At 37.0% G+C, this 144,179-nt stretch overlaps 2 protein-coding genes across 4 annotated transcripts; one reads left to right on the plus strand and one right to left on the minus strand.

Annotated features, from left to right (window-relative positions):
- Positions 1-8,434: 8,434 nt before the first annotated feature.
- Rasa1 (RAS p21 protein activator 1) lies at positions 8,435-91,906 on the plus strand. Its single transcript, XM_028894682.2, has 25 exons — positions 8,435-9,072; positions 44,771-44,923; positions 46,158-46,293; positions 47,200-47,270; positions 48,795-48,912; positions 51,761-51,792; positions 55,608-55,660; positions 58,315-58,465; positions 63,728-63,806; positions 70,661-70,781; positions 72,255-72,411; positions 76,109-76,196; positions 76,870-76,947; positions 78,363-78,520; positions 78,894-78,970; positions 80,115-80,287; positions 80,590-80,749; positions 81,185-81,327; positions 82,475-82,590; positions 83,621-83,707; positions 85,261-85,328; positions 87,175-87,263; positions 88,331-88,408; positions 89,863-89,997; positions 90,764-91,906. Exons 1-25 carry the CDS (start codon positions 8,537-8,539, stop codon positions 90,845-90,847), a joined length of 3,141 nt encoding a protein of 1,046 aa, XP_028750515.1. The 5' UTR covers positions 8,435-8,536; the 3' UTR covers positions 90,848-91,906.
- A 212-nt stretch (positions 91,907-92,118) lies between these two features.
- On the minus strand, positions 92,119-117,049 carry Ccnh (cyclin H). 3 transcript variants are annotated; one of them, XR_003737067.1, is made up of 10 exons: positions 116,781-117,049; positions 115,414-115,536; positions 112,903-112,976; positions 111,653-111,863; positions 104,244-104,407; positions 101,614-101,684; positions 98,786-98,897; positions 95,309-95,369; positions 94,370-94,483; positions 92,119-92,964 (listed from the first exon to the last, which is right to left on the minus strand). XR_003737067.1 is itself a non-coding variant. In XM_028894683.2 (10 exons), the coding sequence occupies exons 1-9, from the start codon at positions 116,895-116,897 to the stop codon at positions 94,445-94,447; spliced, it is 972 nt and encodes a 323-aa protein (XP_028750516.1). In that variant the 5' UTR covers positions 116,898-117,049; the 3' UTR covers positions 92,889-92,964; positions 94,404-94,444. The 3 variants fall into 3 exon arrangements, 2 of the variants coding, with proteins under 2 accessions (XP_028750516.1, XP_037065430.1); XM_028894683.2 differs by having other exon boundaries at positions 92,889-92,964; positions 94,404-94,483; XM_037209535.1 differs by lacking the exon at positions 92,119-92,964 and having other exon boundaries at positions 94,333-94,483.
- Between the last annotated feature and the right edge of the window lie 27,130 nt (positions 117,050-144,179).

A 144,179-nucleotide genomic window follows, 5' to 3' on the forward strand; every position in this document is an offset into this window, starting at 1 on the left:
ACTAACCTGTATTTTTAATTATCTTAAATAGCTTTCAAGGACTAGAACTCTACATTTTTAGGTGAGCTGCATAGGTACAATACCTTAAACAAGAGTAGAAACATACACACACACACACACACACACACACACACACACACACACATATATATATATATATATATACATACCAATGTAAAATATTTGAGACTAGTGGTTAAAAGTAGACTGAATAATTCACCCTTTTATCCCATCATTTCTATACTATATCCCTTTTTTTCCCTTCAGAAAGAGATCCCTGAATCTAATCTTTGTTAGTCTTTTTCTGACCATTATTAATAACAATTTGTAATCAACCCCCACAAACAATGGCAAACATCTGTAACCCATCGAATGACCAAAAACCACCTGCTCACCTCTTGGGAATGTGGGTGTCATGTTCTCTAGACTGTTTCCTGTTGTCTTGAGTTAATTACATCTTTAGGGGACCCTGAGAATATTGGGATAATAGTCAAGTCTTGGGAGAGATAACTATATTATTTCTTCTTTAGCCTATGTTTGATGGAAAAATACAGGGGTTCTCTGAAGTTTTGTTTGGTATTCTGTGAGGCTGGACGATCTCATCTAGCAGCTTTGAAGTTGTTCTGGAGGTAGAATTTTGAAGAAAGTGCAACAGAGGCATTTTGAAAGGCTGGATCACCTGGGGGTACTTGTCTTTATTGGTATCTTGTTCTTTTGTTCTGAAAACACACAAACTTTTAAAGGTAACATATATATCTCCATTAACACAAGTATGGAATGTGCAGGGTGCACAAGTTAGTTAGGTATGGTTTTTTGTTTGTTTTATGTTTGAGCAAGTAAAAGGCATCTGTTAACTTTATAAGTTTATTTTAACTGTATAACCAAACATCTATTCACACCATATGAAAAGATGGCATATAATAATAAGTTATGAGGATTCTATAGCCATCAAGATTTATCATGTCAGCTGGGCGATGGTGGTGCACGCCTTTAATCCCAGCACTTGGGAGGCAGAGTCAGGCAGATCTCTGTGAGTTCTAGGCCAGCCAGAGATCCAGGACAGGCACCAAAACTACACAGAGAAACCCTGTCTCAAAAAAACCAAAATAAAGAAGAAGAAGAAGAGGAGGAGGAGGAAGGAAGATTTATCATGTCTCATATAGTCTCAGAGCTGTTCTCATGTAGAGGAATCAGCATATACATCACCTGTCCTGTAGTCTTTCTTGGCTTTTTCTCTCATGTCTACAGCCAAGATGCTCAGGAGGCCACCCTTGATCAAATCTGATCTTTATTAATTTTGAAGAGAATCGTAATTTTTTGTTTCCTGTAGAAACAAAGGCATGTCCTCTCTTCCAATGCAACGTATTTTCTGCCTTCCATGTTGAACTTAAAATATATAGGTTGGTTTAGTTTAGTAGTTTCCATAATCCAATGTCTCTCAGCAGCTATTTTTTTTTCATATAGTAGCATTTAAAAATTCAAAGTCAACAAAGCACCATATAGGATTCTGACACCCTGTGTCTTTCCCATCTTTACATGTCTTACTTTTTTAATATTATTTTACCCTCTCTTTAAAGAGTTTATATTTTTAAACTATTTTTATCTATGACTTCTTTCTTCAGCATCTAAGGACATTTTCAAACAAACTGTACCTTTTTAGAGGTTTTCTGTATCTGGACCTGGCTTTACTAATTGCCTGCATCATTCTCTGACCATATGAGACAAATCTTAAACTACCATGGCAGCTGCCATGGCTCAGCTTAGGGCATGGCACTCTTGAGATTGAGGGACTAGGAAGTCATGTCTGGCTCCGGTTTGTGAACCTTTTTTAAAAGGCTTTCTTAGATCATATGTGGAAATACATGTCCCTACACTGGACATTACTTATTTGATTTTATTGTATAGTTGTGTTAGATTATCAAAACAATACTCACTATGAATTCAGTAGATTTGGAAGTCAAGTAGTTGCACAGAGATGCTCCGGTAGAACAAACAATATAGCCTGAATTAGACACCTTAGCTGGATGACAGAGATGGAAAGGTAAAGTGGAGGTATATTTTTGAAGGTGCTTCAAGTCATGTTTAAAATGTTGCTTATATACACAAAGAAGGCCAGTGGATGGGAAATGGAGCCCTACCTGCTCTGACACTCCCCTGTTCTTTACTGAAACCATTCACTCCTTTTACTTTTGCTTCTACTATAATAACATGAAAAGAAGCCAAGACATTGAAAGTGAACTATAGTTCTTGGTCAGAGGGAAATAACTGGCAAAAAGGAAACAATTTAGAAATAATGACAGTGAAAACTTTCTGATAATGAAAAAAAGCCCTGCAAAATACAGAAAAATAGAACCTAAAGATAAATATTAATAGGTATAATATTTTCAAAACAGCATTTTTTATATTTAAAGTTTAGGTTTTACTATAAGTTGATGTTCTAGACGCTCTTAATTTCTTTGAAGGTTGCTGCATTGTATCAGATATCAAACTATTCTTTTAATTTTTCCATGATATTTATGTTTTATAAATCTTTTTTAATCATTAAGTTACATACAACAATCTTTGAATGAGAATGACCCTCATAGGCTCACATGTTTGCATACTTGGTCCCCAGTTGGTGGTGCTGTTTGGGAAGGATTAAGTGGAGTGGCCTTGTTAGAGGAGATGTGTCACTAGGGGAAAGCTTTGAGTTTTCAAAACAGTGGTTCCATTCCCAGTGAGTCTTCTCTATGCATTCTACTTGCAGCTCCCAGCTGTTCCTGCTGCCATATCTCTGCTCAGACATGGACTCTAACCCTCTAAAACTGTAAGTCCAATTAAATACTTTGTTTTATGAGCTGTCTTGGTCATGGTGTTTTCTCATAGCAATAGAAAAATAACTAAGACAAAAGTTGGTAATAGGAAGTGGGCTATTGCTGTGATAGATCTGATTGTGTGGTATGGTCCTTTGGAGTAATGTGGAAGAGTTTGGGACTCTGAACAAGAAAAACATTTGAACTATGTAAGTGCAGCTTAGTAGGCCATCCTAGTAGTATCTTGGAAGATAGTTGTTCTGTGGAGGTCCAGATCAAGAGGTTTTAGAGGGGAACAATATGGCCACTGGGATGCAGACCCATGCTGTGATAATCTGGTAAAGAATGTGACTGCCTTTGGCCCTTATGCTAAGGATTTGTTGGAGGCAAAATTGAAAAGCAGTAGACTAATTTCTTTGGCAGAGGTATATCTTGGCCCACCAGTGAACAGTGCTGAGGAACAGAAGTTAAATTTGAGATTCAACAGGACTAGGGGACTCTAGATCATAGTGCTCAAGAGTTCATTACTGGGCTTTTCTGAAACTTTTATTCCAAGATAGCTAAAGGTTCAAAGCAGGGACAGGGAAGTAATGATAAACATACAGAGAAATTCTCATTACTTTCACGAAGTGTGCTCAAGGGGCAGAAAGTCTCACTATACCCTGATTCCTCACCTTTTGAAATGGTAATGCAAATTCTGTGTCATTGCATGTTGGAAGTATGTAATTTGCTTTTGACTTTACAGGGAGTCACAATTAAGGTGTCTCAGAAGAGACTTTGGACTTTTAAACAGTGGTGAGACTGAAAGGCTAAGGGGACTTTTGATGTTGGAATAAAGGTATTTGCAATACGATGTGATGTGGCTACAATCCTATGGAGCCAGGGATCTGAATGTGGTGGTTTGAATAAGAAGAGGCTCAAATACTTGACTGCTTGTTTTCTAGCTGGTAGAGCTGTTTGGGAAGCAGGGATGGCCTTGCTGGAGGAGGTGTGTCACTCAAGTCAGGCTGTGAGGTTTCAAAAGACTCCTGCCATTCTCAGTGTGCTCTCTTCCTGCCTCCGACTTGACTTTCGGGTTAAGATGTGAGCTCTCAGCTGTTTTTGCCATCATACGTTTGTTCCACCATCATGGGCTCTAGTTCTCCAAAACAAAGCCCAATTAAATGCTTTCTTTTATAAACTGCCTTGGTCACCGTGTTTTCTCATAGCGATAGAAAAGTAACTAAGACATTTCCATAGCCTGTATCCCTTCAATGTTATTTTTTCAAAAGACATTCCTAATTAGGAAATGTGCTCTGAGGAATCATACCGGAGGTCAACAAATGCAGTGGGGGATATTAGGGTTAGAGATTAGGGCTTCTTCAAACTTGTTGAGCCAGTGAAATCTTTTGACATTAGATAAATACAGGAACCAATTGGCATAGTTGAGGATGTGCTTAGACACAAACATACTTTGGAATTCTTAAACACAGATGTAAGCACTTTATTGCTTCTCACTTAGTCATTCCATTACCAACTTTTCATATATCTGCTTAAGCACAGTCAGGTTCTCAGCTATGCTCAATGACTGAGTCAGGATTAACTTTTTATCTATTTCATATACGGCAGATGCAAAAATAGTTTGGAGTGAATTACATTAATATCTTAGTTGGCAATGAAATGAGAATAAACATACTTACATTGTAAGCTTTCAATATCTCCTCATGAATGCCTTTTCCTAGGTTTTCATTGTTTATCAATAAATACATTTACTAATATTAAATGACCGTTTTTTTGTAAAATCACAGATATAATGGATTATTTCACTGAATGCAAAAGCTGTTCTGCCTTCCAGCACCTCTTTAGTACTCTGTGAATTTAATTAAGACTGTTTACTTCCCTTTGTTAACTGATGTTACAGAAGTCCATACCTAACACTAGTTCCTGCAAAATACTTGTCATTTCCCTCTCCAAACAAGTAATTCAGTGTTTAAATAAAAAGTGTTCTTCAATTTTTGACTCAGGAAGGTTCAAAAAATTTGTCAGGAAATTTAGGGGCTTATTAAAAAAAAAAGACAGAAGCACAACATGAAACAGAAATTAGCAGGAAAAAAAAAATGAGCCAAGTAGAAAAGGAAAAGAGGCCAAAGACAAAACTAAATGAAGTAGGAACATTAAATACTTTTGGACAAACTAAAAGGTTGTAAAACATAGAAAACAACAGAGATTTAAAAAGTGTAGGGGCTGGAGAGATAGCTCAGCAGTTGAAGGCATTGGCTGCTCTTCCAGAAGTCCTGGGTTCAATTCCCAGCACCCACATAGCAGCTAACAACCACCTGCAACTCGAGTGTCTGAAGTCCTTTTCTGGCCTCCATGGACTCTTCTGGACTCTGCAGACAACAAATAACACTTGGTACACAGGCATGCATGCAGGCAAAACACTCATACATATAAACTGAAATATTTTGAAAGTGAGTAAGCAATAGTGAAAGAACAAAGCACAAATTTGCCTGGCACTGCAAATAGGAATGTATATTATACATTTTACACACACACAGACACACACACAGACAACACACACACACACACACACACACACACACACACACACATTTACAAAGAGACTTACTACTTCCTTCCTGCTAGTATGAAATTTATTTCCAAAGATGTGCAGTGATGTAATGCAGTGTTTATTTATGCTTTTAAGGATGGAGCTCTGTTAAAAGCAGTGAGCATGTCCAGAACTGAGCTAGGGGAAAAGATAGACAATGGACTGTTTCTGTAGCAAAGTCTTCTAGTTACATATACTTAAAAGTAAGTGGGGGGAAATAAAGAAGCGTGTGAGAGGTGTTAGTCTGCATTAAATATTGATACATTAAATATTGAATTTTCAGAAATGGAAGAGGTAAGTTTCTGATTAGGGCAGCAAGCCTGCCCTGGATTTTTAGGAAGACAGCATTTGAACACATACTACTAAAGTAGAGGTGTGGACAGACAGACAGCCGCCGGCCAGTGAGTTCAAGGGCCCGAATCTAACCTGGTGGCTGCGATGAGGGCCAGAGCTGGGGAGGAGGGTCTCAACACCACAGGTGTCTAACCCCTGGCTGGGAACACAGTTGGTTTTGTACTTTGTGCACTCAGCAGTAGGCACAGGTGGGATTTCAGTTTACATTTAACAGGAAAATCTGTTCCAAGGAGGCCACTGTAAGAAGCCGTATTTCATTATTATTTTAATGGTCATGGATCTGCTTCATTTTGTTCTCAATTTGCTGTTTTAGAATAGCACAGACCTTAGCAAACCAATAGCCACACCTTACCCATCCACCTAATGCATGACACATCGCCTCCTTGATGAGCATATTCTAGTATAGCATAGAAGTTCTCAACAATCACTGTCAGGATTCATTTAAACACAAATAGTGTGGTTTCTGATGCAGAAAGTCTGAGGTGAACAATTCTTACAAGTTATTGGTCAGAGTTCTACCCTGAGTCATAGGTCCCTTCACTAACCAACTCACTTTCCCTTTGCATAAGTGGCAAGCACCACTGTTTAATGAGGTTAGATTGCTGTTACAGACAGAGTATACCAGAATATGCAGACTGATGGTGGAAACGTCCTGCCTGTACTTTGTCATTTCCTTTAATGGTACCCCCACCCCCCTTTTCCCTGGTATTCTAGCTCAGCCTCTTGCCATCCTCAGCACGTTGATTTGGTCAAACTTAATAGAGAAAATATGATCAGTATTCAGCGGCATTCAACATGACACTCTCTCCTGGAAGAACTGAAAAGCTAGTATACATGAATCCTGAAGGACAAATTCCTAATACTGATAATTTTAAATAATCAGAATGACCTCTCTATATGAATTCCTATATACTATACGCTCTGTATCAACAAACTATATATTTATGGGTGGCACACTCCTCATATAAAAACATTTAGAAAAAAATTGCACCTGTACTGAATGTGTATAGACTTTTTTTGCTCTTATTTCCCAACAATAACTACATAAAGGACATCTAGGTTACATTAAGTATTGTAAATTACCTAGAGATGACTTAATTCGTATGGGAAAATGTGCACAAAGTATGTAAGATACTAAGCCATAATTATATTCTGGAACTCACCAGGGCCCTGGAACTTATTCTCAGGGAACACCAAAAGACAATACGAACTCTGTGTGTGTGTGTGTGAACTTATACACACACACACACAAGGCGGACAAAACCTTTTCTTTGGCTACCTTAAGGGTGACAACGATCTGATGAGTGTAATTTTGGAAAGTTGAGACTTTGATATGTCTTGCAGATTCTTGCATACAAACTAGGACAAAAATGCATTGATTTATGTTGTCTGTGGCACTTTCTCTCTTCACACTTCTTTACTCTCTGACATGCAAACGTGTGAGAGGGACGTTCGGTGAAGGGAACTGAAGTGTATAGTAGTAGACATCTGGCTCTACCTCTGTTTCCACCTTCCCCAGTTTCCCGTGGCTCCTCTCATCGCTGGCTTTCTTGAGTCCCCGGCACTAGGTTTGAATTTTTCTACCGTGCGACACAGTCATACGGCGATTTATAGAGCCTGCCACGAAAAGGAATACACTACTACGAGCACCGCTTTGACCTTTGCTGCCGACGGCCTCGGTGGGTGGCTGAGGCCGTGTTCCTACAAGTTAGAAAGTAGGGGGCTGGACTTGACTTCCTGGCACCGTCCTTGCCTTCCCAGGCCGCCTCCTCGTCCGTCCCTCCGGGGTCCCTCGGGGCTGGGGATGCGGGACCTCTTCCCCTCGCCCTGTGAACAAACAAAGCCGGGAAAGGTAGGCTCGCACGGAGAGGCCCTCGGCGTGGAGGGAACCCGCCACGCGTCCCCGCCAGCGCTCAGAGGGAAGAGTGTGCCACGCCTCCGGGCGCGCGCCCGCCCGCCTGCCTGCCCGCCTGCTCGCTCCCCGGTTCGCCCGCCCGCCGCTTCCTGCCGGGGCTGCTCTTCCCTCTCCTCCCTCCAGCCGCGCTCCCGGAAGGCGCCTGCGCAGCAGCCGCAGCAGGAGCAGCAGCAGCAGCCGCCCGCTCCCGGCTCCCCTCCCTTCCTCCCGGGCCCCGCCCTCCTTTCTCTCTCTCTCTTTCCTCTCTGTCTCTCTGTCTCTCTCTCTCGGGTTTCGCTCCCCGCCCGGTGAGCCAGCCGTCGAGTCGGGTTCCCGGCGCGCCGCCCCTTCCCTCCGCCCCTCCCACCTCTCGGGTCTCCAGCCGGCCGGAGATGAGGCTGCGGCGGCCGCGGCTCGGGCAGCCCCGGCGGTGGCTGCGGTGGGGGCGGCCGGAACCCGGGCGTTGAGACGGCAGCGGCGGCGGCGGCGCTGCCTCGGCCGCTGCAGCAGCGGGCTTCCCTTCCTCTTGAGCGCAGCCAGGAAGTTTGGCGCCCCGTGCATGTGTGCGCGTGAGTGTGGGTGTGCGCGGTGAGGCTCCGGGCAGCGCTCCTGCAGGCGCTTGGGCTTTGCTTTTTTTTTTTTCCTTTCTTTTTTTTTTTTGCCCGCGTCGCTTCCCGTAAGGCAGCCGCTGCCGCCGCGGAGCTTGCTTGGGCTGTGGCCGGAGGAGGGGGCGCGGCGGCGGCGGCGGCAGCGGCGGCGGCGGCGGCGCTCTCCTTTTGTTGTTGTTTCCTCTCTGCCTGGAGAGCTGAAGGGGGACGCGCCTGGGTGGGGCGGCTCGCAGCCCGGGCCTGCTGGCCCCCGGGGCTCCCGGGCGCCCGGGGTAGCTCGAGGAGAGCGGGCTTCAACATGATGGCGGCCGAGGCCGGCGGTGAGGAAGGCGGCCCGGCGACCGCGGGGGCCGGAGGCGGCGCGGCCGCGGGCTCCTCCAGCGCCTACCCGGCGGCGTGCCGGGTCAAGTTACCCGCGGCCCTGCCGCCGGTGGCGGCCGCCGCCCCCTGCCCGGGGCTGGCGGACGCCGACCTGGCTGCGGCCCTGGGTGGCGGAACCGGACTGGGGTCCGGGTTCCTGGGGACAGGGCCGGTGGCGGGTGTCCTGGGGGGCGCCGCGCCGAGCGGCGGTGCTGCTGCTGCGGCTGCTGCTGCTGGCGTGGCGGGTGCTGCCGCCGCCGGACCTGCCGGAGATGTTGCTTTCACCAAGGGGACTCTGTCGTTGGCTGCGGAGACCCTCGGGCCCGGTGGCGGATTCCCTCCTCTGCCGCCGCCGCCTCAGCTGCCCCCTTTGGGCTCCGGCCTGGGCACGGTGGATGAAGGTGACTCCCTGGATGGACCAGAATACGAGGAGGAAGAGGTGGCCATACCGCTGACCGCACCTCCAACTAACCAGTAAGTCGGACGTGCTGCCTGCCTGCCTGCGGAGGGATTGTGGAAGCTGGCTCCGTGAAAGACGTGGGCCGGGAGGAGCAAACGCATACCATGCTCCCGCGGCTGTCGTTGGTTTGAAAAGTTTTGAAGTTTCGGGTTCCATATGTAGGGATTGAATTTGATCAGTCATCTTCCCTACTGGCACTGTCCCGGGCGTCCTCGTGTGTTTTATTGCTCTTCTGGGAAGACGTAAAGTTTTTCAGATGGGAAGCATGGGAAACTGTATCCAGTGAGAACCGGATATGGTTCGGCCCCTTCCTAATTGAGATAGTGTCCGGGATTCAGCAGAACTTGGCACTGTGCGCCCATGCCGCCTGCTGAAGCTAGACACTTAGTGAGAACCACGAGTACAGGTTTAAGTGGGTATTGCGTTAATGTAAGTTGGAAATTCATTGGTCAGAATGTTTTGTTTTTGCTGCAGTTGCAAATCCCTGCTTAGTGTCTGCTGGAAGCGTTGTGATTCAGGAAAAAACTAGATCATTTTAGAGAAGCAGGAGAGAATGGAGAGAAGTTCTGTGAGTTACAGGTGTGATTAAGGGCTCCCACACTAAACACTAACTTGTTCCTTAAAATTATTTATTAGCATTTGTATTATACTTCTATACCGAGACATTATAAAAACGTTAAAATAGAACAGATTAATACTGCTCTCCGCACCAACTCCGTTGGTGTTGATTGATACCATGTTCTTCTTGGAAATTAATTTTGGTAGTTTATTGTGACATAGTCCAGGCACATGGCTTTCCCTTTTAAGTTGTCTCCTTACCGTGTTCTTTTCATAAGTGGAGTGAGTGTGTATTTGTGCTTGCTAGGCAAACACTCTACCACTGAGCTAAACCCCCAATCCCTGAGTGTGTATTTGTGAATGTGGGTTGATCTTGCGGAGGGGAAAATGTTGAGATGGGAAATAGTAATAATAGACAAAACATGTTTTATGGAGCCTTCAAGTCAGTCATAATTGACCTTTAGAATTTCAACAACATTGGTGAATATTAGGAAAAAAGATTTGGTTCCTATATTGACACTTTCTGGACACTTCAGAAGTTTCCTTTGGGAGGGCCAGGGAAACATTTTGTAATAGTAATCCATTCTTTATTCAAGCTGCATTAATGCTCTTAAGTGGGTGTTGTGATTTGGAAAAGCATTGGTCAGAATGCTTTGTGTTTGTTGCATTTACAAATTTCAATTTAGGTCTGTTTTGATACTTCCTAGCAATGGTGAAAGGATGTTATGTTCCTTTTATGTTATTCAGCACAAAGTGTAATCTCTCTTTAATTTTAATCGAATCTATGTCTGTGTATTGCAGTTTGTCCCGGAAAATAGAAGTGTTAAAAAAAATTGGAGCATTGTGTGTATACCTTTTTGCTAAAATCATTTGTTTTTATTGTAGTAAAATGCAGTTTTTAATACTGAAAGAATGTGGTTTTGTGCCATTTCTGTAATGGAATTGATTTAGGCATATTTGGAATCTTGTTTTTTTTTTGGCACTTGGAGCTTTCGAAATTGTTATTCTATGAGTGTTTGCATTGTGTACGTGTGTGCACTGTGACAGTATCCCAGTATCCGCTGACAGGCCAGAAGAGGGCATCAGGCTCCCTGGAACTGGAGTTACAGGTGGCTGAGAGCCGCCCTGTGGGCGAAGGGAACCAAACACTGCTCCTCTTCAGCAACAGCAGTTGCTTCTAACTGCTGAGCCAGCTCTCCAGTCCCAGTATATTATTCTTCAGTTATTTCCAGTAGACTCATTTATTTTCTTCTTGAAGACGGGCTGTCACTCTAGTGTAGGATGGCTTGGAACTTGCCGTGTCGCTCAAGCTGCCCTTGATCAGTGGTGATCCCGCGCTTAAGCCATCATACTCACTTTCTAGGTTCTAATGGGTTTTTACAGAGGAGTTTAAACCTGAGAGCGAAATTGAATGGAAAAATACAGATTATTCTCACACTGAATTTTTAAAACTAAGCATGATTATTTAGGGAAAATTTTGGTTGTGAGAAATCTATTAGTGATTTTCATTATTTTAAAATATATTTAGAAATATAAAATTTGACTGAGTTTGTCATATTCTGAAAAGTCCTCTACTATACTTCCTATATATATCTTTGTTATTTTTGAGATTGTAACTTAATTACACTTCTCTCTACTCTTTCCTCTCTCCAAGCCCTCCCACATACGCCTCCCTGACATCCTTCACATTCATAGCCTCTTCTTCATTGTTACTACATGCATATACATATTTGTATACATGTATATTTCTGAATATAACCTGTTGAGTCATATCTAGCTTTCATAATTTTTTTAGTGCTGTGAATCAAACCCAGGGCTTTACAGTTGTTAGACAAATTCTTTATCACCAAACCATATCCCTAGGCAAATTTTCTAGTATGTTTTTAAAATTTATCACTAATTATGAAAATTCACCCCTTTCTTTCTTTTTAAAAGTAAGATTTCTTCTTCATGACATAGTTTAAGTGAGTTGTAGGGAAGCTCAGCTCCATGCTCATGTCAGGAGACTCTGTCCCCTCTTGTCTAGTGCAGCACTCAAGATCTTGGAGGTCAAACGACCCTTTCACAGGGGTCGCCTAAGACCATCACAAAAAACACAGCTATTTACATTCCATTTATACTGGTAGCAAAATTACAGTTAGGAAGTAGCAACAAAAATAGTTTTATGGTTGGGGGTGACCACACAATAGGAACAGTGTTAGAGGGTCTTAGCATTAGAAAGGTCGAGGACCACTGTACTAATGCTTCCATCGTCATCTTTTCAGTTTGATGTGTGTGTGTGTGTGTGTGTGTGTGTGTGTGTGTGTGTGCTCACGTATGTGAGGATGTTCGTGCTTGTGTGTGTGGTACAGAATAGGCTGTCAGGTGTTCTTTGTAACTTTTCATCCTTATTTCTTTGAAGCCAGGTCTCTCCCTAAACCTTGAGATCAAATTTATTTTGGCTAGGCTAGTGGCCAGCACATTTATGTATTGTGTTCCAATAAATAAATAGTTCCCTCAAATAACAATATAACTTGCTTATCATAAAAGAAAATTCTACCTACTAATTCTTTTGGTATAGGGATACCCTTATTAGTAGCTGGTTATTTTATGATTACTTTTCTGCTTTTTTTTTTTTTTTTTTCCTTAAATCAAGATTAAATCAAGGATCTCAAGATGTTGCCCAAGTTGAGCATGAATTTTTGGTCTTAAGGATTCATCCTGAATGAGCATCCTGACTAGCTGGGATTATAGGACTGGGCACTTCACTGGCTTAAAAAAAAACTATTTTACTTTTTTGTTTATTTACTTATTTGAGACAAGCTTTTGTACTTCAGGCTGGTCTAGGGCTAGAATCCTTCTGTTGCAAGTATTGGGATTGTAGTTGTGCATTACATGCTGAGCTCAAATACTGCTTTAGAACAGGGCTTGTTCAACTTTTTCTACTATTGAACCTTTTTGCCCAGTTTTTACAATGGTGTCAAGCAAAATAAGCATATAAATCAAACAGTTACTCATAATAAGTCATAAAGAAATGTATTGTCAACAGTTCTTTGATGTATGTATAATTATTAAAGATAAGCAAATTGCAAATTAAAATAGATTTATTTTTATCTAAGGAATTAAATCTTGGCTGAATATTTGATACTGATTTTATAGTTGTCAATGCTGAGCATGTTTCTAGTGGGAGAGTTAGGGTAGCAGAAAAGGCAAGTACAAATTGCATCCATAAGCATAACATGATGAACTACCTTTCAGCTGTACATTCTACAATAGATTTTTTTAGCTACTGTTGTCTGATATTTTACTGCATATCACTGTAGGTTATGGTGCATTGTTTGAATGTGTACTTAGAGGATAGGTGTGGTGCCTTGGAATCACATGCAATGTGTTTTGTTTTGGAGTAAGTTAAAAACAGTTATTGTAAGGTAACAGCTTAATTTTTGTATGTCTTCACACATTCAACAGGATTTGAGGTATTTAGGTGATATGTTGTATTTTTTTAATGAGTTAAAAATGAATATCACGGGGCAAAGAGATGAGGGATTGTTCAGAGAAGTAAGATTAAAAATTAGTCTATAGAGTGCCGGGCGGTGGTGGCGCACACCTTTAATCCCAGCACTCGGGAGGCAGAGTCAGGCGGGTCTTTGTGAGTTCGAGGCCAGCCTGGTCTACAGAGCGAGATCCAGGAAAGGCGCAAAGCTACACAGAGAAACCCTGTCTCGAAAAACCAAAAAATAAATAAATAAATAAATAAATAAATAAATAAAAAAAATAAAAAAATTAGTCTATAGAGATATATAGGTAGATATATAGGTAACCTTTAAAGATTCAGAGTGTAGTTGTTGAAGAATTAAAATGCTGCAAGTAAATGGAAGAATGACATTAAAATTTCTTAGCATGATCTTGTTGGAAAGTTTGATGGTTACCTTTTATAGTATGGAGAGATGATCATTGTATTCATGATACAGTGGTCATATTAATGACAGGGAACCCTTTTCTCAGAAGCAGACCCTGAGTAGCTTCTTACGTTCACATAATTAGATAATGGTAGGTCTGAGATTCTTACACATTTTCAGATGTATTTAGATTCAGAAAATATTCATAATTGTTGGCTTCACCTTCTGATTGGGATTACAGGGGGGTACCATCATGCCTGGCTCACAGATGTTCTTACTTAATTTTTATAACTGTACAATGAAAGTTGATGCCACACTAATATGTAATATTGGGAAAACTTGAATGATGGAGAAAACACAGATTATTTCTTATCCAAAATAATTGGGGCAAGTATTTCAAATTTCAATTTGTCAAAATCTGGAATGTATGTGTGTACTTTATCAATCCAACTGAATATCCTGAATTTGAATCCATTTATAATTTTGGTGTTTAGATTAGGGATAATCAATCTGTACTTTGTAATTGGACTTTTTGTTTGGGACTGTTGGCTCCCCAATAATGGCTCCCCAATAAAGTCCCACCAGAGACTTTTCATTGATTATGAAAGCTCAGCCCATAGCTTAGGCTTGTTTTTAACTAGTTCTTATAACTTAAATGAACCCATTTCTATTAATTTCCTTTCTGCCTTGTGGCTTTATTACCTCCTCTCCATAGTGCCCATCCTGCTCTCTCTGCACCTCATGGAGTCTTCACCCTTCTTCCCAGCATCCTCTGTGCCTGGAAATTCCTGCTTAGCTATTGGCCATTCAGCTTTTTATTAAACTAATCAGAGTGACATCTTCAAAGTGTACAAAAAGATTATTCCACATCTGTACTTTGCTTTATTTTTCTTTCTTTTGTCTATGATAGAGAATACACATACACACATGTGGACTATTTAAAAATTAATAATACCTTAAGGCTAGCTGTCATTGTTCTGGATTGAATTATGTCCCTGCCATTGTTCATCTTGAAGCCCTAATCTGTGGTATGACTGTATTTGCATATATATTAAATGAGTTCATAAATGGCATGGTTCACAAATTTAGCAGGACTGCTGTCTTTCACAAAGAGATGCTGGGAGTGCACATACAGAGGGTAGTTTGTGTCTTGATACTGAGAAGTTCACCATCTGGAGCAAAGGAGAGAAGCCAGCCTTTCTAACACCTTGGTCTTTTTGTTTCTAGCTGCCAGAACAGTGCAACATTAATTACAGGTGTTCAAGCCACTTACACTGTGTTGTTCTTGCTTGTTGTTGTTTTTCTTTTCTTTTCTTTCTTTCTTTCTTTTTTTTTATGGTAGCTTGAATTAAACCATGGTTAGTTCTACATACTAAAAACAGTAGGATCACTTTTTGGAGGTGATTAAACAAGCATTACTTTGAGAAGAGTTGTCTTTTTATTCCTTTCTCTCATTGCTGGAAAGAAAAGCTTGTCTTGTTTTACCCTTTTTCTTTGTGTGTCAGTAACATTTCTCTTTTGGTTATATCTATGTTTACAAGGCACTTTCAGGGTGCTATGCTAGGAGACTCTGTGCTAAAAGATGGAAATATATTTAAATTCATGACTGTTATTGTATGAAAAGAACCTTCACATGATTATGATAGTTACTGAAAATCCTGTGAATGGGGTATTACTGCAGCACATTTTCTGTATTCGGTGTTTATTTTAACATTTGATTAAATTTTTTTACAGCATTTTTCATCTTCAAGAATTTCATACATGCATACAATGTATTTTACTGCCTTTGACTTCTCCCCTTAGCTACTCCTACACCCACCTTCACCCTCCCTTAACTTCCTGCCCTACCCCCATATATCCCAATGAGTTTGATTTGTGATGCCCGTGTATGCATGAGTGTGAGGCCATCCACGGAGCATGGTTGACATACCAGGCACCACACCCGTAAAGAGAACTGACCCTTTCTTCACTAGAAGCTTCAGCTGTCAGTAGTTACTCACTTAGAGGGGGGTACCTCTACCAGAATGTTGACTGGCTTGGCCTTGTGCAGGCACCCACAGCTGCTCTGAGTTCATGAGTGCAGTAGTCTGTCATGTCCAGAGGAGAACCATTTTGCCACAGTCTTCCTCTGACCTCTGGCTCTTTCCATCATCCCCTATTCTGAGATATTCCCTGAGCCTTGGAGAGATTTGTGATAGAGATGTCTGGTTTATTGCTGAGTCCTTCCTAGACACATATTTTCTGCACTTTGAACAGTGAACAGTTGTGAGTTTCTGCATTAACTGCTGTCCACTGCACAAAGAAATTTCTTGAATGACTTCTGAGAGTGGGACTTATCTGGGTATGGCTATATATTTTTTTTAATTAAAAATTTCCCCCCATTTTTGTGTGGATGTATACATGTATGGATATCAGAGGACAACTTGTGGGAGTTGATTCTCTCCTTCCACCATGTAAGCCCCGGGGATCAAACTTAGGTCAGCAGGCTTGGTGGCAGGTGTCTTTACTGGCTGAGTTGTCTTACTATCCTCAACCTTACTTTTAACATCCTCTTTCTCTAGTGCATCGGTCTCAAACTAAAGAAAAGGACTTAGAAAGTTTCCTCTTAATGCCTGTAGTTTTTGTAGGTGTAACTTATTAGACTGGGCTCATGATCAAGAACCTTGTGTTAACAGAACCATGTCTATTCTTTGTTCTGTACTATGAGAACACTGATTTTTTTCAGTTTTTAAGTTAGCATTTCTTTTGAGGTGATCAAACATTTAACATGACACTAAGAAAGCAGTCACAGAGCCAGGTGTGGCAGTGCACACCTTTAATCCCAGCACTCAGGAGGCAGAGGCAGGCAGTCCCTGAGTTTGAGGCCAGTCTGGTTTATATAGTGACTTCTAGCACAGCCAGAGCTACATAGTGAGACCCTGTAACAAAAAGCAAACCAAAACAACAACAAAAGAGAACAGTCACTCTTTTTACTTCAGTATTATTAATTTTTTCTTTTGGTTCCATACTTTTTGAGAATTAATTTTGGGTTTTTGGAGATTATGATAAAATTATATCACTTTCCCTCTCCTCCCTCCAAACACTCCCATATACCCCATTGCACTCTTTCAAATCCATGGCCTCTTTTTTTAATTAATTGTTGTTATATAAATATATATGTATACATATGTATTTCTAAATACACAAGTGTGTCCTGCTCAATTTGTGTCATGTTAGTTGTTTGTATGCTTGCAGGATTGATTGATTGGTATGGGATAAGCAATTGGTGTGCTCTTCCATTTAGGAAGCTTTATTTTCTCTCACTCAACATTCCATTGTTACTTGTGTTTTGTGTAGGTTTGAGGACTCTTGGGCTTTCCCCCATCCACATTAGAGTGTGTGTTTGTTCTTGTCCTTGTTCAGCTCAGGTTTAGGCAGTTATGCTGGTGAGACTTTATAGGTGTAGCTTCTGACATCCCTAGAAGACACAGTCCCACAGCAGAGTCGCTGATGCTCTCTCTGGCTTACACAGTTTCTGCCCCCTCTTCAACAGTGTTCCCTGAGCCATAGGTTCAGGAGATGTTTTGTAGATGTACTCATGGGGTCTGGGCTCCACAACTCTGCATTTTGATTGGTTTATGGTTTTCTGTAATGGTCTCTGTTGCAAAGAAAATTTTCTTGATGAGGTGGTGAGAACTACACTTGCCTGTGGGAATAAGGACAAATAGTTAGAATATAGTTGGGGATTATGTTGATTTATAAAGTGGTTTTTGTAGGTTCTCCTCTAAGATCCACGACTTCAGTAACCCTAGATAGTTGGCTAGGTTTCGAGTACCAGGCATGATTACTCAGTTGTTGAATGGGTCTTAAGTCCAATTAGAAAGCTGTTGGTTAACCCCATGGTATGCATGCTACTACTGTAGCTTTAGGATTATTGTGTTTTCCTGGTCACTGATGTGGTTCATAGATGTCATAGATGGGTAGGATCTTCGTTGCTTCCCTTCTTTGGAAGCTGTGTGGTGCCTTCTGGTACCATGGAAGCTAATCCTCAGGGAGGAGGCATTTCAGGTCAGTTTCAGCTCAGAGGCCCCTGGACCCTACATCTGAAGTGCAAGATGTCTTCAGCTATAGACACTTAACATTCTACCTCTGAGGGGCAAACAGAGGCAACAGCAATCGTTTGTAATGTTTTGGGAGTCTTTTGGACAACTTTGACCAATAGCTCAAAAGAGGGCTTTGTAGATGTAACCAATCGTCTTATTAAAATAAGAAACACAGAGCCAATGTAAAAGAGAAAGCCGAGAGGTCAGAGCTCAGAGATAAAATCTTACCTCCTGCAGTGCTCCTAACTTCCCCGAGAGAGAGAGCTACTTCCTGCTTGTCTGTGTTTAAATAGTCTTTCTGTTCTGCCTTCTCATTGGTTGTAAACCCAACCACATGACTGCCTCATCACTGCCTGTAAGTACCGCCCTCCAGGTCTTAAAGGCATATGTCTCCAATACTGGCTGTATCCCTGAACACACAGAAATCTACCTAGCTCTTCTAACCACCACGCTCTTGCTATGGCTCTAATAGCTCTGACCCCAGGGCAACTTTATTTATTAACATAAAATTAAAATTACATTTCAGTACAAATAAAATATCACCATAGGGCTTCTCATACCTACTGTTGAGGTTTTTGTTAGGTCATCTTTAGGACCTGGCACACTGTCAGCCCCGACTAATACACAGACGTTATGTGCATTATAGGCTTTTTAAAAAAGTAGATAGTTAAAGTATGATTCCTTATAACTTTTAATACATCTGTTATTTTACCCTCGTCCTTCCTCCTCCTGTATTTATCTTGCTACCCCTCCCCAATCAGAGACATCTACCCCTACTCCCAGTTTCACAGTCATATCACTTGTACCCAGCTATTCCTCTCTCTCTGCTCCCCAACCTGGCAATGGTCCCTTTTACTTACTTGGTTTTTATAATTACTCTGGATATATACTTATATCTGAATATTTGGCTCTGGGAGCCTCTGGGTGAGAAAAAACATGTGACCTTAACCTTTCTGGATCTGGGTTGCCTTACCCAATATAATCTTTTCTAGTTCTATCCATTTACCTGAAAGTTTATGATTTCATTTTTTTTCTTTACAGCTACATAGTATTGTATAGCATATCGGTACTATATTTTTCATTATCCCCTTTCAGTTGTAGAACTCGCAGGTTCTTTCCATTTCTTAGTTACTGTGACTAGAGCAGTAGTGAACATGGCTGAGCAGCTATCTCTAGAGTGTGAAGACTAGTCCTTTGAGCATATTCCAAGGAGTTAGCTGGGTCATTTGGTAGATTTATTTTTAGCCTTTTGAGAATTATCCACACTGATTTGCAATGTCTGGCGGTTTGCAATCCCGCCAACAATGAATGAGGGTTGCTTTCCCCACATCCCCTCCAGCTTTTGTTGTTAATTGTTTTGCTGATCTTTGCCATTCTGAATGGGGTAAGATGAACTCTCAAAGGTGTTTTAATTCGCATTTCCGTAATTCCTACTAATGATGAACATTTTAAAAGATATTTCTTAGCTATTCTGTTACCTTCTTTTGAAAATGTTCTGAATTGATCCCAGGCCCAATGTTTGAATGGGTCGTTCATTTTTTGGCTTTTGTTTTTTTTTTTTGAGTTCTTTATGTATTTTGGATATTAACCCACTCTCAGATGAATAGCTGGAAAGATTCTCTCACAGTCTGTGGGCTTCCTTGTCATGCAGTTGATTGTTTCATTAGCTGTGCAGAAGCTTTTTGGTTTTATGATGACCCACTTGTTAATTGTTGGCCTTAATTCTTGGGCAGATGGAGTCCTATTCAGGAAAGCCTTTCCTACCCTTGTAGGGTACTGCTTATGTTTTCTTGCAGCTGTTCCAGGGGTTCAGGTTTCAGGTTTAGGTCTTTGGTTTATTTGGAGTTAGTTTTTGTAGATACGGGTTGTGTTGGATAGTTTTATGTCAACTTGACACAAGCTAAAGTCATCTGAGAGCAGGAACCTCAATTAGGAAAATGGCTCCGTGAGATTGTCCTGTAGGCAAGCCTGTAGTGCGTTTTCTTAATTAGTGATTGATGGGGGAGGGCCCAGCCCATTGTGGGTGGTGCCATCACGGTGGTCCTGGTTTCTATGAGTAAGCTATGAGGAACAAGCAAGTAAGCTGCACTCCCCCATGGTCTCTGTATCAGCTTCTGCCTCCAGGTTTCTGTCCTGTTTGAGTTCCTGTCCTGACTTTGTTCCATGATGAGCAGTGCTGTGGAAGTGTAAGCTGAATAGCCCCTTTCCTCCCCAACTTGCTTTGGTCATGGTGTTTCACCAGAGCAATAGCAACTCTTAATAAAACACAGGTCTAATTGCATTCTTTGGCACATGGACTTCCAGTTTTCCCAGAACTATTTGTTGAACATGCTTTCTTTTTTCCAGAGTTATGTTTTTGGTGGCCTTGTCAAATGTCAAGGGGCTGAAATTATGTGTGCTCATGTTGGGTTTTGGTTTTGTTCCATTGGTCTACATGTCTCTTTTTGTGCCTGTACTGTGTGTGTATACATACATACATACATACATATACACACACATATACATATACATAAAACATTATTGCTGTGCCTCTGTAATAAGGTCCGGAATTGTAATCATTCCAGCATTATTCTTTTTGCTCAGGATTGTTTTGGCCATTTGGGGTCTTCTGTAGTTCCACATAAATTTTAGGATGCCTTTTTTTTTTTTCTATTTCTGTGAAGAAAGAGTTGCAGATTTTAATTGGGATTCCATTGAATCTGTAAATATCTTTTGATAAGATGGTCATTTTCATAATATTAATTCTACTAATCCATGAGCATTGGTTGTCTTTCCATTTTCTAATATCATTCTCATCTCCTTCAGAGGTTTAAAGTTTCATTGTAGAGATCTTCCTTGACTAGGTTTATTCCTAGATATTTTTATTTTCTTTAAGGCTGTTGTGAGTGGTAGTGTGTCCATGGTCTCCTATGTGTTTGTTGTTGATGGATAGAAAAGCCATTGATTTTGTGAGTTGATCTGTATACTGCTACATTGTAAATTTACTTTTTAGTGTCTAGAAGTTTTTTGGTAGAATTTTTGGGATCTCTAATGTATAGTATCGTGTCATCTGTTGTAGAATATATTGGTTACATTTGTTTAATGATGCAAAGATTTGTTGCATTCTTTTTTTTTGTTTTGTTTTGTTTTTCAAGACAGGGTTTCTTTGTGTAGCTTTGGTGCCAGTCCTGGATCTCGGTCTGTAGACCAGGCTGGCCTCCAACTCACAGAGATCCTCCTGGCTCTGATTCTTGAGTGCTGGGATTAAAGGTTTGTGCCGCCGCCTGGCTGTTTCATTCTTTTATGTTGATTTGTTTTAACTCTGTGAAGCTGTGTTACTTTGCCTGTCTAAAACATCTGATGATCTAATAAAGAGCTGAAAGGCCAATAGCAAGGCAGGAGAAAGGATAGGTAGGGCTGGTAGGCAGAGAGAATAGAGGAGAAATATGGGAGAAGAAAGAAGAAAGATGAAGGAAAGAGCAGGAGGAATCAAGGAGGAGGACTTGGGGGCCAGCCAGCCACGGAGTAAGAGTGAAAGTAAGATATACAGAAGTAAGAGAAAGGTAAAAGCCCAGAGGCAAAAGATAGATGGGATATTTTAAGAAAAGCTGGCTAGGGCCGGTCGGTGGTGGCGCACGCACTCGGGGAGGCAGAGCTAGGCGGATCTCTGTGAGTTCAAGGCCAGCCTGGGCTACCAAGTGAGTTCCAGAAAAGGTGCAAAGCTACACAGAGAAACCCTGTCTCGAAAAAAAAAAAAAAAAAAAAAAAAAAAAAAAGAAAGAAAAAGAAAAGCTGGCTAGAAACAACCAAGCTAAGATCAGCATTCATAAGAAAGAATAAGCCTCTGTGTGTGATTTATTTGGGAGCTGGGTGATGGGCCTCCAAAAGAGTTAAAAAAACAACCAAACAACCAACAATGGTCATCTGTAAATAGGAATACCATGACTTCTTTCTTTACTTGTATCCCTATAATTTCCATTTGTGTGACTTCTTTATTGTATCCTATTTATGTTGCCTTATTGCTCCAGCTAGAACTTTAAACACAATTTTGAAAAGAAATGGATGTAACACAAATCTTAAAAAGTCTTTATTAATAAAAAAAAAAAAAACCTGGAGCCAGATAGTGAAGTGAAAGTTGAAAGATCAGATGAATAGAACAAGCTAGCCACAAGTTCTTACCGCTAGGAAATTCTCAGCCCAAGAGAGAGCTACTTCCTGTATACTCAAGCCTTATATACCCTTCTGTGCCCTGCCATCTTACTTTCTCTCTCCACCCAGCTACATCACCTCCTGTCTGTCTGTACAGACCTCCAGACCTCTATGGTTAACTAGTGCTGGGATTAACTAAAGGCATGTGCCACCACACGTGGTTCTGTTCCCAGTGTGACCTTGAACTCAGAGAACCAGATGTATCTCTGCCTCCTGAACGCTAGGAATAAAGGTGTGTGCTACCACTGCCTGACCTCTATGTTTAATATAGTGGCTGCTTTTTCCTCTGATTCCCCAGGCAAGGTTTATTTGTTAGAGCACAAATGAAATATCACATTCCCCCCCTTTTTTGTCTAAAATAAAAAAATTATAACTAATATAAGAAAAACTATATACAATAAGTACAATAACTATATACAGTGTATACAGGCAATAAATATATCAACAATGTCTAGTCCATTTGCATTTGACAAATTCAGAGAAAATATTCCATTATCTATCCTATTTTGGAGAGTCCAAAATGTTCATAATTCACTTTCTATCCTAACTTGTATTACCAACCCAAAACTATGTTTTGATGTCTTTCAAACTTAACACACTTCACACCTCTTTAGTGAGTCTCTTTTCTGAATTGGTTAACAAGAAAAACTATACTTATCTAATCTTCAACTCCCTCAGAGACCCAAGAAGGAAATAATATTACCTAGTTAAACAGGAAGCGCAAACAAGCAACTTCCAAAAAATGTGAGGATTGACAGAAACAACTGGCTGCCTGGACAGTCTCCCGAGATTTCTCTGCAATGTTGGGGCATCCATCTTTGATCTACAGGCTTAGCATATCTGACAGACTCATCTGTGAAGTAGGATTTCTAATGAGCTTTCTTACTTTGTCTTGACAAGGATCGGCAGTTCTTTCTTTTGTGTACTGCTTGTCCATTTTGGATGGCATACTGTCAGCAGTTGAAGAACGGCTATTTTCTTGCCCAGTGGCTAACTTTTGCCACAATGAAAGTAAACTCCATATGGAGTTTCTTCAATGCCCATCATCTTCTCTGAAGTATATTCATGCTGCCAGGAGCATGCCTGTCTCATAGCCATTAAAAAAAGAAAGAAAATCTATGTTATTAAAGCATCTGAAATGCCATATTCTGCAGATCTCTGAAGTGTTTGAAGATGACCTGTCTAAAATATATTTCTGCTTGACCTTGAAAACATACCTAATATGACTACAAGTTTGATTGTAATGACTAACTACTAACTTTCATTTCTTTATATCCTAATTAGTTGGTAATAACTTTCAAGGACTAGAAAATTGCACTGCATTGTTAAATGAACTGTATAAGTACAATACCTTTATCAAGATTAGAAATATATGTACAGTATTTTCTAACAAAATCAATCTCAAATTTGTATCCATATACATAATTTGTATATAATATACAAAAATACAATCCAATGTAAAATATTTGAAATTAGTAGTTGTCTTTTTAAAGTAGATTCAATAATCTACCATTTTTATCTTATGTCCATATTCTCTCTTTTTTCAGAGTAGATTCAGTAATCTACCCTTATCCATCATTTCTATATTTTTTTTCAGAGTAGATTCAATAATCTTTTTTATCTTATGTATTCTCTTTTTTTCCCAAACAAGAACCCTAAATCTAATCTCCTTTGTTTAGCCTTTTTCCTGACCATTAACAATAACAACTTGTAACCAACTATTGCAAACAATGACAATTATCCATAACCCATTGAAAGACCAAAACCCACCCACCCTACCTCTTGGGAATGGGGGCATCATGTTCTTAAAACTACTTCCTGCTGTCTGGGGGTGATGACATCTTTAGGGGATCCTAAAAAGAAAATTAAGAATTGTGGTCAAGTCCTGACTGGAGTAGTCTGTGAGACTGCATTGTCTGAGCCAGTTGCCTTAAAGCTGTTCTGTATATTGGAACATCTGGAGACCTCTCAGGGGGTCTTCCTTGATCAAACCATATTAGCTTGGAAGCAATCCATAGGTTCTCATCTTCTGTGAAAAGAAAAGCAGAACCTTTTTTCCAAAGCATTGTGTCCTTAGACACAAATTTTGAAGTCAGGATACCTTTAAAATATATATATTGGCCTAACTCAGCAGCCTTTACAGTCAGATGTCTTTCTGCAGTTAAAAATCCCAAAGGCAATATAATCCAGACTCTGTGTAATTTCTATCTTTATGTCTTATTTTTTAAAACTATTTCTTTATATAATTGTCTATCATCCTTTTCCTCTCTTCCAAGCCTTCATGCATTTTTATACATATTGTAAACCATTTAGAGGTTTATTTCATCCAAATCTGTCTTTTTGTGAATCTATTGCTTTAAACTGCAGCATGGACTGAAACGGCAGCCTTGGCTGCTGGCTCCACACACCTCAGTTTCCCAACATGGTGTAGGTAATTCATTGCCAGCTCTGGGAACCGTGCTCTCCGCAGACTCTGGGAGGCAGTGTGTCTGTGCCTCTATCAAGGAGCATGTAGCTCAGAAACTTTTTTTTTCTTTTCTTTTCTTTTTTCTTTTTCTTTTTCTTTCTTTTTTTTTTTTTTTTGGTCTGTATTCGCAAAAGCTAAATCTACCATGCAGTGCACGGCACGACTTGGAGACACCTCTGTGTACCGCAGTGGGAATCTGCCATGCTGTATGTCAAGCCCACATGCTGCAAACCTGCCATGCTGTAGCTCATGGCTTGCCTGAGAGGCACAACTAGGAAGCTGCTCTTGGCTCCATTTTAGAACCCTTTTAAAAAATTCTCTCAGGTTGTAGGTGGAAACTCCTTGCTCCATGTTGGGCAGTCAAATGTAGTCGGAAATTACTCTGGTCTTGCCTTGCCCAGCAGTCCAGACAAATCTCTCCTAACCTGTGGTCTTGCAGCTGCTCAGACCCAAGTAAACACAGAGAGGCTTAATATATTATTTATAAACTATATGGCCTGTGGCTTTCACTGCTTGCCAGCTAGCTAGCTCTTTCATCTTTTTTTTTTTTTTACATTATCCTGTTTTCTTTATTTTTTCTTTTTCTTCTTTTTTTATTATTATTAAGAGATTTTTCTATTCATTTTACATACCAACCACAGATTCCCCTCTCCTCCCTCCTCCTGCTCTTTCATCTGAAATCAACCCATTTCTATAAATCTATGTTGCCATGTGGCTATGGTGTTACCCATGCGCTGACATCTTGATGCTCCTTTGGCAGTGGACTTGAGTCTCTCTGCCTTTGCCTTTCTTCTTTCCCGTCTCTCTCCTTGGATTTCCTGCCTGCCTCTAAGCTGCCTTGCCATAGGCCAAAGCATCTTATTTATTAACCAATGGGAACAACATATATTCACAGCAAACATAAAGACATCCCACAGCAAATGGAGATGGACATCCTGTCTAAGAATAAGTGGTATTGTTTCAAACTTTTTCTGTATTTAGGATTATATTGGCCCTAGGCTTCCCATATTTGTATAGCTTTTATTATATTGACATATGTTCATTCTAATCCTACATTCTCTAGGACTTTTATATGGCATATTGGATTTTGTCAGAGACCTTTTCTGCATCTATTGAGATGATATGTGAGTTTTGTCTTTACGTCCATTTATGTGGTTTATTATATTTTTTGACTTGTATATGTTGAACCATCTCTGTATTAGGGATAAAAGCCAATTTTGTCATGGTGTATATGTGTATTCTGTTTGCAGGTATTTTATTGGGCATTTTTGAGTCTATGTTCATAAGGGATATTAGCTTGCAGATTCCCCCCCCTTTGTGTGTGTGTGTGTGTGTGTGTGTGTTTACATGGTTTTGACATTGGTTTCCTAGAAAAAGATTGGAAATGTACCTGCTGCTGCTTTTCTTTTTTTCCTTTCTCTTTTTTTTAGTTTATTCGAGACAGAGTTCTCTGTGTAGTCTTGGTGGCTGTCCTGGATCTCACTCTGTAGACCAGGCTGGCCTCGAACTCACAGAGATCCGCCTGGCTCTGCCTCCCAGAGTGCTGGGATTAAAGGCATGCGCCACCACCGCCCGGCCCTTTTCCTTTTTAAATAGTTTAAGAAGCAAGAAGGATTGGATTGGCTGTGGATCTTCTTTAAATGTCTGGTTGAGTTCTGCTATGAATCTGTGTAGTCCTGGATCATCATCATCATTAATATTGTGATGGAAGGCTTTTTATTACTATTTGAATCTCTTCATTGTATGAGTCTGTTTACTTGTTGACTTCTTGATCCAATTTTTATGGTTTGGTTGAATCTATTATTCTTACATGTTTAACAGCTTAATGGAGAACAGGTACAGGGTTTTCAAGTATTTATAATATTCTGAATTTCTTAGGTTTCTTTGTAATGTTTTTCTGTTACTATGTGATTCTTTTAATTTGGAGCCAAAGGGCTGTCAATCTTTATCTTCTCAACAAACCTTGTCTTAGATTCATTTATTTTTTTGTATTGTTTGCTTTGTTACTAGTTCATTAATTTTTATTATTTCTTGCATTTGGTTGATTTTGTCTCCAAATTTTTGAGTTGTACCATTAAGTCATTTATTTGTGCTCTGATTTCTTCTTTTATGTAGGGTTATAATTTTCTCTCAAAGGAGTGCTTTCCATATGTCCTAGAAGTTTTGTTGTGTTGTGTTTTCATTTTTATTTAGTTCCAAGAAGTTTTTAAATTTATTTCTTAATGTCTTAATGACATGTTCATCTTTCATTAAAAAACTTTAATCTCCGCAAGTTTGTGTATTTACTAGAGATTTTTTAGTGTGTGTTGTCAATTTTGTTTTATTACATTTTCCTCAGAGAACATTCATGGAGTTAATTTAGTCTTTTTGAAGTTGTAAGGATTTGCCTTGTCTCCTAGGGTATGATCTGTTATAGAGAAGCTTCCCTGTGCTGCTGAGGAGAATGCATGTACTTCAGTGTTTTCGTGGAATAGTTTGTAGGTATCAGTTAAATCCATTTGCTATGATGCCATCTGTTTAAATGTCACCATAATTTTTGTCCAAATGACCTGTCTTGGATAAAGTGAGCGATTGAAATCACCTGTTATTAATAAATTGATGTTAATGTATGTCTTTAAATCTTGTAGAACACTTTCCTTCCATGTGTGGATGTGTGAGAAATTGAGTGTCCCAGAGTTTGGTGCATGCATGTTTAGGATAATAATGTCTTGCCTAATTGTTATTTTGATTAGAATACAGTGTTCCCCTTTTCTCTCTCTGATTGGGTTTAATATGAAGTCTATTTGTCAGATACTAGGATAGAAATATCTGTATGTTTCCTGGTCCCATTTGATTGGAGTACTTTTGTTCATTCTTTATTCTAATTTGGGGCCTATCTTTAAAGCTAAGTTGTGTTTCTTGTAGACAAACAAACAGGTAGATTTTGTTTTTTGGTCCATTCAGTCAACCTGTGTCTTTTGTTTGAAGAATTGAGGTCATTGCTATTTACAGTTATTGAAATGTGTGTGTGAATTGTGGTCATCCTATTGTTGGTTTTTACTGGTAGCATTTTCTCACTGTTATTTTGTGTTTTTATAATTATAGCTTTGTACTTCTTTCAACATTCTCTAGGCTGTGCGCATTCCTCTCTTCAGTTCCAAATATTGCCGTCTGTATTTCCTCCAAGTTTGGTTTGTTTGATATAAAGTGTTTTAGGTTGATTGTTTGTATTGTGGAACATTTTTCTTTGTTCTTCAATTGTGGTGGAAGATACGTATGGGGTGTATTATTCTGGTCTGACCATCATAGTCTTGTAGGACTTGGAATGCATTGCTCCAGGTTCTTCTGGCTTTCAAAGTTTCCATTGAGAAATCATCTGTTATTATGATGAGTTTTCCTTTATTATGATGTGTATTTTTTGTTTTCTTCTCTTGCAGCCTTCAATATACTTTCTTTGTTATGCATACTTAGTGTTTTAACTATGGTATACAGTAGGGATTTTCTTTTATGGTTTTGCCTGTTTGTGTTCTATGTGCATCTTTTTTTTCCTGAATTTTTTTTTTTAATGATTTTATTGAAGGTTATGGTCTGTGCCATAAGCTTGGGATTTTTCTCATTCATCTATACCTGTAATTTGAAAATTTGGTCTTTTCATGGTGTCCTGTATTCCCTCTATATTTCTTTCCTGTTTGTTAGTCTTTTTTTCTTTTTCTTTCATATTCCTTATTTATTTGGTGTAGATCCTCTCCTCTTATTTTTCAGGCCTGATATTTTGTCTTCTATGTGATCCGTTCTATTTGTTGGTATTTCCTTTGAGTTTTAATTTTTAAATTTTTTTCTAAAATCAGTTAAGTTTTTTTTTTAATCAAGAAAATACGATAAATGTGATATAATTTATTTTAGTTAGAACTTTGAGAAGGATTGCAGGATAGCAGAATAACGAAGCCCTGAAGAGGCAGCTCATCCTGCATGCCCAGAGTGAGCTCCTGAGGGCATTGGCATCTGAGTACACACACAGCACAGTGCTGCAAGGATGGCCACAGCACTGTCTGTGAGCACACAAACACAAATGTGTGTGTAGAAAATGAGTAAAAGGAGAGACAAGTGCACTTCACAAATCTATAAACTTTTTTAGAAAGGACATACTGTATATAACATATATAAAAACTACTTTTAGTTAATAAAAAAGACATCTCAGTCCAGACTTTGGGTAATGCTTTTGGAGTCTACCCAGACATCTCTTAAAAAATAGTATTATTTATATAATAGTAAATATACACTATTTAGATGATAAGAGGACAGTAAGTATTCCCATACAACATACATGCATCACTTCCTTGCAGGGACAGCTTAGAAGAGTAAGGATGGCCCTGATCCCCACTTTGTGATATTTGTACCCATTCTTGACTATGAGGACCTAAACTGCTACATTTTGCATGAATGTTGCTTGTACTTGACTCCTTTAAGCCTCCATAATCATCCTTGAGTTTTCTATTTGTATCTCTCTCTTTCTTTGTTATTTTTTGAGGCAGAGTTTCTTTGTGTAGCCCTGACTGTCCTGGCACTCACTTTGTAGACTAGGCTAGCTTCAAACTCTGGTGGACCCTCCTGCTTGCCTCTGCCTTCTGAGTGTTAAGAGTAAGGGTTTTGGGTTTTTCAATCCCATCTTCATTTCAGCTTGAGCATTCTTCATTGTCTATTGAATTCTGTTCTCATGTCTTACAGACTTTGTTATTTCCACCATATTCTCCTTAAGTTCTTTCTCCTAATTTCAATGAGCTGTTTCCCTCCCTCCTTCCCTCCCTCCCTCCCTCCCTCCCTCCCTCCCTCCTTCCCATGTGTTTAAGCTTCTTGAAATTTTTTGATTAAGTTTATGATTTTTCTTTAAAATTCTCCTAGGGTTCATCTAGGTCAGCAGTTCTCAACCTGTGAGTCACGACCCCTTTGGGGTCTTGGGTCACATATCAGATGGATATCCTGCATATCAGATATTTGCATTGTGCTTCATAACAGTTGCAAAAATTACAGTTAAGTAGCAACAAAAATAATTCTATGGTTAGGGTCTCCATAACATGAGGAACTGTGTTGAAGGGTTGCAGCATCAGGAAGGTAGAGAACCACTGATCTAGGCAATTCTCTTTGGTAAACATTTCTACAGGAGCGCCACAAGACACCCCAAGACCAAGTTCTCAACACAAAGGAGATTTATTTACCCCAGAGGGACACACGTCAGGGAATAAGAGACAAAGACAGGAGATAGAGGACAAAAGAGAAGGGGTAAAGGAGCATGGGAGAAGGGAAGGGATGTTTGGTGGGGATTGGGGGAGGTGGGGCAAAGGACTGCCCCTGGATAGAGAGGAGACAGACATGGCCCATACGAAAATGGCAGTTTATAAAGGGGAAAGAAGAAACCCTGTGTTAGGATGGGTGTTTAATTTGATTGGGCATGTTAATTAGGGATCCAAAGGGTGCTTTTGGTTGCTGGATTTTAATGCTTTGATAGCTGGACCTTGGTAGCCATCTTCAGGAGGAGGAAGTGGCTAAATAAGGGAATAGACCTTGGGTCTAGCTTTAGGAATGTAATCTAATGGTTTTTAGCAAGCAGAGGCAATGTGGGAGAAAGGCAAGGCCTGCCAGAGCCTTGTTTGTCATGCTCAGGCTGGCTAGAGTCCCTTCAACTGGTAGTTTTTAGAGAGGAAATACTGGCTTGATCTTTCATATTGTTCCTGTTTTGGGGAGGAGATCTGGGCATGTGAACTTCTTTTATCAGTTCTAAGTCTGATAAGGACAGAGCAGGTTGGGGAGAGAGGATGTATGCATGCGCCGGGGATTGAACTTGACCTAGAGGTTGAAATGCTTGGGTGGAATGAAGTTAGACAGGGGACTGGGCTGGTGTGCAGGGTGTGTATTCTGATCTAAGCCTGGACTGTAGTAGTAGATCTGTCTGGGTAGAAAGGTTGGGCATTGTGTGGAAGTGGACTGTGAATTGGGGAGTTGGCAGGGCCAGTCCTGGTGGAAGTCTAGAACTTTGGTTTTGAGCAGGCACAGGTGGTCATACTAGGCTCAGGCGATCTGGGAGCTAGATCTGGCAGGGTGCATGGAGGAAGGAGTCAGAGTGAATCTCCAGGCTAGACCCTCGAGAAGGATGTGCAAGATTTGGCTTGTTTTGCAGCAGTAGTATTTTGTATAACTCAAGTACAGTATCAGAGCAAGAAACTAGTATCCACTTACTTGGGTTTCATTAGCTGTGTATATTATGTGTATTTGGTGCTGTGCAGTTTTGTCACATATGGAAATATATGAAAATATCACCATTCTAGAAGTAGAGAATAGTTTTGTCAAAACAGGTTGCCTTGTGTTATACTTCTGTGACTAACTTCTCCCCGCTTTTTTCTTCTCATATTTTTTCCTAGCTCCCAACTACTTCCTGCTTTCCATTTTTTCATTTAAAGGAGGTTATATAAATGGAAGCCTAATATGTCACTTTTTGACATTGGCATTTGTCACTTAGCAAAATACTGTCCAGCTTCAACTATGTGGTTATATAGACTGGTACTTTGTTCCTTTTCCATTGCTCAATAGTATTGATGTTATGTGGTATTCACACATGATGTAGATGTACCTGAGTAGCCAGTCATTCGTGAACATTTGAGTCCTTTTAGTTTAGGCTGCCGTGAAAAAAGCTGCCGCAAACATTAATGTGTATGTTTTTATGTGAATATAAATCCCTTATATTGGATAAATACGCATGAGTGCAGTTGTTGGGTTGTATGGTAGTTGCGTGTTTGCTTTTGTGAAAGCTGCCTTCTGTTTTCTCACCTTTCTATAGTCTTCCTGTCTTATTCCCCTGCAACAGGGTGTCTCATGGAACCTGGAGTCAGGATGGCAGCCAGCAAGCTCAAGTGGTCCTTCTCTCTCTGCCCCTCACAATGTGGGGCTATGAATGCTCAGTCATCCCTGGCTGCTATTAGGACTTATGGGATCTGAACTAAAGGCCTCTCTTGCTTGCACAGCAAGTGTCTTACCTACTGAGCCTCTTCAGCTTCTGCTTTATCTTTTTTATAATCCCACTAGTAATATACAAATAATTCTCTTTCTCCCTACCTCTACCAGTATGTGGTGTCACTGTTTGTTAATTTTAGCCTTTCTAATAAATGTGAATATGGTAACTCATTAGGACTTTAATTAACTTTTTCCTAATAACTAACAATGTTAAATCTTTTCATGAGCATATTTGCTGCCTGTATATCCTCCCTGTTGAATTACTTCTCTCTTCCTATCTTTTGCCTTCTGCCTCTTTCCAATGTTTTTTAAAAAATTTTTTTTTAAAACTCCATTTTTAAAAGTTACTTGTCTAGTTATTTCATGTGTGTGCATGTTTAGGTCCCATGATGCACATGTAAAGGTCAGAAGACAACCCAACTAGGAGTTTGGTCTCTCTTTTTATGCTGTGGGTCCTGGGGATCACACTCAGATTGTCATATTTGGTGGCAGATGCCTTTACCTGCTGAGCAATCTTGATGGCCATTTTTTAAAAAATTGTTTTTAAGTCTAGAATTTTTTTATTGTTAAGTTTCAGTAGTTCTGTATGTATTCCAAATATCAGTCATTCATTTTTTGTCTATATGGTTTGCAAAGATCTTCTCTCAGTCTGTAGCTTGTCTTTGCCTCTTCTCAATGGGATCCCTTGAAGAACAAGCACTTTTCTTATCCATGCTAATTTATTTTCTGAAAATCTGGGTATGTAATGATACTCCTTTTTATTCCTCATGTCGGTAATTTGTATATTTCCCTTTGTTAATCTTGCTAAGTGTCAGTTTTATTGATATGAAAGAATTTAGTCATGTGCTTCCTTTTGTTCTCTGTCACTGTTTTGAGTCAGGGTCTCATCATCTCTAGGCAGCAGCTTATAGGAATTCTATGACACATTATTTCACTCAAGTGCTTTTTGTTTCTTTTTCTGTATAAAACAGACCAGTATATAGAGAGCTTGTTTATTTGCCCCAGTGTCAGTCACGTTTTAGAGTGAAAACAAAATCATAGATTTAGTTCAGTGTCAGAATTATACAGGAGCTTAGATCACTGGAGAAACTTTAGCCTTTGGATCAATTAGCGCTAAGTTTTGTGAACATGTTGTTATGTACCTTGTGTACCTTTGAGAGACTCAGAAAAGAAATGTAATAATGTAGGTGCTTACTGTGTTTTGAAGGCCGCAGAAAGATTTACATATTGTAATGAAGGTATATTTGGGATCCAGACAATCCTTTTAATTTTTCAAGACAGTTTCTTACTTTTGCTAAATATATTACATCATTTGTATCTGTCTTTCTGCTTCTCTATCTCAATCTAATCAGCTACTAAGAATGTTCTGTTCTGATTGCTTTAGAATTTGGCCTTTTTTCTCCATTTTTTTTTTTTTTTTTGGTTGAAACCCTACTTTTCTTTCTTTCTTCCTTTTGGGATAGTGTGTTAATTTTCTCCTTGATCTTTTCTTTTCCTCATCCAACTAAGCACAGTCTCTTGATTATTTATTTCAACCTAGGTAAAAATTAGGGAAACCATTATACATTCTGAAATAACACATGATGTGAGTCTAAAAGGAAAGCCTAAAGTTTAATGAAAAATGCCTTTTAAACTTACTTGTGATGTGTTCTATTCTCATTTTAATTTTGTTCTCTTCTACTTAAATATTGGTGGAAATCAGTTAAATCAAATTAAAATCTTCTTTATATGACTTTCCAGAATGATCTTGTACAGATAACCCTTTTGTGAATATCCTTGTCTAGACAGTAGTAGGTTTTAAACCTCATTTTGACAATGACTCAGAAATAGGCTTTCATCAGTGACGTAGCACATGTACATTAACAGACAGACAGATAGATGGAGACAACAGTTTGATAAAAGCCCTTACAAATTGTGATGCATCCTGTTTATAGTCTTTTTTTTTTTTTTTTTAAATGAAAATGCTGGTCATGTAAGATGATTTCTTGGCCCAGTACTTGGGGCTTGCACATTAAGCAAAAAACATGAAACTCACCTTAACCTGTTCTTCAGTATTGTTTCTTCTGTGCTCTACTGCTTATTCCGTGAGGGAGTTTTATGTCTCTCCATTGTCTGTTTCTCATGTCTGAGATACCCATCTCCTACAGTGATTGTGGGGTGAATCTTTGTTCTTTTGAATGTAACAGAACATCATGAAGTTGCTGTGATATAATTCAAACAAACAAATAAGCAAACAGACAAAAAAAACCAATGAAGTTTTGTCCAAAACAATGACTGTAAAAAAGTATTTTAGCAGAAAATTAACCTCACATATATCAGTTATGTTGATGTGAGAGTTAATGGGGGGGCATTCCTCACCCCCACATTTCCCCAGAGTACTCTTGAGTAGAAGCAGCAGGAAGTATTAGTTAGGAGGATAGAAGGGAGAGAAACAGATAGAAATACAATAGCCTGGATCCCAATCCACCGGCCCCAACTATCTCTGCCCTAGGATGTTTAAAGGAATGCCAAGGGATGGAGCAAAAGAGGAGGTCTGCACAGCCAAGTGCAGACCATCTTAGACACCTGTACTCAGGCCTGGGGTCCAGTTATCCTCTTTATGCAGACCTGCTGAGTAAAGCCACAATGGGCTCCAACAAGTTAGCTTATCAGTGATGTTTTTCAAACCTGTGGGCTTCTTCAGTCTAAGAATGAAACCTGTTTCTGGTGCAGCTTTAATATTATTATTATGTTAGTATTTTTATTGCGTATATGAATTTTTCATATTCTTTTATGAAGTCTGCATAAGCAAACTCCCCCATAAATTTTTATGTTAAAAAATTTAAAATTTATGGGAAACTTATAGAAATACTGTAATAAATAATCATATATCCTTTACCTTGACATTTTTGCCTCATTTAATTCTTTTACTTTATATATATATATATATGTATTTATGCCAAACTAATAATCATGTTCCTTCTTAAATACTTTATGTACTTTTGTAGGAATAAGGAAACTTAAGTTAAACATAATCAATTTTAAAATTAATACAATATTTAGATATTTTTGTTTCGAAAATGTTATTGAAAAATTTTTCGTGTCATGTTCCTTTAGTTTCCTTAAACCTAGAATAGTTTCCTCAGACAAGATGTTCAAAGTAGTCTTGCTTTGAGTATCTTACTTTGTAATTGAATTTAAGTTGTTCATGCCTGACAAATATTCCAAGATCAGGAATTTTCAGTGGGTCACATACAGGGCACCTGCCTGCTGTTAGCTGTTATGCTAATGGTTACATAGTTAGAATTTAGTTGCTGTTGGATGTCACTAGATGTTGCCATGACCTCTGGTAGTCACTGATAGTTTTATTGACTCCATGGTTTTGCCTTTTCCAGTGTCATACTGATGAGATCATATAGTTTGTAGCTTTTTAAAATATGCTTGCTTCTCTTAATGTGCATTTAAAATTTTTCCATGTTGTCATGACTGAATAAGTACTTTTTTTTTTTAAAGATTTATTTCTTTATTATGTATACAATGTTCTGCCTGCATGTATCCCTGCACACCAGCAGAGGACACCAGATCTCATTATAGATGGTTATGAGCCACCATGTGGTTGCTGGGAATTGAACTCAGGACCTCTGGAAGAGCAGTCAGTGCTCTTAACCTCTGAGCCATCTTGCCAATCCGTACAGTGACTAGTATTATATTTTTGGATGTACCATAGTTTATTTATTGAGCTACTGAAAGAAATCTTGGTTGCTTCCAAGTTTTGTCAGTTAGAATAAAACAGCTACAGAGTCATGTGCAATTTTTTTTTTTTTTTTTTTTTTTGGTATACTGTTAAGTTTTCATTTAACTTGGGAAAACACTGTGAAGCTCAGTTGCTATATAGCGTAGTGTTTTAATTTGTTTTCTGTTGCTGTCATAAAGTATTTGGGGGATGGGTACTTTTTAAAAGACAAGAGGTTTGTTTAGGTGCTGGTTTGAAGATTGGACTGCCCCATCTGTACACCAGTGGAAATCCCCTTAGCTGTGTCACAGAATGACAGACAAATGGGAGGGAAATGGGTCAAACACAAACAATAGCCACACTTTTATAACATTGTACTTAGGAGATAGCTTATAAGACAACAACACTCACATTAATCTTATCCTGGGGAAGTGCCTCCAATGAACAATGAACCCAGTTATCTCCCTAGGTTTCACTTCTTAAAGGGTTTACCACTTTCCCCTTTCAGTGCTGGATAATGAACCCAGGGCCTAGTTTATCCAGGCAAGCACTGTTCCACTGAGCTAGTATCAACATATGGACAGAATCCTTGAGGGAATCTGTAGTTGAAAGTTTTTGTTGGTCCTGCCCAGCCCTGTGGTCACGATAAATCTCTCCCACCCGTGTCCCACAGCTGCTTACAGAATAATCACCCAGAGGCTTAATATTAGTTACCAATTTCATGGCCTGTAGCAGGCTTCTTGCGAGCTAGCTCCTATATCTTAAATTAACCCATTTCTGTTAATCTGTGTTTTGCCATGTATTCTGTGGCTTACTGGTCTGCTGGCATGTTGTTCCTTTGGCGGTGGCTGGCGTCTCCCTACCTCTCCTTTCTCTTCCTCCTGTCTCTCGGGTTTTCTCACCTGGCTCCATCCTGCCCTGCCATAGGCCAGTGCAGCTTTATTCATCAACCAATCAGAGCAACACATATTCACAGCATACAGAAAGACATCCTCTGCAGGAATCACATCCAAATCACAGTATATAGTCTGCTTAATTTTATTGTTGTACAAGTAGATTTTATAGTGAGGGCAGTGTATTTATTCAAAGTATTCTTGCATTAACATTCCTGGTATTAATTAAAAGATAAGTGTGTAAAAAAAGGTGCATTTTCACCACCTTTTTGTATGTGTATCTTTGTTCATTTCTCCCTTTATTATGAGCAGGTTATAGCCTATAAAAATACTACACAATTATTATCAAAAGTAATGCTGCACAACAGTTATTCAAAAGAAACATTCTTAGGCTAATTCTTGATTTTTAGTAATGAAATAGTTTACTACAATGCCCAGTGTCCAGTATCAGGGCTTATTTTCTTGACACTGTGCTTCAAAATATGTGACTACCAAAGAGACTTGCCCTCCACCTGTGCAAAGGTATCTTATGATCAACATTGAAAATGTTTACTAATCATATTCCATGGATTTTTAGATGTCAAGTTCTGTGTTCTTTTTACCTTTAGAGTTGTAACAGAAACCAGATATTAGACACAGTGTTTGGTGGCTGTTAATACATAAATCATTAATATCTGTGTAAATAATATATTATTTTCCTTACATGCTAACTAAGATTTACCGTAAATAATATCTGGGCCAGGTGTATCCAGTTTTGAAAATTATTAATGATGTAATTTTCTTAAAAAGCTATATGCATTCAAATTATCTTTTTCTTGCAAGTTTAGGTAGATTATGTATTTCAAAGGATGAGTATGCTTCATATAGATTTTTAAATTTGTGAGTAGCACAGTACAATGATTGTAATTTATTATCCTTCTGGAGTTTATGGTTTCTATAATAATACTTCAACTCCTGATATTAGTAATTTTTAGCTTAGCTAAAGGCTTATCAGGTTTTTGGATGGTGAAAGGACCAACTTTAAAATAATACAGGTATTTTTATGTTTGCATACATGTATCTTCGCACACCACATATGTATAGTGCCCTTAAAGGTCAGAAGAAAGTGGCAAATCCCCCGAACTGGAGTTAGAGATGGTTGTGAGCTTCCATGTGGATGCTGGGAATGGAACCTGAGTCCTCTGCAAGAGCAACAAGTGCTGCTCTTAACTACTAAGTCATCTCTACAGCTCCTTTATTGATGTCCAGTGCTTTTTAAATGTTTTCTTAGAAGTTCTGTCTCCCTGTTTATTTATCCATATATTTGAATGTTTTCTACCTTTTTTGTTAGACTGCCCAATATATTAGTCAAAATTTTTTAAGTTTCCAGCCTAAGATTCCAGAAATCTTGACATGTCTGGTTTTGATACTTGCACTGTCTTTTCAAGATACTTTCACTGTATTTTATATCTTTCAGTATGCAAATAGTGAATGTGATATATTGGATGGAAGGACAGGTATAAACAGGCCCTTAGGAATGCAATGGCAGAGGAAACAGTCTATGTCTTATGACCAGTGTTTTTAGTTATCTACTGCCATCCCCATCCTTAGTTGGGACAGAAAAAGGAGCTAGAGTCCATTATGTCTCTTCCTTTACTGGAAAGCTAAAGGCACTTGAAGTCTTTCACCTACCTATGTAGTTAGACTTTGGTAAATTACATTTCTTTGAAGGGTGGCATTGTTAGAAGAGCACAAAAAGTAGTACAATATGGTAGTATATTTGTGTACTCAAAGAATAAAGAATTATAAAGAAAGAAGAAAGAATAAAATTAGTTTTTAAGGGAGAAATAATACCCTGTATAAAAAGTTAGCACATCTTTGGATTATACCGCATATTAGAATGTCTAATTTTTAAAAAATTATATATCCCTGTGGTAGAATGGGCTACTATATGTCTGGCCCCAGGTTCAATCCCTGGTACTGAATAAAAGAAAAATGTTTCAAATTCCTGTTTGAGTTAGGTATAATGGTGCACACCTTTAATCCCATCATTCATGTTTCATATTTAAGGTTGTAGGAGAGTTGTGGGTTCTTCACTTTTTGTCCAGTCCGTTACTTTTTAACAGGATGTATTCTTCTCTTTGGATTTTCTTAACACGCTACACAGGAAACTGGAAGTGTTTTGAAAAGGTGTCCCATGGTCATGCCCCCCCCCCCTTCCCCGGCATCTTGCTGTGTTTCCTTAGATGGGCTGATAGTCATTGAGTAGACCAGATAGCCTAGAACGCATGGTTATTCTTCTGCCTCAGCCTGCTGGGTGCTAGAGTTACATGTGTGTGCCCTATGCCAACTTACTTTTTAATACAGAGATTGGTTTATGGAAACTTGAACATCCTTTAAGAGTATAAGCAAAGAACAATGACTTATATGTACAAAATGTAGTAGTAAAAGAATAAAAATGGGTAGACAAGATTGTAAAGTGAGCAGTTTTGTTCAAAATAACAAAAAAAGATGAAATTTAATTGGTAACTTTTAATCATTCTGAATAATAAACATTCATCCATTTAGTTGATTTTCTTGTTTTTACCTCTGTACATTTAACAATAAACAATATTATATTTTCGGCCGGGCGGTGGTGGCGCACGCCTTTAATCCCAGCACTCGGGAGGCAGAGGCAGGCGGATCTCTGTGAGTTCCAGGCCAGCCTGGTCTACCAAGTGAGTTCCAGGAAAGGCGCAAAGCTACACAGAGAAACCCTGTCTTGAAAAACCAAAAAAAAAAAAAAAAAAAACAAAAAAAAAAACCAAAAACCAAAAAAAACCCCCAATATTATATTTTCTTTTTTTTTCTTCTTTTTTCTTTTTTTCTTTTTTTTTTGGGGGGGGGGTTTCGAGACAGGGTTTCTCTGTGTAGCTTTGCTCCTTTCCTGGGACTCACTTGGTAGTCCAGGCTGGCCTCGAACTCACAGAGATCCGCCTGCCTCTGCCTCCCGAGTGCTGGGATTAAAGGTGTGCACCACCACCGCCCAGCTATATTTTCAATATTAATGTGTTTAATTAAAATCTAGATCTTGTCAGAAGGAAACAGTTTTGAACAAATACAAGGAATTATAGTTAAGTCACTATGTCAGCTGTTTTGTATAAGCATGCATTAACATTTAATCACTGTGAACTGTGATATTTAGTGTAAGGAATTAGTAATGTTTGACCTTTTAGATAGTTAAATAACTTAGGATCTTGCGCATTTCAGGTATGTGCTTTTGGGAATCCAGCATGGACATTACTGTAGGAATTCTCTTAAGAATTTAAATTTACTAAACTTCTTTCTTGTCTTAATTCAGTTTTTCCTAAATTTTCATGCTTTGTGATTCTTGGCACAGTTTCAGGAATATAGCAATAGCACCATGCTAATTTTTTGAGCATTTGGTGCTTATAAAGTAATACAGGGGAAGAAAATGCTTTGGAAAACTTGTTCGTGGCTTTAGTTCTCTTAATGAATTACTGTATTAAAAAAGTATTTTTAAGTTGCTTTGATTCAGTATTTCTTTTTGAGAATTTGGTAGCATTTGCCTTTTTGATTCATAGTGATATTGATGCTTTATAACTAGCAAAACTCTTTAATGTGATTAATTTAGTATATAAATTTTATATGTAGTTCTTTTCTGTATGTATTTGACACCCAATGTTTTTCAGCTACATACTTATTTATTACAATCATATAAATTAATATTCCCAACATTTCAAAGTTAATGGTGTTGACAACTGTAAGAAATTTGTGGAGAGTGCTGTCCTCAAAGAGGGTCCATGCTAATTTCTGTGCCATTCCAGTTTTTAGTATATGTGTTACCAAAGTGAGCATTGTATGTATTTATGTGTTCCTTTGGAAGAAGGGAAGTGCCTACATCCACTGTCTGATACTACTGGAAATTGTAGTGATACTCGTGTGAACTGCCGCCACAGGACTGGAAATCTGTACAAATGTCAAAAGAATAAAAGAATCTCAACTATGCAAGTGAATAATGTTAGCATTATGTTAGAGACAGTAATACCAATAAATTAAATTGTTTTGTTTTTTCTCCTTTGGACATAGGAACTGTTATCAGTAGGACAGTTATAAATACTTTAGTTTTAGAGGAATAAACTGCTGTGTTGGTGAATATTCTTAATTTTAATAGATTAACTTTCTCCTTTATGTTTGATGTATTTTGAGGGTCGTGTAAGAAATCTTTGTGTATACTTAACCATATACATATACTTTTCCACATTGCTTTCTTTTTCATTAGAAGCTTTATTTTATCTTCCACATTTTAGATTTGATATACATATGGAATTATTTTTTGGAACAAGGAAATGATCAAGATTAACTTTAAAAATAGATATTCTGTTGACTTATTTCCATCAAGTAAGAAACCTCTCTTTTTAGTTTGTTGTCATAGAGAACACCATTCTCATGACTGAAATCAGTCTTTATTTGTTCAGCCTACAGTTGCTCAGCTACAATCTACCAGGTTCATTAGTATGAGAACTCAATATACTTTGGATTCTGATTTCATCAATCCCATTCTTCAGTATTTCTTTTCTACCTTCTCAGGTTAACTTTTCCTGATTTCTTGAGGTAGAAACTTTATTGCTTTCAGCCTTTATTTATTTACTTTTAATGTTACAGATTTCTCTCTTAGTATCTGTAAGTCAAAATTGGTGGACAATCTGTAACCTTTTGATTTGCTTCTTTGCATTAATAAGTTATTAACAAGTACAGAAATGCTTCATTTATAAATAATTAGTAACCTTTAAAGTTTTAGGGTAAGAATAGTAATTCTTTACTTTAAAAATTTTACATTTATTTTGGCTTATGTCTTAGACTAATACCAGGTGTGTCTTTGAAAATCTCTACTCTCTAAACCTATGATCTAAAAGTGGTAAAGGGACTTTTGACACCTCTGCTTAAAGAAATACATTTATTTATTTACGTGTGTGTGTGTGCGTGTGTGTAGGGGGGAGGAGGGGGGAGAGGGAGTTGGTTCTCTCCTTCCACCATGTTGATTGATTGTGGAGATTGATAGCAGTTTGTCAGCCCTGTCAGCTCTGAGCCATCTCACCAGCTTGAAGTTAATTTTCTGGTTGATTACATTTAGGCTGGGTAATGTACTCTGAGCATTTTTGGGTGTTTTTAATGGGGCTTGGTTGATTCAGCTTATAGTCAATTTTAGATAACTGCCTGTAGTCACTTGATGGGATATGGTTGACAGTTTTCTTTGTAGGTTTATTGCACCTTGTAATATTGTCATGGTTTGTATCCTGAGTGCTTTTTAATGTGCTTTTGCTAGCAATTAAGAACTTTCCCATTCCATTGTGGTAGTAGAGTTGTCTTTTTATGGGGTTTAGCTGTTAAAAATTATGTATAGTTCTGTTTATACTTTGCATATTTTAATGTTGGTATCTCTAATAATATTTCCTGTGTTTGTGCACCTGCATACTAGTATGATATAACATATTTCCCATTATTTTCAGTATTTCTGTGTTCTGACATTAAAGATTCATCTCTAATTTTATTATTTTACCCAGTATGATAATCTTGTTCTTTTAGTGGTTGTCCTAGAGATTACAGTATGCATCATTGGTTTATTACAGTCTCATTAAAAACACTTTTACTTTTTTTTCTAATAATCCTAAGAACTTAGGACATTTAAACTCAATTTGCTTTTCTCAAGCTTTTTATGTTATTTTGCATTTTCATTTACATATGCATTAATACTCACTGGACCTTATTATTACTCATAGTGTTAGTATTTATTTAGATTTGCCCATACATTTGTCCTTTTAGTAGCTCTTGGTTTTATATTGCCTTCCCACCTTTCCTGGTAGGATCATTTTCTTTTTCCCTATGGAACTTTTTTTTTAGGTTTTTTTTTTAAAGATTTATTTATTTATTATGTATACAGCATGTATGACTGCAGGCCAGAAGAGGGCACCAGATCTCATTACAGATGGCTGTGAGCCACCATGTGGTTGCTGGGAATTGAACTCATGACCTCTGGAAGAACAACCAGTGCTCTTAACCTCTGAGCCATCTCTCCAGCCCTTTTAGATTTTTTTTAAACATCTGCTGTTAAAATTTTTATTTTCTTTTTGTTTGAAGCAATGCTTGTTCTTATTTCTGAAGGATATTTTCTCCATGTAAGATTTCTAGGTTCAAAGTAATGAAAAATTTTCTACAAAAATTTAAAGTACTATATTTGTTAATATTTGAAGTTAACAAAGATTTTTGCCATTGTTTCTTGTAAGATAATGCCTTTCATATTCCGCTTTTATAGTTTAATCTTGTTTTGGATTTTAGCAACTTTGTTTGGCTACACCTTCATGTGAGCTAGTCTGCTTTTGTATTTGCCTGATTGCTTTTTCTTATTTGGCTTATATGGAATTTGAATTTTTTGTGTTAATGACTTTCTTGGACTGGGAAGTTTTTAGATTTTTTCTCTGGATTTTACTTTTTCTTCTGTTTTCTTTCTGCTTTCTTTTTGGGACTCCTCATGTTTTGGTTTCTTTTTTATTGTTGTGATAAAACACCATGACCAAGGCATCTTATAGAGAGGCTCATTTGGACTGTGGTTCAGAGGCGTGAGTCTACAGCAGTGGGACAAAGGTGTGATGGCACATGCAGGAAGCTCAAAGGAGTGAGAGCAGACTGGGTATGGCTGGGTCATTCTCAAAACCAGCCTCCAGTGACACACTTCCTCCAACAAGGCCACACCTCCTCAACTTACACACACTGTGCCACCAACTGGGACCAATATGTAAATGCCCAGAGCTCTGGATGACATGTCAGTCAAATCACCTTATCACATGTATTCAAGTTATGTTGTAGTCATCATTTATCTTCTTTTCTGTATTTTCTTATTTGATTTTGTTCTTTTGTAAGCAAATTTTCTGTTTTCAATTTAATCTCTCTTAAAAATATGCTTAATTTCTTGGTAATCTCATTTAGCTCTTGATTTTATCAATTTGATTACTTATTTTTAAATGTTTTGATTTTTATGCTTCTATTTTTATCTTTATGCTTTTCTGTTTCTTGATTTAGTTCATATTTAATAAATTCATTTTCTTAATTTTTTGTGGTGCTGGGAGTTGAACCTTGGACATCTAGGTAACTGTTCTACCACTGAGCTATGTTCTCACCTCGAATAACTATTATTTAAAAATGTTTCTTTAGAGTACTAAGGGAAGTGGGCAAATCAGAGGTGGGGGAAGGGAATGGTTTGAACTGATGTTAATGACAAGGAATGATAAAGAGCAGAGAGAAAAGGATCTAGAAACGGTAGGCTAGGCCTGTAGACCTGTGCCCAGCTACTCTGGAACTGAGTCAGGAGGATCACAAGTTTATAGCCCACTTAGACTACAGAGTGAGTTCCAAACCAAACTGAATAATTTAGCCATATCCTGGAGAGGCTGGGGTGGGGTATGGGGTCTTCTCCTCCCCTCCTCCTCCCCTCCCCTCCTCCTCCTCCTCCTCCTCCTCCTCCTTCTTCTTCTCCTTCTCCTCCTCCTTCTTCCTCTTCATCATCATCATTAACTTGCTTGGATTGACTTGTTGGTTCAGATGGAAAGATCTAGCGAATGTTTTGTCTCAAAAATGGGTGGGAGAGTTAGGAATGATTAATAAAAGTACTCTTAATCATAACACTGGACAAGTATGGCAAATGACCAAGGTCATATGTGTTCTACCTTTTTTTCTCAAGTTTCATTTGAAATCCTAAGCAAAACCCTCCTTTTTTTTATTTCTCTTTGTTGAGATGACATCTCATATTGTTTGTGCTGACCTTAAACTTGCTGTGCAGCCATATACGTGAAAACTGAGCTTTCATGAAACACCCTGTCTGGTTAAAACTTTCTCTGTGAGAGAAAGCTTTTCCTTTTGAGATTTTTAAAAAATGAGACAGAGGTAGATTAATATTCCTATGTAGTATAGTTTAAAAGAAGAGCATAATGTATCCGGCTGTAGATTTATAAGTGGGTTTACATTTGATATGATCTCGACATATTTTGATAAGCAGAAGCAGGATGATGAGATTTTATGTGAAAGGATGTGTGTTAAACAATATTTGTGATACAAACATTCTAGTTTGGCTAAGAGGAAGATTGGAGTCCTTCACAGTGGCCTTTGAATTGTTTGTACTTCATTTGTTTTAAGGGTTTATAGTTTTAGCAAATAGTAAACTTAACACCAACCTGAAATAACCAATTTTAGAAGAGACAGGCATTATGTAAGACAATTTGGCTAACATTTTGAAAGTTCCAGAAAAGTTCTGAACTAGTATGATCAGCTACACAACCATGTGATTCAGGTAACAAAGAGTTCCCTGGCAATTGAATTTCTACATAAAAACATTTGTGTTTTCTCTCTAAGAGTTGAGCTTAAATATATGGTCATGATGTAGGTTGTCTTAAAATCCAGGGCAATGGTCAATTTCCTATTAAAACAGGAAATTCAAATAGCAGTCTTTTAAATAGTTACTCTGTTTTCCTGTTAGGGTAGTAAGACTAAACTTAGGTAAATATTATTTTCTACTTGATTCCAAGAACTTTGTTATGTCAGATGGATTCCTTAATATATAGAGTTGTTGTAAATTATTTCTAATCACTCATCTTACTATTATGTTCCAGGAAAGGATTTAATACAATAAATGTTTCGATTTTGAGCAAATTTAGGTAAACCTGGAGCCAAGGGGGTTGAGAAAAAGAAGATGTTCATTAATGAGATACAGGGTTTGGCTGTGCAGAACAAATTGAAAAACCGTGTGAATCAGTGTTCTTAGGGAAATTGAGAGGGGGTGAAAAATGGAGTTAAAATTGAATTGTTCAGACTAAACAAATGTTTAAATTACATATGAATGTTTAAAAGAGTATTATGTATTTCAATCTGCACAGGAGTTTTATGGTGGCTGTTTTTATTTTAGTTATTTGTATTTCTCCCCTAGGTGGTATCATGGAAAACTCGATAGAACCATAGCAGAAGAACGTCTCAGGCAGGCAGGGAAATCTGGAAGCTACCTTATAAGAGAGAGTGATCGGAGGCCGGGGTCCTTTGTACTTTCATTTCTTAGCCAAACAAATGTTGTCAACCATTTTAGGTAAGTCTTTGTTCCTAGTTTAAGGTATTTAATATGGCACTTTGGTATTAAATTTGACACATATTTATAAATATATCCACTTTCACAAAAGTGAATGATATTAGTATAATAAACTTGATTTCAATTAAGTTATTTAATCAGTGATTTAGAGTAAATATTTTTGAAATGCTTAAACTTTTTATTTAAAGATAGTAATATTAATCTTTACAATGCCAGTTTTCAAATATATTCCTCATAGGAATATATTATTACAGATACATTTTGAAAAAAATGTAGGCTAAAATGAAAGAAATATAGGCTGAGACTATAATAATAGTAATAGAAAACACTGTATAGAGGTTGAGATTGTCCTTAGTTCCTTTCAGCTTCACTATCTTGAAATTCTGTACATGTTCACTTTTGTGAGATAGACAGGTATTTATATTTTCCAAGTAAGGTGTCATCTCTATATACAAATATATTTACAGCCAGTATTAACTGATAAAATGTTCTTGGGCCTTTGACTTTTAAATTTTAGAATAAGTTTTAAGAGTACTGTCATTCTTAACCACATGTATAACTTTTTCACAAAGTATAATAAATCAAGGAATATAATTTCATAATGATAATATTTGATCATAGTTTTTATGTAGCATTTTTATTACATTTTACACGAATTTCAAGAGATTTGTAAGCTACTTCTAGCCAGAGAAGTAAAATTGCTGAGTCTTAAATATAGAAGTGATGGGAGATATCTGAGGTTAAATTTTAAAGTATTTGGTTCAGTTACATAATCGAGACTTGTAAATACGGTCATATTAAATTTATAAATATTTAAAAAATAATACTAAGTTACTAGTGATGATATGGGTAAGTGATTTTTTTGAAGTAAAGGAATGTATGTTAATGGAAAAGAGTGTGAAATTGACAAAATTTTAAAAATTGGACATAGAAGCTGGGCAGTGGGGGCTTATGCCTTTCATCCCAGCACTTGGGAGGCAGAGACAGGTGGATCTCAGTGAGTTCAAGGCCAGCCTGTTCTACAAAGTGAGTTCCAGGACAGCCAACTGTTACACAGAGGAAACCCTGTCTCAGAAAACAAAAAAAAAAAGAAACAAAAAAAAAATTGGACATAGGTACTAGAGGGACATAGCCCCATGATAGAGAACCTGGGTTTAATTTTCACTCAAAAAAGGGACTAAGAAACACTGAAATTATGTTTTGTTGTTGTTTTTTTTTTTTCCTTTACAATTAGGATTATTGCTATGTGTGGAGATTACTACATTGGTGGAAGGCGTTTTTCTTCACTCTCAGACCTAATAGGTTATTACAGTCATGTTTCTTGTTTACTTAAAGGAGAAAAATTACTCTATCCAGTTGCACCACCAGAGGCAAGTAAACTTAATGAAGTATCATGAAATTTATTTTCCAAAATCACATAAATTTTGATCTAATTAAATTTCTTATTGTATTATAATTTTATAAGTATTTGTTTTATTTCTGGTTATAATGCGAGAACAAAAATCGTAGTTTCTTATTAAAGTAGTTTTGTATTTAAGTAACTAGATTTTTAAGATTATTCTGTGCATTTATAGCTTACCGTAATTGCTAGATAAGTTAAAATTATAAATTTCATACATTATATTATAAAATGAAGATTAATTTCCATGCCTTGTGTAGCTTATTTAATGATTGTTCAGATTAACTGAAAAAATCTGTTATACTTTTACAGTAATTTCTGTAAAAATAACAAGCAAGAGTAGTAAACATTTCTAGGTTCTGTATAGAGGCTCAGTAAAGATTAATTTGAATGATCCTATGGAGTTTATAATACGCAGTTGACTTTAAGCTTTGTGTGAATATATCTTTTTTGACTTGGATACAGAGACAATCTTCTTTTGATTGTGTGCATTAGTGTATGTATGTGTGTGACTGTGTTTGCAGCTCATGTATGTGTAGGGCATGTGTGTCAGGTTGTATTTGCACACTCATGACTGGTAGCTAGAAGCTGACATCAGATGTCTTCCTTGAATGTTCTCTACTTGATTAATTGAAGCAAAGTCTTTAGATGAACCCAGGACTTTTCAATTTGGCTAGCTTGTCTTGATAGTTTGCCTCAGATATCCCCTGGTCCTGCCTCCTAAATGCTGTGATTACAAGCAGCTGCCATACCTGTCACCTGTAATAATTTTTATGTTGGTTCTAGTTTGGGTTTTCAGGCTGTGGGATAGGGGCTTTAGCTACAAAGACATGAACCATCTCCCCAGCCCCTAAGTATTATTTTTAATGGTTTTCAGCCAGTAGAAGATAGAAGGCGTGTTCGAGCCATTCTACCCTACACAAAAGTACCAGACACTGATGAAATAAGGTATTTTATACTGTTTCTTATAAGCATTTGAAAAAACTAGACAATGAAGATTTATTGCTCTTAAACTAGGAAAGGTTTTGAATTCGAGGAAATATGATAGCTATTGCCTTTAGTATTTGATCTGTTGTGTTCCCATGGGATGTCCTGCCCCTTCAGACTGAAGACACGAATCAGGGTGGCCACAGTGAAAATAACAGGAGAAATAACAGCTTTTTTTTTTTTTTAATTAAAAAAATTTTGAGAAAGTAGAGTTCTTTCACAGTTTGTGAGTGGTTTATTTATTTATTTGTTTATTTTCTGGTTTTATTACCCATAACATTTATACCTTAGCTATAAATGATACTGAAATAATTTTTGATTTTTGCATAGGGGTGAACAATTTTAAATTTCAAGACTGTTGTGTAACTAGAGCATCATAGTTTTTGTTTGTATTTGTGTTTAATTTGATTATAAATTAATTATAAAACTTGATAATCAAATTATCCTTTTCTAAAAGCTATTTAATCATTCAATAGAAACCTTGTTTCTTTACTATGAAATGGTTTGCTGCTTCTGAATAGTTATTGACTATATAGTTTCTCTTTGAAATAACAGTATGATAAAATATAAAAACATTTTTTTTTTCTGGTACTAAAAGTTTTGGAAATTATTAGAAAACAAAGATTTAGGAAATTAGTATTAGAAAACACTTAGTAGTTTGCATCTCAAAGGTTCCATTTTTACGTAGTTATCGTCAATCTAATGACCTCATTTAATTCTTATTGACACTTATTTGTGAGTTAATGTGGGAAAATGAATAAAAGCAACTAAGAGGAAGAAAGTCACTTAATAGAGGTAAGTAGTATTGAAATATAAGTTCTAGAAAATTTGTAAAGTTCCAGTCTGATCATCTAAGACAGTAGTTCTCATAGTATATTCCATCTACTCGGAAATATGTAGTAGGAGAAAAAGCATAGATGGTTAAAGAACACTGTACTCATCGCACAATAGGCATTTGAATGAAATAAGATGTGATTATAAATGCTAAGTAATATTAGCGTCTACATAATAAAATCAAATGTAATTATCTAAAGGAAATTTTCTGAATTTATTTTCTCATATTTTGTTAATTATATATTGTTTTTTATTATTTGTCATACATAAGAAAGAATAACAACATTGAAATTTAAATTGTAAAATTCAGTTTTCTTGGAACTACTTCTAATGCTTATATAATTGTTTACTATTTAGAGGAATTCTAATTTGAATCTCATCTAACAAAGTAGTTAGTAGATACAGGAACTCTAATTTGAATGTAATCCAGCAAACTAGACACCCTTATCAAACCTATAATGAAGTTGTACATATAATGAAATTAGGATTTAGATGATTAACTTTCTTCATTTTCACAAAAGATGTCAGAAACAGCTCAGAACTTTTAAATTTTGTGTTTTTACATTTTTCCAATAGCATAATATCCAGTGTGGTGGTTTAGGAATACTTCGATGTCCATTTTTAAAATTTTAATGTCATTTGCTGTTTTAGTTTTTTAAAAGGAGATATGTTCATTGTCCACAATGAATTAGAAGATGGATGGATGTGGGTTACAAATCTAAGAACAGATGAGCAAGGCCTTATTGTTGAAGACCTCGTAGAAGAGGTGGTGAGTTTCATATTTCCTAAATTTCAGATCCTGAGTCTTTTATAAAAGTTTAGAACTTACCCATTTTCTGAATTATTAGATACGGACAAATTCCTCGTGAAAGCTTTTAATTCATAAGCACAAAGAAATTTAAGATGTATTTGGTGTTAGTAAATGATATTTGTTTATAAGGAAATAAACAGTATATTAGTATGTTATAATAGATAGCTGCCTTTGCAGAAAGTACTTCTCTACTTCTTAACTAAACTATCACTTGTACTTATTTTGTTATATTTTTGTGCTCCTATTCTTCATTAGGTATATTTGAATCAGAGGAATTTTAAATGGTTTCAAATGTGTGTATAATTTCTAATCTAGGAAAATTATAAATATATTACACATAAATAATCCCAAATTCATACAGTTTGAATATTCCCCTTGTTTTCTTTCCTATCATATTATATATTATTTATCTTAGTACACAATAATTTATAAATTGCACCATTTATTTTTAGATGCAGATCAGCATTCAAGCAGTGTTTGTGCCTTATAGACAATACTTATAGTACCACCAAAATGTATTAAACATTGTGATTTTGGAATTTATCTTTCCCTTTTAGATTTTGTTGTAGGAATGGCTTTCTGTGATCTTTAATGTCTATGTTCCCCTGCCCCCTCTTCCCCAAGAGTCTATGGAAGATGGCAGAATAAATTTTTTTTTTTTTTTTTTTTGCTACTGATTCTTTTGTCTGCCTATTCTGGCAACTAGATCCTGATTCATAAGCATAAGACATGCTGAGGAAAGTTGGAAGGAGTTATGGAAGTTATACAGGATGCATCCTGTATTCATAGTTATATACAAAACTAAAGATTTGGGATTATAATTTACAGTTCTTTAAATAGTGTTCAGAATTCTAGAGGCACACAGGCAGAACATTCAAACTGAAGCACCTTATTATCTGTGTTAGTTCTATAAACTTTTAGGTTTTGTTTATGTTAGGCTTCCTTTTGCCTGTTATACTACTCTTCTCTATTCTGATTATGAAAGGGAGTGAAAATATATTTGTACTTTAACTGAAGTATTAAATTTCTGGATCAAAATTAACAAAATGAACTTTAGTAAGAACATATAAAGGTTAGAAAGTGTCTGCAGAAGAATAGTAAAGAATAGCTCAGTATTGGATAAGGGGACATTACCTAACATGAACACAGAGAATGAAACAAAAAAAGTTAATTCATTATAAAAGAACAGTGTGTTGTGGTAGCTAAAAGGGAATATAGTCGTAATGCAAATTATTCATTCTAAGAAGTATAAGTGGTTTTTACTGTGATATTTAGTACAATTTTACACAGTGGGTTTATTGGAAGTTAGTGAATTCTTTGCAGATTGAAAAGCTGCTTGGACAATGTCTAGATAATGAAGATGTGACTGGTATTCTCCTCTCTGAAATTCTAACTAGAATTCTCTAAGCACATTCACATTTTTAAGTCTGCCTGTGGGTTGTATGCTCCAGGAAAGGGCATCTTTTTCTTGTTGGTGTTGTTCTGACTCACTGATAGATCCCCATTGTCTAGATTACTCTGGCATCTGTAAATTTTGAGTAGATGAGTGTAATGTCTCTATGCCTATAAGGGTCCTCTTCTTCACACTCTTGGCCTGTTAGGTTGCCTTGCAAAACTTAATTCATTGTTACTAGCTCACTTCAATTGTCACCTTCTTTTTTTTTTTTTTTCCAGAGAGTTTGTTTCTAGGTACTTTTTTTTAGGTCAAATTGTTTCTATCTTTGTTTTCACAGTACTCATTGGTTCTATATTCCATTGTACTTAAAACATTATTATATAGACCACTTTTTAAAAAAGGGTAGTTATAATACTCATTTTGTTCCTTATAGTAAGCATTCATTGACTTTGATTTTAGTCTGACTAAATACTTAGTGAGGAACTAATTAAGAGAAGTCCTTGCTAATATTTTTTTCTTTCATTATCAGTTTATTGAAAACTCACTGTAAGCTGCTACAACTATAGTTCAGTGTATACTCAGTGTTTGGGGTGGTGGTGATGTTATAGAGAATAGCTTAGAATTTAATAAGATAGTCACTATTTTGGAATGAATAATGTTAGAATAGCTTTAAAACCTGGAGTACAGACTAGAGTAAGATAAGGTTTAAAAGATGGCAGAAAGAGAGAGGATGCATTTTGTATTCCACAGAAAAGGAAGTGCTCACATTTTAGGGTCAAATATTTGACTGTAAGGAGGTAGGATTTGAGGTAGTTTTGCCTAATGGCTTGGTTTTTTAAAACAGGTAGGTAGCAGTGAGTTGAGAGGACATTCTGATAGCACTTAGCACAACAGAACGCAATCTACAGAAGAGAGGTGAAGTAGATGAGCAAAGGCGTAGTTAGATGTGACCTGGAAAGTGGGTAGTGTGAGGCAGCAAATACATACTTGAGGCCTATGGTTAAGGGCGTTTCTTGGAAAATGAGGAATCTGTAGGCAGGAAAGAGGGTAGTAAAGGTTTGCTTTAAAGGTGTGTGTCCATTTAGTTTGTTTATTCTTATGTGCACATCTACAGTTGACACTGAGGAATTCAGAGAGGTTGGAGGGGGTCATTATACTGTAGTTGGGACTACTACCTTAATAGTTTATAAGAAAAGAAGAAAGAGTGATTTAAACTGACGACAACATGGAGAAGAGAGAACAGAGAACTGCATAGTAGTTCTTGAACGGAAACATCTTTTCTCCTAATAACTATGAAAAGTATTGTGGAGATAGTTTTGAAGATTGAATTCTTAGGAATTTTCATGAAATTGCATTAAGATTTAATTTCATAAAATTAAAAATTATGCTGTCTTAATCTCTTCCCTTTAGGGCCGGGAAGAAGATCCACACGAAGGCAAAATGTGAGTTTGTATTAATTATTAAAAGGAGAAACAATAATGTAAAATTGTAAATTAGAAAAATAGTCAAAAATACTTAATGAATTTTAGACTGATGTATTTTTTAAGTTTGGTTCAGAGAATTGATATATACTTCTTAAGAATCTAGTACTAAATTCTTAGTTTTAAGCTAACAGTAGCCTATATCCCCAAGCTAAAGCCTTGTCAGTAAACATTATGTTGCATCTTAATGAGCAGCACCGCTCCTCCTATTTCCTCATTTTCTTACTAATTATAGTCGTTCTTATATTTGTGACCAAATCATTAATGAACTTTTAAACTCAGTTTTTAGTGTGCATATGTGAGAGAACTTCTGATAATTTTAGTATAAACAAGCAAGGTCTTTTAAAATAAGCCTTTTTGATTCCTTTTATGTGTACAGGATTCCTTTTAAAATCTTAGCCTTCAATCACATTCTATTTTATTCATATTATTTCAATAGTGTGTTCATCTATTGTCTTTTCAGTTCATTTTTTTCTTAATCAACTTGTCAGCATTTATAGATGGTATTTAAATCTTGCCACAAATGTTTTATTTTCTTTTTCTTTAGCCATCAGAAGAGGAAGTATATTAAACTGAACATTCAACATGTAGTTCTTTTATTATCTTTTTTATTAATAGACTATATTATATCTTACAAGTACATTCTCTTTTTTTTTTTTTTTTTTTTGGTTTTTCGAGACAGGGTTTCTCTGTGTAGCTTTGTACCTTTCCTGGAACTCGCTTTGGAGACCAGGCTGTCCTTGAACTCACAGAGATTCGCCTGCCTCTGCCTCCCGAGTGCTAGGATTAAAGGCGTGCACTGCCGCCGCCACCACCTGGCAGAGTACATTCTTATATTACTACTCCATATGGATACAAGTGCCTCCATTGCTCAACTCAACCTAGTTGATTGTGTTTGAAGTCTGTATCAACAGTTTCAAATTCTAGTTAATGCTTAAGGAATCAGATTCACAGCAAAAGGAGATTGGAGATGTGTGTGTGTGTGTGTGTGTGTGTGTGTGCGCGCGCGCGCGCGCATGTACGTATGTACATACATACATATATTCCCATTTTTCTCCCAACACAATAATCCTGATTTTCATTATATAACATCTTGATAGAGATCATAGTGCAGAGAATCATTTCTTTCCCTCTTGTCAGAGGACAGCAGCCTGAGTGGTAGCAAATGGCAATTGATATTAATTGTTTAATATTACCGATTATGAGAAGTAGAAAACTTGAAAGTTTTTTGCATGTCTTAAGGTGACCACTCTGTCTAGTTAATATGTGCAAGAATGTGAATTCATAGGGCAAGTAAGATGGCTCAGAAGGTAAAGGCATTCACACACACACACACACACACCACACACTAAATGAATCTGAGTTCAATATTATGAAATCCTTTAGATTTTCAAGAGAAAGTGTAAATTCCTCGTGTCCCTGTTTAAGAGTACAGATCTACAGATGCCAGTAAATGTTTAAAACTTCACTCATTTTTCAATGTCAAGTATAAGACTTCACTGGGAAGTTTTCTGTTAATACATTAATCTTATTTTTTCTGAACTTTATGTGGTATTTAGCATAAGTTAAATTTTATGTTGATTTATTTTATATATGTGCTTACTCTTTAGTATTTAAAGCAGAGACTCTGGCAGTGAAGTATTGGAAATATTTTAAAGTATCCTTTAGGCACAATGAATTCCCTTTGAGATTAAATAGCCAGTATGACTAACTTAGTTTCTTTGTACTCCATATTTTCTGTGTAGGCAATACTAAGTTTTAATAATTATTTTCTTCTAAAATATTTATTGAGTATGTGCCTTCTTTTCAGTCATAAATAACTTTATTATATTCATTCTTAGTAGTATCTGGTATAACAGCCAACTTCTGCTAGGCACTCCAAATCATTAGTCTCCTCACATTCTCTGTTCTAATACTTAGAGTACCTGTCTTCTGTACCTTTTATTAGTCTTATCACCTCACTCTGCCCTTTGTAAACCTTTCTGGTGCATGGCTTTATTTTTTATCTTTGTGTTTTACTAAGCTGCTTCCCAGGTGAGAATTACCCTTCAGTTGTTTATGTAGTTATCTAATTTAGTAAATTCACATTCAGTGAATCTTAATGTTGTTCCTTATATATGCTGAAGACTTGTGCCTTTTTCCATTACTCTCCAAACTCCCCAGCATGTACTCATCACTGTCCTTACTGTAGTTTTACGCTGTTTTATCCTAACCAGAGTCTGAACTTGTTAAGAGTAAGGACTATTATGTTGAGTACAAATCATGTACTTAAATTACATCAGTTTTATACAAGAATAACTCCAGGAAATAATATTGCCCCTTGCCTCGAGGTTATTTTCTTAAAGTTCAAAATATTATTCATCTTTAAAACTTAACTATTCTTTTAAAACTCTTTGGGTTTTATTTTTACTGGATAGAAAACTTTAGGGTTGGTCTTGGATGCCATCTAGCCGGCTCTCCGAGAATATAGAAATCCACTCTAGCATGTATAGTAAATGGTAGTTTAGCATTTACTTGAATGCAGTGTATAGTCTCATACGTTTTAGAGCATTCTAGACTGTATTGTTTATTTCCTCTTCATTATTCATGTCTGCTCAGAGAGCATCAGGAAATTGGAATTAATAAGCTAATGGTTGGAATAATTTCTTTAAAGATTAATTTTTCATTTACTTGAAAATTAAGTAGTATTTTAACTTTCCCTAGTAATAGAATGATTAATGAAGCAGAATGAATGACCTTTAAGCCTGTTGCATTGCATCTTAGAGCACTCATGTTTTCTGTCTTATAGTATGTGTCCTTTACAACTGGAACTTAACTCATTACCACAAGTCATTGTAGACAGACCTTAAGAAGATGCAGCAGAGTGGTAGAGAAGTGATCTGAGATTACCAGTGAGAGACAGTGGGACTTCATCTAAATCAGAGGAAAAACTTCAGGACTTTGGCTTTTAAATGATTGGATTTATTTTATTTTTGAGGCAGGGTCTTATTATATGGTCCCAGCTGGCCTGTATCTCACTGTGTGTAAACCAAGCTGGCCTAAATTTATAGTGATCTTTTCCTCCCAAGTTCTCAGATTAAAGGGATGTACCACCACTCCTGATCCTTAAGTAATTTTTTAAACATGTCATTTTATGTAAAGGTAAATACTAAGTACTTGAAATTTCATTGTGCTATATTTTCAACTATTACAGTTTATAATAATTTCTAAATGCTTAATTCCAGAATACAGATTATAAAATTCTTTAGCAGTCCAGTTTGATAGACTATTAGCTCAGAATTAAAAATCGGTTGAGTTCTTTCTGTTGGTTTGTACTTGTTCTTTAACATTTTAATTTTATTGGTAGAGATCTTATGTTAAAAGAAAATTAATTTTGAGAGAGACATGAGAAAAATAATTTGGTTCTGCCTTTTATTTCCTCCCCTATCCCCTACAAGCCGTCCAAGGGAAAATGGAGTTGTGATATAAGCATGTAACAGATACTACTAGAACTAAAACTCTAGAACTAAAACCAGTATTTTTAAAAATATTACAATTAATATGGAAATTGTAGTTTAAAATTTTACTTGACATTTCCTAGTTTTTCTGTACTTTGTTGAAATAAAGCACAGTAAGTTTCTAAAACACAATAGAAATGTAATGGATGAAATGTGATCATTTCTATTACATTTATTTCATGTCAGTATGAATTATGAAACTTTTGCTTACTTTTGAGTATATGAAAGCATCAGCATGTGGACTTTTGATTTACATGTCATGTTTGTTCTCCTTTAAAGATGGTTCCATGGGAAGATTTCCAAACAAGAAGCTTATAATTTATTAATGACAGGTACCTTTGTATTCTTCAATGTCTTTATTGATAAAGTATAAAATTGAAACAACTTTTTTTCATGTACTGTACTTTCCTTTACTATTTGATTAATACTTATGCATATTGTATTTTCTTTGCGATGCTTGGAAACCGGTATTTTTCTGGTTTTGTTTTAGGTTAAAATGTACATGTCTAATAAACTTTTGTGAAGTATATTTTTCTTCTTCCCTAGCCACTGTCCCTGTTTCCTTCCCCATGTGTTACAGCTTATGATCTTGTGATATATAATTTTTGTGTAGCTCAGGGCTATCCTACATATAATATACTTAGAAGAATACATAATATACTTTTTAATGTTAAGAAATATATTAAGAAAACATTTCATATTTACAAATACAAATTGTTGTCATTCTTTTTATTGATCATGTGAGTTGTAGTCTACAAATACCATATAGCATGCAATGTATCAATAGAGGAATACCATGTTATCATTCTTTTTCCATTCATTTATAATGTACTTTTTTTCCCCCCTCAAGACAGGGTTTCTCTGTGTAGTTCTGACTGTCCTGGAACTCGCTCTGTCCTCGAACTCACAAAGATCCACCTGCCTTTGCCTCTTGAGTGCTGGAATTAAAGGCATGCACCAGTGTACATTCTTGTATTATTTGTGTGCATGGTGGAATTACATAATTGAGCCTTATTTAAAATGCATTCCTAACTTTTCTGATTGTTAGAGGAAGATGCAAATTAAGTTTACTTACATTAAGCGTTTATTATTTAAAGCAACAGTTCTCAACCTATGGGTTGTGACCCCTTTGACAAACCTCTCATCAAAAATATTCATTACAATTGCTAACATTAGCACAATTTCATATATGAAGTAGGAATAAACTAACTTTATAGTTGGGATGGGTCACCAAAACATGAGAAACTATATTAAAGGTTGCAGCATTAGGAAAGTTGAGGACCAGTGATTTAAAGTAACAACTATATTACTTTGCTCTTTATTATTTACTTTTCATTGTGAGGTTAATTTAACTATCAGATATTTATTAGTAAACTATATTTTACAGAGATTGATGACAAAATCAATTTATTATATATATTTTAGATGTTGTGGTTCTGAAAAATTGGTAGTTCCTGTATTTTATAGGGTACCCTGAAATAGGTAACTATAGCAAATAAATACTAATTGTTAAATATGTTGCCTTAGTTGTTTTAAGATGTATCATTACATCTTAAGTCAATGATTTATTCGCATATAGGATTTGAGGCTGTTTTTGAAGTGCTTAATGTTTTAACCTGCACTAACTAGGTTCAGAAGGAGTTTAAAATATGCCAATGCTAGACCTAGAGATCAAGTTTAAACCAGAGTGTTATGTCATCAGCTTTTTGGGTGGAACCAAAAAAATTCATTTTAGTTAGTTGTTGGTGTAGGTTTATATTTAGATATTGAATCACCAAGTACTTGAAGTATCCATTATTTTTTAGATGTCAAAGCATGAAAAGAGCCAGGCAGTGGTGGCACACGCCTTTAATCCCAGCACTCAGGAGCAAAGGCAGGCAAATCTCTGTGAGTTCAAGGCCAGCCTGGTCTACAAAGCAAGTTCCGGGAAAGGCAAAAAGCTACACAGGGAAACCCTGTTTCGAAAAAAAAAACAAAAAACAAAAAGAATCTAAACATTTCTCACATTAGTTTGTATTTTTGTTTATTCCTACACTCTTTTAGAAAGAGTGGACACTTTACCGACACTACACAAGCACATTCATGTACAAATTTGCACATGATTCTTATCTTACATTGAAGAAGAAACAGAGTATCATCATTGTCACCCAGAATTTACTTTATCATATATTAAATTGCACAGTTTGTACAGGTTTTTATTATTTACTTATATATTAATCTGAACTCTGAAAACTCAATATAAGATTTACTTTTTACTTCTTTGTATCAAACACCAATACAGTAGCAAGAGTCTAAGCTAGATGATTTGAGCTATTACTCATTTATACAAGAATTACATGTGATACTGGGTTAGTTAATGCTTTCTTACAAGAGTCAATTCCTAATCTTCCTGTTAATCAGTATTTAACCACAAAGGAAACATTATGGTATTAGGAATCATTGCTAATTGAAGATAGTCTTTTGTGTGCACCTTTTCAGGATGATACCTAGTGAGTAAAATATTTGATGTGTTTATTGATTATGATAATATACTCAGATACTTCAGTTATTTTGAACCTACCTTTGTAAGCACTTATACTGTTATATAACCGTTTGCTTTTTAATCATTAATTGGAAATCCAGAGAAAGTTTAGACTATTAGGCAAAATGAGTTTAACTTTGAAGACTTTATTTAGGAGATTACCATATGATGTAATAGTTTGAGTTTCTTTAGGAGATTACCATATGATATAATAGACAACTTGCTACAGAAGTTACTGCTGCAGACTTTCAGTTCCATAGGTTTAGGTAATAAAACTAGTTAAGATAAACCAAGAAAAACATGAGTGGTTGTAAAACATAAAATGAAAATAGGAAACCCTGTCTTAAAGTTTCATGATAAAAATTTACATGTGGTTATGACTTTGAATATATTTCCTAATTAGATTACTTAACATATTTTCTTTTTATTTGGTAGAGTATAAAGCTAACAACTTAATTTTTACAGTTGGCCAAGTCTGCAGCTTTCTTGTGAGGCCTTCAGATAATACTCCTGGTGATTATTCCTTGTATTTTCGGACCAATGAAAATATTCAGCGGTTTAAAATTTGCCCAACACCTAACAACCAGTTTATGATGGGAGGCCGATATTATAACAGGTAAATCATGAAACAGTTTAAATTATCTTTTAGTTGTGGCAAAAATAGTTGGACTCAAAATATATTAAACTTCCTCAGTTTCTAATAGCTGTAGTCTTATCTGAGAGTGCTTTAAACAGTATCAAACATGAATATTAATACTTGTCAACTCCCAAATATCTTGTTTAATAAAATACTTATGTATAAGCTATTTGTAGATAATTCCCTGATTTTTACAAATGTCATGTAATTGGCTTATTCAAGAAGTTGATACTTTTTGTGTGTCGTGATTAGTTTGTACCTCTCAACTAATGAGGAAACTTTGTCTTTATCTTAAAACTCATAATGAATTGTAGTTGCTTGCTTAGGAAAGAAATTAGTAGAGGAAACTGTGTGATACAGAGTGGCAGTATTCTTCTGGAAAAGAAAGGATAATAGAGAGTACTATTGTTTTCTCTTTGGGGGACTAGCATAATCTTGTTTTTAAAATAAATTTACCTGCTTAGCTTGTTAATACTGCTCTAGTATTCCCCATCTCAATTAGAATTCCCTAAATTCCAGTCTAAGTTTTAAGTTCATAAAGCTTCAACAGCTGGCTTATCTAGAAAAAACAAAAATCTAGTGATAAGGTCTTTTGCTTATCAGAAGTTTAGTGGACAGTTAAAAAAGATTAAATGAAAGATAGAATTTTAGATGTTTGCACACCTCATCTTATTAAGCTACTGAGTACCTTGGTTTTAGACATCTTCACCTAGAATCTAGTTTGCTAGAGTTTCAGTTTGCCTTAAATTAGATTTTACCATTATCAAGGTTTTGGGAGACTTGAAACATACATTTGAAAGTATACACATGCAACTAAATTACTAAACATCAAGATTGAGATTTTTTTCCCTTTTAAAGATTGTCTTAGTTAGGGTTTAATTGCTGTGCAGAGACACCATGACATTTAACTGGGGCATGCTTACAGTTCAGGAGTTTAGTCTATTACTGTGTCAGAAAGCATGGTGGTATGTAGGCAGAAGTGGTATTGGAGAGGTAGCTGAGAGTTCTATACTTTGATCCACAGGCAGTAGAAGAGAGAGTGATGGCCTGGCTTGAGCTTCTGAAACCTCAAAGCCCACCCCCAGTGACACCCTTTCTCCAGCACTCTTCATAGTGCCATGCTCTGAGTCTTTGGAGCCATTTTCATTCAGGGATGATACTACAGGGATGATTTAATTTACATAGGATTATTTATTTTGAAGGTTGTTTTAATCTAAACTTCTTTATCTCTGCAAACATGGAAAATCTTTTTATGAACTGTGGGCTCTTGGTAAGATATATAAAGGTAGTCTTTATAATTAGAGACCACAATGGAACAAGAAGAAATAATTCAGGGACTTTTTACAAAATTATTAGTGTGCTTGCAAAATGATATTCAATATGGTTTCTACCACTCCCCAAGTTTGACTTCCTGACTTTTTTCCCTATGGATATATTTTAAAATGCTCGGGTACCTTATTTCTAGTTTTGTTTGTTTGCTTAATTCTTAAAATGAAATTGAAGGCTGACAAGATAGCTCAGAGTCAAAAACCAGATTCTATGCAAGTGTGAAACCATGAGTTTGATTCTTGGAACCCATGGTGAGAAGAGAGAACTCATTCTCAAAAGCTGTCCTCGACCTCTAGACACATGCCATGGTACATACATGCTTTCACACACCCAGAATATAAAAATAAAAAGGCCCAAATTAAACATAGAAAAAAGCATTATTAGTAATATTTCCTAGGAAGTAATTGAAAAGAAAACACATTTTTTCTGTTACTTAGATATGAAAATCTGATAAAATATTCATGCAGACTAACAGGCATACTATGGTATTCTGTTTTCTCTTTAGATTTTTGCTGTTTCCTAAGTAACTTTGAGCTACAGCTTTGACACAACTTTAGAAAAGGAGAGGCATTTAGCACCAAACTGAATTCAGCATACACATATTGACTAATCTACTTAGTGACATTTGCTGCATAAAAATTAAAGGACAAAAAATACCATTTCGCCAGGCGGTGGTGGCGCACGCCTTTAATCCCAGCACTCGGGAGGCAGAGCCAGGCGGATCTCTGTGAGTTCGAGGCCAGCCTGGGCTACCAAGTGAGTTCCAGGAAAGGTGCAAAGCTACACAAGAGAAATCCTGTCTCGAAAAACCAAAAAAAAAAAAAAAAAAAAAAAAGAAAAAGAAAAAAAAATACCATTTCTACATTATTAGTGCCCTGAACTGTTAGAAAAGATGGTGTTCAGGTTGTAATAAATTGAAAGAAAATACAAATAGGCATGGAAATCACTGAAAAGACTATAATTTAGGTAATGGTAAAAAGGTAGTGGTATTTTAGTAAGACATTGAAGATTAACACTTGTGTAGTTTAAGTAGAGATGTACATGGTTTTATGTAATAGGTACTCAATTAAAGTATATCATGTGTCTTTAGAAATTCGTTTTATGAATTAGTACTCTTCCAGTGGCTGCAGTAACTGAAGAAATGGCTTTCGCTTATGTAGCCACTATTGATTGCCTGTCAACCCCCAGCGAGGGGTGTCCCTCATGAGCCCTCCCTTCTCCATTTCAGGGTGTTTGAGTCTTGGCAGTGGTGTGCAGTTAATAGTTGATGATGGTTCACGAATGCAGTGGTCATGCCATCTCTGGACGACAGTCTACACCACTGCACCCTTCATTCAGTTTCTACATGCTTTCTGCCCCCTCTTCCACAGGGTTCCCTGAGTTTTGCAGGGGGAGACAAGATGTCAGATTATAGCTGAATGTTCAGCAGACAGTGTTGTGAGTCTCAGCAGGGTCTGTTTTGCACTGTAAAAAGAACCTTCTTTGACAGATCTGGCAACAGAGCACTGACCTGTGGGGATGAACATAGTTGTTTAGAAGCCTTTGCTGTCCTGGTACTGTATAGACCAGTCTTTCTTTGCTTGAACTTCCCAGAGCTCGTTTTAAGGCGTGTGCTCCTGTGTTGACTTGGAAATGTGGATGTGCATTATGTCCACTCCACAGAACGGCAGCTGTAGTGTCTTCCCTGCTAGAGCCTCTGATGCTGCAGCCATGGGCTTGGTCAGCTTTTCAGTACCAGAAGTATTTCCCATGAAAAAATGGTTGGTTACCCCTGTAGTAACATTTGCCTCATAGGTTGGCAGTGTGGCACAGGGGTCCATAACTGAAACTTGACAATCCCCCGCATACACTTGCATAGCAATTTCTAGAACTGTGGCAGGGAAACATCAGGGAAGAAGCTTCCAGATTTGTTTTTATTTTATTTCTCTGTGGTAGTTTCAGAACTAGAAGCTTTCTCATGTAGTTCTCATGGTCAGTCACCAGTAGAGGTGATAGCCTGTATTGTTGGGGCCTTTAAAGGAAGCAGCCCCTGTTGGCACTGTAGTTTTGATTTCATAACCTGTGGTTTCTGATGGCAGGTTTTTCTGCCCACACAGGGTGCTTCCATTTAAGATTTTTAAAATTTAATTTTAAACTTTCTTACCAAGGATCATTTATATAATCTTAAAACATTTTAATTGTACAAAGATTGAGTTTCACTGTGAAATTTCCATACCTGCATTTATTATGACCTGATTACATCTACCTTCCCATGCATCCATAGATAAGATACTTTTTACCTTAAAACAGTCAGCTTTGTGACGATGTCCAGCTGCTTTCTGTTCTTCCTGATTTTTATTTCTCTTTAAATAATTTTAGATTTATCCTATTTTCAAAATGCATTATTTTCTACATCTTCCTAAAAAAATCTTGTTTTCATTCCACCTTTCTACTGTGTGTTAATACTTAGCTGTATTTATAGTTATTTTTTATTGATCTTTATATTTTACTTTTGAATATTATATTTAATTTAAATTTTGTAGTGTAGGAAAGATACTTGAAACTGTGTGTATATATATATACACACACAATATAGTATGGCAGTTACTCTGTTACTCTGAAGAACTCTGGGAAGAATAAATCAAGAGGCAGGTTAGCAAAGTCTTTTTGGAGACATATTTCTTGTGTGTCTTAAAAATACCCCTTCATTTAGTATATAAAATGAAAGTTTAAAATTCTAGAAATTAAATTATCTAGACATTAATTTGAACTATTAATTATAGAATATACTTTTATTTATTACAAAAAATATTTGGTGGCATCCTAAACTGTGTTATATTATGTCATTTTTACTTTCAGTTTCATTAGTAACATTTCCCAAATATATAGAAACTTTGTTGGTACTTTTTAATCAAAGTCTCTAATCCTTCCCTGCCACAGTGACAACTGTACAGGCAAAGTTCTGCTAGTGTCCCTTTTTCTTCTTTTGACTTATCTTTTCACCTAACTGTGGTGGTATTGTGTTCCCCAAAAATATTTTACACCCTAATAAACTTATCTGGGGTCAGAGACAGAACAGCCACTATATTAAACATAAAGGATAGGCAGTGGTAGCACATGCCTTTAATCCTAGCATTCCAGAGGCAGAAATCCATCTCTTCAAGGATACAGCCAAGCATGGTGACTCACACCTTTAATCCCAGGGAGTGGTGGCAGATAACAGAAAGATATATAAGGCGTGAGGACCAGAAACTAGAATCATTTGGCTGGTTAAGCTTTTAGGTTTTGAGCAGCACAGTTCAGCTGAGAGCCATTGGGATGAAATATAGAAGCTTCCAGTCTGAGGAAACATGACCAGCTGAGAAGTTGGCCAGGTGAGGTAGCTGTGGCTTGTTCTGTCTCTCTGATCTTCCAGTGTTCACCCCAATACCTGGCTCAGGTTTGATTTTATTAATAAGAATTTTTAAGATTCATACTACACCTAGCTACTCACGTGTTAGGACGTAAAGATAATATAAGCAAAAGCAAACGTATGTGTGATTTGATGACAGAAGTTCTTAGTTTATCATTCGCTAAATAAATGCCATTTCTGTTAGTTCCTCATATGTCGGAAGGATTGTTTTTTTCAGAAAACCAAAAGCCATAACTTGTAATCATTTTCTCACTGAATGTCGTCACTTTCTGAGTATGAAATGTAGTATCATTGATTTGGCTGTGTGTTTGATACGGAACCACAATCTTTAGCTTACATATTCCAGCTTGCAAACCTGTATTTGGAATCTTATTTTTTATAAAATAATGTGACTATTATGATAGTGTATTCTATGAATTATTCAGATTTTATGCTTTCAAAAACTACTTATGAATAGATAATCCTTGGTAACATGGTTTACTTGTATTCTAAGAAATTTATACAGTTATTTATTTTAACAGTATTGGGGACATCATAGATCACTATCGGAAAGAACAGATTGTTGAAGGCTATTATCTTAAGGAACCTGTACCAATGCAGGTCAGTGTTATTTTTTTCTTGCTTGAAATAATTAGCATCTTGTTTTAAACATGATTTTTGTGATGGTTATATAAATATTGATTCTGCTCAAACTAGATAAAATTTAAAGCTATGGATAATTTAGATTTCTTTAGGAAATAAATTCTAAGAGAATTTTTTACTTTTCAATTATATTCACTTTAGATAATTTAGATAATCAGTAGATACTAAGTAAGTCCTGGTAGCTTATTTCTCTGTCTTTGGTTTTTATTTTTATTACATTTGTTCTTAGACAGTTTTACACATGTGTTCATGCCTACTATTATTTCTCACCTCTTGTTCGCCCTACCTCATCCCCAAAAATACCTCTCATTCTGTCTATTAATTTTGTTTTGTGACCCACGAGTTTAACCAGGGCTATCTACATAACCATTTGTTTGGAGCTGTTCCTTGGAGTCATGCTGTGCTCAGGAGTGGTATCACAAGTAAAGACAGTGATTCTCCCAGAATCTGTCAATAGATCAGAGGTATAGAGTAGTACATAGTGAGTCCCTCTGCATTCTGTGATTGATTGTTGATAGGACCAGTCTAATGTGGACCCAACATCGATAATTACAGTTGTGGTGAATTGATAATGATTGCAGTGGTTGTACTGAGTCTAGAGGATGGCATTTGTTGCCTTCATCCCTGCTGCCAGGGCTCTCACATCTTTTCTGCTTCTGCATAGTAATGACTCCTGAGTGTTAGAGTGGGTGGTATAGTATTGTGTGTGTCCCCTCCCCCTTCCCCACAGACCTGGGTTGTTTGCCAGGCTTATATATAGTACTTGGTACCTTCTTGAGGGATGATAGCAATGGAGAAGACAGAAAAACACTAGGGAAAGGAGTGAATTCTTTTTAGGAAAAATGGCCAGTTTTATATAGGTTATAAAAAAATGGATGGAAGAGCCAGGTGGTGGTGGCGCACACTTTTAATCCCAGCACGTGGGTGGCAGAGCCAGGCGGATCTCTCTGAGTTCGAGGTCAGCCTGGTCTACAGAGCAAGATCCAGGACAGGCACCAAAACTACACAGAGAAACCCTGTCTCGGAAAAAAATAAACAAACAAACAAAATTGATGGAAGAATATTAAGGCCAAGAGAAGTTTAAATTTTTTATTACTTCATTTGCCTATAGTTTTTGTTGCTTGAATCTTGGATTGTCTCATAATAAAATAGCCAGAGCCAGATATTGAAGTAAAAGATGAAAGATCAGAGAAGCAGAGCAGGCCACAGCCACCACCTATTACCTCACCAACTCCAGGCATCCTCTGAAATCCTGAGTCCTCACATGAAAGGATCTCAGCTGAACAGCTTTAGTTCCTGTTTCCTCACGCCTTACATACCTTTCTCTGCCCAGCCATGTCACTTCCTGGGATTAAAGGCGTGTGTACTTCGCAGTACTGGGATTAAAGATGTGTGCCACCACTACCTGGCTCTGTTTACAATGTGGCTCTGAACTCACAGAGAATCAGATTCTTCTATATTTCTGTCAGTATTCTGTCTATCTAGATCTAACTAGTTTAAATCAGCTTTGAGTTTCTATTCTTTCTTGACAATCTTCTATTAATTGATCAACACAAACATTCACTTTAGTTAGCAGATCTTTGAGACCTTAGTTGCTAACTGCTCTAGGTACTGCTATATAAGACAGTCACTTCTAAAATACAACCTTGTGTGGTGTCTGTTTTTCTAGAAAGTACTGCTGAGATCTTTTATTAGTGGTTAGTAACCCAGATCATGCATGTTATATCCTTAGTTCACAATTGGCTGCTTGAGTTAGAAATGATTCTAGTTTGTCTCATAAATTCACAAGTTTTGTGTAGAAATTAAGTAATAAGATATTCCATCCTCAATTGGTACTTTTAATTTCCTAATTTAATTTTTTTATAGTTAGAAATGTAAACCTGTAACATCAATTAGTATATGATTTGTTTCATGTATTTAGTGTGCTTAACTCTTATAAAACCAAAGAAACCTAAAGTTGCTATGCTTTGCATAAATTTCTACAAAGAGTTGAATGCCTTGAAAAGGGTTACTATGAAACAAATGTATTTCTATAAAAGCAGTTAAATGTTAGTGATAGTCTTGGAATGAATTTAGGTTTCAGCAGAAGTTTGAAGAGTCAAAACATACAAAGGCTAATAATATCCTTTTTTCTAATGAACAACCTGACCAGCTGGCCGAATCAGTTCAGTCCCCCCCTCAGTGGCACCCTGTATACCAAGACATTAGCTAAAATAGAAACAAGCAAGTCCTAGAACTGCTTCCTGGAGAAGACACTAGAAGGAAGGAGCTGGCGAGATGGCTTAGTGCGCAAGGTGCTTGTCCTTGAGCCTGACTGAGTTCAGTCCCAGGCAGACTCCAAATTGTCCTTGGACCTCTACATGTGCACTGTGCCATGGGAACAACCTCTTGGTCCTAAACAGAAAATAAATAAAAGCATTAAAAAATATAAAATTATAAGCCAGAACCTGGAAACAACCTAGATGCCCGTCAACTGAAGAATGGATTAAGAAAATGTGGTACATTTACACAATGGAGTACTACTCAGCAGAGAAAAACAATAACATCATGAAATTTGCAGGCAAATGGGTGGAACTAGAAAATATCATTCTGAGTGAGGTAACCCAGACTCAGAAATACAAACATGGTATGTACTCACTCATAAGTGGATACTAGATATAAAGCAAAGAACAATCAGACTGCAACCCACAGAACCAGGGGGACTATATAGCAGGGGGAACCCTAGGATGACTGTGGCTTAGAATAAGTTTTGGTTTTACTCAATTACTGGGCAAGCCTCAATGAAACATTTCACTATTAGGATAAGAATTTATACTTTATCATGCTGATAATAGAAAAATAAATAAATAAAAATGAAAAAAGATTAAATTAAAAAAAACTTCTGAATACGTTTTAGGTATTTTTCTATGCATACTAATGAATTATTCCAACAGTTTGGTCAAGTTAACACTCTAATCATGCCTGTTTTATAAATAACAAAACTTAAACTAGAAAGGCTAAGTATTTCTCAATATACTTAGCCTTTCCCCCATTCACCATGTCAGGTCTGTTGGGAGCATCCTTCTTACTCAGAACATGAACACCACGAAAAATATTGATTTATTTCACTGTGAGTGCCTCTTCCCCCTTAAAACATAACAGTTGGAGTTGTCCATTTAAAATGTGAGTTGGAGCTGGGCGCCGGTGATGGCACACGCCTTTAATCCCAGCACTTCTGAGGCAGAGCCAGGTGGATTTCTGTGAGTTCAAGGCCAGCCTGGTCTACAGAGCGAGATCCAGGACAGGCACCAAAACTACATGGAGAAACTGTCTCGAAAAACCCCCCAAAAATAAAAAATTAAAAAAAAATGTGACTTGGGTCCATTATTATGTTTAGTACTTCAAGATGGTCACTATTTCAGAATAAAAGATAAAATCCCTTTTGTGGCAGACAAAAAATTCTACACTGATGTTTCTGTATTCCTGACCTACCTTATTCTACTGTCCTCATCTGTTTCTGAATTCATATTTTGGTCCTGTTTGAGATTTATAAATACAGTAGGCTCTTTACTTTCTTTAGATCTTTGAGCTGGCTTTCCTCTCAGACATCTACTTACCTTTAGTTACTCAAAATTTTACTAAAAAATTAGCTTCACAATGAGATTTATTTAGAGACTAACACCACAGCTACTTCTGTTCTGCAAAGCACTCTACTTATTTTAACATACATTGATTGTGTATTGACTTTCTCTAATTAGAACCTACATTACTGACCTATGATTAATTTAGTGTTTTGAATTGGATTGTTGGTGTTTTCTTAACCATTGAGTAACAGAGTCAGAATTGAAGTCTGGCTATGGTAGCCTATAGGTTCTGTTTTATCAACTACTCTCAGGGAGGACTATGTAAGATGAGATATCTTTGTTCAGAACTGTGTAGAAAGTGGCCAAGATATGGAAACAGGCCTTGCTATCTATCACTCTGTGACTTATTACAACCTGCAAGTGAAGCTGCATTCTTACTCATGCCTTAGAAGATACCGGAATCCTTTGATTTGTAGGTCAGTATACCTTAATTTAACTTTTGCACGAGCTGGAGAGATGGTTCAGTGAGTAAAGTGCTTGCTATTGCAAACGTGACAGCAGTTCGATTCCCCAGAGTCCACTCTAACCAAAGCTGGATGCAGTGTGCACACCTAGAATCCAGTACTGAGACAGTGAGGAGGATCTTGGGAGCGCTCTGGCCAACAAGTCTTGCTTAATTGTCAAGCTCTAAATTCAGCGAAAGACAGTGTGAGAGACTGGGAAGGGTCTGTACCTTGTCCTCAAGCCTCCTTACCCACACACACCTACGTACACAGAAACATACAACACTTATAGATTTTCTTGGAGTCATGTGTTTAAAGCTAAGCATGGATATGGTATACCGTAAATGATAAATGTACCCCATTCTACAGCTAATACACAGACTGTCACCATTGAAATAAAAATTGATGAGTACAAATTTGTATTAACCAGGAAATTAATCAATACTAATTATCATCTGAGTCTATTTTAATGTTTAGATTATTTATGTATGCAAGTAATTTAGTATATAATATATACAAGAAATGAAAAAACCCAAATAAGTTTTAAAGAAAATGTTAGGAGTGTTTAAATGTAGCAAGTTTTTGCTTTTTATGTCCCTTATGTATAGTCATAGCTTTCTTAAGTGAGCAAGTCTTTGAAGTACAGCTACTTACTCTTCAGCTTTTCTGTGTGCAGATGGAACAAGCTGTCTTGTATATTCTGATAAGTTCTGCTTATAATTACTCTGGTTTTTATAAATACAATGCTGATCACAAACTGTAAATATCACTAATGGGGTTTAGCTTTTCAAAACCGATACTTTTGAAAGTACTCAAGACCATTTCGTTGAAAAGTAGTATTTATTATTCTCTAATTGTAAAGTGTTTTTATACTTAGAAATACCAATTTAGAATATCCCAGTGAGTTTTTTTAATTCTATATTATATGTTTTACTTTAATGACCCTGTTATATAACTTGTTTTCAGCATTAATTCACAACCCTCATGAATAAATATAATATAAAAAAATTTAAGGAACATTAACAATTTATATATATATATATCATAGTAAGAGATTTGGTTATCAAAATCAATTTCCTCACAATAGAGTCCAGAGTATAGCTATTTTTCAAAATTCATTCATTGTTCTGTTAAATGTCAATATTTTCCTTTCATTTCCCCCTTACCATTCATAGCAGAAAATTAAAAAGTCTGAAGTTTTAATTAGCTGTTTTTAATGAATAATAACAAAAGGCAAGAAAATGTCCTCCTATCCCTTTTAAAGATGCTATAATACCTGGCAATGCATTAAAAGCCAAGGGTTGTACAACACAGAGACTTATTTCATTATTGCATCCTTGTATCTTTAACAGGGATTGATTGGCAAAGCTTTTCTATAAAGGGCCAAGTAGTAACTTTTTAGGTTTTATGTCCAATGCATTTCAAATACCTAACTCTACCCTGGTAATTGAAATTTCAGCTACAGACAGTATATAAAGTAATAAACATGTCTGTGGTCCAGTAAAAGTTTCTGTACAAAAACGGAGGACTGGGCTTGGAGCTGTGTCACCTGATGATATAATTGAGTAGTAGAGTACTTCCCTAGCATGCAGAATTCTCTAGGTTCAAACCACAATGCCACAAAACAACAACCAAGGGAGAGAGATAACAGGCTGAATTTAGCATGCATGCCATAGTTTGTTACCTCTGTCTGAGGTAACTGATGCTTCTGTTTCTTACCATCTTAGTACCTGGGCATAATTGCTGAGTAAGGAAATGAAACAGCAGAATGTCCCAAAATAGAATAGAAAGGTGATCGTGAAAATCACTTAATGTTCTATATTTACAAGAAGTTGTATAGACTTTACAGAGCCTCCAAAAAATAGTTAAGTATCACAAAATAGTAGTCTTTCAAAAATAAAAGAACTGCTATAAAGAAATGGGAAGACTAAAATTTAGTTTAACATACCTTGATACAATTGAAAATTAATTTGTCTGGGAAGATCATGATTTTTTATATTCTTTGCGACATAATTCTTTAGGCAATTTAGTGATTAAATGTCAGTTGTCTTATATGCATTACTAAAGCCTGTTATGTAAAACCGAGCAGTAAAAATCTAGAGCTTGGAGGAAAAATGGAGTTCAAAGTATAACATTTCATCATTGACACAATAGAATAGGAACTGAAAAGTGTGGTCTTGTTTTAAATATCCTTAATGAAAAAGAAATATGTACAGGTTATAATAAATACAGTACTTTAGTGTAAAAAAAGATGTGAGGCCATCAAAAGTATTGAAGGAAGAGAAAGCTGTGAAGTAGTGGAAAGAAAATTATCTTAATTCAGATAGCTTATGAATACCAGGTGTGGCTATAACTATGTGCTGTATCATGTGGTGAGCTGAGGGTTAAGGTGGGGATATGTCCTCATTCAACTGGTTAGTTTTCTAGTCTCACTTGGTGTTTCTCAGAGATAAAGAACATTCACCAACATGAGTTGGCTCTTAATTCACGTTGCCTCCTGATTTGCCAGTTAATTCTGGAATAAGTAGATACTTTCAAAACAGTTTCATTTGATTTAAAATACAAGCTCACTGAGGTTTTGAAATAGCAGTTGTCCATGAGACATATTCTTGAGAAATGACAAACCTTTCTGAGCATTTCTTTGTGAGATTTACATTTAGATTTTAGTTATTAGAAATGTTTTACCTGCTTTTTCATTACTATTTATTTTCATAAATAATTTTAATAATGTTTCTTTACAATTCAGGATCAAGAACAAGTACTCAATGATACTGTGGATGGCAAGGAAATCTATAATACAATTCGTCGTAAAACAAAGGATGCCTTTTATAAAAACATAGTTAAGAAAGGTTACCTTCTGAAGAAGGGTAAGTCAACTTTTAGGACTAATAATTTAGGATTTTAGTGCTCACCATATGATAAGAGTCATAAATATATACTTTTTTTTTTTTTTTTTTTTTTTTTTTTTTTTTTTTTTTTTGGTTTTTCCTTTTGGATCTTTAATTTCAGGATCTAGCTGCTCCCATGCATTAAAGGTCAAGGCATAAATATATACTTTTTTTATAAAAAAAAGTTTTTCTTCTTTTTACATACCAATCTCAGTTTCCCCTCCTCCCTTTCTCCCACCTCCCCCATCCTACCTCTTATCCACTCCTCAGAGACAGTAAGGCCTCCCTTGGGGAGTCATCAAAGTCTTGGCATACTAAATTGAGGCAGGACCAAGCCCCTCCCCCATGTCAAGGCTGAGAAATGTATCCCATCCTAGGGAATGTGTTCAAAAAAGCCATTTCATACACCCGGGATAAGTCCTGGTCCTACTGCCAGGGGCTCCCCAAATAGATCTAGTCACATAACTGTCACCCACATTCACAGGGCCTAGTTCAGTCCCATGGAGGTTCCCCAGCTGACAGGCCAGAGTCCATGAGCTCCCACCAGCTTGGGTCAGCTGTCTCTGGCTCCCCTATCATGATCTTGACCTTACTTGCTCCTGTGATCCCTCCTCCCTCTCTTTCACTGAAGTCTAGTAGCTCAGCCAAGTGCTTGGTTGTGGGTCACTGCATCTGCTTCCATCAGTTACTGGATGTAGGTTTTATAATGACAATTAGGGTACTCACTAATCTGATTATAGGGGAAGGCTAGTTCAGGCACCCTCTCCACCATTGCTAGGAGTCTTAGCTGCTATCATCTTGTGGATTCCTGGGGATTTCCCTAGCACCAGGTTTCTCCCTAACACCATAATGGTTCCCTCTACCAAGATATCTCTTTCATTATAGAGTCATAAATATCCATAAAACTTACTGTAAGATATAGTCATTTGTCTTGTCATTGATTATTAATAATAGTTACTTGTTTAGAGCTTACACATGGCATGTTTCAAACTTTAGAGGTCAGTTTAAGTCCACATTTCTAAACAGGGTATCATTAAATCCTGACTTACTTTCAGGCTCTCTCTATGGTTTCTTAAAGAAATTCCTTGTGGCACTTAGCCTTCAGGGTACTAACATTTTTATTTTATAGATCTACCTCAGTTTGACATTAAGATATTGAGGGGTAGGTGATGGTTGAAAACAATTACTCTAAGACAGGAATTTTGAGGATTTTATCATAATACAATTTCTGAAGACACAGTTAAAGTATTCTGATGAACTCCATTCATTCATTAATTCATTAAACAAGCAGTAATAACAAAAAGCAATTTTGTATACAGGTTATAGGTATTTTGTAATTATATATGGATCTATTCTTAGAATGAAAATTGAAATATACTTAATTTTTTTTTGTATTCTGAAAATACTATGTCTTAGCTCCTAAAGACAATTTTTTTTTTTTTTTTTAAACAGGCAAAGGAAAACGCTGGAAAAATTTATATTTTATCTTAGAGGGCAGTGATGCCCAACTTATTTATTTTGAAAGTGAAAAACGAGCTACAAAACCAAAAGGGTTAATAGATCTCAGTGTATGTTCTGTCTACGTTGTCCATGATAGTCTCTTTGGCAGGTAAGACACTGGTTTTCTTAAAAATTGTTTTAATAATAAAAAATATTGGATATTTTCAGACCATTTGATGTATAAATCTATTTTAAGAGCATAAAATTATCTAAAATTGATGATTTTAAGGTTTTTTTTCCCTCAGCTTTTGCCTAAGTTCTGTGTAAAATTTGACTCTGTTAGGCAGACTTCTTTGGAATAGCATTTCAGTAGTAGGACTAGCTATTGAACTAGTTCATAAATTCATTTGACCATGTTATTCTTTCTTCCTTTGTAGAAGACATTGTTTTAAAACCAAACAGGCTGATGGTAAGGATGAGAATCCACCCCAACACACAGTATTAAAGACTAGGGTGGGAGCACCGTGGAAGAATAAGGCCTTCCAGTCGCCATCTCCCCATGTTAATTCAAACAACCGTTCATGTACAAAAGTGTCTTCACTAGAGCTAAAGAAACCAGTTAGAAGCAGAAATAACATTGGATTTTGAAAACATAAGACAAGAGTCACTGAAGGAGTCAGGATGGAGATAATACGTTATTTCCTTCCCAGCTATGAGTACGGCGGGCATGGAGTAGTAGTACAGCGTGACCTGTGGCACGAGGGAATTAAGTGTAGGCCTTACATTAGAACCCAGTTGAGTCCCATTAATTAAACATTTTCCTTCTTGAAAATAAGCAATATGGCCATGGTCATAAGATTTGTCTGTAGACTTGAATACATATTAAACAGTGTTACTTTTATAAATATGAAGGCTGTAAGAAAATCCAGGGTACTTCAGCCACATGTGTTTTGTTTTTATATGAAGAAAACAGATCAGACTGTGACTGTTAGATATCAAAGAATATTAGCTGGCCAAAAGAAGACTTATGTTAAAAATATAATCTGGTAGGAAATACCCTCTTTGTGGGAATAATTCTAACTTCATTTATTTATTGAATAAAGAGTGAACTTCTTCAGAAATAATGTAAAACAAAGAAGATGTGTTCTGACAGTTGGAAAATAATAAATATACATGTACCATCACTGTATTGTCATTTCTTGCTTCTAATGCAGAAATTGACTGTTAAGAGTATGACACTCTAAAGGTATCTTAGTTATGAATACCTAATGATACCAGGTCCAAAAACTGATATGAAAAGTTATGTCTATGAAAAAAAAAAAAGGTAAAATCTCTCCTTTGAGAAAACAGATCTCTGTTCCTGAAATAGGCCAGTTAGTATAAACTTTTAATGTATGTACCTTTATTGGGAAGTGCCCAGGAGATCAGCAAAATGTATTTCCTTTCATGAAAGTAAAGATACCCCATTACAAAACAGGACAAATGAAATTAAGTTGATACCAATTGTATGTTATTATAAAGTACGAATATCAGAGCACAAAAGGGCAAATTTGTGAATGAGTACTGTTATATTTTAGCATGTTTTGCACATTCATGCTTTGTGTGAGAACATAGAGCCTAATATATAGACTGTGGCATTCAGGTAAAGTCTAGTGTGAAAGAAAGTAGTAGCTTTCTTTGAAAGGTGACTTAACTAAATATGCATGCTCTGTCTTCTGATGAAGAAATGTTGGGATAGCACTGCTTGTGTACATGTTTGCCTGCATGGTTGTGCAGTGTTCCTAGTTTGTTCAGTTTCTGTGTGTTTCTTCATATTAAACTTCAGATTTTTAATAATGCTGTATGTTATATAGGAAACATTTTACGAGCTTAAGTTGAAAGTTGGTTCAGTGATAATTATTCTAATGACCATTGTTGGTAGAGTTATTACCCTTTTATTTTTTCATAGACTGAGTCATTTACTCTGGCTTTTTTTTTTTTAAATTAATTGAAAAGGAAAGCTATTACATTAGAAAATAAATTTTTGTTTGGCAGTTTTCTGTAAACATTAAATTTTTTTTTTAACCCACTAAGTCCAATTTAATGCTATTCATATGAACTTGAGCATGGACTCATCCACTTGAGCATAGACCACCTTTTAGTGGCTACACACCTAACCCTTCCCCGAATAGCCATCAACTACCAGTAGCTCCTCAGCTAGAAGTGGGGCTTTTGGAGCCCTCACTACTCCATGCTGGAATCTTAAACTGGTTTGATCTTGTGCAGGTTTTAAGTAGATAACTACTGTTGCTATGGGTTATATGCAACTGCTATGCCATGTCAAGAGGCCAGCATTTTACAACATTCCCATTCTCTTATTATATTCTTTCTACCTACTCTTTATGATATTCCCTAAGCATTGGTAGAGAGAATTGATAACAAATGTCTCATGTAAGGCCCAGGAAGCGTTCAGTTGCTTCTTCCCAGCACTCTGAACAGTAATGTGTCTGCATTAACCACTACCCACTGCTTTGAGAAGCTTCTCTCACCGAGTTAACCATATTGATTGCCTTCCATCCTTTTCATTGTAACTTCATTCTGCTAATGTTTGAATGAATGATGTGTGTGAAAAGCTGTGAGTAATATTACTGCTTCCAAAAGATACTGTTCTTAAAGCCTTTGGGGGGGGATAAAGTGAAGATTGAGTTCAAGGTTGGGAAGGCAACCTCACTTTGCTTTGCCCTCCTTATGTGAAGACACAGTCAACTTCAGGTGTCTAACATGACAGCCTGATCTTTGAAGGACCTGGGGTCCATTTTCCCCTCCAGTCACTGAATCTCCCGGATTGGGGCTACTGTCTCAGTGCTGCTCTTGGCTTAGCACATCAGCCTCACAGTCTATGGCCTTAGGGTTGAAAAGGAAGCAGTATGGGGAAAGTCATAATGAGCTTGTCTTCTCAGGTTTCCCAGTATCAGTTGTTCTGTGTATCTTCACATTGCCATTTGTTATTCCTATACTTCTTTCTGTCTGGAGGATTAATCTCAGACTATATTCAGATCAGAAATTCTTAGTTCACATTTTCCACTATTTTATGATCTTCCCAAAGCATGAAAAATGTTTTAAATTTTTAAGCAAGTTATATGATAAAAATCTTTGGCTAAAATAATATAGAAGTAATATTTACTGACTTCTGAAAACTTAAAGGTCCTTCCTTATTAAGCATTTTATTAAGATTTATCCAGTTTAACTGTAGAGTCAGCACATTTCCAAAACAGATACAAATTATTAAGTATTATAGAATTGTCTTACTTTTGTATTATAAAATTGTCTTGCAAATGATTTGTGGTAGTTCATACTGAGGAAGACATGAACAAATGTTGTATACTACCTGCTATGCCATTAAACTTTAGAATAAGTGGTGTAGGAGAGATGGTGTTTTTGATTTAATAGATGAAAAAAGTGATCAAGTTTGTAAAAAAAAAAAAAATGGAAAATTACATTAAAGAACATTCAAACCACCTTCAGTCTGCTTAGAGACAATCATTAACATTTTTCCAGTAAGACCATTCCTTTTTACTTTCTATTGCGTGTCCACAGTTTCTGCAAATAAGTTATGTGTAGTCCTAGAAATTCTACTTCAATTTTTATTGCTTTTCTCTTTGATATATTTTAATATTAATTTATATCTATTTTAAACCATGAAAGACTAATAAAATTTCAATATTGTAATATCTATGCACATGACATCAATCTGGCTGAATGAAATAACCTGCATCTCTAAATTAAAAATTATGACAATCTTAAATTATACTTTGTATTTTTAAAGTTGGTATAAATACTTTAATATTTTTTAAGTTTCTTAATACCTTTTTTGTTTGTGTTCCAAGGCCAAACTGTTTTCAGATAGTAGTTCAGCACTTTAGTGAAGAACATTACATCTTTTACTTTGCAGGAGAAACTCCAGAACAAGCAGAGGTAAGATCACTCTTTCCTAAACTATTGCGATCTTTGTGCTAGCCTAACTTTATTAACTAGGGTAGAAAACTACTGTGGTACAGCGTTATGAAAGTATTTCTGAAATCTTACTATTTTATTTAACAAGTGAGAAACTGTCCAAGTTTTTGTTGTTTTTTTTTTTTTCTTTTTAACAAACACAGTGAAGGATTATTAGGGATAAAAAGTGACATTTAAAATTGACCATTAAATGCTCTACGAATTCAGTTTGAGGCTAATCATTTAAAATCATTATATTTCCATAAGTTAGAGATGGTCATCATATAATCCAAAATCAGGCCAGCTAGTTGTAATATTTCTAGAGGGTTTAACTCTATTTTGTACAAATATGACTTTTCTGAGGAGACTCTGTGAGAAACAAACAGGATAAAAAGTGAATGAAAGTGCCTTTGTTGGCAATACCAGATGACCGTGTGTGTCACTGTGGACCCTAGAGAGGCCCCTGGACTTAAGTATGACAGTGAGAGAACTACTATTGTTTTGTTTCTTGTTTCATTTTGCTGGGACAGAAAATTAGAGTATAGTATATTGAGACTAGAAATGGAAGTGATAATTAAATATAAAGGAGGTAAATTGATAATTGGATAAACTCATGTATGTTTCTTTGCAATACTGTTGTTTTGTTTTTTTGTAGGATTGGATGAAAGGTCTGCAAGCATTTTGCAGTTTACGAAAAAGTAGCCCAGGGACATCTAGTAAACGCCTTCGTCAGGTGAAATTTCATTGTGTCTGACTTGTAACAGTCTTATTTTCATGTCACTTTGCTCTTTTTTCCCTATACATGCTATTTTTGCCAACATTTCTTAAGAGTAGAAAAGTTTAGTCTTTAGGAATTTTACAGCCTTGCTGTCACTTGACTTGGTAGCAGATTACTTTGTGAAAGAAGAGTTCTTTATATATGTATTCTGCTTCCTAGTCTATTGTGCCAACTCTTCAATAGATTATTTTTTGCTTAACTAAACAATTAAAAGCAAGTAAAAGAAACCCGTCTTGTGCTGCACCTCTTTCTCAGGTGGAAGAAGGAAAGGTACTTCTGATCAGTTAATCACACACACAGCAGTATCCTTGAAAACTTGTTTTTCATGATATAGCTGTTTGTGAGACTGACTAGCCAATCTTAACTAAAACCTAAATCTTGTGTATACTTTTATTTTTAGGAAGTTAAGGAAAGTTTCTTTTTCTAGAAATGTACTATGTTATTACCTTTTCTTAGTTATTTTTATTGTTAGAGATAAGGGTTTGTCCGTAGCCTAGGCTGGGTTCAGACTTGCAGTAATCCTCCTGCAGTAGTGTCCTCAACATTAATATTACAAGTGTGAGCCACCATAAACTGGCTTATCCCTTATTTCTTGGCCTTCACGTCTTTCTCTCGTTGTTTCATTAAAGTGGTTCCTAGATAATTGGAAGTAGCCATCTCTAATGTGGTTGAATTTTGAACAAAGTTAAGATAGTATGTGTTTATAGAGAAAAGTGACCTGTATTAATGGGTATTTCCAGTAAGCTTGTTGAGTTTAACAGACTTTTATTGGAAGTATAAAAACAGTTATTAGGTAACTAAATACTCTCGTAAACCCTGGTCTTTTTCCCAAGGACATTTGTGTGTGTGTGTGTGTGTGTACATATATATAAATATTAATATATAGAAGTTGTCACATACCTTTGTACATGTATACTAGCCAATATCTCGAGCTCTTTTGATGTGTCAGTTAATCTGCTGTGGGTTGAAGGATGGTTTCCAATCCTTAACACAGCATGTAGTCTTCTACACTTCATAGATGAGTCAGAGCCTACTTGTTGAGGATGGCACAACTGATGGTAGAGAGAAAGAGTATCTAGTAGTCGGAAGTAGATGGACAGTTATACTGATAATAGATTGGCTTCTTGGAATGCATGTCTTTTCTGTAGCATCAGATCATAAATTTGTGTCTTATAAACATCTTACCATGGACTCTTAAGTAGTAAAATCTTCATGACAAGCATACTATGATATTTGGAGTTTTGAAATGAATAATGATAGTTGATTAGCAAAGCTTATATTTTTCAGAATACTAAGAAAAACAAGTTACTATTTTTGGCTTTATATACAGGTCTTGAAATGTTGGGTATGAATTTCTGTGTTCTCTTTAGGTCAGCAGCCTTGTTTTACATATTGAAGAAGCCCACAAACTCCCAGTAAAACACTTTACTAATCCATACTGTAACATCTACCTGAATAGCGTCCAAGTAGCGAAAACTCATGCAAGGGAGGGGCAAAACCCAGTATGGTCAGAGGAGTTTGTCTTTGAGTAAGTCCTATTTTATCATATTCAATCTGTTTTTAGAGTCATTTTCCTCCTGCTGTTTACATATAAACTATCTGTTTCTGTTGTTTTAATAGTATTTTTTGTTGGATTTGTTCATCTTTATTAATAAAATGCCTTTAGACTACTGAAAAGTAATGACAAAATGTTTTCTATATTTTCTAGATCTGGTTTTAATGGTTTATTAGTGCTTTAGGAAGTTTAAGATTACTGGGAAAATGTCTAGTTATCAATATTCTTGTGTAACAAATAATATAAACCTCGTTTTATATTTATATAATACACTGAAATTTTTAAATGGAAATAAGGTAGTTTGATACTAGAACATTATTTCTAATTTTTCTCCTTGCTTCTTTAGTGATCTTCCTCCTGACATCAATAGATTTGAAATCACGCTTAGTAATAAAACAAAGAAAAGCAAAGATCCAGATATCTGTAAGTTGATTACAAAGCTTTCTAAAGTAATGAATGCATGTTTTATTTATTTATTTATTTATCTAATTATATTATTATAGTTAGAATTTATATATGAAATATATCTAAGATGGAGATGAAACATATGCTGTATAGTCTGCTACTAAACTGACTGTCGAGAGGTGACAATTAAGTAAGAACAAAATGGCCAAAGTATATGTACTGTAGTCCTTACAATTTAAAATATACAATGTACTCTCCCTATAAGAAAATGGTAGTGGTGATCATTTTTTGTACTCTTTCCTTTTTTAGTTTCCCCTAATTTTTCCTACATTTCAAGTATTAAAAGTTCTGTTACAGACTGGAGATATAGCTCAATTGTAGAGTATTTGTCTAGCATGCAGTGGCCTGGGGATTAGTCCTTAGCCCTACAAAGAAAAAAGATACAGAATGTTTAAGTGTACTAGTTATTTGTTGTAATATCCAATGCTCTGGATATCTTATTCCAAGCAGCACACTTCTTCCCATCCTGTTGGTAGAACAGATGGCATTGGGATTTAGTGATTCATAACCAGGGTGAATTAGGTTAATACCTTCTTTTACAACTCAGGCTTTTAGGGTAAGCAGTCGTCTGTCCTGACAGACAGATCAAAACCTGAAGTCCTTCTGAATAAAATGTTTATTCTCTAATTGCTTACACTCTTAAGTGTTTCTCCATTACTTGTATGATAAAATCCCAGTAATGGCACGGAAAGAAGCAATACTTTCTTTTTGGAGTGTGGTCTTTATTGCTCTACCTTTTTACCTACCTAGCTAACTCAAATCACGGGTTCATGTTTGGAGTGGATTTTTAATTCCCCTAGGCTGTTATGCATCCTTGTGTCTGCAAGTATTGCTCACTGTTGTAGCACTTATACTGCATCCTCTTTTATAGCTTAAGACATTTTCCACGCACATCAAACACCATGTCTTAATCATTTCTTAATCCCATATCCAGAGCCTACCACAAAATGTCACATAGCAGGCCTTTAGTAAATGAAAAAAAAGAACCAAATAAGCATTGGCTTTGTGATGTTATTGAAAACTTGCTTAATGGAGAGCATTTAAAACTACAGAAAACTGTATTGAGAAAATGCATATGACCATAGTGGTTTTTCTTTTGTAGTATTTATGCGTTGCCAGTTGAGCAGGTTACAGAAAGGACATGCCACAGATGAATGGTTTCTGCTCAGCTCCCATATACCATTAAAAGGTATTGAACCAGGATCCCTGCGTGTTCGAGCACGATACTCTATGGAAAAAATCATGCCAGAAGAAGAGTACAGTGAATTTAAAGAGGTATTATTTAGTAGTCTAATGCTTCTAATGGCATTACACATGAATATTAACTATTTAATAAAAATGCATTAAGCTAAATAGTAATGTCCTAGATCAGTAGTACACTAGTAGCCAGAGGTAAAAAACATGTTGTATGATTTTGTCCTTATAAAGCTTGAAACATAGGCTACAAACTCACTTCATTTTTAACAATTTTATTCAGTGTATGTGTTCTGCCGCTTAACCTTATATATCTTTCCCATTGGTCTCCAAGCATACATAATGCTATATACTTTCAGCAATCTTTTTTAATGTCATTTTAGCTCATACTACAAAAGGAACTTCATGTAGTCTATGCTTTATCACATGTATGTGGACAAGACCGAACACTACTGGCCAGCATCCTACTGAAGATTTTTCTTCATGAAAAGCTTGAATCATTGTTGTTATGCACACTAAATGACAGAGAGATAAGTATGGAAGGTATATCAAACTAAATGTATTAAACTGTTAAATCATTTTACAAAGTATCTGAGATTCTTTGTTTAAATATGGGAATGGGTTGCTATTTCTAATTCTGTCATGGCAGATTAAGTATTAGAGACTGTACAAAGATGATTTCTTTGTCCAGACTCAGCGTGTGATTATCAACAATAGCATAGTATTTATCATATTATCTCAGTTTTCACTTAGCAGTCTATGGGTAGAAATCAGATGTCACCTGTATTTTATTTCTAGATTTTATAGCCGTTCTAAGGCTAATGTACAATCACTATGCTTTTCACAGTTTACTAATGTATTTATTTTCTCCTCATCAATATTCATGTAAAATAATTACTGAAGAAAAGTAATTTAATTTCCAACTTAGTTGTATTAGTACAGTTCTGTGAACGTAATCTAACATCCATTTTTGTGTAGATGAAGCCACTACTCTATTTCGAGCTACAACACTTGCTAGTACCTTGATGGAGCAGTATATGAAAGCCACTGCCACACAATTTGTTCATCATGCTTTGAAAGACTCAATTTTAAAGATAATGGAAAGCAAGCAATCATGTGAGGTAATACTTTATTGTTTTAAACTTTTAACAAATTATAGTTTTGGGAAAGTACATCATTTCTAAAATTTGCCAATGCAGTTATGCCCTCTATAATAGATTTATTAACACCTCCCACCCCCACCCCCACACATATCACATGCACATTTGTACACTCACAGTTCTTTTGGTATTTCTCCTAATTTCTACTAATGATCAGGTGTAACTTACTTTAAGAAAATGTGTGTAACATAAATTGAACATTTTTCCAGGGACTTTGTTGTTCATGTTGAGTATCTGTTATTAAAAAAAAAAAGCATTTTGAAATTTTGGGCCTACTTCATATATACAATAAGGTATCTTGAGGATGGAACCTAAATCCAAGCATGAAATTTGTTTATGACTGAAGTTTATTTTACATGAGTTCTAGGAGGCTTGTGCTTTGGCCCATCATGTGAAGTCATATGTAGATTTCCCATTTGTAGTGCTATGTTGGCATCCAAAGTCAAACTTAAGGATGCGCCTTTCCTGGATCTCGCTCTGTAGACCAGACTGGCCTCGAACTCAGATCTGCCTGCCTCTGCCTCCCGAGTGCTGGGATTAAAGGCGTGCGCCACCACCTCCCAGTACTCGGTGTGAGTTTATAAGTAGAATCCTGTTTATATAACTGTTGTATTTCATGGATGCTACAGAGCAGTTACAAAGGAAGATAGTATAAATCCCCAGGCTTGCTTGATAGTGTCAGTAAAATAAGGAAATACTTTTTAACACTTGGAGCTGTCAAATGTAATTCTGCCATAACAAAATGAGTGATCTATTGTTAGAAGTTGAGGGCAATCCTGTAATTACTATCAAAGTTGGCAGATCAGAACACGTAGATTGGGGGTGGGGGTTGTACTTGAAAAGTTCTGAGAAGGGTTCATGATTCTACTTACACATTTTGGTTATCTTCCTTAGCTACTACTTTGAACTTCATTAAAAACAGTTGTTGTTTTTTCCTCAGATAAGTAGTGGTTTAATGTTCAGTTGAGTAACTGGGAATAAATAATAGTAAACCTATTGAATGTGCATATGTGGAACAGTTGACAGTGTTGAAAACAACAACTGCTCATTTATCACAATTTATCTGAATCTATCACTACCATAATGACTGGTTTGTTCCTTCTCTTAGTTAAGTCCATCAAAGTTAGAGAAGAATGAAGATGTGAACACTAATTTAGCACACCTATTAAACATACTTTCAGAGCTTGTGGAGAAAATATTCATGGCTTCAGAAATACTCCCACCGTAAGTTGTCAGATTGTTTGCAAAATTTGACTAATTTGTGGTTTCTAAATTTTCTTTTAATGATGCTTTCTAATGGCATTATTCTCAGATTTTTAACTCATAAACGATGGATTACGAACCATGCAAGGTGGCATGCACCTTTAATCTCAGCACTTGTGAGGCAGAGGCAGGTGAACCTCTGAGTTTAAGGCCAGTCTGTTTAATAGAGTTCCAGGACAGCCAGGCCAGTTACACAGAGAAACCCTGTCTCAACTCCCCCCAACCCCAAACCAAAAAAAAAAAAAAAAAAAAAAGATGGAATATATTTAAGAAAAAAGTAAATGAGAAATAACTGTTAAAGAAGCCAGAGTAAAATATACACTCTGGCACCTGCCTATATTCCCAGTATTGGAGCGGTTGAGGCAAGATGAGTTTGGGCCAGCCTGGGCTACATAGCAAGATCCTGTCTCACAAAAAAGAAAAATAGACACACATACATTAATAAATTAAACTATATTTATATGGTGACCAAGTAAGTCTGGCTTGTATTGTAGCTTAGAGAGTGAATAACATGTCTCAGATCTGGGAGCAGTATCTGTTAATCTAGTTTCTAGTTCTTGCCTAGCATTACATTCCCAGGAAACAGAAACCAAAGTCAAGTATGTACACAAGATACCAGTGTTATGTCTGCTTACGAGTCAGTGTGAGTAGACTCACTGGTTTAGATAGAAGAAGTCAAAATAATGGAACATGTGCCACAATAATTCCTCTGTATTCTCATGTCTAATAACTTATTTCATACTTTTCATAAACACAGAAATTAAAATCAGTGGAGCCAAACTTACTGCATTATGTTTCTATACCCATTACTAAATGTGCTTCTCATTACCTTTAACAAAATACCTTTTTTAGATGAGAAGATCAATGAAAAGGTCAAATGCATAAAAACATGATATACTGGTTGGGTAAATTAAAATTTTGGCTGCCACTAGATTATCATATGATGATGATGTTTACTTTCTGTATTGAGTTGTTTATGTTATTTTGGCAGGACACTGAGATATATTTATGGGTGTTTACAGAAATCTGTTCAGCGTAAATGGCCTACAAATAACACCATGAGAACAAGAGTTGTTAGGTAAGAGTTGCTCCTTCATTTGTCATAGTCACTGTGCGCAGCACACACTGACTCGGGTATGTAGGCAGAGAGGGAGGAAAGTGGTGCTTGGAGAAGTGCGGTAGTTGAACCATCTAGATTTTAATTGGTTTGTACCATCTATGTTTCCAACCATGCCTTCGAGTTCTGAAGCTCTCATTTAGAACAGCTTTGGCCTCTGATGAAATTTGAGAGCTCATATATGGACTTAATAAAATTGTTTGCTTAAGTTATAAACTGTTAAAAACCAAACAGAACTAAAGCAAAATTCCTACGACCACCTAATATCATTAATGTTGTTTGAGGATTTTGTTAAGAAATTTATAGAAATGCTTCAAGTATAGTTTTCTAGTAATTATGGAAAATACACATTGCCATTCACGTTATATGTAAAATTTGAATTTTAAAGACATTCCTGATGTAAATTTTGTCAGGAGGCTTCTACTTTTCTTGCAGACAGAATTTCCATTGGTGCCCTAAGGGCATAGCTCTGAGGTGAGGCACTTAATTAACACTAAGAGGTCCTGGATTTGATTCCTACCCCTGAATAAAACAGACCAACCAAAATGTCTCTCACTTAGCTACACTAAGACACACTGAAGAATTGTAGGAAGAAAAATGACAAGCATGTTATTTGAGCAGTTGTGTGATAGACATTAAACTGTTAAACTAGTACAGCAGGGAGTCCTCCAACTCAATATGTCAGGGTGCTGATTTCTCTTCCTAGCAATACATGCACAGTACCCATGTATTATTTAATTTAAAATCGCCTTAAATATTCAAAATATTTTTTCACTGAAATTTATTAATAGTTCAATGTTATCAATTCAAGTTTCTAGTTAAATATCAAAATATTTTCAGTAAACCTTATGCAGGAACCTTCTTTAAGAAGAAATATCAAAATATGAAGTTATCAAAATATGAAGTTATTAATTGCTGTAAGTAATTATAGAAGGACTTTTATAAACTATGGGTTAATTACTACCATGGATTCTTTTTAAAAAAATGTAAAAACTGATCTTATATGACAATATATTTAATACTACTGACTGAAGGAGTCAGAGTAGAGTATCTAAGTTTATATTAACTGCAAAACTTTCAAGTGTTTATGGTATGCATTTTGTAAATTTGTCAAGGACTCATTGATACAGTGTATTCCAATGTTTATATATCTTAATTCATACTCACAGACTTTTCTGTTTAAATAAATTTTAAAAGACAAAGTGGGTAATTTGGAATCTTAAAGAACTGTTATTTATCTATAAAAGGTTTATACTCTTTTCAGCAGTTCTAATACACTGCTTCCTCTAGTAAAAAACAAATTACTAATCTCTAAATAGCTAAGAGAATAAGGGCAAACTTATTTCCAGAGTTAATCTGAAGTTATATTTGCCTTACAGTTTTCTTAATTTTTAATTTTAACTTTATATGGGCTTCCCCATGTTGAAAGTAAAAGTTATGGTTCTAAGTTTAAATTTTTTATGTTTATATTTTAAACATATATGGTTTCTAAAAAAATTTTTCTTTCCAATTAGTGGTTTTGTTTTTCTTCGGCTTATCTGTCCTGCTATCCTGAGTCCACGGATGTTTAATATAATTTCAGGTAATTACCTTTTAATAAATTTTGAAATGGAAAAAGCTTCACTTAATGGGAAATACTTACACTTTAAATCAAAATTTAAAGATCTAAAACAAATAAAGCAAACCAAAGCACTATTCCCTGCCTTTTTATTCTTTTATTATCGAAGATGTTAGATTTTTTTTTCTGTTCCTGTGACTGTTATTTTAAAAGTTTGCATTAAATTTATTTTAAGCACATGAGTGTATGTGTACAGGCATTTGCTTGCCATGGTGCATGTACAGGGATCAAAGGACAACTTCTGGGGGGTGATTAATTAGCTCGATCCCATTTTGTTTTTTATTCATTGTCCATTATGGAAGTTTGTAGATTTGTAAACTTAAGGAAGGAAAAGTGTTAATATTAACTTCAATGTTGTAATGAGCCAATCAATATTAATGGAAGGAAACAAACATTTTCATACTAATAATTTGAAGCTCAAAGCTGTATTAAAAATTATTTGAGCCGCTCGGCACGCCTGTACAGCACTGATCAGCACATTCTGTAGAGCATCACACAGAACTTAGGAGGCTAAGGCACAAAGAAGGGTCAAGGCCAGGCTGGACTATATAGCTAGACCATGTCACTCAGCACAATGGTATGTACCTACCATGCCCACATGCAGAAAATTGAGTCTGAAAGAATTCCCTGGATCTTAAAAACATTGGAGAAATCATTTTAATTTTACTTTCATACTCATCACATTCTTGTAATTACTTTTCATTACTCCTGAAGTGGTTGAATACATGCATATTAAGAATAAAAGACTAGGGGCTGGTGAGATGGTTCAGTGGTTAAGACCAAATACTGCTCTTCACACTGAATTCAGAGGACCTTGAATTCAATTTCCAACACCCATGTCAGGTGGCTCATAACCACCAAAACTCCAGCTCCAAGGGATCAGACACCCTTGTCTTGCTTCTGTGGGCAACAGCACTCATTTGCACATATCCATACATATAATTTTTAAAATATTGAATGAAAGGCTTAGAGTTCTGTTCAAACACTGGCTTTAAACTGCCACTTCAACAATATTTAAACTTGAGTTAATTTTTTTTTACAATACAATCTACAACAGTGGGTCAGAATATAAGATTTGCTGTTATTAATCTTAGACTGGGGATATAACTCCAGTTGGCAGAATGCTGGCAGAGCATACACGAGGCCCTGGGTTCCATCCTTAGTACCCAATAAAACTCAGGAAGGAGAAGAGGTAGGAGGAGGTTAGAAATTCAGGGTTGTCCTTAGAGTGTGGGTTTGAGACACAGAACACTAGAGAAAAAACGGGGGGAGGGTGCTTAATTTTCAGTTTCTATTTGGTAGCTACAAATACTTTTCATTTACATTCCATTTTCTATATTCTACAGGGAAGTTTTTCATGAACTTAAAAATTTACCTTTCAAGTGAACTATTTGCAGTGTTCACCTTTCAAGTGAACTAGCCTGCAAATAAAATGGAGCAGGGAATTGCTGAGATTGCAAAATGTTCCCCTTAGTGAGTTGAAATTAGCTTTGTGAATTGTCCTGAAAGGTCTGTAGATTGACAATCTTCTTAGCAATAAAGCAGCTTTTTGAGGTATTCTGAAATATTATCAGCTAGTTGGGAATTACTCAAGTTTGTATGTTGTTCACAAAACAAGCAGCATTTATAAATGTGTTCAATTTTTCCCTTTTTAACTCAAGTTCTTTGGAATTAGGTCATACATTTTTAAGGAATATTCTGAATATATCCTAAGTAAAGGATTGTTAGTATTTAACAGTACAGAAAAACTAAAAGTGCTAAATTTATAATGGTTTATCTGAGTCATTGGTTGTAACCAATTCTCTTCTAGATTCCCCATCTCCTATTGCTGCAAGAACACTGACATTAGTGGCTAAGTCTGTGCAAAATTTAGCAAATCTTGTGGAATTTGGAGCCAAGGTAAAAATATTTTGATACTTAAATTTTATTTCACAATCAACATAATCTTCAAAACACAGTGTACTATGTAAACACTGGAATATAATTACCTACTTTTGTAACTTAGTTTGTACCAAACTCGTTGCCCAACTTACAAATATGTACTGCTTTTACCGACCATTAGTTAGTATGCTGTCCTCTGTCAGATATGTAATGTATTCTCTCTATAGTTCCTTTCAGATTCATCCTAAATTTTGGTATGTGATTAGTAATTAAATATACATTTTAGGCTTTTGCCTAAATAGGCAATTGCCTATTATTATTTCTTGCCAAATTCAGTCATTTTTCTTTTTTTTCCCTCTCCCCCCACCCCCCCCCCCCCCCAAAAAAAAGACTTATTTCCTATTATGACTGTTTTGCCTGCATGCATATAAGTACACTGGTGTGTGCCTGTTGACGTCTATGCCAGATGAGGGCACCAGATTCCCTGGAACAAACAGTTATAAGCCATCATATGGGTGCTGGGAACCAAACCCTGGTCCTTTGCAAGAGCAGGAAGTGTTCTTAATGTTCTTAAAGCCATCTGTCCAACCCCATAATAATCCTCTTTACGTTTAATTATTTTTCTTAGAAATTTCATGTCTGCATCTTTGGAATTATAATTGAATCTTATCACATCTGAGGTTTATTGTTGATACTGTGCTAACCATAATTATAACAAATTATAATGGGTTAGAATTTTAGTTAACATTTATGGGTTATCTTTTGAATTTACCTGAAACACAAGGCATATTTTATCCTACTGCAATCATAGGGAATTTTTGGTTTTGCTGTATTTTAACTCCCCACAATATGTTGGGCTCTTCATAATTTATCAGTAATAAATTCTAAATGTACATATTAAAAATTTGTGTCTGCCAAGCTATATGTTAAATGATTTTTAATTTGTAACTTCTTTTTATTCAAATATCTCCACCATATAGCTATTTATATTAGGAAATTTTCATATAGTAATTCTTGCTACATGTATAGTTTTTGTTGTAAAAGTTTTTGTAAGGCATATGAGGCCTATATTTTTATTTTTTTAGGAACCGTATATGGAAGGTGTCAATCCATTCATCAAAAGCAATAAACATCGCATGATCATGTTTTTAGATGAACTTGGGGTATGTACATAATTTTCACATTTAGCCATATAAGCAAAAACCTTTAGATTTTAAAAACAGCACTTTCAAAATAAAATTTTTTTCTATGCAATATGTTCTTTTCCTTTATTCTTGCATAAATGGCTAATGTCAAGCATACATAATCGTGGCTTTCAACCAGTCATATTTAAAATATGACTGTCTTCATTCATTATCCTTTAGCTATTGTATTCAGTCTTTTAAGTTGTAGCTAAAATAAGATTTGAAGCCAGTTAGATTGGAACCTAAAGTTAGAACTAGATGAAGTAGTGTAATGCCTCATTTGAGCTTTTATAAATAAAATTGTGACACAAAATTAAATACATTTATAATATCTGAGACCCTAAATAGGAAAGTTAAATTGTCTATATCATTTCAAATACACACACACACACACACACACACACACACACACACACACACATCTATTTCAAGGACTGAATGAATTTTAAAGTAAATATAGTCATAATGTAGTGTGTGTACCCAGAAGAAAAAAGCCTAAAATAACATGTGTGTGTGAGCTGAGCCAGGTGTTCGAGGCTGAGTTGTCTATGTTTTAGAATGCATTTAATGTCCAAAGCACATATTAATCATCACCACAACACTTCAGCCAAAAAAAAAAAAGAAATGGGGTTGCCAGTAAGACCAAAAATCCTAAGTAAACTTCTATGAAGTTTCCATTAGGAGGATTTCTAACAAAAAATATAGTTGGTCAGTTTTCCTTGGAATTTGTCCTTTCTACTAACCTTCAAGCTCTGTGAAGGCAAGCAAGATTGTAATGTTTTTTATCTCGTAATCTTTTATTCATCCAATCACTTAGCAAATAAATGATCCAGTTAAAATGAATGTATTAGAGTTATTTCTTTACTCCCCAAAACTAAAATGTCCTTCAACTTTTAGGAATGTGTAACAGTCACTACCACTAAAAAGTGGAATACATCTAAGATTCAACAAGGCCTGAATATAGACATTGAATATAATATAGTAATATACATTTATTATGATGGTTAGTTACTCCATGAACCTTAAACACTATAATGTCCAGTGATCCCACATTTTTATCTTAAGCAGTCTACAGAAACTACAAAGTAAGTCTTTATTATATTTTCATAATGTAGTTCTCTTTAGATGCTGCTCAATTTAGATAGTGTCCTAGTGGTATTCGGTCTAGGCATTTAAGTTGTAGTAATCCAAGTCAGCAACTGACAATAATACTATTAATTTGACATATGCTTTAAATTTAAAAAGAAAAAAAAAAACTCATGATACTGTCATCCTATGGAAGAGTATGGAACCTGGTTCTAAAACCTATGTTTAGCAGAATTATTTGAATAAAAATTCTTAGACAAATTAATGTTTTATACCTAGTTAGGATAATTTTAGAAGAAACTACAAGGATTTTTATTTCTAAATGCAGTTTTATGATTCCCTTAAAGAATGTACCTGAACTTCCGGACACTACAGAACATTCTAGAACTGACTTGTCTCGTGACTTAGCAGCCCTGCATGAGATCTGTGTCGCTCATTCAGATGAACTGAGAACACTCAGTAATGAGCGCGGTGCACAGCAGGTAGGTCTTTACAAATGGTAATGTTCACACTGTATAAATGGTACTGAGTTATTGTCAAGAGGGAGGCGTGTTACTCTCACATCAAGTACATGAGTGAAGTTACTTGTGAAACATAGAAGTATATGGAAAATTTGAAAAATATCTACAGATGATACCTCATGGTGATTCAAGTCAGTGTGTATCATAGCTCACACCTTAAAAAAACACTAGTCCATATTAGATTTCTGATACCAACAGATATGGAGGTCTATTCAAAAGGACTAGAACTGGGAGGTTTTTAATTGACCTAGTGTTGAAGTTAAATGGGGAAAAAGGCATAGGGGAAGTATAAATCAAGACACACACACATCCTAAATCTGATGAATTTCTTCATGGTTCAGAGGCAGTACATGCTAACACTGCACTGCTTTCCTGTCTTGCAGAGATTTCACAAGAGAAATTAAAACAGCGATTATGGATTCTCATTAGTTTGAGAATCCTCACTTTTTTTTCTTAAGTTTAAAAAACAGCTTAAATAATAGAGCTCCAATTGCAAAACATTACAGTAGTTTATTACCAAGGTTTACAGTGATAAATTTAGTGTGGTAAGATCTTAAATGCTCAGTGGAAATAATCAGAACTCAGTTTCATGTAATGAGTAGAAATGCTAGCACCTTAAGAATCCCATTGCTTTACTATAGTTTTTATTAAATCCAAATTTCTATCTTGAAATTTTAGATTCTTTGCTTAGTGATTTCTCCCCTCCACTGTTTCTCCTTGTGTCTAGCATGTACTGAAAAAGCTTTTGGCTATAACTGAACTGCTTCAACAAAAACAAAACCAGTATACAAAAACCAATGATGTCAGGTAGCAACCTGGTGTTCTGCATGGATTCAGCACGTCCAACATGGTAATTCACATCACTATGTCTCCTTTGCTCTTGCCAAAAAAAAAAAAAAGAAAAGAAAAGAAAAAGGAAAAAGAAGAGAGAGAAAGTAGCACACCTTTCCACATTCCAGTGATGTGTGAGCTATGCAAACAAAAAACAAGATTCTGCTGGCAAGTAACTGCCAGCGCCTTTGTAAGCTATCTGTGCAGAATATTTGCACTTTTTCCACATGGAATCTTTACCAAACTCTGAGCCTTGGTGTACAGATCAACTTTCACAAAAGAAAAAAAAGCTATGTCTTGAACTTTGAAAATATATTTTCAGTATATCCAATTGCCAAAGTTTTACTGTCTCTTGGAAAACGAACTATGAAATCAACTGACAAGAAAAACGCATCCTATTGACAACAGAATTTAACTGGATTGCAGACTGTTCTTACTGTAATTTTGTCCTTCTTACGATTATGACCATTTGACTGTTCACTGAATTTATTTGTTGTACAGTTTCCAGAGTTTGACATTGTAATAGGAACAATCTTGCTGTATACTTTCTAAAAATACTGTGCTATTCTTCCTGGAACTGTAAAAGACAATATATAGAATGGATGAATCTATGCTCATCAGCTTTATTTTTTAAACATACCACTTATTTTGTTGGAATTGTCAAAAACTGTATTTAGATCTCATGGTTTTGTTAAAATGTTTACAAAAGTAAATAGTTTAAATCCAATAAATATTATTGGTCATTGTACCAATCAATGCATGTTACCCATTTGACCATTTTATAGATTACTGATGTCTCTTATGTTTAAAAAAACTGCTAGAATACTTGTGTCTGTCCTAAGATGACTTTTTGTTACTGCTTTGATTATGCAGACAACCTCCTCAGCCACTTAACAACTTACACATCTTAGAACTTTACTTGTTTTTTTCTGCTGGATAATTTAGTTTGTATAGTTTCATCTGATCCTGTGTTTGTATTTTTGTGAAGTATTCCCAAGGGTTAAGTTAAAATAAACTGAGGGATAGCTTGAATAATTAATCAGCTTACTATTTAACTTCATTATAATTTTCTTCCACTTTTAGGGATAGTTCAAGCTTTAATACCAGAACAAGGCCCAGAAGGATTTTATTGTTTCTTTCATAAAGGATTTCATTTATTCACTCATTGTACAACTTGTTAAGCAACATGTCTTATGCTGAAGATATGACTTAAAAATGTGTAGCAGAGTATCCTTAGTAATCAAGAGGGTTTTTTTTTTGTTTGTTTAAAAAGAACCAAGGAAGGTATTAATAAAAAAAAAAAATTCCCTCAATAAGATGCTTTTCTGAAGGCCTAGATTCTAAAAACAGTTGGTTGCACTCCTCAGAGATTTTGTATACAGTGAAAGATGTTAAGTACTCAAGGGTTTATTCCCCTTTGCACAAACTGAAGAGGCCTCAATGTATTCTTTAGAGAGATGTTTGATGTTACCATTGAGAGATATCCCTAGCTTAAATATAGGGCTGAATGCAGCTATACAGGTAATTTCCTGTCCTTAACATAGCTTCAATCAGGTTAACTGTGATAACAAAAACAAAACAAAATTTTGTTCTCAATGTAATCCCTTTCTCCCTGGAACCCTTTACAGTTCCTATTCCTGTTCCTGGCTGCACTATGACAGTAACTCATCTCATTTCCTTGGTTTATAAGGTGGAAGGGCTACCGAGTGGTAAATGTAGATAAGAACTTTCAAAAGCAGGCTGAGGTCCAATCTCTACGGCATTTTAGTTTATCCTCATTAATTGTACTTGAGTGTCAGCCATGATGGCCTATCTGCCATTCCTTGGCTAGACATGCTTCTCTTTTTTACCATTTTTATTTTAAAAGAAATCTGAAAAACTTATCTTCATTTTTGTGTTTTACTGACATGTTTATGTCTTAAATTGGAGTGGGAAACTTGTTACTTACCTTCATTGGCCCTGCAATAGTAGGTAGGTATTTAGTGGTGAAATAAAATCTTTGAAACTTTTTTTTTTTTTTTAATGGGCTGGGTAGAAAATTTTCAGAGATACATGTGAGGTCTTGCTCTGATGCCAAACTTTAGTGATTTTAGTGATCTGAAAGAGAAACAGGAGACATATACTGTGAGCATTTGCAATTCTGTCTATAGTTGCTTAACTTGAACTACACTTGGGCATATAAGCTTTGGTTTTCATTCTGTTATAAAGCATTACACTTTATAAGTTTTATTCCAGAACAAGAAAGAAAGAAAACAAACCAGAAACTCAAGCCATAAAAATAATTATTAGAGATGAACATACATATGGAGATAAACATTAACATAAATGTCACCACATTTTTAAGACAGAACTAAAATGCTACCTACCCTCCTAGGAAATGTATCCTCGAGTATGTAAAGCCGGGTAGAGTTACATTTGAGGTAGTAGAGTTTCTCAGAATTTCTTCAAGCCAGTTTTCCAGGAAAAAAAAAAAAAAAAAAAATCCAAAAGCACCAAAACAAAACACTGGCCTACCTGCAATTTGGGCCTAACTGTACTATCTACTACTTACCACATTAAGACAGTTATTAATACACAGCAGGTACCTACTAGCATGCCAAGCACTGCTGGGAATAATTCTACCAAGAGTAGACATCATCATTTTCCCCATTCTCTACTTGGGAAAGTAGCACACTGAGGTACAGTTTACTAAAGTTGTAGAAAAATAGAGGCATACCTAAGTAATTTAATTCCATGTTGTGAGTTTTTATACTAATTTCATTTTTAAACTCATTTGAATGTATTTAATCTATAAATTCCTAGTGACCATAATGCCTTTTTTATATGGATTCACTTAGAGATGATCATTTAATGATAAAACTGACTATAATTTGCTACCACTTATCTTTAGTAATTTAAGATTTTTCTCTAGACTCAAAAATTATATTTTATTTGAACCCAGATAAAATAAGATTTAGTGCCTCAGCACTAAATAACTGCCCAATACACTCTACAGCTCATAGTAATTCATCCATAGTTCAGTCTATTGAAGAAACATTTTGCAAAGTCATTTGTGGTTTTTTTTTTTTGGTTTTTCGAGACAGGGTTTCTCTGTGTAGCATTGCGCCTTTGCTGGAACTCACTTGGTAGCCCAGGCTAGCCTTGAACTCACAGAGATCCGCCTGGCTCTGCCTCCTGAGTGCTGGGATTAAAGGCGTGTGCCGCCCGGCCTGCCAAGCCATTTGTAAGACCTTCTGGAGAATAAAACCTATTTCCTTAGCACTTCTAAAGTTTACTAAGTTTTGTTTTTCTGTATTTCTTCTAAATGGATAGAATTTTGTTCAGAATAATATGAGTGCACCATAGTTTGAATTTGGCCACCATAGGAGGACAAGGTTTGCTACTAATCTTAGTGAGTTACAAATATCCAAAGTAGGTGGCATTCAGCCTCTTTTGAAGTTATATAAAGCAGTCACAAAGAAAAAATATAATTAAAAAAGTTTAATATATTTTGATGTTTTACATTGTACTACTTAAATGTCAGACATGCTTCCTACTTCTGTTGCTTCATTAGCACTGCCGTTGTGACTTCAAAAGGTTAGAGAGAGTCTATCAGGTCATCATCAGTCCATTCCTCCTAGGGGGAGAAAGGTGGTAAGGAAACAATGAAGCAGTGAGTAAGTTGTTTGTACCTTGCTTTAAGAAAATGCTGATTGCAACAGTCTACTGCAGATCTGCTTTTTTGAGATGTCTCCTGTGGCTGCAGCCAGCCTTGGATCCTCCTGCCTCCCAAGTACTAGGACTACAAGAGTGTGCTACTAAGTCCAGCACTTAATTGGGATGACATGTTCTCAGCTGCTTACTCCACGCAGTGATATGAAAGTTATCCTTCTGCCTCTTGGACTTGTAGAGACAATTTTAAAGCCTGGGATAAGGCAAGGGAAGAATCCTTGGAGAATAGGAGATTAAATTTTGCACTACTGCCTTCTAATATAGGAAGGATTCTTCAGGTTTTAGAATTGGCTCATACAGTAGTGTAAAAAAACATCCTTTAAAAAGCAATGTACTCTCTGTTTCCTGGTCAACATCATGTGTAACAAGCAACTGCCCCACATGCTCCTGTCCTCTGCCATGTCTTTTCCTGCCATGGATTCTAAACACCCTCAACTGTTACCCAAAATAAATCCTTCAATTAAAGTTTGTTTTTAATTCAGACTGTGCACAAAGGAGCGAGTGAAAAATGATTTCAAACTTCAGAGGTACTTGTAGTCCCGGCACTTGGAGGGCTAAGGTAAGAAGATTGGGAGTTCAAGACCAATTTGGGCTACATAGCAGGCCATTCATGGCCCCACCTGACTGGAATGCTTATAATACTCCAGAACAAATACTCCAGAACAGTACATCTTAAGTCATGCCAGAAAATGTAAAATAAATTATATAAATTATTTAGGAGTAAACATACCTCTTCTTGTTTGGGTTTCTTTGATACATAGTCATCATCTTCATAGCCTTTCCTCTTCTTCCTATAATTAAGCAATTAGCAATCAGCAAAACTGATAGTGGCAACAAAACTATAAACCAGGAACTAGCAAGGCTATGTGAGCTACAACCCAAATCTTCAAAACCAAAAGAAAGAGATCTCTACTGAAGAACAGGGACTAAATCAATAACTGGAAAGGAATCGTGACTATGGAAGCAATACTTGCAGTGTAGCAAGAACCTGCAAAGATTATGAAAAGAAGAGGCTGAGCATAGCAATAAAACTCAGTACTAGTAACTCTAATGAGATTTTGGGATAATCCTGGGCCACACAGTGATCTTGCCTCAAGTAAACATAGCAAAGAAAATCTAGAGGGAAAAAGTGTTATAAACACATCCTAAAGTGGAGCCCAGTGGTGGTCCACACCTGCAATGTTAATACTTGGGTGGGGAAGGCAGGAGGATTCAGAGCTGGAGGCCCACTAGGTCTTATAACAAGACCTTGCCTAGGAACAATAAATGGCACACTATAAAAACTATGGTTAAGAGCATGGTGTCATACATCAGTGATTAAAGCAGACAGACAAAAGTGGCTCCACACTTAGGCAACAGCTTCAGTGGGTTTAGATACTGAGGCAGATGACCTGTTTGTTCCCCCAAGCCATATGGAGAAAGAAAAGTGACGCTTGCCTACTGTCCTCTGTCCTGCATACAGGCACCCACTTCCATCTATACTAAAACACCATAAATAAATAAGTAAATAAATGGGATTTAAAAACTGGTCTCACCTTGAGTTTATCTGTGATTAAAAAATTGTCATCTAAGAAAACCATGAAATATTCAAAAGCAAACTAGGCAAAATTACTAATATTAGGGGGAAAACCCTTCATAAGCATTTCTTTATTTAAAAAAAAATAAGTACCAATAATATAAGAAAAAATTATAAAAAAAATTAGGATAACTATCAAAAAAATTTTAAAGATGAGAATCTAGAAAGTACTATAAGAATAAAATACCAGAACCAATGTAGAAAAAAAAATTCAAATGGCTATCAAACTTAGAAACATAATATTCACAGTAATTGGGGAAATACAAATGATCAAGGTGACATCTTTTTTTTTTTCACTCAAACTGGCAGGAGTAAAAGATTAGCAATGTTAAATGCATGATGTGGACACAGTGACACACAAAGTATTTCATGCATTTATACACAGAAAAAGCTGGTACGTTATTCTGGAGCCATGATTGAGATTTGCAGTTTGATTAAAGGGAACTTTAGTTTTTACTCATTGAGTGACAGAGGAATAAATACCGTTACTATATAGTGAAAACTAAAGGCAAACATTTTAATGATCAAGGAAAATAAATGCTTTGTGCTGAGGTTGTGCTACTTGGTGCTGTTCATGAACTGTTTCCAGCCTGCACTGAGATGAGCAGAACAGACAGACACTGTGTATTTAGAAACTAACTATACAGCAATTTGACAGATTAACTTTGACCACTGAATCTAATAAAATTTGAACTTGTATTTTTAAGTCTGTTTTACTTTGTAGGAACTTTGGTTGTATTTTGTAAAAATCTCTGTCTGTAATATTTTAAGTCCTTCCTATACAAAGAAATATATTCAAGACACTTTCACAGGAATGTAGATTTTCCTTGGCAGAGTGCAAAGCAAATGGCAACTTGGAATAAAATATAAACTGTCAGTTAGGAATTTTGGATTATGACCATTATTAACTAGAACAGAATTAATAGTTGAGTGGTCCAACTAGGAGGACAAATTAGTAAGTACTTCAGGGTTTACAGTTCACACATGTTGGAGTACCCTGAACTTAAGGCTGCAGTCCACCATGTCCAGACACCTCTCTGGGTTCGGCGCAAAATGGAGGACTTCCTTTCCAGCAGGGCTCCCTCCTTCCCTGGATAGCCTGACCCATTTCAAATGTGACCGTTGACACAGATCCCTGCAGATACCCTCTGCCTGCTGCCCATGATAACTGGGTATCCTGCTCCTGATGTTTGATAGGAGCATGCCGCCAAACACAAATGAGGTGATGCCCCAGCTGCTGTTCCCATCCTCTCTCTCCTACTCTGGAATACAGGTGAGCTGTAACACTGAAGGCTACTTCCATTCATGTTCACAGCCATCTGAACCCTGCTCCCTGCTTCTGTTCCCTCCTCCCTCGTGGACTGGTGGCCAAAGGATGCCCGAGGAGGAGGGAGACCCACACATAGAGTTTCAGCCACAGCTACTTACCTTTTCTGCCATAGAATGAAAACTTTGTACATAAATAATGGGCATTCTATGTTCTAGTAACTCTACTTCTAGACAAAACAGGTAGGGGCTAGATTGGTGGGTATGGGATCTCGTTTGCACATTTCAAAATCAATGTAAGAACACAGTTAAGTGCTACAAAACTTACTCACCAATAGGTTAACGTTCTTTATAGCTTTCTGGTATCGGTTACTACTAAAACCTACCAATTTCAAGATTTACACAAAGCCATGCTTTGAAGCCACAGCTTTAAAACAACAGTCTGACAATTTGCACTGTGTACAGCCATTGAGTAGTTAGTTCTCTACTACAACTACAGTTAAGGAATTAAGGCATAGCTGCCTTGTGCTGAAGGCCTTGGTATGCTCTTCAGTTTTCTATACATATTTGTTATTATTTCTTCACTAATCATAGATATCAAAATACCACATATATATATATATGTATATGCCTTATCTAATTCCCATTACATGTTAATAAATAGTAGAACTATAGAGTCAGTCCACAGAAAACAAATTCTTTTACTTGCACTACATCTTAAAAATTTAGTTTCAGTAGATCTTTTATACAGAACATAACATAGATTTTTAGGGTGAAATCCACACTGGCCTATAAATTAAGAGACATTAAGTATGCTCTTATGCTTAAACAAAGCAACCTAAGAGTACATTTTATTGTTCTCTGATACAATGTTTCATCAAACAGAAATGAGCCAAGTTTCCTTACTAGTTTATAAAAATTAATCTAAAACAATATACTTGTTTCTCAAACCAAGTATCAGGTTGGTAAAGAAACAAAACTTTAAGGATCTCATAGGAAGACTAACTCTCAGAAATTCCATAAAGTGGAAAAGCAAGCCAAGTTACACAAGAATGATCAGAATCAGAACTGTAGGAGGAAAGCCAAACATTTCTTCCTTGTGTTTGCTCCCACTAGAAATGTACACACAGGCCAGGCGGCAAATGTAGGCCAGGCAGCGTACTGGCCTATGGACAAGGCCCTGGGTTCAACAAGGAAAACTAGTATATTCAATTGAAATATCAACTTCCAACACAAGCAAAAACTATACTCAACTGATTATAATTTAGGTCCTAAGATTACCACACTTTGTACCAGTAAAGTAGTTTAAATAACAGTTGAACTCAATGACTTTGTCAACATAACTTTTAGGTCATGCCTACTTACGTCACCACATTAAGCGCAAGGTCGGCAGAATGGCATCGCTCCAATTTCTGTTTCAGAACAGCAACTTCTTCAGACCTGGGTGGTTCATACTTTTTTACTAGGTTTCTCATGCCTACATGGAGATACAAAAGTATTTAATAATGTCTGGATAGTACACGCCTTCATCTCTGCACCCTGGAGAGCGAGTCAGGTGGATCTCTTGAGTTTAAGGCTACCCTGGTCTATTAGCGAGTTCCAGGACACCCAGGGCTACACCTGTCTCAAAAAAATAAATAAAATAAAGCATGCTTTCATTTAAAGAAAGCAAAATAAACTAACTTGCTTTAGGAAACAAGACACTGGTGGTGACATTCTTACCAGGATTTGTATTCCATATTAACATTCTATATTAAAATGAAGCACCAGCCTTCTAAGTTCAAGTAATAGGTATTTGCTGTTCATTTCATTATCTATGGCACAAATATAAGCATGTTATATAATATAGTTAGTATTTATTTCTATGTACCCAATGTTTACATTTTACTCAATTTAAGGCTTGTAATCTCTATGTGATTTAGTAAATATTCTTTATTCTCTACCACCAGCCATATTCATTAACAGTCCAAGAATATACCTCGTTTACCCCAAAAAATAAAAAATAAAAAAAGGGATGCCTCTCTAACAAAATACAGCTGCTATAAAAACATATCCTTTTACTAAGGTTAAAAACAAATTATAGCTGGGCAGTGGTGGCACATGCCTTTAATCCCAGCACTTGGGAGGCAGAGCCAGGCGGATCGCTGTGAGTTCAAGGCCAGCCTAGGCTACAGAGTGACTTCCAGGAAAGGCACAAAGCTACACAGAGAAACCCTGTCTTGGGGGTTAAAATTATAGATCAATAATTGTAAGGTAATAAAATATGCTCTGACTTATGTTTTTATTCAACATAAACAAAATAAAAATCTCAAGATTTTTTATAAACATGATGAGTGAGTCCAGGGACTTATTGTGTGCTCATGTGCTTCAGACTGATAACTAAACCAGGAATTGGTACTTATGATTCACTATCTTTAGAGTAATATCTGCCCCCCACACCCCTTCATATTAAAACTGAGTATTTTCTAAAGCACTATCCTTGTGTCATATTAAACGTGGAACAAAATAAGGATAATGAGAAGTAAGGAATTAAACATTAAGCTTCAAATAACATCTTGTTATCCTTATGTACCTTCTACTACCAAATTGTTAGGAATGATTACCAGATCACAATTAGCTTTGGAAGTGAGCCCTCTAGTGGTAAATATGAAGGCCTACAGCTTATGCAACAACCAAAAAAAAAAAAAATCTGCTCCATTATGCTCAGAGGAAATTCAAAATTACTTCAAGCAAAGAATCACATCACAGCATAAGAACCACATGCCTTGAATCCCAGTTTTTAAAATAAACAAACACTAAAATATATACACATTTACTATCACCTAAGAAAAGGTCTGCAATCAGGTATTTTACTGGTTTATTCGCCCTTACTTCTAATGTACATCTCAGTAGCTATGAACATAATCGCCCAGACAATTCATGAAGAACTGAGTGTGCTGGCACACCCTACAATCCCAGCACTACCAAAACTGAGGCAAGAAATTCCAAGTTTATGTCTAGCCTGGGCTACGTTCTCAAAAACACATATTAGTGATATAGATGTCACATATGTCTCTGTGTGTGTGTTATGCACCAATCAACCAAGCAGAAATTCTAATCAGAATTTCTAAAGACGATTTCTCAACACCAGCACTAATAAGTTTTTAATAAGTGTTTATGAAAGTCTTTCTAAGTTTCCCAAGGCTATTATTAGAATTATCACTGAGTTGGTGTTTCAAAGCAACCAAATGTATTCTCTCACACTTTAGAGTCCAGGAACCTGAAATCTGTTTCCCTGGGCCAAAATCTGTCTGGAGGTTCTAATGAAAATCCATTCTGCCTGTTCATTTCTGGTGACTGCCAGTGTTTTTTTTTTTTTTTTTTTTTTGTTAGATTTTTAAGGCTAAGATTGCGCATCTCTTTTGCTGTCATGACACTGTTTTTATGGCTGTCTGAAATTTCTCTACCTTTTGTTCACAAGACCCTTGTGACTACATGTACTCGTTACTTCAGTAACTCAAGTCACCATTAGCATCTTTTCATGAACTAACCCGCACAACTCCAACTTCTGCAGTCTCAGGTAGCAGACACAAGTCCCACAGATGGACCGCCTTTTAGGAGCCATTTTTTGGCAGCATTCTTCACAGTTTTTGTTGTGGTGGGTTTGTTTGTTTTGTTGCTAGGGTCTGAACCAAGAATTGGCACGTGCTCGACAAGAGCTCTACCACCAAGTCCCAATCTAGGCCTATTGACAAGCTACATTTTTATCCAACACCAAGTTGTAACAGTCAATATGACTTCTGAAATTGACACTTCATCCCTATCAACCCCACTTGACAATTACTGGCTTTGTATCAGTAACAAAATGACCAGCAAATGACATATATTAATAATTAAAATTATTTATCAAACAGCGATTGCAAAGGTAAGCCTTACCTTGAAGTTCGTTCCCTTGGGTCTAAGTGTCTATCACATATTTGTGGATACTTTCAAAAGAACCTTGTTTTGACTCAGCCTTTTCTAAATCTGATATCCATATTCCCTTTCACATATAACAAGTATTTCCTTCCATATACCTTTTATTTAATCTCACCAATGTATCTTCAATGCATCCTGACACAGTAATTCAATAAAAGTAAATTTAAAGAAATCTACCACTGCACATTAAATACCAAAACATTTATTCAGAAAGCAGCTTTGTTAATAGCACTTACTTTTCATTATATCCAGTAACTGTGACAGGCAAGTTCTATTTTCTCTCAGCATTAGACTTTCTGATAAATAGCTATTGAAGGGGGGAAAAAAAAGACCTTTTAACTCATTGAAAGCACACAGCACATTGAAAAGACAAGACATAAATTATTCACCTCCATGTTTATTTCATCAAGTACAGTTTTTAAATTACTTATTTAAAAATATTACATATTAGAAAACTCCACAATACTAAAACCTACAGCTATATAGTCTAGAAGATTTACTACCATTTTTTCTAGCTTAAGAGATGTGTACTCTTCAAAGTTTATTTAAATTTTATTATATATAACCTTTCAGAGATAAACAATAGTAACAACAGTACTAAGGACCAATATTTATCATTTTATATTAAATGTTTGATATAGATGTTCCATAAGCCTAACTTCATGTGACTGATTCATGAAGAGTCTGAGCTGTAGACAGGCTAACTAAGCTCAAAGGTGGAAGATATGGAATAGGGCACCAGCCAGCTTTCCCCTCAGTAAAAACTACCTACATCCATTCTACCTGTTGATGTACTTGAGCACTAACAAGCAGTCTACCAATAAGATCTCATCTCATGCTTTGTAAATCTATTACATCTTATCAAGTCCAAAGCAAATACTTTTCTATGAATGTTTAATAAACCCTAATTACACTTTGTTTAAATTTTAGTTCCCCTGAAATTTTACATACCAATACATGGTGTATAGGTGCTATAACCCCAAATGAAGACTCTTAGATTCTAGGTCTTTCAAACATAAATATAAAAAGTAATTTTTCTCCCAGGTAAATTAGTTATAAATGAAGAATTTTAAGAACTGTTGTTGCAGTATTTTAAACTACCTAGATTAAACTTTATACAAAACTTTGATAACTATGTTACATATTAACTAGTTTCCTTATTCCCATCTTGTTATACCTTTGTCATCTCCCTTACATTCCTTTTCTTTTTGAAACAGGGTCTCATATAGCCCAATGAGAACTCAGTTTAGCTGTTGAGGATGACCTTTAACTCCTGATATTCCTGTTTCCATCTTCTATGTGCTGGAATTACAGATATGCTACAGAGGCTCCACACCTAAACTCCAGACAAGTAATTATTCACATGGATATCTTTCCTACTTAGTGCGGGATTTCATTCTTGTTTTTTTTTTTGTTTTTTTTTTTTTTTTTTGGTTTTTCAAGACAGGGTTTCTCTGTGTAGCTTTGCGCCTTTCCTGGAACTCACTTGGTAGCCCAGGCTGGCCTCGAACTCACAGAGATCCGCCTGCCTCTGCCTCCCAAGTGCTGGGATTAAAGGCGTGCGCCACCAACGCCCGGCTGGGATTTCATTCTTATATTCCTTAAGTGTAATATAGCAGAAACTCACTAAATGTTTGCTCAGTAAATAAATGGGATAAAAATCACAATAGGATTAAACCTACTTAGAGCTGTGTTTGAACAAAAAAGGTATACTGGGACTGGAGAGATGTCTCAATGGTTAATAGCACTTCCTACTCTTGTAGAAGACCCAAGTTTGGTTTCTAGAACCTGTATCTGGTAGCTCATGACTACTGAACTCTAACTCTGGGGACCTGACATCCTTTGCTGGTCTTCATAAGCACTTATATACATGGCATATATTTACATGTACACATAGATAAAAGTAAGTATTAGAAAAGAGGTATACTTATCATAAATAAAAAAGCCTAAGGTCACAGTCCTTTACCCTGGATGCAAATGTGTTTCAAAATTTGCAACTGTTCATAGTGTAAAAAGCTAGCTTGGTCTTTCATATACTGCCTTATGTGAAATGTGGTATCTGAGAGTTAGGAATATTGGTACTTCTTTAGTAATAAAAAATATTCCCAATGAGAGAGGACAAAAACTAAATCACATCTGTTCATGTTTGTTACTGTCTTATCACTGTACTTTGAAACTGTAAGTATATAAAATAGTTTAACTTAGAAAATTTTTTCTTCAGCTATTTATAAAAATGAAATAAAAGAATCTCAAGCCATAAGAGAAATTAATTATAAAAAATAAAAGTAGTATAATTTAGAAAACAACTGGAGTATAATAAATATTTCTTATTTGCTGTTCTTCCAGCTCCCTGGTAATTACGTATAGTACAGTTACAAGTGTAAGAATTAATACGTGAATAAGATATTAAAAAAAATCAAGCGGATTTAATTCACATAAAGTACTCATTGTAATGTCTGAATCTCTACATATGTAGTAGGTATTATTTATGGCTCAACTTCAATTTCCATGTGGATATTCCCTAAAGCATTACATCTACACATCACTACTGAATGTTACTCATGCTGTACAACATATGAATGACACAACAAAGCAGATGATTTACAAGCTGATGAACTTGTAAATGTCATATAGCTATAGTTGACTTCCAAAACTACCTGTGTCACTTCTACCTAAGTCAGAAATGTAGCTCAGCAATACTTGATTAAATACTTTTTTAAAGGCAATTTCATCTCTTCAGTCACGAAACTTATCTGACATAAGGCATTATAAACACAAAGACAATCATCTAATAGATTTTACTTAAAAACTCAGACTCTACTAAGAAGTAAAACTTGAACTTGAACTGAAGTAAACAGATCGATACCTTTCCATAGTTATTCCAGCCCTAGAGGCACTTGATAAGATAGCTGTCAGGGCAATTTGTGAAGGTGTGTATAAAAGATAAGCATCTGTCAATGCAATTCTACTAAGAAAATCATCAGCTGTTTTCCTCAAAATCTCTGGATTCTCCAACATGGGGTATCGAGTCTAGAAAGAAAGTTTAGAGATGTTACCATTTCTGAGATTTTATTGAAGATTAATAACCATTAAAAACATACAGTAACTAGTAGGGGCTATATAATTATAACTACTAGGGGCTATAATTATAAAGAACAATTTTTAAAAAGTAACTCCTTTTCTATGTTCCAAAAACTAATCTTTCAATGTTAGATTGTTTGGTATGTATTAATAGAACGTAGCTAAATTATAGACAACAAATTCTGAACATTTCATTGATTTTGCTGATATGACTTTCAAACTTTTTTGGAACCAGAACCATAATTAGAAATATATGCTTATATGAACAAAACAGAAACACATGCTTTAAGACAGTAATACTTAATATTATTCTCAGTTTAGTCTTTTTCAACGTTAGAAAGGTAGGCTCCAAGAGTTTCTACTGGAGTCAAGGCAGACGCAAGACGTATTGGACATATACTCTCAAGTAAAGACTAACAGGCAATCCAGGCAATTTTAAGGTCAAATTAGGAGCTGTTGTATATAGCGTGAATCCTAATTGGTCTTAGTAATTAAAAACCTGGAGCCAGATATCAGGGTAAATGCTGAAAGATCAGAGAGACAAAGGAACAAACCACAGCCACCTCTTTGTAGATGTAACCAATCGTCTTATTAAAATAAGAAACACAGAGCCAATGTAAAAGAGAAAGCCGAGAGGTCAGAGCTCAGAGATAAAATCTTACCTCCTGCAGTGCTCCTAACTTCCCCGAGAGAGAGCTTCTTCCTGTTTGTCTGTCTTTAAATAGTCTTTTTGTTCTGCCTTCTCATTGGTTGTAAACCCAACCACATGACTGCCTCATCACTGCCTGTAAGTACCGCCCTCCAGGTCTTAAAGGCATATGTCTCCAATACTGGCTGTATCCCTGAACACACAGAAATCTACCTAGCTCTTCTAACCACCACGTTCTTGCTATGGCTCTAATAGCTCTGACCCCAGGGCAACTTTATTTATTAACATAAAATTAAAATCACATTTCAGTACAAATAAAATATCACCATACCTCTTACCTCCCCAACTCCTCAGCCTGAAAAGGGGCCAAGTTCCTGTCTCCACCTTGCCTTATCACTTCCTCTCTCTACCCAGCCATATCACTTCCTGTTTCTTCCTCCTAAATTCTGGGATTAAAAGTATGTGCCACCACTGCCTGACCTCTATGGTTAACTAGTGACTACATCTACCCTCTGATCTTCAGGCAAGCTTTATTTAGAGCACAAACAAAATATCACCATTATTTCCCCTTTTTGTCTAAAATTTTAAAAGGTTATAACTAATATAAGAAAAACTATATAGAATAAGTACAATAATTATATATAATCTATACAGGCAATAATTACATCAACAATGTCTAGTCCATAAACATTTGACAAATTCAAAGAAAATACTCTATTATCTATCCTATTTGGTAAATCCAAAAGCTTGTACCTAATTTACTTACTATTCTAACTTACATTACCAAAACTATCTTTTAATGTCTCTCTACCATATATACTTTACACCTCTTTAGTGCATTTCTTTCTGAATCTGGTAACAAGGAAAACTATAACTATAAAGTCTTCAACTCCATCAGAGACCCAAGAAGGTGATCCAACATCCACAAAAGCTTCAAGGCTACTGGCTGAGATGGACCAACTACACAAAATACCCCAGTCAGGACTTGACCGAAATTCTAAATTTTCTCAGGTTCCCCATAAAATCACCAGTACCCCCAATCAGCAGGAAACTATGTTCAAATTCCCAAAATACTGTTTATGAATGTTTGTTTTCATTTAAAGAGGGTTGGTTATAAATGGTTAATGGTCATAGTCTCTTTCTAAAGAAAAAAAAGGGGATAAGATATATAAATGATGGGGAAAAGGCTAAATTATTATGATAATAAAAAAGAGGTAGATTACTGAATCAACTTTAATCCAAAAAACAACTATTAATCTCAAAATACTTTACACTGATATGGATTTTGGTTTATTGATACAAATTTAAGGTCAATTTTGTTATACTATATGTGTATTTCTAAGTATTATGTTTATGTAGCTCATTTAAAAATGTAATGTATAGTTAAGAAATACAAATTAATAGTCATCTATAATAATCAAACTTATAGTCATGTTACATTTTCTAGATATGCAAAGGTATATTTATATTAGGCAAATAATCTTCAAACACTTCAAAGACATAGAATATGGCATTTAAAATGTTCTAAAAACTTAGACTTTTCTAGACAGTGAGACACGTCTGCTCCTGGCAGTACCAATTACATTAGAGAGGCATCAAAGAAACTCCACACATAGTGTGCTTTCTTTATGGCAAAGTTAGCCATTTGGGCAAGAAACTGCTCTTGCCTGGACTGCTTGAAAGTATGCTATATAAACTAAACATACAAGACCCACAGGAAAATGACTGCTAAACTTGCCAAAACGAGGTGGGATGGTCCTTCAAGGCTCCTGCTTCATGAAAGAATCTGCCAGACATTCTGTGGGACACAGAAGAAAGCCACTGATGAATTTTGCCAAAATAGGCATGACAGTCCTTCAAATTACCTGCTTCACTGAGAAATCTGCCAGAGACTCTAAGCCTGTAGGCTGAAGATGGATGTCCCAATTTTTATAGAAGAACTTTGGGTGACTGTCCAGGCAGCCAGATGTCTGTCATTTCTAGGGTTTTGGAAGTTGTTTAAAATGCACTTCCTGTTTACTCAGGTAATATTATATCCTTCTGGGGTCTTTGATGGAGGTGAAGACTAGATAGTTATAATTATAGCTTTCCTTAGTTATGATATAAAATAAATTAGATATGAAACTTTAGACTCACAAAGATAGAACAGAGTATTTTAATTTTGTGAAATACAAATGACTAAATATTATAACTGTAATTCTTGCTTGATACCTGTTTTATTATATGTAATTTTACTATGTTAAAGTTAAAACCTTTTTTATTAGACAGAAAAGGAGAAATGATGTGTATGCTGTGAATGTGTGTTGTTCCCGTTAGTTCATAAATGAAGCTGCTTTGGCCTATGGCAAGGCAGAATGGAGCCAGCAGGGAATCCAAGCAGGGATACAGGGAGAAATCAGGAGAGACACCAGCAACTGCCAGAGGGGTAAGATGCCAGAGCATTATCAGTAAGCCACAGGCCACATGGCAATACATGGATCAATAGAAATGGGTTTATTTAGAAGAGCTAGTTATGGTGGATTTTATTTGTACTGAAATGTGATTTTAATTGTATGTTAATAAATAAAGTTGCCCTGGGGTCAGAGCTATTAGAGCCATAGCAAGAACATGGTGGCGGCGGCGCACACCTTTAATCCCAGCACTTGGTAGAAGAGCTAGGTAGATCTCTGTGTGTTCAGGGATACAGCCAGCATTGGAGACATATGCCTTTAAGACTTGGAGGGCAGTACTTACAGGCCTTCTACCTGATCCCAGTTAGCAAAGTCTTCAATCATTTCTTTCCTGTACTTTTTAAGATTTTTATTTATGTATACGTGTCCGTGTTTGTGTACATCATGTGCACAGTACCCAAAGAAACAGAAATGAGTGCCAGATCTTCTGCAGCTGGAGTTACATGCAATTTTGAACCATCAGATGTGGATGCTAGGAACCAAGCTCAGTTCCTCTGGAAGGACAGCAAGCACTTTTAACTGATGATCAATCTCTCCAGCCCCAATTTCAACAGTATCTGAATCTAATTTCAATACTTTCAATTTCTGGGCACTGCCAGAAAAATCTACAAAAGAGGTCTTGAGATACTACTGTAAATTCAAATTCATTCATCTTGGTATGTCTCTCAGCTCTGTCTACCACTTACATAATGTTTTCCCAGAAAATTTGTTCTTCCAATTTGTGTCAGTGATGACAGTCAATATTTTCTACCTTTATGTCTTTACTAAGCCTCAAACCATCATTCTGTGGAACATTATCTCTGCACTTAAGAGGGAAAAGCACTATCTCCACCAAATCTCCAGATACAACAGCTTCTCCATCCAGACACTCCCTGTCTTGGGTCAGCACAAGAGCTTGTCCTCTCTCTAAGGCCAACTGTACCTATTTCAAACCCCATGCTAACCTGCTGTATACTGTTCATAGAGAATCCATAGCTGTGCTGTATGGTCTGTTTCCCCTTTAATCTCTTTCTCATTACCAGCTCCTTGGGTCACTATTTAAACTTGTGTCTCTCTCTCCAGCAAAACTGAACACTTCTACGTTCTATACTTCCTCCATCTTACCTCTTTCCACTTCAGAGACACTGTTTAAGTTATGTATATAAGTTCTATGCTACAAAACAACTTTTCTACCAGTAATAAATAACAGACATGAGTTCTACAAGGTTCTAACGCAGCTGAACATTTCCCATCATTTAGTGACTTCACAACCATCACAAGTATGTTTGTATTGATACTCGTGCAAACAAGCCTATGGTTCAGCTTAAGAGACAAGTATGGACACTGCAGAATTTTGAAAAATGATAAGCAACTATGTTACTGCTGCGCTACATATTTTTAATTATTATTTTGGAGCATATTTCTTGTACTTACTAACAAAAAGTTTGATTATAAAACCTTAGGTGGGCCCATAATCGACTAACAGAGCCAATGTTATGAGAACGTATGACAGTTCCATACATGGTAACACTTAGCCAAGGACAATATATAAAGATGGAAGATGGTGATATAATTCACACAATGTCAAATTCATCTACTCTGAATGTATCCACTCATTAAGGAAAAATTATAAGAAACACACTTGTTTTTCCCCCTCCTTCTGGACAGGATCTTACAACCAAGTTGGCCAGATACAATTCTGAATTCTGGGGTCGGTCGGTCAGTTGGTTGGTTGGTTGTTCGTTCGTTCGATCCATCCATCCTATCTATCTATCTATCTATCTATCTATCTATCTACTTTTATGCATAGGATGTGTATGGGTATGCCTGCATATATGAATGTATGTCTGTACACTACATGTATGCCTGGTGCTCAAAAGGGACAGAAGGCACTAGATCCCTTGGAATTGGAATTACAGACAATTATGAGCTGCCATGTGAGTGCTGGGAACTGAACCCTGTTAAATCTGGAAGAGTAGCCAGGACTATTAACTGGTGAGCCATCTCTACAGCCTGTTCTCTTTCAATTTATTCTTCCAAAACCACCAATCTTTTTTTTTTTTTTGGGGGGGGGGTCTTCTACACTTCAAAGACAAATTGCAACAAAATCATAAATGACTTTTCTGGCACAAAATTCAGCAAATATTATTAATCTAAAGTAGATAATCTTTGCCTGATCCGAGCAGAATTAGAAAATTGCTATGCTTTTTTTATAAGAGTACTCTACTCCCTTTTGATTTCCCAACAAATCCTACAACTCTGGATCAATTTGAGTCCCCTTACAAGTTTCTTCATTGATCAACTACCCTTTTAATGTTTCTCATGACCAGTCCTCACCATTATCCCTCTGCCCATTCTGATCCACTCTCTTTATAATGTAGGACATATACAGATGTTCAATCTTATCTGATGCTGTGATGGCTATTTTGGTTGTCAACTTGACTACATCTGAAATTAACTGAAACCCAAAAATGGCAGGGCACACCTATGAGGAACTTTTGCTTAATTAAAATCATTTGAAGTGGGAAGATCCCCTTCTAATCCAGATCTTGTAAGGTGGAAAAAAATCTACCTCTAATCTGTGTCGCACCTGCTGGAAGCCTATAAGGGCATGGAATAAGGAAGCTCCTCTTTTTCCCTGCTTGCCCTTGTCTTGCTAACAAGTCCATTCCTTCACTGGCATTAGAACCTACTTCATTGGCATTCTGGCATATACTGAGGATCAGTTTGAGACATCCAGCCTCATGAACTGAACAACTACTGAATTCTTGAACCTTCTGTTCATAGGCAGCCATTGTTGGAATAGCTGGACCACAGCCTGTAGGTCATTCTAGTAAACCCTTTTTTTTCTCTAGAGAGATTCTGTTACTGTTGAGAACCCTGACTAATACAGATGCACATTAACCTGTGAGGCTGTTAACACATCACTTTCTTCACATTGCAAACCTAATCACACCCGATTCTCTATACATGACTTTCACTCTCTTTCTTTGTCCTTTGTTCAAAGTCTTCAACACTGCTTATATAGTCTAGACTTCTGCTTTTCATTTAAACCACAACACTCTCCTCCTCTATCCTCAGCTCTTCAACTTCTTAAGTCAGCTGTGGATCTGAGCTCTTAACTAGGAAGGTCTCTGGGTGGGATGTTCTTTGTGCATCTAATTCCTACTCTTGATTTGAATTTCACTTCAAGTGGTGCTTTCTCAGTTATGTCTTCCTTGCCTTTCAATCTGCCATCTTCATATAGAGTATATTTCCCTCTATAAAATTTAACACACTAATAAATAGTTATCAAAAAAAAAAAAAAAAAAAACCATTAAACTGTAAGGTCCCTGAAAGTTGTCATGTCCTGTCTCGTTTTTAGGCTGCACCCTCAAACATGTTTAGCATAAAACAAATACCCATAGCTGCTTAACTGAGATGAATCAGTTCTTGACGTCTCTTCCACTTTACTTAGACTATTCAACAACTTGACTATTTCAATATTTACATATGTATCAAGGTTACATATGTAAATACATAAATATAAGTTTATACATAAAATATACACATGTACATATTTGTGTTACATGTTTTGTGATGCAGTATCACTACATTGCTATGCTAGTCTCAAATTTTCCAGGTTCAAGTGATCCTCCAGCCTAAATTTCCTGAGGACCTAAGACTACAGGTGCCAGCCATTTACTTATAATTTTGGTTATATTTGTGACCTGAGTTCATAAAACATTAAAAATAGAAGCCATTTATCTTTTAGTTTAATATTAAGAACTTTATAAGGTTCTGTAAGTCTCTAGGCCCAGATCTATGACAATATATATCAATTACAAGAGTTAACATAATTATTTAAGAGCATTACTATAAACTCACAATCTACTACTAAACCAGAAACCTGGAAATTCTTATCTAACAATCTAAGATAACAAACTCCTCAGGTGAACTCTAACGCACTTTAAAGTTAGAAAAATATTACCTTAGAAGAGCCAGCACAGACTCTCAGGTTGCACCTATGTTGTACCATTTTGGATATTACTGGTTAGTTATAGAATTTTCAATTCTTTTTAGCAAACAATAACAAAGGAGTATATCTATTAACTAATTTCCTATCAGGAAGTTTACCTTTATATCAATGAGAAAGCCTTCAAATGGTCGGTAAGGATTGTGGACAATAAGGTGAAAATTAAGCTGCTGTATAAGTAGTAGTTCATATTCCAAAATCTGTTCCAGTGCCTTCTCCTGTCCAAGGGGACTCTCTCGAAGATTTCCAACAAACTGAGGACTAGACACATTGAATTCATCTACTTTGCAGGCCAAAAATGCACAAGTGAGCCTACATAAAGAAATAACAGAGGGCAGAAAAACCTAAGTCTTCTTTAAAGTACTTTGTAAATTGCTTAATATTTACACGTGTCTATGCTAGACACTGCAGTTAATTAAAAAAACAAACTATAAATTAAAATGAACCCCTCTTCAAACTTTTGTCCATTGGGAGACTTACGTAGAGCCATCACCTAATGCTGCTACAGCATTTAGCCACCATTAACTTACTGGTAGCTTCATATAGTCTAGCTAGAAACTTGGAAAAAAGAATAACTAAGGAATAAAAGTAGTGTGTATCAAGAAATATAAAATTAAAAACAGAATAGTACAAATGTATGTACCTTGTGACCAAAGAAGACAGGCAAAGATAATTAAGATTGCAGAAGGTCATCAGTAGAAGTTTCAAGTTACTTGAGTAGAGTTACCAGCTTATGGACAAGCAGGAAATTCACCTGAGTACTAAATTAAGTTCAGAGAGGGGAACTAGTAGAAAGGCTACTGCTCCTAGCTTTTAGAAGCTGAAGTCACAAAAAAGGCCTAAGCCTGACTGGTGAGAATAGAATGGGAGAAACAGAAACAAGAATGTCAGCAAACTCTGTGATGAGTCCTATATGAATTCTGTCCTCATCTTTAACAATAAGCATAATGCTTAGCAAAGAGGAAAAAACAAAATACACCTTTGTTTAACCAAAATTAATACGAAGCTATAGGATTTGTAAACTGATGGGAGTAGAGAGAAAGTAATTACCACAAATGATTGTTAGTCTGAGGAATTGGGAGAATAAAGATGTCACTGACAGTGGTATTGGTAAAATACCTAGGTTTAAGGAAAACTTTGTGAATGGCAGTCAAGTTGCAGTTCAGATGCCATTATCACTATATAGAAGATAACGGCAAGTAAGGAGATCTTATACTCAAATAGGGAAAAAAAATTTCAAGTCTAAATTGTTCTTAATTAAGAAGTCAATTATCTCATATACATCCCACGGACAAAAGTCCACACATTATAAACATCTTCAATGTAAATGAAAAGACAAATATATACTCACATTATTATCCGGGGGTGATATTCCATTACTGAATTATTAAGATAAAAACGCTTGAAATACATACAAGCTGTACCCTAAGATTAAAAGAAAAAAAGTACACATCTATAAAAGCAGGATCTACTTGCATGTTACATGTTACATTTTGAAAAAAATAACTTATTCATGCAGTTTTCCTTGAAAAAGTTCTCCATACCAATACTTTTGAATTTTGCATAATTCAAAATAAACTGTGATAAAGTACAACAAAAACACCTTAATCAAAAAAGCCACTTTCATTTTTCAGCTATTTGTCTCCAGCCTACATGGAGTAATATTTTCTGCAGTCACTGAATTTAATAGTGTTTATTATGTCAGAACAACATGAATACTTAAAATCAAAAAAATTTAAGGATTAAAATAACAGTGATCCCAGGTTACCCAATCTTGGAAAAATGCTAACACAATAAAATGATTGGAGCAAAAAGCCTTTTCTCTGTCAACTCCAGATCTGTGATGTCCCATGATGATGGCTGCCAAACTGCAGCACCTCACGTTACCGGAATACATCCCATTTAATAAATAAGCCTCACTGTGCCAAGCTCTAAAGTATCAATCTATTCCCATCCTTATAACACATTAGTAAACTATTGTTATCTCCATGGAAAAAAGAAAAAGTATCACAAGTTATCTGATTTATTCAGACAACTATCAAGGGTCAGAGGCTATACTCAACTAAGAACTACCTGTAGTTTCGACAAAACAGTAAAATAACCATTTATTATTTGATAACAGGAAAAATTATTCATTTAAATGCTTAAAAGTTTGCTGTCAATTTATGTTAAATAACAAACTTGTATCTATTGTACAGATAAATTCCATAAAAGTTCATTCAAGAATTGCTTGACCCAAAGAGATTAATTTAATTTAATTAATTAATTTAATTAATTTAATCCTACCACCTCATTCTAGGGCACCTATAATGAAAAAGACAAAACCCAAATTTCATCATAGAAACTAATCAACTGTATCTGATACTGTTTATGACTGTTTCATCTCTCAGATAAGTCTGCAACTTAAAAATGATCCATAAACACATGTGTATTTAATATTTTCAATGTTCTTCCACCTAGACAGTTCTTCTCTATTGGGTCATAAATCATTAACTTTAAAAACAGCCTTTCATTCTTGACCTTTACAGCTAACCAGCCATGAGAATAATAAGCAAGGTAAAGGTGCTTTACATAGCCTTAACACCAGCTTTTTTCTTTGCTGTTCAGCTTTTTAAATACCAGTTACCTATTCCTTCTCACCACTGTCCACCCTAGTGGAAACACAACACTAAGAACATATGAACTAATCCTGAGACATTTAAGCCTGGGATATTGCTCAGTTGATAGTGTTCCTGCCAGGGATGCATGCACCCTTGGGTTTGAGTCCCAGTACTAAACCAGATTTGCAGTGCCTACAATCCCAGCATTAGATATTGAGGCATTAGAATCACAAGTTCAAGGTCATCATCTAGAACATAAGGAACTCAAAGCCAAAGTGACTCATAGACCATCTCGAGAAAATAAAACAAACAGAACTACCAAGAAAACACTAATAAAACCAAAGATAAACCTCAAACAACTTCTAATAGAAGTTTCAAAAGATCTTATGGCAGGAGTTGCAGCTGGAACATAATGGATGATTTCAAACAGGAACTGAGTTTAGCAGAATTGAAAAAGCACCTGTTTATACTTTAGTCCCAGTTCTACTGTTCTCTAGTAAAGAATGTGAAAAGAAAAATGACTTTTCTTTTTCCAAGAAGACAAACTAACAGAAAAATGATATGAGATGTCACAAATAACTTATGTTACAGCAAGATCTATGAATAATATAATCATAAAAAAAAAAAAAAAACCTACAGCTGATTCCTATACAACTCTCACTGAAAATCCTTGTAGTAGCTAACTACCCACTAGAATTCATGCTTTGACACGGGAGAATAAGCATCTAGGCAGAAGCCACATTTCTCAGCCTTGCTTCTGTCTGTTGTGGTTGACAGAATGAGTGGAATGTCTGTCACTTTTGAGCCCAGAGTCAAACAGTGGATATGCCTTCTCCACAGTTCCCTCTTGTCCACCCAGAAGCAGAGGATTGCTAGGTGAGGCGTGAGAGTCACAAGAGGTGGGGGCCTGAGATTCCAGTCACGACTAAAGAGCCACTTTCTGATGAGAGATGAGATGGCCCGTACTGGACCACACTATGAGAAGAAATAACTACTAGATTATTATTATTATTATTATTATTATTTTTTTTTTGCTGTTATGTAGTTTGGGGCCTATTTAGATCTACAGTTAACACTATTCTAACCTAAAGGATAACTCCAACATAAATAAAATTTTGCTCTTTGAAAAAAATGTGACAGAAATAAACTAATACAACTAAGGTGAGTCTTCTAGATTGAAGAGAGAATTTAGTTAGAACTTTAGAAGAGTTCTGCTCTCACAAACCTGCTGAAAGGCATTATACTTCACTATCATGACTTACCACAACAGAGCGTGGCATTGCTGGCTTAAACACCGAACAGAATTCCAATAATCTTTTCTCATAGTATTTGCAAAGTGTCATTTCTTCATAAGGCTCAAGAAACACTGGATCATTTGGAAGAACCTTTAAACAGATCGAACATTTCAATGTAAGTTCGGTGAATTAAAACTTTTCTCCATCCTGCTTAAATTTGATTTATATCTTCACAAAGGGAAAATACCTCACATCATTTTCTCTTTGAAGGTTTGCTAAGCATTACACAAAATATCTTAGAAAATAATAAGCAAAATAAATAAACTGAATCTAAATCATCATCTCTCAGTTGGACATTTTGTTTGTTTTTCCGAAACAAGGTTTCTCTGTGTAGTCCTGGATGTCCTGGAACTCACTCGGTAGACCAGACTGGTCTCGAGCTCACCGAGATCCGCCTGCCTCAGCCTCGAGTGCTGCTGGGATTAAAGGCGTGCGCCACAGCCGCCGCCACCACCACCCAGCAAGTTGGACATTTTTAAACTATCATGACAGAGCATGTGCCAATATGCTCCCAGGTTTGATACTATTCTTTATCGATACTATTTTTCACTGGTTGGAAATACCCAAAATCCCTTTCTCAGTGAATCACCGGGTTACCCAAATTTAAGAAAACAGCAACAAATGACTCAAAATATTTGGTACTTCGTTGTTCTGAAAGTGCAAAGAGGCAAGTATAAAGTCACCACAGGTCAATACAACAGAAATGGGTGGTGGACCTGTAAGAAGACCTGGAGAGAGGGCCACCGACCAAACCATGCTCAACTGGCTTGTGTCAACCTTCCCTCCGCGTGAAGGCTGTTTATGGAAAGTAGATCCAACAGGCCACCATTTCCCCATTTCAAGTCCTGGAAAAGCCCCCTTCAGTTTCGTCGTGAGTTTCAGCCCTACGCTTCCGTTTACAAGCCCCTCGCCTACCTACGTTCTTCAACCACTGCTGCCCAGGTACAGACAGCTTCGCCCACCAACGACCACGAGCACTCCCGGACCCTGCCTGGGATGCTGACCTCCCACCCGCCACCCCCGCCCCTGGGCCCCAGCGGCCGGGACCATCCTCTGCCCCTCTTTGCCAACTGCTGAGGAAGGTTTGTCCTGACATCCTGCAGGACAAGGGACCAGTTCGAGTCCTGCACTGACTCCGCACCCCACCGAGGCTTTCGGCCATGGCCCAGGATGGTTGCCCGTGCCTCCGTCACGGCCAGTCCCGCGTCGGTGCGCACCGACCCCGAGCCGGGTGCAAGCTCCGCGCTGCCCTCCTGCCCTCCCGCAGGCAGAGCGAGGACTTCAGGAGCGCCCAGCCCCGGACGGGCGCGGGGGCCGGCCTGCGGGGACCTCACCTTCCCGTTAGCCACCGCTTTGCACTTGAATTTGCGGTTGGCGTCGGCCCGCAGGCGCGCCAGCTGCTCCTCGCTCGCAAAGGTCCAGTGCCGCTTCTGGCTGCTGCTGTGGTACATGGTGCAGCCCGGGGAGGCTCGCACACCGCCCGAGACGGCGACGGCGACAGCGACGCGCCAGGAGACCGCGGCCGCCACGCGCGACCGCGACCCCGAGCAGCCCGCGGCCCAGACCGGAGGCGCGCGCGTGACGTCGCGGTCACGTGCCGGCGCCCGCTGAGGCGTTTCCGTGGGAGGGGTTCCGCGGCGTCGGAGGGCGGAGCCTCGGGGGGGGGGCTCCGGGTCTTGGAAAGGGGGCGGGAAGTCTGAGGGGCGTGGCCCGGCAGAGTCAGGAAGTGGGCGCGGCCGCGAGGACCTGGGGCCGCAGAGAAGGTGCAAAGGTTCCAGGGCGCAGACGGGAGCCATCCTCAGACGATCTGTGTGCACACCCAAGGCCTAAGACCGTCGGGCTGAAGCCGACGCCGCGGAAGGGCATGGGGGAGGGCTTTGGTCGGAAGAGCGCTAGAATGCGTATTCGTGTTGCTGCTAACTCGACCTTTCTCTGGGCGGTTTTCAGTTCCTCCCGGTATTCCCATCTCCGAAGCCCAAGTGGATGATAGTTTTACAGTTCTTGGTATTCCCATCTTCATTATTGCTTTCACGGATCTTACTATCATAATGCTTAAGAGGTTTATCTTTTGTTTTTTATTACTAGAGTGTTCAAAATTGCATTTGAGATGGCCAAATTTATATTGGTTCTAAAAGCCCTCACTATTTTGCTTTTACCCTTTTTCTTTTTTTTAGGGAGAGCGCAAATCAGCCCCCCGCCCCACACACGCACACTGACCTAAATTGTGCTGTCGTGTTTTCCACCCTCCCTTCCTGCCCCCTTCTCCCCTTTACTTGTCTCACTGTGTACTAGAAGTCACTGTGTAGTTCAGGATGGTTTCAAACCTCTGATCCTCCTGTCTAAGCCTCTCAAGTTCCGAGACCACAGGAATGCCACACTCCCCTCACGTCATCTTCAGATCACATTTCACTGCTTCTAATGGAGGTTATTCAAACAAAACACACTCTAGTGTTCCTAGAAGAGGAACGTGTAAATTCACAACTTGATGGCACACTAATGATGTCTAATGAAAATTAGACAGCACCAGAAGCACCACATTAACAGGAAATTTTTCAGTGTTTAAAAATAAATACAAGTGTCTTTGTGCAGCAGTTCTTAAATTGTGTTCTGTATTATTTGTAGACAGATTATAAGTATTTTGAGTACCAACATTACCTGAAATCCAAGACTTGCCATCAGAGATCTGGCTTTACAGAGCACTGTTACTTGTTGATCTTCAAAGAAAGGCTCTTCACACTTTACTAAGGGGACTTACAAGAGCACAGGAAGTATTGAGAATTCCTTTCTTGCTTTGGGGAAATCGTCCCACTTTTCAAAGCCTTATTTATCCTAGTGACTCTAATGCTGTGAGAAAATTAAAGAACCGAGACTGTGTTCTTACCACGAAAGGAAGAAAAGGAACCAAAAGAATAAGGTATCAATTTTTTTTTTTTTTTTTGCAACTAGGGATCATTTTTTGCATGTGTGTTTGTGTGTATGCTGTGAGTGCATGTTTGTATGCATGTTTACAAATGTGACATGCATGTAAAAGCCCAAAGTTGATGGTAGGTGTTTTTCTCAATCTCTCCCCAGTGCATTTATTGAAACATCATTTCATTGAAACCAAAGCTCCCCAGTTCCTGCTAGGCTAGCTAGGCAGCCTACCCCGGAGATCCCCATCTCTGTCTTCAGAGTCATGGGCAGGGTTACAGGTGCCCGACAGGCATGTTAGGTTTTCTCTTGAGTTTTGGGCATCCTAATTCTGATCCTCACATTTGAGAGGCAAATGCTTAATCTACTGGGCCATTCCCCATCCCCAACTTAGAGTATTTTTAAATCAAATCTTGTATACATTTCTTTAACTTATTGCCTTTATTTCATCAACACATCTGATTTCAGAGACACACAACAAAGGGAGGTTATAGAAATAAGAACAAAGCCAGGAGTGGTAGTGAATGCCTGTAATCTCAGCACTGAGGAGTCGGTGGCAGAGGATAAAGAGTTAAAGGCCAACTACATAATGAGTTCCAGGGCTATCTGGGCTACATGTCACTCTTATCTGAATTTTTTGCTTTTAAGGAAAAGAGTGGATTACATTTAAGCTTACAGAAATAATATACTTATAATATACTTTGAAGTATGGCATGTTATTGTATTCTTTTAGCTATTGACATGAGTTTCTAATGTTTTAAGTACAGACTTACATATTATATTGTAAAACCATTAAATCCATTACAATTCTATTTTTTCTGCCATACAATTAACATTGGTTCTAAAATCCTTTCATAACTTTGTCCCTAGTCTTTGAAGTTAACACTAAGAGAAAAGGAAGTATCTATAGCAAATGCTTACTGTAGACAAATTTCTAAACGGTCTTATTAAATAAGAAACACAGAGCAAAATATAGGGGTGAAATCCTTAGAGATCAGGGAAATAGCGTAGCCACCAACCTTACCTCTCCAGCTCTGCAGCTACCAAAAAAGGGACTACTTCCTGTCTTACTCATGCCTTTATTCCCTTGCTGTTCCACCCTTTCATAAGCTCTTAGCCCAGCTACCTCACTTCCTTGTCATTGACTGTCTGTACAGACCTCCAGGTCTCTATGGTTGGTACTGAAATGAAAGGCATGTGTCACCATGCTTGGCTGTTCCCTAGTGTGTCCTGGAACACACAGAGCCTCTGCCTGCCACATGATCAGATTAAGGGTGTGTGCTACCATTGCCTGACTTCTATGTTTACTTAAAAATAGCTGGCCATTTCCTCTGATCTCCAGGCATGCTTTTTTATTAACATACAAATAAAATATCACCACAGCTTACTTTCTCCAAAACAGACCAAAACTAAGGGTAAAGAAAATATCTCCAATCTAATGGGGTCTAAGTGGCACAGCCTGTGATGCCTGCTACCCAGAAGGCTGAGGCAGGAAGGTGAAAGTTCAAGCTCAGCCTAGGTAACTTCGTGAGATTCTGTGTCAAAACAAGTGAAAGGAAAGCCGAGATTAGAGTACTCGGGTATATTGAACAAGAGGTGTAGCACTTGCCTGATGTGGAAAATCCTGGGTTCAGACCCCAGCACTACAATAACATATGCTAATTAATAAAAAACAACAAAATCTTTTATTTTGATGCACTTGCCCAAAATTGATACCTTGTTTTGTTTTAGGACTACTTAAAATATAGGTGCAAAGAAGTCTTCACAACATTTTATATAGTAAATTATACAAATCCATATTCATTTCATCATGTACTTACTGAATCACTACTGTAAACCTGATGCTAAGAGTTAGGGGTAGTGATAGGAACACAAGTATGACTATTTTTTATTTCCTGTTTCAAGGTCCCTAGAACATGGTAGCATCCTCAGGACGTGTACAAATATAGTCCCAAGGTGGGTAACCTTGGGTTTTGTGTGACCAAAACTTTATTCAGTCTCTTTTGAATTTTTTTAATTTTTTTGAGATTATGATATAATTTCTTTCCTACCTTTCCTCCCTCCAAACCATCCTATAGTCCCCTCTCTGTCCTCATTTAAGTTCATGGCCACTTTTTTTCACTAATTGTTAGTGTATACATGTATGAATACACATACATATTCGTAAATATAATCTGTTCAGTCCAGATAATGTTACTTGAGTATTTTCAGGGCTGCTCGTTTGGCACTGGACAGTGGTGTGCTCTTTCCTGGTCTTTCAAGATGACCCATCTTGTTTCTAGCTTTCCTTGGTTGCCCATAGTTCTTTGTGTAGGGTTGAAACTGCATGGACTTTTCCCTGTCTAGTTTGACATGTCCATTGGTGTCATCCTTGTCCTACTCGCGTTTGGGTGGTCATATTGGTGAGTCATTATGGTGTAGCTTCTGATGTTACCGAGGAGACATACTATCACATAAAACTCCCTGATCTTCTGGGTCTTATCATCTTTCTACGCCATCTTCTCCAATGCTCCCTGAGCCTTGTATGTGGATTGTTTTGTAGATGGATTTGTTGGTGCTGGGCCCCACAATTTGGCATTTTGATTGGTTATGGTTTTCTGTGGTAGACTCCATCTGTTGCCAAAAGAAGTTTCCTTGATGGGGTGAAACCACACATACACGTGGGTATAAAGCTAAATGCTTATAGATTGTTGTTAGGTATTCATGCTGGTTTGATAAATTAGTGGTTGTAGATTCTTCTCCAATAACCATGACTTCATTAACACTAGCTAGATGTCCAGTACCAGGAATGATTTTCCTTTTGTTGGATGGAATTTGTATCCTTTTTGTAAGTATTAGAGCTTGGATGGAAGGGAACAGTCAGCTCCTGGCAATCAGGAGCCAAGGAATACCACAAAGTCACACCACACAAATGTGGGGTAAAGGGGCCAGCCAAAGAAACACATCCTGACTCTGAAACTAGAGCCAAAAGGCTAAAAAGGGCCAGTGAAAGAAATACACTTTGGCCCTGAAACCAGAGCCAAAGAAACACACTCTGGCCCTGACCAAATCAGCAAGAAAATCAACCAATCCCTGAGCAGGAAAACCAACGAATCCATGAGCATGAAATCTAGACAATTTCTGAACTTGACCAAACTTAGGGATTGAAATCTGACCAATTCCCACCCTGAAAACCTCACCCTGGAAAAACTCCACCCCTAAGAAGCCCTATATAAGCCCTGTGCCTGTTCAGTTGGGAGCTGCCTCTCCACCCTTGCAGAGGCAGCCACCCTCCTGGATTCTTCTCCCAATAAATCTCTTGAAGAGGTTTTGGGTGAGATCTTTCACTGGAATGGAGCAGAGCAGAGAAGTAACAACTTTTGCCAGAGCAGAACAGAGTAGAACTATAACACTTCCGCTGTGGAAACCTTCCTCTGCTGGAGCAGAGCTGTTACACTGGGGAACCCTTTCTCTGGAGCAGGGCTATAAGCTGCTATGTTTACAGTGACTTTATGGTACTCCTTGGCTCCCGATTGCCAGGATCCCTTTCCATTAAGCTGCAATGCTTATAACAGCAAATCTCACACAAGAGATTTATTGGGAGGGAAAAAACAGAAGGGCGGCTGCCTCTGCTCAGGTGAGAAACAGCAGCAAACTGAACAGGATAGAGGGCTTATATAGAGGGTTTTTTTTTTTTTTTTTTTTTTTTTTTTTTTTTTTTTTTTTTTTTTTTTTTTTTTTTTTTTTTTTTTTAGTTTCTTGGAAAGGGAGTGGGAACTTTCCAGGGTGGAGCTTTCCAGGGTGGAGATTGGTGGGACTTCACATCCAGAGACTGGGCTTTTTACTATGGAGGGTAGGAGGGTAGGGGGGTTGGGTTCAGCAATTAGGGCATTTAGAGTATTCTGTGGGTGGAACCTGGCAGTTAGAAGTCCTTTGGGGAGGGGCCTGGCCACTTCAGAGGCTCAAGCGGCTTACATTTCTGACTAGGGGCTTCTGACTCTGCCACTGTAGAACCTTGGGTTAATTTATATCATTGTAGAATCCATGATAAGCAAGAATCCTAGTAATTAAATTTATTGACAATTTCATACCCTTTATGAGTTGCTATTCTTAACATACAAAGAGAAACAAAGTACATGACATATCTGAAGATTAGCTTAGAAATAAGGTGATTTACCTGAAATATTACTTACTAAAGTAAGAAGGTTACCAAAGGGCTTTGAGCAAGTCGTTCATATGAACAACATTTTCTTTTTGAGACAGGAGCGTATGAGACTTAGGTCTCAAACTCATTGTGTAGTTGAGAATGGTATACTCCTGATACTACTGCCTCTACTGTCTAAGGCTTGGGTTATAGAAGGCCTGAGCCACAATGTTGTTTAGTCAAATGCTGATGGGTTAAAGCTTCTGCTGACTGTTATTGTTACAGTACCTTAGAAGCTGCTGGATTTCCCCTAAGTCCCTCCAAGAAACATATAATGAACTAACTAAAGCCATGAGTTACTTTGACTCACTGATTTTATATGCTGTGGAGAAAAGTATGCTTACTGAATTAGTTAAAGTGTCTACCAGAGGCATTCCAGATACCATTTTGTTTTGAGCATGTGTGCATATGGACATGAGCTGTGCATGATCAGAACTGTGCCTACCTCTCTGTGTGTGAATGAATATTTCCAACATTAATGTGCGCAAATTTTTCTAATAAATGCTTTTTCATTTTTTTTCAAAGAAGACAGTGCTTTGTGAATTATCTACAATGTGCTGTTGTGCTTCTTTGGGTGGGAGTCTTCCTCTTTATTTCTTTCTCTGTCTGTCTCTGTCTCACTTTCTCTTGGTTTTTCAAGACTGAGTTTCCCTCTGTAGCTCTGACTGTCCTGGAACTTGCTCTGTAGGTTAGGCAGGCTTCAAACTCATATATCTGCCTGCCTCTGCCTACCCAGTATTGGGATTAAAGGCATACCACCCTACACCTGACTCTCCTTGTGTCTTTTTGAGGTACGATCACATTATCTAGCTCAGACTGGCCCAGACTCAGGCTGGCCTCAATCCTTCTGCCCCAGTCTACTAAATGACAAGAATACAGGGATAATCCACCACATTCATCTTTAACATTGATTTCCCTGTTGTTTATTTTCTTTCAAGACAAAGTCTACTGTAGTCCAGGATGGCCAGGGATTACCTTGAACTTCTGATCTTCCTGCTATCACCTCCCTGAGTGTCGGAATTACAGGTGTGTACCCCTCCCCCAGATGGTTTATGCAGTGCTGAGATTGAACCCAGGATTTCATGCATGCCAGGCAAGTACTCTGTCAACTGAGTTCCATCTACACCACTGTGGTGTGTTCCTCCCTTCCTTTAAGTAATAAACGGGTATTTAAAAAAAAATTACTCACTTTCATTTTGTGTGTTTGGCCTGCATGTATGTAAGTTTACTTTATACATGCCTGATGCCTGCAGAGGCCCAAATAGGGCACTGGTTTCCCTGGAACCAGAGTAATAGGGTTGTAGTCCCCATGTGGGTGCTGGGAACCAAACCCAGTTCCTCTCTAGGAGTAAAAAGTGCTCTTAACTGCTGACCCATCTTTTCAGACAAATAAGCCTGACTTTACTTTTATCAATCTGTTTGAACTTACTGGCTCTGCACTCACCAACTGGTGGATGCATTGTGTTTGGTTACAAAATTGGAGACTCCATTTCAAAAGACCTCAAGAGCCTGGGTGAGAGAACCAAGCAGATGCCATACAGGCTGTTCAGCCTTCTCTCAGAAATTAGGCTTCAATTTCAGTTTCCTGAGGCTGAGCAGGCAGTTTCTGAGGAAGAGCCATGAGCAAAAGACAATCAATCTCCCCAACAGCAAGGATGAGGAGGCCTGATATGTGTGGTCCAGGCCTGAGCCAGCCCCCACAGTCAGCACATACTAGGCCAGCCAGCCTTCACAGTCAATAAGCTCAAGGTAATAACCAAATAAGGGCAAAGCCTGGGACTTGTCCAGGCCTGCCTCCAAATGGAAAAACTGTAGCCCCAATCAGTCCCTGACTAACCCTAGCCAATTAGAATGCACTAATATGATTGCCACTTGCTAAAGCCAACCATATCTGAAATGACCTAACTGCCCTAGGAACTCCCCTTAGCTGTGCTGAAAAGGAGCCCAAAGGTCCCTCTTGGGCCATCTCCATTTTGCCTTTGTGTAGGATGGTCAGCTCCAGCATGCTGGAATCTTTCTTGAGATAATGAATGCTCTTACTGATTGTATGCATGGATGGTAGTCTTTTGTGGGACCCTAACACTGGGATTATGAATTCTTAGCAAAAATTCTCTTAAGTTACATATTTTTCTAAATCTCTCTCTCTCTCTCTCTCTCTCTCTCTCTCTCTCTCTCTCTCTCCCTCTCTCTCTCTCTCTGTGTGTGTGTGTGTGTGTGTGTGTGTGTGTGTGTGTGTGTGTGTATGTGTGTGTGTGTGTATGAATATGCCTGTGAGGCCAGTGGTAGAAATGCCTTCCTTGATTTCTCTGAAGAGTATATGTATTAATTTTATGTATTTAGACAGAGTCTTTCACTTGGTCATTGAGCTCACTGATGTATCTAGTTGAGGTAGTCAGCTTGCTCTGAAGATCCATCTTCACTTCCTGAGCACTGGGATTGCAGGCAGGCCACCACACCTATCCAGCATCTATGTGGGTTCCAGGGATCCAACCTCTGATCTTCATGCTTGAGCAAGTACTGTATCTACTCATCCATCTTCCCAACCATGAGCGGTTACTTTTTACACATAAAATTACTGAAAATCCCCCTTTTGTAAAGCTGGAACCTATATGTGTTTTAATAAACAATACTAGTTATCAAGTAAACATAATGAGATGTTGCAACCCCTGTAGCATGAATCTTAAAAGTTCTTATTAATAAAGAACAAACTTGAAGGTACTGGGGTAAACACTGGAAGATCAGAGAGACAGAACAAGCCACAGCTAACCTCACCTGGCCAACTTCTCAGCTGATCTTGTTTCCTCAGACTGGAAGCCTCTGTGTCCTCATATCTGAATGGGTCTCAGCTGAACAGCTGCTAGAAGCCTGAAAGCTTAACCAGCCAAATGCTTCTAGTCCCTGGTCCTCACGCCTTATATATCTTTCTGCTTTCTACCACCACTCCCTGGGATTAAAGGCTTGCTTTCTGGGATTAAAGGCGTGAGTCACCGTGCTTGGCTGTATCCTTGAACTCATGGATTTCTGCCTCTGAAATGCTAGGATTAAAGGCGTGTGCTACCACTGCCTATCCTCTGTATCTAGTGGCTTTTCTGTTCTCTGACCCCAGATAAGTTTATTAGGGTACACAATATTTTTGGGGAACACAATACCACCACAAACCCCCACTTAATATAATAGATCTATACCATGTCCAAGTAAACATGCACTATCTTCTTCCCCAAAAAAAGAGACAAAGTCTTTGAGTCATGCTTGCTTTTCTTGTTCCCATAACTGAAGTACTGTCATGTAAAATTAAAAAGACATAAATATTATTTTAATGTTAGTGTAAATAAATGTACCTTTTGTTATATAATAATGGAATACATGAAGGAAGAAAATAAAGATATGTGTATATATTGGAAGTGTATATTTGAGTACATGTACTGACACAAGTATGCATAGCAAAAACAAATGTTTAAAATGGAATAAAAGGGAACACAATTACAACTTTCATTACTATAATTGGCCACACGATTGTAGATTATATTTATAACTGCATTCTTCCATGATCCATTCTGTGTTTCCTTTGCCTGTAGCAAACACTTCAGTTAATTACTAACCTGTGGAGTGAACTAAACCTTTATCTCAGGAAGGTCTAGATCAGTGGTTCTCAACCTTCTGAATGTTACGACCCTTTAATGCAGTTCCTCATGTTGTGGTGACCCCCAACCATAAAACTATTTCATTGCAACTTCATAACTGGGATTTTGCTATAGTTATAATTGTAATGTAAATATCTGATATACAGAATATCTAATATGTGACCCCAAAGAGTCATGACCCGCAGGTTAAAAACTGTTGCTAGAACATTAATAGTTCTAGCTGGATTGAGTTATTGTCATTTTCCATTTGTTTTAGTTCCGAATCTTGTAATACTAGACACTCTGAAGAATCCCTTTATACCACACTCACCCTTTATTACCACCCTTGATGGTAAGAAAACTAGTCCAATTTCTCACAGGTAGTAGTGATCAGTCATCACATTCATCTCAAGCAGAGTTACTCTTTGTTCATTCAGAGACCTGAGGACTACAAAGTAACTGAGCACGAGTCTTAACTTCTAGATCAGTGGGATCACTGTTGTGTCTCTTTAAGGTAACATTCCTGTCTTTGGAGTCAAGACTTTAGGCCAGGAAAGCATAAGACCATAGGAACAGAAAGCACAAATCTTGATAAGTGGTTATCGAGGATAATAGTGATTGACACACCCATTTTCATTCTGATACATTTCTAAGGAAGAGACAACTGCATGCTGATTCAGAGCATGCAAGACATTCTGGGGCCTGTGCTCCAGCCCTACAAAGTATTGCTATAAAGTTGATGTTATAAATGAATCTTCAAAATGCCATTTTAAGCTTTTGTTAAATCTACTCTTCTAGGATGGTGAAAAATGTGGCAAGATCTACCTCATACATTACATGAGTATGAAGCCCATTGCCACAATTATTGCACTGGGAAGTGAGTTGCAATGAAGTTGTGACAATAGACCAGGCACAGTGTAGAAGCAATGAATGCAGGAAAAGCAAATCCACATCCAGAGTAAGTGATTATAGCTCCCACTGCAAAGTCTATCCAGGGCTATTCAATTTTATGTTCCTTCTGTCATTATCGCTCACTCTTACCATCCATTCCCAAACATGGTTTCTTCTTTATATCTGTATGAAATAGAAGTCTCTGTGTCATTATTCAGGAGCTGGTGGTCCAAAGAAAGTCTGACTACAGACTGTAGCTCTTTTTTCCCCCACTGGTCACACTTTGTATTTCATTTACGGGCTTCTAGGACTGGAGTCTAATTACATGTCTAAAAGCAAAGAAGAGAGAAGTAGGATGTGTGGGTGGTCTTGAAGGGAATCCACAGAGGCAACCATTACAGCTGCTCAGACAGTGCCGACCTAGTGCTCTCACACCACAACACTGAGGTTGATACTGTGGGAGAAGAGTGCTCTTCCATTAGCAAAGACTGGACTTTAGGAGCTCAGCTTCACCAATTTCTACCTGATTTTTTCATACCTCCCCATCCCATGTTATAGGATCTCTTTCTTTCCTAATCAGTGCCTTCACTTTGACATAAACATCCCATGAAGCAGGAAACTGAACTTGAGTTATTAATTTCATCAGACACAAAATGAAATTCTACATTTTATTTTCAATGATTTTAGTCTACAGGTCTTCTTCAAGACACACATGTGATACTCAAGAGATTTATCCTCTAACTCATCATTCTCATTGATTGCTTTCTTAAGTCACAGTGGAACAACCAGAAAATTTCATTACATTATTTAGTTTTTGTCCTCCTTTGCTTTCTATTGCTGTGACAAACACCATGACTAAAATCAACTTTGAGAGGAAAGAGTTTGCCGGTTGCGCACGCTTTAATACACTACAGAGCAGGCATCCTTATCAAGCAGCTCTACAAGTGATTCCAGAAAGGCAAAACACAAAAAAAAAAAAAAAAAAAAGAGAAGAAGAAAAAAATCTACAGCTATATACATCATGAAGAAAAATCAGGGCAGGAACTCAAAGTAGACATCTGGAGACAGGCACAGAAGCAGGAACCATAGAGAAATGCTGCTTGCTGGCTTGCTTTCCCCATGACTCCCTCAGACTTCTTTCTTATATCACCTAGGCCCACCTGTCTAGGAGCCTTGGAAACCATTAGAAGGTCTCACAGTGGACTAGACCTCCTAAATTCAGAAAATACCCCTTACACTTGCCTACAGGTCAATCTGATGGAGACATTTTCTCAGTTTAGGTTTCCTTTTCCAAGATGACCTTAGTTTGTGTTGACAAAAACTGACCAGCACAGTTTCCAAAAGAAATTCTATAGTACATTCAGAGCCACCCAGCTCCCAGCTTCTTGTAACAGACTGGTTGTCAGTATCCAATGCAGATCTTTTATGTATCTCTATTACCACTTCACATCATGGACCATTATTGTGTTTGTGCATGTGTTTATATAAAGAATTAATTAACACAATTATGAGGCTGAGAAATCCTATACCCCAATCTCCTTTCTGTAAGCTCAAGCCCAGGAGATAGTTCCAGTGAGAATCTGAAGGGCTAGAAATCATGAGAAGCAGCCATGGAAACTGTAGTTTGAACACAACAGAATTAGTTAGACAGGGAGAGGGAGTTCTCACTTAGACGTTCCTCCCACCCCTGATGCAGCATCATTTGCTTGCTGTCATCATCCAGCACTGCTTCCAGGCTGCAGCAGTGAAGATGGAGCACATGACCTGCAAGGCCTAAAATATTTACTCTCTGGCCCATTAGGTAGCATACCTTATCCAACCTTGTCCCAAGACCCTGACTGTAAGAGTTTAATATGCACACAAATCACCTGGGAGATCTTGTTAAGATGTTGACTTTGATCCAGAAGGTCAGGACCCAGCTTCATTTCCGTCTTGATCCTCAGGGAGGCTATGCTGCTGGACTGCAGACTGCTTCTGTTTCCCAGTTTTCACTCTTGTCACAGCTCCTAACTGAAATGTCTCAAACATACGCCTGTATCAGTTTCTTTAGGCCCATTGAGCTTAAATCTCATTACTTCTGTATGCCCTCCAAATTGTACCAGTTGCAAGAATCATGTGTCTTCTAGTACAGAACTAGTGCTAAATAAAATCCAAAGCTTTGGACTGATATATTAAGTCAGACAGTAGTGCTGAAATTTAAATGATGCAAGCCCTTACATTAAAAACTACACCTCAATTATGAACTGAAAAGCTGCTTACTGTGCAAATTGCCTGGTGACTGCAGAACTAAAAATGTGATGTTAATTTCCCATCTTCATGATTTCAGAGTTTGCTTGAGGAGATATTGATAAATTGTAACAGCCAATCCTGTATGAAAGTTTACAGACTATGAAAATGGTTTATTTTGCGATTAAGAATCATGTATCCCAGCCTTTGTAAAGAATTATTTGAGTAGTTAAGTGAGATGAGGAACTTCTGCAGTCAAAAATTAGTCAATTTGTTTTGCTTTTCTCCTAATCAAGAGAAATTTCTACCTGAACTATTTCTGTATATCCTGAGAATAAACTGGCTTGATTATGGGCTGCTGAAAAGGCATCCAAGAGACATAAAAAGGCAGCTTTTAAGTGTTTGGCATTTCAGAAATCCTCATAGCACCTCTATCTCTACCTAAAATGATATACAACCATTTCACTATCTAATACATTTAGACCTAATAAATGCCAATAAATACCCTTTCCATAAATGTGCAGAAAGAAATACTATAAAGAAATTATGTACATAACATTATTTCAGATCTTAATAAAGTATTTTAGAACTAAATTTTTAAAGAGCCAATGTATTTTTCTTTTAATCAATGTATTATTGTTGGCTTTTTAATTTGTTTCTATCAATATTTGAATATTAAAAGAACAAGGATCAGGAAGAAAAAAGCAATCAGCCACCTTGGTACATCCCAATTTATCCACATGGTGGAGCCCTGTGGCTAGATCCTGGAGACTCTTTATTATACTCACTGTGAAACAAGTAAAGGTGAGGCCAACTTGCCAAAATTCCTCCATGTGGTGTTCTCTGGCAACCCCTCACTTTAACACAGTGCGGTCTCATTGCTGCCCAGCCACTTCCTATAGCAGCAGGTCTGCGGCCTTGGCTCTGCGCTAACGTCACCTGGGCAGTTTTTCAAAGCCCTATACTGAGGTTCCTTAGTCCAAGTGAACAGAATCTTTCCACGGTGCTAAACGGACAGTGACCAATTTTAAGGATCCACAAATAGATCTATAATGAAATTGATGTTGCACACTTTGTTACTGTAAATATGTTTAAAAAAATCGAATCTAATTGCACCATATTTTTGGCATAACCATTCGTTGTTTCCCCCATTTGCTCTACGATAAAATCACGTGATGAGCAAACTCAGGAGACCACCTGACCATTTCCTTTCTACTGTCATCAGCACCGTCTCCTTTCCCAATCTGTGCAGGCTCAGCCTGTGGAGTCGCTTTCAGATTTCTAAACTCACCAGGCTTTTCTACACTTTTAAGCTTGTGCTTATGTGCCCAACCATGAATATAGTAGGTAACAATTAATATTTATTGAATGGCAAAATGAATAATGTAAATTGTCTTCCTCCTATTTAGGATGGGAATATTTATTCTGTGAAACACTTCACAAGTGTTTGCTTACATTCTAGTAGGTTGGAGCACAAAATGTGGCATCTGATCAGCAGCAAATCTGGCATATATTTTAAGGGCTCTGTGTTCTGCCAACTGACTCAGTTTAGATGCAGCATTTGAAACGTTCTTGGGAACATCTGCTTCTCTTTTGTCTCCTTTCACACTCCGAATTTCTCAGCCCTGGCATTAGTGTTTAAAGCAACAGAACGGTTACTTGCATGTGAGTTATGCTCCAGGCATGCTTTCTAATGTGTGGGGCTTTGGAAAGTCATTCCCAATTTTGCTCTGATAATAGTTCTCATCCTAAAAATGTTACTGAACTTTATCATTAAGGCCAGATTGTCTTCCCTGCAACTCACACATAATGAGGCCTGACATCAAACACAAGGTAACATGCTGGACAAGTGCTCTCACACTGACCTTCACACTCTACCCTGTAAAAACATTTAAATGCTCTGTAAATCAGAGACATAAACTAGCACATTAAGGAAAAATGCTAATATAAAATGCTAATATATCTTCTTGCCGACACAGTGATTAAAAGGCAATAATTACTTTTTTCTTGAATAACCAGTTTGTGAAGGTAAAACGGCCTAAGGTTCAGAAAACTCATGTGGCCCTCGTTTCAGGGAAACAAGATATAGTAGGATTCTCTAAAGATATGGAAATTGATACAATGAAATGTATGTATACATATATACATATACATATATATTCTATTCCATCAGTTCTGTATATATATATATATATATAAATAAATAAAATATGTATTTCATTCTATCATGGTGTGTGTGTGTGTGTGTGTGTGTGTGTGTGTGTGTGTTTATATGGGACTTATTAGAATACCTTACAGGCTGAAGCCCAGATTGTCCAACAATGGCTGTCTCCTGACTGACAGGTCAAGGATTCAGTAGTTGTTTTGTCCTGGTGCTGGAGTCCCAGGAAGGTCCTAGAAAGCTTCCGGTTCTCAGTCAACATTGGAACCCCAAAGAAGTAGGCTCTAACACTGGTAAAAGAATGGCTCAGGAACAGGATAGATGAACTTGCCAGTGAGGTGTGGGCAAGGAAGCAAGAAGCAAAAACTTCCTTTTTCCATGTCTTTTTATGTGGGCTTCCACCAGAAGGTATGACCCAGATTTATGGTGGATCCTCTGACCTCAAATAATCCAACCAGGAAAAATCTCTGACAGGTGTACCCAGCTGCTTGGGTTTTGGTTGATTCCAGATGTAGCCAAGTTGACCACAATGATTAGCCATCGAATAAGGGAAAAGTCTTCCAGCCCTGTGGTGGTTTGAATGAGAAAGGCCCCCAAAGGCTCACATATATGAATGCTTGGTCCCTAGTGACTGGAATTCTTTTGGGAAGGATTAGGGGCTATAGTCTTGTAGGAGAAAGTATGTCATTGGGAGGGGAGTGGCTTTGACATTTCAAAAACCTATGCCAGGCCCTGTCTTTGGCTCTCTGCCTCCAACTTGCCAATGAGATTTAACCTCTCAGCTATTGCTCTGGCACCATGCCTGCCTGCTTGCTGCCATGCTCCTGCCCATGATAGTCATGGGCTCACAATTGGAAACTCTAAGCAAGTCTTCAATTAAATGTTTCTGCTGTAAGTTACCTTGGTCACGGTGTCTCTTCCCAGCAATAGAACAGTGACTAAGACACAGCCCTAAAAAAGGCTTCTTATATTGTAATTGTCAGAAGACATAAAAGTGGTAGCAGCTGCTTACAGTATCTTGGTCTTTATTTTCAGGCCATCAATCAAAGTTGCTTGCTTGCTTCCTCCTCCTCCTCCTCCTCCTCTTCCCCCTCCTCTTCCTCCTCCTCCTCCTCCTCTTCTTTCAGATTTCCAGGAGAAGCTGAGTGAGTGGAGGACTCAGACATCAAACACTGTAAAGTGTATATCTAAACACCACTCCAAACTAATGCTTTAGTGTGGTACATTTCTCTTACATATACCAGTGAGTTGCTTGGCATGGAAAGGCTACCTTTTAATGCAAGCATATCTTGACATTGTTTGAATAAAAAGATGTAAATATTAGAACAAAGTAATAATATTCTGTTATGTACACACATGTAGTCTTCAGAATAAGTCTTGTATAATGTCTTCTGGTGAATGAGTTACTGAAGTTTTCAAGTTCTTGAAAATACACGTTTCTGAAAATGTTAATCATTGTTAAGAATTCAGATTTATATGAACATCTGTGATGCTTAAATCCATGATTAGAATATGGACAACATTAATGTGCAGTAATAATCAAGGCGTTTTGCTTTTCTAATGTAAATTCAAGCATGCTGCTGAATCAATTAGTGTTTCTGTGACATTGAGTAGGCTTAATATTATTCTTTATTAAAGACAATAAATACTAATGAATCCTATTTATTTGTTCATTTTAATTTTTATTTTTTGAGATAGGCTTTTATGAAGTTTAAGCTGACTTTAAACTCACTGTGTGGCTGATGAAGACCTTGAACTCCTGATCCTTCTGCCTATAGCTTTCAGGTGCTGGAAACTTTATTTCTTTTATTGACTATATTAGGAAATTCATACTTGGTGATAAGAATATTTTATGGTTGATGATCCTTGAAAATTGGGATGTGCACAGGATACATTTTGGCTATGCAGAACAAGTATATATGTATTTAAACCCCAGTGTCATGCTCAGAAAAAGGCAGGGGCTTTTAGCTATGTGGGTTCTGGCTCCCTAGTTGGCATTCAAATTGCATACTTGGACAACAGTTCACCTTCTTTCTTTATAAAATATAAACTAAAAATACTGCTACTGCTACTAAATAACTTTAAATGAAAAGGGGCTTACAATTGTCTAATATACTATTGTCAATAGTTTTTGCTTTTTTTTTGTGATGCCTTTTCTTTCTTCTGGGATTAACATTCTGCCTTTAGTAATGGTTGCTGATCATAGCACACCGTAATGTGGTTTTAGAGTGTCAGCTCTACTTGCAATCTGTCGAGGTTGTTAGTACTTCCAGAATGTTAAAGGATGATAGGAGACTCCGAGGTCAAAGACAAAGGACTTACTTTCTCACAGCACAGCAGTGAGCACCAGCATACAAGATTCTCCTCGTCAAGTCTCTGAGACAGGCCAAACAGATACCTACACCCTACACATGAGGTGATCTGCCGGAGAGGATCCAGAGACAAGGGCTCAGTGACTAGCTGCAAAAATGACTTGACATCAGGGTTTATATAAGTTTTTACAATCTGGCATACAGAGCACGACCCTGCAGGACATGGCAGACATTCCCAAGAGTGCCCAGGAATTGCTGTTTCATCTTCATTCCAGGAATCATCTCTTTATAATCTTTTTTTTTTTAAATTAAATGCATCATTTCTGGTGAATTTTTCATTTGTCATTGAAATAAGAAGGCATTAACTAAGGTGATTACTTACAATATATGGCTTGCTAGAGTCTGCATATACTGAAAATGTAGATCTGACCTCTGAAGTTTGCTTGTTTAATTCTTGCTATACATTTTCTCATGACTTTACATTGTCCATAGTTCCTCCATGATTACTGGTGTCCAAAGACTTCCTTAACATTGCAGCTGTTCTTTCTTGTTAAACATAAATCTAAGATTTACCTAGTCCAGTGCAGGAAATATGAACATCTAATTTTCTACTCTTATTAAATTTATCATTTGGAACTAAACAGCATTAACACAGGACTATATCCCTTCAATCCTATCCTTTCCTTTTTTAAAATGCAGGGTCTTATTTAGAATCTCTTATATAACTGTTGTATTTGCATCGTTTCCATCCCTTCCTCTCCCCAATGCCAACTCCTACCCAGTTCCTTCCACTCAAATTCATGACCTCTTCTTTAATTATTTATTACTCTCTCTTCCCCCTCCCCCCCCTCTCTCTCTCACACACACACACACACACACACACACACATAGTTATATGTATGTATCATGTATGTATGTATCAACTTACCAAGTCCATTTGGTATTGCCCATATGTACATGTGTTTAGGACTGACTACTTGGAATTGGATAACCTATCAGGGAGCTCAACCCTGGAGAGAACTGATTCTTCTTCTCTCAGCAGCCAGTATTGCCTGTAGCTCTTCATCTAGAGGTGGTGCCTTGTGAGAATTTTTCCCATCCATGTTGGCATGTCAACTGGTGTTGTCATAATATAGGTCTTGTTTGGGCCCAGGAATTGTTGTTTCATGTTCATTCGAGGAATAATTTCATTATATTCTTAAATGACTGTTGAGATTTCATCAGTGCAGCTTTGCTGTGATGTCTAGAACATATTATCTGGCAGCAGGCATCCTGATCTTCTGGCTTTTACAAACTTTCTGCCCCATCTTCTGTGATGCTGACTGAGCCTTAGGTGTAAGTGTTGCATTATAGATGTACCAGCTGAGGTTAGGCACCCAATGATCTCATATTTCAAGCCATTGTGGGTTTCTGTAATGCTCTCCATCTTCTTCAAAGAGGGATGACAGCTACACTTTATCTGTAAGTGCAAGGAAAAGATGTTAAATACAATTAGAAATGATACTGGTTTGGAAAATGACAGTCATAGGTTCTTCTTAAGGGTCTATGACCTCTACAGTCATTGGTAATTGGCTAGGATTACAGTCCCAGGCACAAATTCACTCCTATTCAGTAGGGCTTAAGTTCAGTTAGACTGTTGTTAGTTGTCCTAAAGATAAAAGTTCCACTATTGTGCTATTGGGGGTATCTTGCCAAGCCCCTCATGGTTGTGGTTCATAGGCTGTGCAGATGGGTAGGACCATTGATTGCTTTTCTCCCTTGGCAACTTGCATAGCACCCTCAGACACTGTGAGAACTAGTTCTCAAGAAGGAGGCTTCCGGATACAGTCTAGCTTGACTCCTCCAAGTCATGGGTCCAAAGTGTGTTGTATTTTCAGCAATAGGGTCTTACCTTTAAGTTCTGAGAGGCAACCAATAGCAAAGGTGTGATGGGTATTCTTGGTTGTCAACTTGACTACATCTGGAAATAACTGAAATAAAAAACTGAAGTGACACACCTGTGAGGGATTTTTGTTTACTTTGAAGTAGGAAGATCCACTTCTAATCTGTATCTTTGAGGTAGGAAGACCAATCTTTAATCTGGATCTAGAGATGGGAAGATATACCATTAATCCAGGTTTTCTGAAATAGTAAAATCCACCTCTAATCTGGACCTGATTTATGCTGAAAATCCTATATAAGGGCATTGAAGAAGGAAGATTTTCCTCTTTGCTTACTTGCTTTCATCTTGCTTACAAGTCCATTTCTTCGCTGACATTAGAACCTACTTCTTTGGCATGCTGGCATATACTGAAGACTGGCTGAGACATCCAGTCTCATGAACAACTACTGGATTCTTGAAACTTACATTCATAGGCGGTCATTGTTGGATCAGCTGGACCACAGCTTGTAGGTCATCCTAATAAATCTCATATATATCACACATACACATACACACACACATACACACACACACACACACACACACACACACACACACACACACATATATATATATATATATATCTGTTTTTTTACTCTCCTGTGCTTGGCACTAAGATTTTTGTTAGTCTATGGCTCCTAGTAGAGCATTATCACAGTGTGTTACAACTCCATTTGTACTCACATATATAAATATTTTTACTTATACAATGTTTATCTCACTGTAGCTTCTTCCAAAACCTCTAGTGTTGCTTATCTTTTCCTCCTTCTTTTTCTTTGGTTTTACTCTCCCCCATTCCCAGTTAAATTCTCACCTCCCATCTTTTGTCACATTTTCCCATTCATAGTACCTGCTATCCCCTCTCTAAAGCTCCCTCATCCCATGGTACCTTTTATTTTGCTGGCTCCTGTGGTTACTTCAGATTATATAATCAAATCTAAACAAGAGAGAATATGCAGTGTGTGTCTTTCTAGGCTTGGGCTACCTCACGCAGTACAATATATTTTTAGGACAAAAATCACTATATTTCTATATTTTTTTAAACTATGAATATCTTTCTTCTGCATGTTGCCACCATAAAAAAAATAGGGAATACATTTAGGCTATAGTCCTAAAGGAGAAAAAGAATGATCAATGTGTGTGAAAAGTCTCTTTCAGAAAATCATTACATCAGTTTAATCAAGGCAAGAGTGGATATCAGTGCAAAACTCTTAGAATATATGAGTATGACCACACTCAGAGGACCACTTGATACATAATATAGAGACTGTAGAAGGCTAGGTAACTGTCCTAAGGGTCAGTAGCTAAGAATACATGGACTAAAGTCCACTAGGCCAAAGGTAAAACTGTGATCAGCACTGAGATGAATGAGAGAGGTATACGTAGATCAAGTCCAGTGTATAGAAGGAGATTCTTTATACCGCAGAGTTCTAAATATCTTATAGCGATGACAGTAGACCCATCTATTAGTTGTTAGTGCCATTCTGGAATTCCAGTCTTCTGCTGTCTACAAATAGAAATGGTACGCTAACCACCAGAAGTTACCTACTCGCCAGCCAATCTCTTCTCCTAGAACAGAAAATCAGCGAGTACATTACAGAACGACATCTCGTCAATGTGAGTCCTACAGTCTATTATGCAGTGAACTGGGCTTGGGCCCTGGAGAGAGCATGGAAGACTTGACCTAAGCGGAGAAATGGACAACAAAGCAAAGAGCTGATTAGAACTTTGAGACATAAGCTTTTACACTAAGCTCTGCTTCTCCTTTCAAACCTCATTCCACTTGGAGTTACAGAGTAATTGAAAAAGTTTCTTTCAAACTGCTAATATTTGCCCAATAGCTTGATACTATATTTTATCCAAGGAAACAAAGAATTTCCTGTGATTGAGATGAGAACTGACATGTGGTTCAACTCAATACAAAGTGTCTTAGGGTTTCTTGTGCCATGAAGAGGCTTCATGACCATGGCAGCTCTTATAAAGGATAGCATTTAATTGGGCTGGCTCACATTTCAGAGGTTCAGGCCACTGTCATCATGACAAGGAGCATGGTCGCACGCAGACAGACATGGTGCTGGCTACAGTTTGATCAGGAAGTGGACTGAGACACTGGTGGTATTGAACATATAGGACACCTCAAAGCCCGCCTCCATGGTGATACACTTCCTCCAATAACAGCACATTTATGCCAACAAGGCCACACCTCCTAATAGTGCCACTCCCTTTGGGGGTCATTTTCTTTTACATCACCACAGGAAGTGTTCCAGTTTCCACTCATGTTTAAATTCATGTATTTCTTCAATTTTCCAGCTTTGAATGCAGGATACAGATAATCTGCAGTTGTTAATTAAAATAGTGTTTGCTCCTATAATTCTTTTTATTGGGGGTAAGAGGGTGGGGTTGAGACAGGGTTTCTCCATGTAGCCCTGGATGTCCCAGAACTCACTCTGTGGACTAGACTAGTCTGGAACTCAGAGATCCGCCTGCCTCTGCCTCCAGAGTGCTGGGATTAAAGGTATGTGCCATCACTGTCTGGCTTACAATTCTTATTCTGCTAAACTATTAGATCAATGCATATTTTTAACGTAGTTTTTTTTTTTGTGTGTGTGTGTGTGTGATAGTGTTGTTTTATTTTCTCATCCTAAAAAGCTTAGGAAAAGTGAATATAGGACATACAAATACCTTGTGGAGATTGAGGAAGCTAAGGTGAATAACTGAAGGTTATGAACAGAACCAAGATCAATGGATTCCTTATATGATGCTTTTGTGCTTTGGTTACTACCCTGTGCTTTCCCCAAGCACACCTGTTATGATAAAGATAGTATTTATTCTGGGTCTCTTTCCATATTCACATGTCAGGAAAGATAACATGTCATTTTTCTTTCTTTCCTGATGCCTCTACTGCTTCAAGGGAATATAACTTTAATATTCAATTGCAAATATTAAATACATCTATTAAACATGATATATGACAAGAAATCTATATCCTGCATTCAAATTTATACTGTTATTCAACATCCTGATGTATGTGTCAATGCAGAGAACACAATGGATCACCTTTTAACTACCCAAGTTTTATAGTTCTTAGGACTGTAGACAGAAAGCTCCTGCAGCATGTCAAACTTGATGGCCCCCATGCCCCCTTCTTAATCTTGAGCAGAGAACAAAAGGTACTGCTGCCCTTATATGGTTGGTAACTGATAAGCAGATGTCTGCTCCACAGTTTCAAAAGAACTGATGCTGTCACAACCTGCCCCCAGGGTTCCAGCAGGGATTCCTGACATTCTACATGAGACTCCCATAAAGTGATAGGTTTATTATGATCTCTCAGATGTGCAGGCGGACTTTATGCAGCTAGGGGAACAGCACTGAGCAGTGAATTCTGGAGTTCGGGAAAATTATGCTGATTCTTTTTGCCCATCATTAAGTGCATGGTGTTAGCAAACCACTTGCTTATGCTCATTTATACTCAAACCAACTTTTGTTCTTTAAAAAAAATGCAAATGAAAACTCACTTGCCTTTTTCTTGATATAACATAAAGCATTGGTTTTTCTGGGATATATATTGTAAAAAATCTCTAAGACTGTAACAAAAATTTTTGTGATTATTTCTATTTATCTATAGAGGACTGATGGAAACTAGGAACAGAAATTAAGCTTCATACACTATTTTTTTTTCTAATTCTTCTCCTCTTTCATTTTCTCATTATAACAGGTCAAGTTTAAAAATATTTTCATAGTATCTAATGTGGCACAAAGATAGAGATAAAAGGAAGGGATTGACATACGTTAGAAAAGTATAGCGGTAAGGCCTTGGACTTGCGAGATGACTCAGTGTGTAAAAGTGCTTGCCAATGCAAATTCAATGACCTGTGTTCAATTTCTGGAACCCTCATAAATGTGGAAGGAGAGAATTGATATCACAAAGTTGTCTTCTGACTACCACATTCATGCCATGACTCACGTGTGTGCGCGTGTGCACGCGCACGCACACACCCACCCACCCTACACACACGCTCATCACATACACATACTACACACACTACACACTCATTACAAACACACCTTACACACACACACTACACACACATCATATACACACCCTACACACACACTCATCACAAACACACCCTACACATATACTCATCACATACACACCCTACATACACACTCATCACATACACTCCCCCCTCAACACATTCATCACATACACAAAGAGACAACAAAACTTTAATAGAAAGCAAAACCTAAATACACAAACAAACTAAAGGCAAGACCTTGTGTTTTTTTAAAATTGTTATTTAATGCATTTTAGATTCATTCGGGGAAATGGTGATACCTATAAAATTCCTCTGCATATGGTGTGTTTGATAGTGTTGCAGGCCCAATATGGTCATACTCCTTACTGTGGCAGCAAAACCATTAAAAACAACTAAAAACTGGCATCATAAAGGTTAAGAAAATTGAAAGAAGTCGAGAGTGAATTCCCAATGTGTACATTAGATTTTCCACTGTGCTAAGGGAAGGCAGCCTAGAGTTTCTACAGAGCATGAATGAATGTTCTGGTGGAAAATGGTCATTTCTTTTTGTCCTTTTTTTTTGGGGGGGGGGAACTGTCATATATCTGTAAGGATAAAAAATGCCCAGACAAAGCATGTGAGACAAAAATATCTCCCCAAATCCCGTTGAATTTACTTTCTGTTGGCCATCTACTATTTGTATATCCAGTAAGACTCTGTTGGAGAAAACTAATTTTTCCTTTGCAAGTAGTTATCAATTGGAGGTAGCTTCTGGGTTAGAGGTGGGGGCTTGTGTTCACTTCTCTCAGCACTGAGACCCTATCTGGTTTATACCTAGCAGGCCCCATGCTTGCTGACACAGTCTCTCTGAGTTCATATGTGCATCAGTCTGGTTGTGTCTAAAAGGCCTCATTTCCTTGGTGTCTTCCATGCCCACTGGCTCTTACAATCTTTCTGCCTCCTCTTCTGCAACTTTCCCTGAGCCCTGAGGGGAGGGATTTGATAGAGACATTCCTTTAGGAATGAGTATTTCAAGGTCTCTTTCTGCACATTGTCTAGCTATGGGTCTCTGTATTTGTTCCCATCTGCTGTAAGAGGAAGCTTCTCTAATGAGTAAAGAGCAAGATACTGATCTATGAATATAATAGAATGTTGTGAGGAGTCATTTTATTTGCACATTCTTTTAGCGGAAGAGTAGTATTTGGTTTTCTCCTAAGAGCTATTTAGTCTCATGTTCTTGACTACCTGGGCAATGCCCGTCTCACGAGGGCCTAAATTTCAATCAGTAGTTGGCGACTCCCACAGCATTTTACCACTTTTGCACCAGTGTATATTTCAAGCAGGTCAGCATCATAGATCAAAAGGTTTGTAGAGGGCTTGGTTTTTACCTTTCTCCTTTGGTAGGCAGAGCACTGTTTTGTACCATGAACACTTGTCAGTAGGGGTGAAGGCTATAGGCAGGCACCATCTTGACTTCTACACATTCAGTGAGTCATGTAGGTGCTGTCTTCAGCAATTGGGTTATACCATCAATTTGTGGAGTGCAACCAGTAGCCTTGGCAATAGGTTGGTTATTCGGGGGTTTCTTTTCTTCCCATTCTATTAAAAATAGATTCTTTCCTCATACAATATATCCCCTCATACAGTTTCCCATCCTTTTTCTCCTTCCAGTTCCTCCCCATCTTCCCTTCCATCCAGACCCCCTCCCTTTCTGTCTCTCATTAGAAAAGGATGGGCTTCTCAGAGGTAACAACAAAACGTAACAAAATCACATTGAAATTGAGCAAGACAACTCATCAAAAGGAAAAAAGCCATAAGAGAAGGCACATGAATCGGAGAACCACTCCTCTGCACACTCACAAGTTCCATAAAAATACTAAAAAGAGCTATAATACACATCCAGACGATCTAGTGCAGACCCATGTCAGCCCTGTGTTTACTGCTTCAGTCTCTGTGAGTTCATATGACCTTTGCTCAGTTGATTTAGAGGGCCTTACACTCCTGGTGTCCTTTATCTTCTCTGGCTTTTACACTCTTTCTTCTTTCTGCTTCCACTTCCATGGGATTCCCTGAGCTCTGAGGGGTGGGACACATCTTTAGAACTATGTGTTCCAAGGTCTCTCTCTCTCTCTCTCTCTCTCTCTCTCTCTCTCTCTCTCTCTCTCTCTCTCTCTCTCCTCCCTCCTCCTCCCTCCCTCCCTTGCTCCCTCCCTCCCTCCCCTTCTGCTGTGGATTTCTGAATTTGTTTCCATCTGCTGCAGGAGGAAGCATCTCAGATGGTGACTGAATAAGGCACTGATCTATGAGTACAGCAGAATATTATTAGGAATCATTTTATTGTTACTTTTCTTTTTTAGATCAGTAGTATATGGTTTTTCCATAGGTCTCTGGGCTGTCTAATCTCTAGTTCTTGGTCACCCAACTAGTGTTGGGTATAGATTCCATCTTTTGGAGTAGGCCTTAAGTCAAATCAGACATTGGTTGGTCACTCCCACAAGCTTTGTACACCATTGCCCTAGTATATTTTGCAGGCATGACAGATTGTACATCAAAGGTTTTGTGGTTGGGTTGGTGTTTATGTTTCTACCTTGGTGGCCTGCAGAGTACCTTCCCAACCAAAGGCCCTAGAGCATAGGGATAAAAGGTCTATGTAGGACCAGATTGACCTCTCCACGTTCAATGAGTAGTGTAAGTGTTGTCGTCTGCAATAGGGCCTTGCTGTCCATTTGTGGAGATCAACTTTTTTCGTTTCAGCCTGAATTGGCGAATTTCCATGGGACTTACTTGGTCAATCACTCAATTGTATGAACCCAGTCACAGTAATGGAAGCTCCAATTGGTGACAAGAGATGACCAGTTGGAACCTCCCTTATTATTTGGATATTTCATTAGGATTACCTTTGTGTATTTTAGGAAGTTTCTACTACAGTAGGTTTCCATACCACCCCTCAAATGCCCTCAATTCTAGCTGTTTCTCCCTCAATTCCCTCCATCAATCCCATCTCACCTCCTGCTCCCCATCTGATCTTCCCATTCTCATGCCGCACTTGACCCCTGTTCACTCATAAAATACTTGTCCCTCCTGGGGAGATCTATGCTCCTTCCTCTGTGGGAGTTTGTATGGGGGCCCTTTGGCCAACAACTTGTTTAAATATAACTCATTTCTGGCAATGGATGCTTCATTTGGTGGTGAAACATGTCTAGTAGGGGCTTGTCTCCCCACTATTTGTTGATTTGAGTTTAGATTTCTTTCATATATGTATTTATTTTAGGAAGCTTCTACTCAATTAGGTTTCTATATGACCCCTCAACTGGCTATTTGGTTTAGTGGTCCTTCCCCATGAATATTACCCCCTCCGTTACCCTCTCCACATTTGATGGCCCCACTTACACCCCCCCCCACATCCATCCATAACTATGTATGTCATTTTCCTAGGGATAGCCTTCCCCCCTCCCTAGTCCCTTACTCTATACTTAACCTCTGTAGCTTGCTTATCATTGACTTAATAGTTAACATCCACTTATAAGCAAATAAATGCCATATTTGTCTTTTGGGATGTAGGTTACCTCACTTGGGATGAATTTTTTCTAGATATATCCATTTACCTGAAAATTTCATGATTTTGTTTTTAATAACTGAGTAGTATTCCATTGTGTAAATGTAGGACATTTTCTTTATTTATTTATCATTGATGGACATCTAGGTTGTTTCCAATTTCTGGCTTTTATGAATAAAGTAGCAATGAACATGGTTGAGCACATATCTCTAGTAGTATATGCCCGAGTGGTGTAGTATAGCTGGATATTAAGGAAGCTCTATTCCTAGTTTCCTGAGGAATGATTATAGTTTCTTTCTTTGTCTTTCTTTCTCTTTGCTTTCTTTTTTTTTTTTTGAGACAGGGTTTCTCTATGTATCTCTGGTTTCTAATCACGATCTATCTGAAGATTGCAAATATTTCTCTCTGTCAATAACCATAACTGATATTAAAATCTCTTTTTTATCTACAAATGTTACCCTTACTTTAGACTCTATATTCCTCCCTCACAGGAAATATATTCTGTCAAGAGTAATTAGAAGAGTTCTGTAGAGGTTCAAGAAGAATATGTACAGCTTAACATTTGTATGTACATCTTATATAAAACCTAGAATAAGTGTGGTTTTAGCAATCCTGATCTCCAAAAGTATGCTTGCCAATGATGTGTGTTTACTATAAGTGTTCATTGATTAGAGTAGCTCCTCCCAACACCCAAACCTGGGCAAATAATATTCAAAGTTAAAAAGTAATAAATCTCTAAGGAAGAAGAGAACTGATTTCCTTTCTTACAATCTTGAAAGCAATCATTATCAAAGACTTTCCCAGTTGTATTAATTCTACTTATTTACCCTCTCACTTTTATATTGAGTTCCCCAAACTAACAGATATTGTTCTGACTTAAATTCCATTGCCATGATAAACATCACAATCAAAATCAATTTGAGGAAGAAAAGAT

This window comes from Peromyscus leucopus, chromosome 11, assembly GCF_004664715.2.
Source record: "Peromyscus leucopus breed LL Stock chromosome 11, UCI_PerLeu_2.1, whole genome shotgun sequence".
Taxonomy (NCBI): domain Eukaryota; kingdom Metazoa; phylum Chordata; class Mammalia; order Rodentia; family Cricetidae; genus Peromyscus; species Peromyscus leucopus.

Bases quoted from the DNA above. Each gene is read 5' to 3' on its own strand.
- Ccnh (XM_028894683.2), bottom strand. From the start codon at position 116,897: ATGTACCACAGCAGCAGCCAGAAGCGGCACTGGACCTTTGCGAGCGAG. The intron at 98,898-101,613 runs GTAAGTGCTATT...ATCTCCATGTAG, and splicing joins GTTACTGGATATAATGAAAA to GCATGAGAAACCTAGTAAAA. The intron at 95,370-98,785 runs GTAAGTAGGCAT...GCTTAATTATAG, and splicing joins CTTGCGCTTAATGTGGTGAC to GAAGAAGAGGAAAGGCTATG.
- Rasa1 (XM_028894682.2), top strand. From the start codon at position 8,537: ATGATGGCGGCCGAGGCCGGCGGTGAGGAAGGCGGCCCGGCGACCGCG. The intron at 76,197-76,869 runs GTAAGATCACTC...GTTTTTTTGTAG, and splicing joins AAACTCCAGAACAAGCAGAG to GATTGGATGAAAGGTCTGCA. The intron at 81,328-82,474 runs GTAATACTTTAT...TCCTTCTCTTAG, and splicing joins AAAGCAAGCAATCATGTGAG to TTAAGTCCATCAAAGTTAGA.